The sequence below is a fragment of the Anoplopoma fimbria genome, chromosome 3, assembly GCF_027596085.1.
Source record: "Anoplopoma fimbria isolate UVic2021 breed Golden Eagle Sablefish chromosome 3, Afim_UVic_2022, whole genome shotgun sequence".
In the NCBI taxonomy this organism is placed as follows: Eukaryota; Metazoa; Chordata; class Actinopteri; order Perciformes; family Anoplopomatidae; genus Anoplopoma; species Anoplopoma fimbria.
In genome coordinates, this window is record NC_072451.1 from 25,710,853 (window position 1) to 25,855,031 (window position 144,179).

The window sequence follows — 144,179 nt, forward strand, 5'->3', positions numbered from 1 at the left end:
ATTCTTACACAAGACGCATACATGATGTTCACTCTGTGCATGACTGATCCTTGTGTGACAGCCTGCGGCATCCGACACAAGTTAATTGCATGCAGTGCTGGATGGAGACTTTTTTTCATTTCTGATTTGGTTATGTAAAATAAGGAAGTTCAGATGACTATCTGCTCTATGGCGGCACGTGTGATTTGCTTGTATCACCCTGAGGGGCTGTATGAGCAATGTTATGTTTTATTTTTGTCTTCTTCCCCAGGGATGTAGGGAAAGGAAATATTGTGCAATGTGTATTCATTGTAACATTAATGTCTTTATACAATCACTACTCATGGCAAACTAGCACTAGTGTTTTAAGAAACTGACTTTTTCTGTCATATGATGCCTTTGCTATGTATCACGTTTATTGGAAAAGGATAAATGTTGAAGATTTGGCAAGATTGTTGGATGATTCTTCGTTCGATGATTACACCCATGTTATGTTTTCTAGCTGTTCTCCAGAGCACTTAACTACAGCTCCTAAAAGCTGTATATTGTGGATAAGTGAGCTTTTTAAGGGGCACTCCAGCGATTTAGTATAAGTCAACCATAAGGTTGTTTGACTTTTGAGAGACAGAGGTAAAAAGCAATGGTCCAAATTGAAGCAAAATGGTAAGCTGAGATATCCTACTTTTTCACCCTTGGAATGGTGAATCCTACATTTTCCATGATGCAACTGGATAGTGTCTTTTATTAAACACTCCCTTCCTCATGAACACACACATCTTTCAAACTCCACACCTTTAGTTTGTCACGCTGGCGGTCTGTTGTAACCTTGCCTCAATTATGAGGCTCAAGCTGAAATTCAGATAATCCTGACGAAATCAGCAGGGTTTAGTAAAATGGGTGGAGTTTCCCTTTAAAAAAGCTACAATTACTGTATGTTTGAACACATTTTAACTCTTGGTGTTCTTCTGATTTTCATTGTTTCATTTGTTTGTCAACCACAGTTAGCTGCAGCCTGTCCTCACCGGCAGAGGATGGGTACAGCAGAGGCCACTCTACGCATGGACAGCATGGAGGTCAAAGATGAGTGGCAGGATGAAGACTTCCCCAGGTAGTCCTGTGTGTGTGTGTGTGTGTTTGTGAGCAATTTGTCAGATTTTTGAATATGCTTTGACAAACAGGCCAATCTCTGACGGTTATGTTGAATGCTGAAGGGCAGCAGGTGTGTTCTTTCCTTGATGTAGTCGTTACGTGATTATGTTGTTTCATGTCAGTGAACAAAATAGCAGCTAGCACAGAGAAAAAAAGTCAAACACGTCACAGTTTCCAGCAATGGAAAAATAGACTTCTACTACTTCCTTCAGCAAGGATTTTTTTGATTTTTTAGGAAACAGATTATTCAAGGACATTCAGTGTATTCACAACATTTATTTAAAGCTGCAAGTCGTATTTATAAGGTATAATAATATAACAATAATATTGTGGTAGCTCTGTCGGTTAAAGCTTTTGCAATAAAAATAAAGTAATTAGTTAAAGGAGGAAGAGTAATGGGTATGTACAGTACAATGAATAAAGTGGCAGATAGTTTAAACGTGAGATATTTAGAGGAGAAACATTAAAGAATTCTTTAACTAGGCAAATTTTTTTCCTCTTCCCCACTGTCTAATCCTCTCTTGAATATCTGGAGCTGTCTTTAATTTACATCTACAAAGCTACTGACAACATAATAACAGCATTTATCCAAACAGCCCCATCAGCTCGCCCATACTTGTGGTGTTTTAGGGCGTGTTTGTCTACCCATGCATGTATGTGTTAATGTCTGGGTCTTTACCCGTCTGTGTGTGTGTGTGTGTGTGTGTGTGTGTGTGTGTGTGTGTGTGTGTGTGTGTGTGTGTGTGTGTGTGTGTGTGTGTGTGTGTGTGTGTGTGTGTGTGTGTGTGTGTGTGTGTGTGTGTGTGTGTGTGTGTGTGTGTGTGTGTGTGTGAGTGTTCTCTACTATAACTATAATCTGGCCGTCTTGTGCCCCCAGCATTGAGGGTTCAGCTGTCTTATTATAATGTCAGAGGGGAGTTGGTAATTACTGGTGTTGCTTTCTCAAATAACACGTATTATTTTACACATTGTTGTAAGATAACAAAAGAGCCAATCAAACAACAAAATACTAAAAGTGGAAATGCTAGGAACGACATGCTCATACTTTATAGTATTTCATTTTTTATTGATCATAGCAATATATCCATGCTTATGACTAAAATTACATAAAAAAGAACCAAAATAATCATTAAAGAGCATTAATATAGCAGTTAACCGTTTGCTATGTAAAGATATAGTGGAGTTACATTTTCGTGGAAGCATTTCACCCACCCTCTGATTACACATCAGGTAAATTCTGTCATCACTTTTGTAGTTTGCACTGTTAGCAATGTTAGCAATGTTAGCTACCAAGCCACTAGCTCAGCCGTTGCCATGTTGAGAGCTGTTGAGAGTCAATCAAAATGCTCCCAATCTCATATAGCACCTTTAACTTGGCAACAGAAAAAACTAAAGGCCAAAGAGAAAGAATTATTCTTTTACATGTCATTATATTTTTTATTTATACTGTTTTATTGTATACTGTTTTATTGATACTGTATTATATTTATAATGCATATTCATGTCTTTCTCTGCAGACCACTACCAGAGGATGGAGATGTTGATTCTTCATGTGGCCTCACTGACAACAGAACCAGTAAGTAAAATAAATAGACAGCATTAACTATATACATTTAAGATATACTGTATCTAAACTTTCGTGCCGTGCCTGTTCAGATCCTCCCACCACTCTGAATGTGGGCGACTCCATGGCTCAGCGTAAGCGTCGCACTCTGGTCGCCCCCGACATGAACCTCTCCCTGGATCAGAGCGAGGGGTCGGTGCTCTCTGATGAGTTTCTGGAAACGCCTGACGACCTTGACATCAATGTAGACGACATTGAGACTCCTGATGAAACCGACTCTCTGGAGTTTATCAACAATGGCAACGAGCTGGAGTGGGAAGGTAAGAGAGAGGTCAAATGATATTGATTTATAGATGATCAATATTGTGGGAGTTTTAAAAAGGTCAAGGGATGCATGTTGGGAATTATTCATGAAGTAAATCATACTACCTGCTGTGTCCTCGGTTTGAATCCAGCCTTAGTCGTCAATCGTTATAGCAATCAGTCTGTACAGTCAAAAATGTCTGCCAACTGTTAAATACAGCAAAAATGAAAATAAACACTGAATGCTGTAAACACTGCATGGCAAGAAAGTCACGGCTGTTTTTTTTAATTGCCTAATTAGTTTAAAGCCGTTTAAAAAAATGTCATTCTTAAGGAAAAATGTACATCCCTGCTTTGTATGCTGTGATTTCATGACTGATACAGTACAAAAATACCACTAATAATAGTCTTAAAACTATCACAGTTAATATAAGTACTTATTGCTTGGCTATTGTGTAATTGATTGCAAAATATTGTCAGGTGTTGCTTTTATTTTGTCAACAACTTGTAATCGTGTGATGACGTGAAAGTATTCTTAAATCTGAGAATAATATTGTGGGAGCTGTGCATGAATTGACAGGATATATGACAAGAATCATAATCAAAGTTGAATTTTCAAATGTTTCTACTGAAGCTTTTCGTCACTTGGCTAAGAGTAGAAATGCATTTGTAGAACGTGTCACATGTTGTGAATCATGTTGAAGTTTTATTGCTGAACATTTATAGCAAGTTGATCCTTAACTGCCCCTGACGAATGTGTGATTTTCCAAAAATGTTTAGGAAGGCAGGTGGGGGAGGAAGCTTTAACATGTGACCGTTCTTTGTTACCTGGTGTCTAGACGACACTCCTGTGGCCACTGCCAAGCGTCTTCCAGGTGAAGGTGAAGAGGAGAGAGACTCATCTGGTCGTCTGTGGCGAACAGTGATCATCGGTGACCAGGAGCAGAGGATTGACATGCAGGTCATCAGACCATACCTGAGGGTTGTCACACATGGAGGTTAGTAAAGACGTGTGTGTGTGTGTACTTTTATTCAAATATGCGAGTGTCTGTATGTGTGGGCTCTAGTGTAGTTTATGTTATAAAATGGATTTCGGAAACTTACAGGATGTTTCAGATCAAAGTTGGTGATGGGTAGTTTTCTTATACGAAAAATATTATTAACTTAGATAAAGAAAGAAACATTGCACTCAACCTAAGACCATCCAAATAGAGCTGGGTTTCATGTTACTATAGTCAAAGTCCATCAAACAAGTTATGTGAGTGGACAGGAGTTATAGAGTATAGAGACAAACTCTCAGTTGGCCGTTTAATAGGTCTGTTCACTGTTAAACCCAACACAGTCCTGGTCAGGTTACTTTCAAAGCAAAGAATCTTACTTGAGCATCTGATAAAAACAACATGCAAATCATGTAAGGCAGATCATTTATAGATTTCATAGTATTTCAGATCTCCATAATAATGCTGCAGTCATACAACTCTGCCAATAGAACTGCTATCATACTCAATGTGTGTCTCCTTCCTCCTTCAGGTTACTATGGCGAGGGCCTGAATGCCATCATCGTGTTTGCAGCCTGCTACCTTCCTGACAGCGGCTGTGAGGACTACACGTACATCATGGAGAATCTATTCCTGTAAGATCCATTCTGGTCTCCTAAGGGAGTCTTTTACTTCAGCATTCAATTTGCACTATATGTTACTGTACAATATATGTCAGATCTGAGCTTGTTCGCTCTGTCCCCAGGTACGTTGTGAGCAGCCTGGAGCTGCTGGTGGCAGAAGATTACATGATTGTTTACCTGAACGGAGCAACTCCTCGCAGGAAGATGCCCGGCATCGGCTGGCTGAAGAGATGCTACCAGATGATCGACAGGAAGTAAGTTTGGGCAATTGTGATGGAAATAATTATAAAGTCCAGAATTTAAAACTAATGTTGTTGAGGCTAAAGGTAAATGATGATACAATCTGGATTCATTATGATTTAAATGTTATGAGAAGAAGGAAAGCAGGGCAAACACTTTAAATTTCTCCTGCAGACTGAGGAAGAATCTCAAGTGTCTCATCATTGCTCACCCAACGTGGTTCATCCGGACCGTCCTGGCCATCTCAAGACCTTTCATCAGGTGAGAACACATTCAGTGGGGTTTGTAGTCCATCAGTCCACCAGTTGAGTCACATATTGGCTCTTCTCTTCTAAGAAACATAAGAGAGATTACAGAATTGTGACATAATAATTCAGACCATCACATAACTGAGGCCTTGGCTCGATGACATAAATGATACACGTGTTCGGAATGGATCTTTGGTGACATTAATTATCTTGATGCTTCCTGCAGCGTGAAGTTCATGGATAAGATCCGTTACGTTCACACCCTGGAGGAGCTCGGCCAGATCATCCCCATGGAGCATGTGCAGATCCCAGAGTGTGTGTTGCAGTAAGTACTCTGAGCCACCAAGGGGCACTGTTGTGACACTAATCATGTCTTGGGTGTATCGCAGGCTTGCAGTAACAACACCTTCAGAGAATGCTGACAGTACTGTGATCAAACTAAACCTGATCCAAGCTGTGTTTTCATTCATAAGTATTCAGAAACCTGTTAGCATTTTAAATCTGTAGTTCTCACTGTTTATTTTAAATGTACCTAGACACCTGAAACAAAAGATGATTGTGATCATTTGCTAGCAATCACAAAAAATGTCTTCTACTTCTTCTTCTACTTCTTTAAAGTAAAATCGAATATTGTTTTGTTAATCAAACTGTAAATGCCTTTTCCTTGTAGGCTTTGGGAAGCAATACAGTGAATAGTTAAACCCAGTAAACATATGCTTTGCAATAATTTACTTTTAGCTTCTTTGTACCACTGGTGATAAATATGTTGATGTAATGTATAGATCAGTCCAACATTTCTATCTTCATTTTTAAAGGTATGATGATGAGAAGATACAAGCACAAAGGGAAAGGTGAGCAGTACATTTCCATGTGATTTAATTTTAGAAAGGAGATTTGATGCTTACTCTTTTTTTCCTTCATCTAAGTAGTATTATTAATATTTGCCTGTCTAACTTACAGACTTCAGCAAGAGCAGCAGCACAGCAACTCAACACTGCCAAAAGAAAGGTGACCTCATTTTACTGTACATACACTCCAGGGCCATTTCTGTATATTTATTTTCTACTTTAGCACTTCAACATGGAAAATGTCCATGACATTTTGTTATTTTATTTAAAACTGGTGGCTGCTAGAAGTGGGAAATAATTTCACTCTCAATAATACACAAAGCAACTTTATTTCATTTAGTTAGTTAAGACACTAAAATAGGTATCAAGAAGATATGATCTGTGTGTATCTTCTCTTTAAATCAAGTGTAAGCAACTGCAGCCTCATGGATATATTTTGGCATTAGAAAGCACAAATGAATATGGGCATGATGCTGTATATTTATATTTACTTATAACTTTAATCTGTCATTTCTAGGCCGAAGTCAATGATAGCAGAGGTTGGCCGTGACATCTGACATTAAGGTAAGGGTCTTCTTTGACATAACTCCCTTTACAACCAACTTCTCCATTCTGGTTTGTAATGTCAGCCCACGGTAACTAATCTCTGACATACAGGGAAATCTTCTGGTCTGCACACGCACACCCACACACACAAATAAACAAACACACCAACACACGCTGATGTACGCAGTAGAGACATGATGCAGTAAATCAGCTAAATGCTGGATGTAGAAAGGAGATGCACTTGTGACTTCTGGTGACTAGTAGTTCTCTTGAATACCTATGTTGAATACACTTCCTGTAAGTCGCTTTGGATAAAAGCATCTGCTAAATGACTGTAATGTAATGTAATGTAATGTAATGGATGTTGGCCTGTCTGGAGTGTTGGGTCACTGACCAAAGGTCCAAAGGGTCATCTCTCAGATCAGGGGTACCGATGTCCAATTAACAGTATCATACTTAGTCAAGTGAGAGCACAAGTAGACAAAATGAGGTCATTAGGATCTGTTACTCAAATCTTGTCTTTAAAGATGTAAAGCTCGTTTAGTTATGCAGTCACAAATGGATCTGCAAGGATAAGTTGATCAAAATTCAATTAAGTAAGTCATTGATATAACAGAAATGTCAAACATTCTAGTTTCTCAGAAGTGAGAAATTGCTGCTTTTTTTTCTTATATCAAAGTAAATTAGATGTTTTTTGGGATTGGACTGTTGGTCGTTTACACTGTTGGTATAAAGCAGATTTTTCAAAATTTTCCGATGTTTTATTTGTCCAACAATTAATCTGTTGTTCCAAGTAATTAGTAGTCATAAATTAATCACATATATTGTTTTGGAATACTAATTTTAGGTACATCTAATTTATTGATAAACTGAAGCATGCAGCTGTTACTTTAACTACGATCACGTTTATGTTTTGAATTTGAAGTTACAAATTGTGTTGATCATAAATAGAAGTAAAAAAAACAAACATGTGTTGGCACTTCTCTCCTCGTCCTTCGCTGAGGGCACTGGACCAAAGGCTGAACTGCATAATATAATGCTTTTTGATTTCAGTGGATCATCAAGTTAAGCTCATTTATTTTGCCAAGTCATGTATCACGTCAACTTCAGACTGCGTTTGCGTCCAAGAAATGTTAGCTGATCCTCAAACATCGTATTCCCTTCGTCCCGTGTTACATAAAGCACAGCTGCTAATCTCATTAAGCCTGCCTGCACACCACCGATCAATTCTATTTTTAATGGGCCACTCAGACAAGGTCTGGCAAATTGATCCGTGTCCCACTCCCTGTCCAGAAAATGGGGGAAATACCGACCACAGCAGGGGTTGGGGTGGGTTATTTTAGAACTCACCCCCCCACACACACACACACACACACACACACACACACACACACACACACACACACACACACACACACACACACACACACACACACACACACACACACACACTTCTTTGCTGTCCTGCTGACTGTTTCTATCAGCCTCCATATATCAAAGGAGCTATCAGCCCTAGGACTGGATGACATCCCAGGAATGGACATGGGCACCATCACTTAACTAAATGCCAAGGGAGGAAGCAGGGGAAAAATAAATAGGCAATGTGTCAAGTTGGACTTAGTTTACATTGAGTGCATGCTTATTGACACACTGCCAAATTGAAGGATTATATAGGAAATGTTGTCTTTGTGGAGATGCACAAATGTCAATTTACTGTCAGGATAAAGGTGACGGTTAGAATAAAGGTGAAGGGAACAAGAAAGACTATGAAACTGTCTGTATTTGCATTTCAGAGCTTTGAATTGAAGGACCAATGGGGGACACTCATTCATTAAAATGGAAGCCAGCCCAAACCACCATCACACGCTTGATACACGGGATTAAATCTACTGACTGGATCCTTCAGCTGCAAGACAATCATTTCTCAAATATAAACTAGTTTCAGTGACATGCTTGCTTCAAACTAAAAGTTAATTTGCACCAAAGCATTACAAGACATAGCTAAATCAAAAAGTATCTGCATGTCAACTTGAGTTTAATCTACAGCATGACTTCAGCTATATTAATGAAAAATGAAAGTCTTGGATGATAACTCGAGCTTCTTCCGACAAAATGGGAATATCGTCCGTTCCAAAGTGTACATACTTGTATAGGTATTTTTGAGAAAGGTGTTTGCAAAGATATTTGTTATTTGATCTGAATGGCATGGGTATTGTTTGGTTTCATGACCGTTTACTTAAAAACTAATGTGCAATGATATAGTTCTTCTTAGACCTACGGTAGATGTAACTGATGCAAACGTGTGTTACAGTCTTCAAGTTTTCCGGACTTTGATATGCAGGTGGCATGCTTGTCTATACCTCTACTGTCTCATTTGTTTTTGTCATTTCTCATGTTTTCAAAACGTACTTTTACAAGATGGAAATCCTACATTGTAACAAATGAAATATATTTAAAGAGAGAGTCAAATTTATTGCTAAAAGTGTTATTTATGAAAATGTGCCATTTAATGTTTGTAAAAAAAATAAACAAATGAATGAACTTAAACAAGCTATTGTCATGACTCACCCGTTTATATCCAACCTTGACTTCTGACACAGAACAGATGGACATTACTGCTTATATTTTCATCTTTTTTTATTGCCTCTTAATGTATTTCAGCTTGGTACAATATGTTCACTGCGTTATTTAAACAATTAACAAACAAACAAATTAAAGAATGGTTCAGACATGAAAAAGAGACCTTATTTATTGAAATGATATGGCTTATTATGCCTCTTGGCCTATAATAATATAAAAGTAATAGTTCAGCAGGAAAACAGATAAAACAGTAAAGTATGAATGAAATGTTGAATTTAAAGGAATAGTTCGTAATTTTAGAGTTTGGCTGTCTTCTGAGTCTGAACGCCTTTACTTTGTCTTGTAAAGGAGTGTTTTCTGTCTTGCTATTAATTCACACGTCAATATATTTAGTCAAACTATTGCTTTTGTCATGAGTACTTTCACACAGAATGCGAATAAAACTTGTTTTTTTCCGGAAAAGAAAGACGATTTTTCTGAGCTTTCACACCACATATTAAGGGATCAACCAATAACGTTGTGCAGAGTTTATGGATGTATAAAGAGAGCTGGATACAGCGTCGGAGGCGGGGCAAGTTCATTCCTATGAAACTTGCACAGTGCTGCAAAAAGTTTGACTTCTGAGTACAAAATTAAGCGGATCTTTCAGCAGTTCCACCTCCATCGGGCCCATAGAGCATGCACAAAAATGATTCCTTTTCACAATAAAAGCCCTGGACATATATTTGCATGCAAGAAATTTTGCATTTTCATGTTGTTTATCTGCCTCTCCCCCTCCAGAAGGAAAACATATGTGCAACACATGCATGCTGGTTTGGTGCCCTACAGAATGTCAGAGCCTATTTGGGACAGTTTTGTAATCCAAAATTCCTACCCAGAATGCCACATTTTATGTTAGCAAACATCTGACTACTAGAAAACTGTTACAAAGCTTCCATTCACTTTGATATAAGAGGTAAAGGAATCATGACGTGTTGTCAACTGGCATCTCTTTTATATTGAGATTAATGTCATGGCACCAAAACATGAAGCCCTGAACATGAAACCATGTGCTCTGATAGCTGGGACTCAAAGTTCACCTCTTTGACCCTTACAATGTCAGAGATAAGTTTTGTTCAAAATACTGCACAAGCATAAGGAATACAAGGTTAGACCACACACTTCAATGACGTAGATCTGTGTTATCAGACCTACTGGACACCCATGACTCGGGACACTGTGGTCACATGGCCAACGGCCGTATTTTCCAGCCAGCTGCATCAGAAAAATGTGTGATGCAGCAGGCCGACACACAACAGCCGACTAAATATAGTTTTTTTAGCCAGCCAGAGCCTTCTAAGCATGGAAATCTTTCCCTCTAAAAGACAAATAATGAGATTTCTCTCTAAGCTGTGATACAGATGTCTCAGTACTTTTATACTCTGTATGTATTAAAATTAATTTTACTGATTTTAAAATTTGCAGCCCTTGAATCCTCTCCACACGGTGCCTTTTCAATGACAAACTCCCTTTTGATGATCACATCTGGACTTAGATCACGTCATTTTCATTTTTTTCACTTAAATTTATCTCAAATTAAGAATAAATCAATATTTTACAAACTATACACTGTCAGCATCATCAGTCTACAGTATTCTTCTGAGATTATGGCTCTTCCAAAAAGAGATTAATTGTGAGTTTAACAGCTTAGCCCTACCACCATGTCTTTATTATCTATCTATATGCTCACTGACAGCAAGTGGAACATTTGGGATCTACTTTCATGCAACTGTGAGGCTCCTAAGTGCTCCTCCTCCTGTGGGTGCTGCCCGGCTGTAAAGCAGCAGCTTATAGGCCGCATGGAAAACGGGGGCTGATTGGTTTGAGAGGCCGTGACGCTGCACATAAGTCCTATATATGTCCGGCAGGGAGATTGTCTATCAATGAAGTAGTAAAAGGGGGGAACGTCTGTGGCTGAGGAAAAGGAAAAGGTTTTTTAGAAGAAGCCTTTTGTAGACTGTTTGCTTTGGGTGGGTTCCCTTCTTTTATTTATTGCATTCCAGAGCTGACCAAGACACAAACAAAGCCAAAATGAAGTTCATCATTGGCATTGGAGGGTAAGTCTCTTTTAATTTATCTACTTCTTTCTGCTTGTCTTGTGGTAAAACTTAAAATGTAACTGACGTCTGTTTTGAATGAAATTCATCTTCATTTTCAGAGTGACCAACGGTGGGAAGACCACTTTGACAAATAGACTAATAAAGACATTACCCAACTGTTGTGTGGTGCACCAGGATGACTTTTTCAAGGTAAGCTGAATTAAAGTCACCATTGTGTTGAGCGTTAAGTCACTATTTGTTGAGTTTAAAGCTACAGTAACTATTTAAATGTATTAATGTTGAGTTAAAGTAACTGTTATTTTTTATATACTTCACTTGCTACGTTAAATTTACTCTTGAGAAATGAACCGCCAGTCTGACCTGCAGATGTGCTGTCATCACAGCAGCCTAGTAATACATCTGGCTGATTGTCTCCTGGACAGCCAATGAAAGGGCTGCACGTCCCCACTTAAAGTCAGGCTTCGTCCAATCATGCAACCAACTTATTGCATAATAAAACCAGAAGATTTTATCTCTGCCACATCAATCACTTCGTGCTCCATTCAGGGCCTGTAAAGGTTGATTGACTACCAATCACTGCTTGTTTTTAAAATCAGTCTTTTACTATTTATAAGGCATATTAAACTTAAATATTAAACTATATTAAACTTTAGCAATACATCGACAGTGTCGTAGAGAGCCGCACTACTAAAAATAATCCAAATTGTGATTTCCAGTCAGAGGCAGTTTGCTAAACAAGCTAGCTTCTGTCTTTAAAAATACTTTTGTCAAAGTGAGCCAACAGTGAGCATTACAACCCTCCTTCCTTTTAAATAGTTTAGAATAAGTTATTTAGAGAAAGCTAAGTCTTGAGGTTTTAAAACCGATATTTCGCAATCGCAAAATGAAAAAATATATTTATAACCGCACCTAAATTGTCAACATGCGCTACTTTTGGTGGAGACGAGTCCTTGACCTGTCCTGTCCAGGTGTGATCAGCTCCAACTGGTTGCAGCAATGTTTTATTGGTGACTGTTATTTCAGAAACCCGATCAAATAGAAGTCGGGGAGGACGGCTTTAGACAGTGGGATGGTAAGAATGGATTTTGCGTAGGAAAACCATGCAGTAATGTACTTTTTCTTTCCTGCACATTTCTTTAGTTTGGTAACAAATCAGTCCTAAACTGTGTCACATTCTATCATCTATTCTGTGAATGCTTTAAACATTCACTAACTGTGACTAGTGTGTGTGTTAAAGCACATTGGTGAGGTACGTCGATTGCATGTGTGGTGAAGCCTGCTCCTCTCTCTCCACCTCAGTGATCGACGCCATGGACATGGAGGCGATGGTCAACACGGTGAAAGGCTGGCAGGAGAACCCGGTCAAGTTTGCCCGCTCACACGGAGTCAGCGTGTCACGTATAGCTGAGGAATCCGACTCGGAGGAGGGGATCCATATTCTCATCGTGGAGGGGTTCCTCATCTACAACTACAAGTGAGTCTGGTTTTCTTTTACCCAAGCTATCAGGTAAAAACCTACAGGCCTCTTGACCTCTAAAGCTTTTCACTAATCTGAGCATCGTTTCCCTTCTGCAGGCCTCTAATTGACATCTACGACAAATGTTTCTACATTTCCGTTCCCTATGAGGAGTGCAAGAAGAGGAGAAGGTAACAAGCTCTCCACCTAACACAGAATCCGTTGACATGTTTGACAAAGTTACAGGCTTTTAAAGTGACTTGATTGGTTACTGTTTCTGCAGTACAAGGACATACACACTCCCTGACCCCCCTGGTCTGTTTGATGGCCACGTCTGGCCCATGTACTTGAGACACAGGAAAGAGATGGAGAACAACTGTGACAGAATAGGTATGTAAAGCCAGATCCATGACCACTCGTGTGCATACATTGCTCAGTCTCCCTATCAATGCCCCTAACGTCAAAGCAAAATATCCTCCTCTCCTTTCAAAATAAAGCACCTCTCACCTCTGACTTGTCTTTTTCTGGACAGAGTACCTTGACGGGATGGCATCAAAGGAAGATATCTACAACAAAGTGCATGAAAGTGTTCAGAACACCCTACTGAACAATTCATAGGTAAATTAGAAATATTATCCTCCACATTTTAGCTGACAGTGTGAAGGCGTCAGTGTGAGTAACTTCTCTCTTGTCTCTCTCTCTCTCTGCAGCAGGACGGGGACAACAATGGATTTGTGTACAGACTTGTAAATATAACTTTGCCTAAATGGGTAACATCCAGTTCTGCACTTCTAGCCTAATTTGTAAATAGTTAATCCTGTAACTTATTAAGAACTGAAGGCAGAATCATTGTGTTTTGTATAGTCCTGTGTCATTTTTTCTAAAGATAAGCCACCTTTAGGGACAGATCTCTACTCTGATCTTGTTGTATGTGAACATATGAAAGACCCACTAGAGGATGGATTTGTGTCTTGCAACCAAATGAAACAACTCAATCTAATTTGTGTTTCCTGTTTTTCATTTCACACACACACACACACACACACACACACACACACACACACACACACACACACACACACACACACACACACACACACACACACACACACACATAAAGCTCCCATAAAGCTCCCGTTAAGAATCACAAGCCTCACGTTTTACAACCTCAACATTTATTTACAATGAGGATGAGTGATAACATCCTGCGGCTCTTGAATGAGGCTCCTTATCATCCAGATTAGATTAAGAGCCTCAATAAAAGTTGCCTGGAAACTGAATCACAGAGGATGTATGTTTTCCTCTGAAAGACAATGAGGAACTATTGCAGGTTACAGCGAGGAAAGAGATAATAAAAAAGATCAATGATGTCTGATTTATATCATAATTTTAAACTTAAGGCTATATAAATATGAAACCAGCTATAACTGAAGAAAAATAAAACGAACAGAAGCTTTTTTGTATCTAGGAAGTTTACTGTGAAAATGAGTTTGTTTACCTGCCCATATGTATTAAAGGCACTTTATGTTTAATCATCCACAACTGGATTTTTACTGCTGCACCCATGAATATCTCTTCGGCTTAAGGTCTACTTTGATAATAAATATGATCATGGTTATTGTTTTTGTTTATGAAATGGGAAAATAATAGCCTTGAACTAAAATTGACTTTGGACGCCTGCCATATAAGTGCACGTCCCTGGTTACTGCATGTCATATCCCTCTCTCCCGGAATCTCCTGTCTGCTGCTACATCTTTCTATAAAGCATTGAGTGTAATAATGAACAAGCTAAGGAAAAAATTGTAAACTGAAGAGGAACATTTCTCAGAACACACTGTCCCCCTCCAAAGCACTAAATTCCTGCACGATATTTCTGTAAACCTTTCACGGAGGAAGGTCAGAGTCTGCTACAGAGTTGTTGAAGACTTGTTATGATGTTGTGCTAACAATACATACATCCAGTAACATGAAATAACTAAATAACCTCTATATTCGTATAACCTTTCTATATTTTAGCCCGTAGCTTTTCAGAATAAAGGACTCCACTTTATTGATTTGAATTACTGGCATCAACTAAATCAAGACACAAAGTGAAAGGGCTTGTCCTTTTCACTGATAGTTTACTACTTCTCTAAAAGGTCAAACGTCTTTTCAAAAGTCACCCACATCAATCTAGCTTCGGCCGACACCTTCTGCACAGAAATGAGGGTAAACATAGAGCAGTACATTTTTACTTTTATTGATATTTCAATACTAAAAATCCAGTGAATGATGTGGTCACCTTGAGGGTTGTCTGTTCTATCTGCAGCTGACTACACAGCATCAACCATAAAACAAATGGCTTGTGTCTGATCGGCAGTGATGACTAAGGATTTATAGTCCAAGCATACTTTAAATCTGTAGTGTCATATAAGTTTTTTGACCATGCACACTACACATTACTCTGGCGGAGCCACGAAGGGTGTACTGGGGGGGGTTCAGGGTCTTGTGATACGTTTCTGGGAATCTTTAGATGCCACGAGTTGTCCCTGAACAGAGAGTAGCTGGTCTGTCAGTTTATATTTAGAGCAAGTGCCCTGGGTGTTAGAGGGAGTATATGAAATTAGTGTACAGCCAATTGCTGATTGCCACACACCCACCTTACGCTGCACCGCCTGCCCTGACTCAGGGGGCCAGTCCCCACACGCCACCGACGCCCGGTAAGGTGAGAGCCTTGTGCTCCCACGTCACCGCTCGCTATGGCAACCCTCAAAAGTACAGCCGTGGCGTCCATATTTAGGCGGACACGAGAGAGATGAGCAGCTGTCACATGCTGTACAGATCCCCTGTGTGGGCGAGCGAGGACCCCTGAGGCATGTGAACAGTTGTGGTTATGCCACTGAGGCAATGAAAGGAATATTTACGGCTGTGACTAAACATTTGTGAACAACTGAAGTCCCCCTATTTAACATTTACAAGCTGTATATAAACATCTAACAAAAGGTTTATAACACGCTGTAGTGTTGCTGTGAGCAAGTATAATGATAATCTAACTGCTTATTAATGTAAAGTATTTGTCTCCAATAGGACATTTATTAAACAGTGTAGTTTTTACTGGGTCATATACGTTTGTTTATAGAGCACTATTCAGACACAAGGCGATTCAAAGTGCTTTATAGAAATATATTAAACACTCGAAGAAACATTAAAATTGCAATTTAAAGTCAATGAAAACAAAAGCAAAAATCGAAATCGAGTAGATTAAGTTTTTTAAAAAGCTAATTAATAGTGACAGAATAGGAATAAAAAAAAGAAAAGAAAAAGCTCGTTCCACCTTGCTTGGTTTTGATGTTATGAGAACACTGAGTGAACCCGTCCCAAATCACCTGAGGGGTACTGAGACTAGACCCAAGACCATTTATTGCTTTGTGGACAAGAAATACGATTTTAAAATCTATCTTTCGACACACAGGAAGCCAACGCGATGGTCAAGGAGCTGCAGCTGTCTGATAGATTTTATACTAAGACCAAGAGAAATAAATGAATAAACACTTATATCTGCTTACAGCTACATTAAAGTGTGTTATAAACCATTAAATTAATTATTAATTAATTATTAAATTATTTTATACAACTTTTAAATGCTTAATACAGATACAGGAACAGGTTGTCCCTGTGTTCATCATTAATTCAGTCTGTAAGGGGAGAAATCCCAGGTGAATAAAGATTTTTAATAATATATATCACCATGAAAACTTTCACATTTTATAAATTACATTAAGGCAACATTTTTTTTGCATAACAAGTTTTCTGAAATTGTATGTACCTTAAAATCTCAACATTGACCAGTGCATGAAACAATGCTTTTGACTGTAGTGTCTCCTCTTAAAAGGTCACAAAGTGGGGGATTAGGTAACTGGCACTTGATCGGTTTGCAATGACGTTAAAACACTAAATAAAGAAATAAATGGTGTGTTGTGCTCATTCATTCAAGTATTAAACAGAAGAAGGAGCAGTCAGACACGGTAAAGCTTAAAGCCCTTAATATCAGAAGGTATATCATTTAAGTTTGGCTCAAGGTTCATAGACTCTACGGTTTTTAATAGCTCACACGTGCCTTCAACATTAATTTGTCACGCGAATATCAACCAAAACGTGAAGATAGATACAGCAGCGTGATGCTCAAACCTGAAATGTGAGCAGAGCTGACCGTGCTGATTACGGCAAAGGTTAATCAAAGACAAGCAACACGTGTCACAAGAAACCTGATGATCTGCAGTCGTCAAATAACATACAATTCATCATTTATTAGACACTTCTATTTTAACTGAGGTTAGAAAGAATTCACACTTGTTGCTTTCAGGTGGAACTAAATGTCCACACAATGGGGCAACAGATTTATTTAATAATTTTCACTGTCTTCACACATTTTTTTTCAGCATCTCACCTGTACTGTCTCCCCATGATCTGTGGTAAACCCTCTGGATTTATCATATAGTTGTAAACTCCTCAGACTGGCAGTGTGAGGCCTCAGGGGAAGACAACAGGTGTATTCCTTCTTGTGGTAAAACCATTTTAAGACCACCATCGTCGTTAAATCTCACAAGAAGCAAAGCTGTGAGCTGCCCTGGATACCTAGATTCATGGGATAAGATATATTCAAAGCGTAAAATAATTAGTCTTTCACTCGGGGAAAGATCTGCTGCTGCTGAAGGTGTACCATGAAAACAACCAAAAAACTTTATTTTATGTACAAGCACTAGATTACAGTAAAGATTAGGTATTTTTTGTGGCAACATTTGTTGTGATTTGTTTACTTCCAGGTCAGACACACAAGAAAGACTGAATTCAACATTAATACTTACTGGCTAAATTTTGTGGGTTACATGTCCTGCTGAGGAAGTCTTGTGCCAAACCAGTGCCGAGGATCTGGGGCTCTTATAAATGTGGACTGGAGCAGAGGGCGCGGCGGGGCTTGGGCAGGGGGAAGGTTTCTTTGACTAAGAATAGAAAACCATGCGGTCTCACCACCCTGATGCCCTATTTGGCCGAGGAAACACACACCACGGCTCCTCATGTGAGAGGTGACATTAACTGAGCAGTGTGTATTCTCTCCTATCTGTGACCCATATCACGCGACATAAGTTCCTTACCTGAAAACAAAATGAAGTTAGAATAGTCTTCATGTCAAAGCCACATTGAGCCACAGAGTTAAAAAGGCAACATCAGTGAGTTTAATAATTGTACAAATGTAACCCCCTTTTTAATACATCATCACATCCATACAAATAGCTAAATCAACAAGTAAGCACATACAAAAACAAACAAAGTACTTACTAGTATTTCTGATCTCCTTCGGTGTGAATGAATGCTTTAAATTACTTTTAGTTAATGCAATCAGCTTGTGTGACATCCTCAGTAACCAGCAGTTGAATGTAACTGAGTAATTTTACTCAAGTACTTTACTTAGATACAATTTTGGAGTTCCTCTTACTCAACTTTATGCTACAAACATTGTACTCTTTAGTCCAAGATATCTATGTGAGAGTGTTAGTAGTAACCTTACAGATTCTGGCTGTGAATAGTAAGTCGTATTCTTTTCATTCTAATGTACTTCTACTTATGTAAGATTTTAAACGCATGACTTTTTCTTGTAACAGAGTATTTATACATTGTGGTATCGCTACTTTTACTTTAAAGAAAAATCGGAATACTTCTTCCTGTTAAAAAGAGTAATAATAATAATAAATAATAATAATAATAATAATAATAATAATAATAAGGGAAGTTAAGGATACATCATAAATTAGTTTCATTAAAATGCTATGAATATAGAATTTAGCCAAAACAATAGTTCAATTGACAATATAGTTTTGGACTGTGTGCAAAACACAAATAGCATTCAGGACAGATGTGATCAATAATAAAAAGTTTTTAAAAGTTTTATGGACCTGGAAACAACCCTCCTAAAGACCATGGAGTCTGCAGGAGGGTGACACAGACGCTCCTGCCACCGTGTGGTGGAGATCAGTCCTGCATGAAGACATGTGGTGCACATTGTTAGTATATTTAAATAGAACTGAGATTTGATATGTTTATTAATGTTGATAAACTAACCAATGTGAGGCACTTCAATGATAAAATGATTATGGAAAATACTGATTATTATGATTATTTGAGTTTTCTAATGGCATTTTAAAGCTTTGTTTATATTTTCACCGGATATCTGATGTTTAGGTGAAATCAAAACCAGATAATCTTTGTTTTCCCCTCTACTGGGTGGACTGGTTCTTGACCAGTAGCATTGAGATGACTCCAGTTAACACCAGTGCGTAAAGCTGCCTAAGCAAACATCCTTGTGTAAGTCTTGTGTAACAGAACTCGGACAGGCAGGGGTTAAATCTTTCTGCTAAGATGTTTGACTTGAAGAAACTTGGCTGAATTCGATAAACGAGCAGAGAGAAACCTCCAGTCCTCCAGTCCTCCTCTGCTCCTGTCAGGACTGATGAGCAGAGAGACACTCCTGATCAGACACTTTACACAAACGTTTTGTGCAAGAAATTCATGTCATAATCTAATTTATCATTGATTTACAGGCAGGGTTTTGTTTTTCTCTCTTGTGTTATTATGGCAAAAGTTGCACTTTTATTTCTACTGTTCCTCCAGGGACAACTCCCCCCATCTGTGGGCAGCAGCAGCAGCAGCGCACATCTGGGCCCTGGCGGCACCGGATCCAGTGGGAGAACAATGGTCAGGTTTACAGTTTAATGAGCACTGGGTCAGAGTACCATGCTCCGGTTCAGTCCCGAACCCAGTCGAGGCTGCATGTCTCCGGCCGGAGGGAGAGCACCAGGAGCCAGATGCTGGGAGCGCACAGAGGAGCGAGGCTGCTGAGACCCGTGGAGTCCAGACAGTCCAGAACTGAGTCCAGACAGTCCAGAACTGACCACACCGCAGAGGCCAGATCCATAACGTCAGTGCGAGATGTCAGACAGTATGTGCCTTTCAATGGTCGTGCTCCAGCGGCCAGGCAGCAGAGTGATGCAGGAGCTGCTGCACTGCACACCAGAGGAGGAGAACCAGGACCTGGTGCTCAGTACCAACAGTCTGTGTCCAGGCAGTCGGATCAATCCATCTCAGAATATCCCACAGCTCTGGAAAGGGACTCTGGGGCTCCTGCTCCATCCGCTGCACTGACTGAGGATGAATCAAACAGGAATGGAGAGGACATGGTCAGCGATGACCCTCGGAACCCGTTTAAGAACCACAGGAATTCTGTTTTCTACAACTCCAATCCAGCCAGAGGGAGGTCAGTGGCCCAAACGCGCCGTCCGCCTGGCACAGGATATGGAACAAGATATTTCCAAAATGGTAAGTGAAGCGTCCTCATTACATAATAACTTTCATGGATGTTAATATTGTAAGAACAAGAATACGTTTTTTAAATCAGCTCATGTCTCACTCACTGAAAATCAATGGAAAGAATGGAAAAAATATCATCTGGGCTTTGGATCCCAGAATGAATTTACTCAGGAATGTAAAACACTTTGATTTATGCCAACAAACACTCTCATTTTCAGTCTGGACACGGTCTACTGTCAGTGAATTATTCTCAGCATGAATAAACTGGCAAACATTAAGATCTCAGACTGAAAACTTGGATTGTCCCTTTAATCTTCTCTCCCAGGACTCCCAGACCTCATACCAGACCCATATGCCATCCAAGCCGGTGCTTATATCCAACGCATGCAGATGTTTGCGCTCCGCTGTGCCGCTGAGGAGAACTGTCTAGCCAGGTAATCTGTGGTGCCAAAAGTGATTCACTTCCCCAGCACGTAGACACTGAAGCAGACACACACCTGCACACACTCGACACACTGGTATTTCCTTTGTTTTTACTGCTCATTGAAGATCAACCTGTTTCTGCACAACTTTTGGTTGTTTGAGGATACATTTCAATTACATCTGTATAACTTTGCACAACTGTTCTTCTTCAAAGAGCTACAAAAACAGTTTGTTATTATTATGGAGCAGTGATTCTCCAACATGATGTCCTGCCAAGACGTAAATGTTCTGGGTTGATTTCCCCAAAAGCATTAAGCACAATGGAACAAACCCTTTGCACTCGACACAACAATCTCAGCCAGTAGCACTTTCCAACGCAGCTTATGCCCGTTTCCCCTCTGATCCATCCAAGGTCGGCTTACGGACCGGCCGTGAGAGACATCGACTTCAGAGTCCTCCTGCGCTTCCCCCAGAAAGTGAAGAACCAAGGCACCACTGACTTCCTTCCTGTCAAGCCGAGATACCAGTGGGATTGGCACAGCTGTCACCAGTGAGTTCACTCAGAATCAAACTGAAATTACTTTGTATCACTTAAATATTATGATTCAAGCAGCTCCATTCAGCTCTGATAAAAACTCCACACCCTCAAAATTCACTTAAGAAGCTGTTGTTCTTCTATGTTCGACCCCCTCAGACACTTCCACAGCATGGACGCCTTCAGTAACTACGACCTGCTGGACATCGAGACGGGACGCAAAGTTGCGGAGGGACACAAGGCCAGTTTTTGCCTGGAGGACACGGGCTGTGACACCGGATTCAGGCGGCGCTACGCCTGCACGTCTCATACACAGGTACATATACACTCATACAGTTGGTTAAGAAAATGTTATTTAACCTTTAATTTATCAGGTGATCTCACTGAGATCAAGATGTCTTTCAAGATGCAAGAGAGACCTGATGAAATCAGGAAGGAGGAATCAGAAACAATAACAGGCATCTCTAAATACGAACAAAGTTAAAAGACACCCAGGTTAAATGGTTAAAACGTACGGTACAAAGTACTGGAAGTTATCCATGTAACAGTCCTGTATAGACGTCTCATGAAAACTAGACATTTCAGTCACTCAGCAGCTCATAAAATACATTCCAACAGAATGTTAAAACATATAAATTCACCAGACAGTAGGAAACCTTCTCAACGACAACAGAAACAGTGATGACTCATAATCCTGCACTTCACATTTCATTTGGTTTGAATTGAACTGGCCCTGCGACAGACTGGCGACCTGTCCAGAGTGTACTGCCTGCCTTCGCCCATTGACAGCTGGGATCGGCTCCAGCACCCCTGCAACCCTTAACTGGATAAGCAGGTTACGGAAAATGGATGGATGGATGGATGGATGAATTGAACTGAATGAAATAGTTATGTCTTGGTCTTGAGTGAGTCAATCTTGAGGTCTGGTCTGGTGAACAGAACTTTAAAATTTAAGAAGAAAAGTAATATACTGAAGCAACTTTAGTAGGAGACCTTTATAATGTAGTGCGTGTTCAGTTTAAACTGCAGATAGTCAACAACTTATCAACAAAGATAGGGCATTTATGAGGGATATTTTCAAAAAGAAAAATCTAAAAGGGAAGGACTTGTTTTGTTTTTCAATAATAAATAATCACAGTAAGCAAGCCGCCTAAATAGCTAGATTTAATCTGCAAATTTGGATCACTTTGCATATAGATAAACATCTCCCCTATTTGGTGTGTTAACAATGTACATTTTTTTATTCTATGTTATTTAGTCAAACGAAACATATTGTAAGATGCAAGGCTCTCCGTTGTTACTTTATTCACCAATCCATCAGATCCACTTCTGAGAAATGTTATTTTAAACTCCAGTATAAGCCAAATAATCAAAAAATACTTCCTGAGAAAGGGGAATATTTATTATAACTGTTGTCTGGGCTCTTTAATTCTGGCATTGCACTGCTTAGCGCTGGTTTCGTGTAACAGCTTCGATTCCAAAGAACTGTTTGTATAACTGAAACTCAAATGTGCCTCATTTGCGGCCTTGTAGGAAAAAAGTAGTCAAAGTCGTCTGAAGAGCCTGAGTCAAAGCTTTAAACCTCACTGACGGGCGTCTGGCCTGTGTTTTCAGGGACTGAGTCCAGGATGCCATGACACATACGCTGCTAACATCGACTGTCAGTGGATCGACATCACCGACGTTCCTCCAGGAAACTACATCTTGAAGGTAACACGAGTCAAATTGACTTTACAACAACTGTTACATTTCTCAATGTGGAGATTTTATTTATTCAGCTAACCTGCCTGCTGAGCTGCTCAAACTGTTTTTTATTTATTTCAGGTGACTGTCAATCCCAATTTCCACGTCCTGGAGTCGGACTTCACCAACAACGTAGTGAGATGTGACATCATATACACAGGAACTTATGTTCAGACACGCAACTGTCGAGTATCAAGGTACCGTACGAGTCTTTCTGTTGAACGAGTAAATCAGAAAAAAGGGCAAAACATTCTGATGACAATTGGGAGATTCTGTATCAAGTCTTGTGTGTTCTCAATTTGGATGCCTGTATTTTAATTTATCTCTTTCTTCCCTTCTTCAGGGGTTGAAATCTTCTTTTTCAAAAATTCTCTGAGGAGATTTTGCAGCAAACATCTCTCCCTGTGCTGGGCAGCAACATCAACTCTATGACTAAAGAAAAGTGCAATTGGTAAAGTTTTTAATTTTAACTGTGTGCTACATTCCTGCTATATACTAGTGTTGCATTTACTAGAAATAAATTCAAATGTTTACACATATTTTGTACATTAAACTAGTGAGATCCTCACATTTACTTGATTGTGTATTTCTACAAATGTGCCTTAAGTCATAACTAAAAGATATCATCTTTTTTGCCTTAACAAATACAAGTACTGTGTTCATATACATTTTTCTTGAATGCTGGTTATTGCTTGAAATGTGTTGTTGCCTCATGTTGTCTTTGTCTTGTTTTTCTGCTTTGTGTCATTGTTTTTGTTGCTATTATGTGTACTGTGTTTTATTTTTTTTATTTGAAGGACAGGATATTCTGTATTTTTGTTTTTGTCAATAAATCTCATGAAAGCATCAAAGTCATCTCTGGGGCTCGGCTAGCTGACGGTCCGAGGAATGAGGTAGTCTGGGTCAGGCATAGACGGAAAAGTGGTAGGTAGTGGGTGATTCAGGCCCTAGTATCACAACTTGATAGGACACAACAAGAAACAGGAAGGATCAAGCAAAAGGTAAAGAAAAACGTCTGTCTCTCAATACTTTCTGATTTTTTTTTTGGTTCAAGAGAGATATTTGCATAAAAAAGGTAAAATTAATTTTCGTTTGTTTTCATTTTATAAAATTTCCCCAAACTTCTGGGCACTGAATATTTTGCAAATGTTACTGAAATGGGAGCAAATGCTGCATTTATTGGGGATTATTTCTGGCCGCGGATTTGGATGTGAAAATTAGTATTTAAAGTTGCTGGATGGGGAATGTGTTAGTACTTTAGGATCAATTTACTGCTGCTTTTGGTCATCTTATGTGTTGACAATATGGAAAATGCAGAATATCAGTTATTCTTTAACCACTCTGTGGTCACATCATCAAATTGCAATATCTCATTTTATGTTAAATAGTAAGAGTAGTATGTCAAAGAATGTGTGCTTGTGTATAACTGAGTGAATGAAAAAAAAGGGAAAACTGTTTTGGAAAACTGTTAATTTTGCTAAAACATTGTTGAAAACTGTATTATATTCTGTTGGCATGTTGGATTTAAGGCAATAAATCTTGTGAGGAGAGAGGAGTTTGTTATTATAACAATTCTTAATTTTCTTGTGAACGATAACCACAGGCATCCGTTTAATCTTCTAAGATACCAAAATATCAAAGTTGTTTATCTATTGATCTCTGAAGATTTTATAATTGGATTTTAGCTGCATGTCGACGTTTTATCATACATTTTTAATAGTTTTGAATCCAGGATTGTAGACAAAAGCATTGTGTTAATAGAAAGCATCACAGCGCTGTGCAGGACTGAATCAATGGTTCGTCCTTGTGCTGCTGAATGGTGGGCTTTACTTTGAGTGATGCGTGCGGATCGTGGCCTCAGAGACAAATAGGCCTGCAGGCAGAAGCTGGCGGCATGTTTGCTGACAAGCCTCTGTGAAGACACAAGCTGTCGGATCTTATACAGCCATGCCATTTACTACAACACAGGCGGAGCACCATGAATGGAGGCCTTTTCTCACTCTCTCGTCCTCTGTGTACTCTCTCTCGCCCTAAATCCATCAAATCATGGCTTCATTCAGATCCTTTGGGGATTGTCTAAAGCGACAGCACTGGGATTATTGGGAGGATTAACACAACCCATCAGAGAATATCTCCAGCAATTATTTCAAAGATGTTTTTATCAGGAACAAATGTGTTTTAGCAGCAAGCCCTCGACTGTGTCAGACAGCAAATTAATGGCAGGAGGAGCACTAATCGTGTAAAGATTGTATTCTCTCTGGAGGTGGTGGTGCTTCAGCTTGTTCAAAGATGTTTTTACCTCCAACAAATCACTCTCTTTATATATCATAAAGCAGTTTTTAAATGATGTACTGGAAAACATGCAGGCTCCAGACAATGTATGCCCTGTTAAACGCACAGATGTTGGGTATTTACAACGAAACAGAGCTCAGTCTTGGTTTAAAAAAAGCAGCGTAACGGGAAGATTAAGCACAATTTAAATTGTTTACGTTGGAAGTCACAAAGGTGCTTCCATGCCAGAGTAGATTGTCTATGTTATTGAAAGTCTCTGGAAAATCCCCTGATTCCTGTAGAGTCAACTGCCTTCTTGTCTGTCTGGGAGTTTTAAGGACAATATTTACAGACAGTGACTATTTCAGTAAAGGATCGCTGTAGCGGGGGGTTGATTATGAATTTTAAAGTCTGATAACAGAGGTATTAAGAATCTACAGCATTTAAGAGGCTCTGCAAAGCTGTACTTAGAAGTAGCAGTGCTTATAGTTTAATGCTAGCAATAGCATGCTACTATTGTGAGCATGCTAATGCTAAGCACATTTTCTCACTCTTTTTTACCATGTTCACATCTTAGTTTAGGGTGTTAGCATGCTAACATTTTCTAATTAGCACTTAACACAAAGAACAGCTAAGGCTGGTAAGAATATCATTAGTTTTGCAGGTATGTTCGTCACAGATCAAAGTATTGGACATGTTTGAACAAATGATAGGGATGTACCAGATTTCATGGCAATCCATCCAATGCATTTTACTCAAAAGCTAAAATGTCAACCTTGCGGTGGAGCTAGAAAAAAAGTAAGTGGATCAATAAAGTGATTAGGCTTCATCCTCTGGGGACCATGGATGTCTGTACAAAATGCCATGGCAATCTATCCATTAGTTGTTGAGATATTCCATGTCTGGACCAAATTGTTGGACAGACAGAACAGACATCAATCATTCAGCAATCGTCTGACAACGGATACGCCTCTTTGGAGCCACGAGTTTTATTTCTGGGGTTCTGGTGTAGCCAACGGATATTCGGCTCAAGTCTTCCTTCTCCGTGCTCTTCTAAATGTCAGTCCGATTAGCAGCTTCAGATGCGAGAATGGAGTTGGGAGATGACGTGTACGACCTCATTGTTTCACAAGTGATCACAAGCTAATCTTAAAGCAATAAAAAGCTAAATCATGGTCACACAATAGTTGGTGGGTTCTGAGATTGCATTTCGGCCAATGCACTCAAACTCTTTTAGAGATCTAGTTTGATTGGTCAATACTACTCAGACTACAAATTGAAACCAGAAAGCTTCTTAAGCCAAAATCTTGTCCAGTTGCCTACAAATTCTGCATATGAATAGAGAATCTGTTTGCAGAGACTATCAGCCATTTCCAAGCCTGGCCTCCAGCTTGATTTACACCAAGAAAGATCTCATCCATTGCCATGTGTTTATAATCAAAGATTCTGCAGGATTGACTTGTTTGTTTCACCATTTGGCGTTAATCTTCAGATTTTTTGCTAACTTTTCACTCTCTTGACATTGTTATTTTACTCACTTTTAAGTCAAACCAAGATTGCCATCCCCAGAGCCAATAAAAATTCAAGGGATGTTGAACTTTAAGCTGTTCTAACAAGCCGATCAAGTGATGAGTGTTTGGCTGACTGTGATCCTCAGAACTCAGCTGGTCTCCTCCTTTTTTGGACCAGCATGTCATTTTAAACATGTCATGCTGTAGAGAAGACAGAAACTGTTTGCTCAGCTGTGGAGCTTCACACCAGCATCTGGACGCAGTCTTTCGTTAGCCTTACACAAGCACGTAACAGCATTGGAAAAGGCCAAAGAAAGAAAAAAGGGAGGCTGGCACCTCTCATTTGGCCTCAACAAACTCAATCCAGCGTACAGGTAGGTAAGGTGAGGAGGGGATGAGTTTTACCATCTATCTGCAGCCTACACTGAACATACTGTGGCAGGGAGAGACATTTTCCCGACGCATCTGCACGTAGGTGGGCAGTGTTTGGAGAGGTTACTAAGGCTAGGGTTTGGTATTTCCAGGTCATATTTCAACAAAGACGGGCCACGTGAGAGCCGGCGGGGACGTAGCAGAGGAACGTGCTCAGCCTTAAAAAAGAGTGTCTTGACAGGTTGGTTTAGGCACAGAGAAGAGAAATTCCTTTGCAGTTCTGTCATCCCGTTGAGATTAGGAACAGTGCTGAGGTCAGCCGTGGACCAGCGAGGGCGTGTAGGGCAGACACACTGGGCTACTTCCTCACCCGGGGGTCACTTACACAACCAGCAGACACACTGTTGTATATTTAAGAGACAGAAAAGCAACATTTTGTGCTGAAACAGAACACACAGGAGTCATCTTTGAGTGGGATTGATGATGAATTGTGTTTCTCTTTCAAGCTGGGTGGTATCGTGACTTGGGTGGTATTTGGCGGGATAGCTCAAAGGATTTGCTTTTCTTTGATTGTGGATCCACTGTACGGTCTGCATGCAAGCTCTTTAAACTCTTGCAATAATCTGTTTTGTTCACTTTAAAATGCCTAAAGGAAGCTCCAGGACATAATAGAAATGGCAAAACTGCAAGCAATTGTGAGCTTCTAATTTTCTGGCATCAAGAGATAAAGATTTTATTAAAAATATAATTCCTTGTTTGATTTTCTTTAAAAAAAAGTTTTGTTGATTTGTCAACTAAAGGAAGAAAACTGAAAAACCCTGATTGATCATACAAAGTTTTCTGTTTAAAAGGAAAGCAACTCATTTCTAGTATTTCTTTTATTTTTGGGTTCGTCTACGAGTAAATTTATACATAAAATGGCAACAATTTATGTCTACATTTTGCTTGTAGACAATCATATACAAAAAAATCGTCAACATACATCGCATTATTTTGAAGTTATATAAATTACACACCAAACTGTGGTTATATTTTAAGGGGACTTATTTTATCTTTATATCTGGTTCCGATTCTAAATTTTCATTAATGTTAAAGTTATTGTGTCCTTTCTGTTGTTAAACATTTTCTAACTTTGGTTTCAAATATTACTGTACTTAGTACCTGGTATTATTCTGCTCTGTTGTCCCTGCCCCCTCTTGACCTGCAATAAGACCTTTCCCCGCCTTTTCGATCACCTGACCTTCCCTGCCCACATACTCACCTGCTTCCCCTTTCCCTAATCAGCCTCGCAGTTCCAACACGGGCCTCATTCCCTGACAGATCCTCCATGTTTGGTTTCCAGCGATCTGTACCTGAACATGAACCTGTACCTGATTCTGATCCTTGGTACCTGCTACCAGTTCCTGGATGTTGACCTGCTGCCTGCTCCTGGCCTGCTCACAACCAGATCCTGCTTGGGTTTGTTTGACTGTTCAGACTGCCTTCCTTTTGACAAATTTGCACTTGTTTGTTAAGGAAATATTTCAAAATTTAAATAGTAATTGAACATCTAGTGAAACACTTGTTTTTGCGGATTTCTGAACTTCTCATCTTGCTGCAGTGAAGAACTGTGACATCACTGTTTGGTGTTGTGTTGCCCTTCAAACAAAAGTCATTTTAGGCATTGTTTCCAGCTTATCTATTGCGTCTTTTTTGTGTTATATCTATAGGTACCATGAATGTACCAACCCAACTGAATATGTCACCAAAATCAAATTTCAATAAGAACTAGATGTCATAACCTTAAAGCTCCTCTAGTCTCTTCCTGCCTTGCTCAGTGTTTTAGGAGGCTGGTTGGATCCATTAGCAGCTAGCTGTTATTCAGGATCGGGTCTCTCAGGCTGCAGTTGTTCAGCCCTGCTGTGATTTTTCCATCCAGAATCTTAACAGACCAGGGAACAATACTCCTCTGGACAGGAATCGAACACTTGTGGTAGTAACAGTATCCTACTCATGTATTAGTTTTGGGTGGATGAGGTGGCAGTACTAAAAGTTGGTGTTGTTCTTGGTCTGAATCTCTGTCTGAAATTCCTTAGTCACTCCAGTATTTGCACGGCCAGCGGCTCAGCCAGTGTGCCTTCTGTCTGACAGGATTCATAGACCGGGTATGCGGAAAGGCTCAGACTTGGACAGCCGGCCAAGACATGGCCTTTCTCAAAGTTTATTAGGCTTTAGGTGCATCAGACATCTGAGATCCAGGCCTGTGGACCTTTTAAAGTGATCGCTCTAAAGATTGATGGTTGTTTTGCGATTCCAGCTTGGTATTTATACAGCAATCTGAACAAGATATATTTGTTTTAAAAAAGTTAGATTCTGGTCTCAACATTTGAAAGAGAGATCTTTTTAAAGGCCAAACTGTTTTTCTCACTGCCAAAACATACCTGGCCTGCAGAAGGCAGAGGGATGTTGTGTCTGGAATATGGAAAATATTTTGACACAGTTCGTGACTAAACTATAAAATATTCAGTCTTTGCTCCCTCAAGAAAACACATCATTTAGGAGATACAAAGCTGCTCTCATGATTCTTCTTGCGTCCAGTAATTCAATCAGCAAACATTGCAAACATTCCCTGGTTAAAGCTTCTAAAATGTGAGGATGTACTGTGTTTCATAACATTTTGAAGTGAATAGTTTTGGGCATGTCTATAGCTATATTTTATAAATACTGAGGTCAAGAGTCCAAATTGTTCCACAGTGCATCAATCTCACAAAAAAAATGTTCACCACCCAACACAAAAAGTCTAACATTCTCTCTTTCCACATTTTCCACATTCATTTTACTTTTAATATATATTGATATATGCAGACGGGGAGACCTTAGGCAGGCATTTGGCATTTTCACTTTAATTTCAATTAAATCAAACATAAAAGATAAAACTGTAACTTTTTCAAAAATATATATAAGTCCTGAACTTTGACTGAAAATACAGCTGTGGGTTTAAATAAGCTATTATAAATGAAATATAATATTATGCCTACCAAATTCATGGTTAAACATCACTTTGATACTACTGGTTCGAGTCCATGCATCATTAAAACCGATGTTCTCCGTCCAACATTCTAGAATGTAAGGTGACGTACGCTTCCATGACGTTCCCTCTACGTTTTCTCGTCATGGCGACGTAGCTCCGACGTTCGGTCTGTCCGTGTAGGAACGGCAGGTATGTCAAAATATTGATTTCTCTACAAGTTGCAGAAGTGTGCATGGGTCTTTAGAGCCAAACCTTCTATAAAAAGACTAACTTTTTTTCTTTTTTAAGCCTTTCAATACCCGAAACACGAGCTAAACTAAGCCTGAGGATATGGAGTAAACTGTGCATTTATCTATTAACGTTAACTCCACATTGTGTAGATAACATCTGCGGCTATTCCTTATTTTGGTTTGGAGAAGAGATCACTGTTGATATGGTGGATTTGTTAGCAAAAAGTTGTTGTTCCAGCAGTTATGGAGCACCATTCTGATTTATTTGGAGTAATGTTTTTTTCAACCTGGCAAATGTAAGTCCAATATAAATTTTTCTTTTAACTCCATTTTTGGTCTCTACCAACTCCTGAGGGAAATATCGAAATGCTCCACTTTGTTCACCAGCTAGTAGCTATCTGAGTGTATTTGCTGTTTGGTGTTCAGCAGGTAGAGTTCTGTGGGATTCTTAGGGATTTTTATTTAAAATATGCACGCGAGACAAAGTTCAGAGTTAAAATAAATTTACTGACCGGACAGTTTAACAATGAGCTAAAACTTCAGATTAGGGTGATAATTTCATCACAAGGAGGAGCCTCTTTTAAAAAATATCGATTATAGCCACTGCAAGATTATTTCACTGTTCATGTTTATAAACAAATCAACCAAAAGCATTAAAGGCCAGAGAAAGCGTCTTAATTCAACTCGAGGGGCGTAATGGAACGTTAGCTTAATTGTAACATTAGCTTTTTTTAGCTAGCTTGCTATTACTGATAAAATTGGCAATGACCGTTGTTATTTCAGCTGTAAAATCGAGGGTTGCTGTCACTGTTGTCATAAACTGCATTCGTGCTCAACAGGCATAGCAACAGTGGGGGCAGCACCCTCAGTGATATTGGAATTTATCACTATTTCCTTACATAATACACTCTAAACTCAAAAAGTAATAGGAATACTTAATAATTAAAATAATCCTTGCAGCCCAAGTCTATATTATTATTAAATCATGATTTAAAAATGGCTCAGGGTGCTAAGAAAAAAATAATTTGACATGATGCTCTGAACAAGCATTAAAGGCACTTGACCTCACCCATGTATCTAACCTTCAGAGGATTATTGACTCTTAACAACCTCACCTCTCACTTGCCATTATAACACAATTACTCTAACTGCTATGGGCTGCAGACACAGATGGTGAGTGACAAAGTGGTCAGGACAGTTAACAGTTTGCATGTGTCATCCTCCATCTGTCGCCATAGCTCTCCACCCGTCAGGATTACACACAATAGAAGGAGAAGGAGAGTGAGGGATATTTTGTGATGTGGATGGATTATACTAGTTGTCCGAGGGGTGAGCGGCGTCCTCTGAAAGCAGCAGGAGCTTGTGTGAGCAGAGTGGTGAAAATCTCTGACAAGATTTAAACAAACAGTGAGACAGATGCTGGCCTGTCCTGGCCCGGGACGCCCTGACAGAATAAGGCCATGAGAGATCACACACCGCCATCTCCAGATCAGCCCGAGAAGTATTTCCTCAACCATTTGGGATTCTTCTGTCAGACTCAGTGAATGCATAAATAATTTCCCGGAGTCAAGGGTAATAAAATGCTGGTGTCAAATCCTTTTTTTTATTTCATATTGAAATGTGGGACATTCAGCGGTCAATGCACATCTCTTAGAGTTACCTAATTGAGACGTCACATTGTGTGAAAAAGGGAAGAAGAATCTATTGTATTGCAATTTTCCAGTCTCCTTCCTGATTATTCTCCTTACATACTTTGACAACCATGAAAAACTGTCCAAACTCTTTTATTTGTAAAATACCTGTACAATAGCTTTGATGATATACATCTTGATATAGCATACATTAGGTTAGGTAGTATCCAGACTGGTGTGAGCTGCCTGAAAATATATTTCTTCACAATAAAAAATAGCCTAGTATAAAATAAATTAACACTCATAGAAATATACTTTTTTATCTTTGTATTGGTGGTTGTTCGCTTTATCCTCATTATTTGCCACTACCTCTCATGAAAAAAGCAAAAACCATGAATTCTCGTTGAGGTTTGACTGCCACTCCTCCATGCTTCTGTGCTTGCGTGACATACAGGCGCAGGTGGACTCTTCGGGGGGAGTTTTCCCTTTGGAAATATCCCCACCTTCAGGCCGAGCTCTGTTTCCACCGGCTGACAGCTTGTCTCAGTGGCATCAGCTCCTGCTGGAAACATCAGGACAAAAGAGAGGGGGAAAAATATAATTTAGATCCTGAAACAAACCGTGCTTCTTCTCAAGGCTTCTCATCATTCAATGATGGAGCCGCAGAAACTGTGTTAATCTCTATTGTACTGTAAGCGAAGGTCTGTGTGTGCGTGTGTGTATGTTCGTCCTTGTGAGTCATGACGCCTCGCTTATGGAGGAGCACTGTAAACCAGATTTCATCAAGTTTGGCTGTGGCAGGAGCTGTTTGTGTAATTCTGTCTTTGTGAAGACAAATGTAGTTTTAAACCTTGAGAGTTAGGACATTATGGGAAGTGAGGACATTTATGCCAGTACTTGTCTTTGAACGTGAGCCTACTTCTAATCATGGATTAACCTAGAAGACCAATGAGCCATGGTCCAATATTATAATAATAAAATTGATTTTACAGCAACAGGAACCCTAATTATATTCCCACAGCATGTAAATACAAAGTACAAATTAGTGAAAACAGAGTATACAATTTAAAACAGTTGAAAAATAAGTTGAAAAGTTAAAACACGTTGCCTTTGGGTATTTATCAAGCACAGACCTGAAAACGTTGACATTAAGCCCAGAGCTGCAGAAACCAGTACTCCTACGCAGGAATAATACCTGGCCTCAAGACTGCTGTGTACCAATTAGTATGTGGTAATTTGATTAAACACGGGTTTGTCTAGGAATGTGCACCATTAAAACACAATATAAACTGAAATTTATAGACTTTTTGAATATAGATTTAGACACGGGACCCATGATCATTTCAGTTGACCGCACATATTTTTGGGGGGCTTCAGGGGATCTGGGTCTGTTTTTTAACATTAATATCCAAATTTGGAATAATCTTATAAATCCTGTCTTTTTCTATTGTCTTCTGGGTTTACAGGTAACTAACCCAGCCTTGTATTAAGTTAATCCATTTGACCATGTCTCCTTTGGGTGTATCCATGGACACCACATTAGCTAATGCTGATCCTTTAATCAATAGAAACAATAAAGAGCTGTTTGAGTATTAGGACTAGAGTTAGGGCATGTATTAGTGTGTGTTTGTGTGAGAATGTGTGTGTGTAACTTGGTTGCGTACCACAAAATCTGTTGTGCTTGCCATTCTAACACTGAACCTGCTCTGGGTGATTAATTCAGATGATTCAGGCCTTTAAAATGTCAACTGCATCGATGCTTTGAAAGACTTTGAAAGTGAAAAGAAAGGGCAGCGTTAAACAGAAAAGCAACATCACACTTACAACTAATAAAACTCTCGTCTCACTTTTATAAATGAAAGCTCAAGTACGTGCACTTTTTTCCCCCCGACACGTTTCTCTGGCCGCCGGCCTCGACCTGGAGCTTGGAGCGTGTCTCTCCCTCCTGCAGCATAATGTGAAGAGCTGCTTTACTGTGCAGTCGGTGCTTATGTTTATATGGACGTCACAAATATACCAAGTTTGCCTCACTCCGTTCTGGCATGTGGCCAGGGGGTTTTATGATTAAAACCAGATTGTGCTTGCCCAACTCAGAGAGGCCAGAAAAACAGATTGCAGTTACGCATACTCTGCACAAGAGGGAAGTACAGAAACATCCACTGTCCCTGCAGCATCTGTAAAGGTGTACTTTTTTGAAGGGACTGTATGTATCTGCTGGTTAATTTTACCCATCTGCTGGAAGGACTTTTTCCACAGATGTCCTCTTATTATGTGTTATTATGTCTTTTCCTAGTTCAGTCATCAATGATACATCTGACTGTGACACGAGAAGAAAGCTTTACTTTCTCCTCAGAAACCCCTATAACAGTAAGTTTAGTCAATTCTGAGTCAGAGCTTGATCATCCTGTAAATATAATCACGCCTCTTTTGTGTCACATGACTGGAGACAAGCAGCTGTGGGGTCTTCCTCCGCCAAAAAAACGACTGAGCTCCTGCCAACTCTCGTTCTCTCGTAATGATGACTAAGTTACACTGTAAAAAAAAGTCTGTTTTTAAGATTGTATCTTGCTTTTTACTGTCAGATTCAAGAGATTAACGTGAGAAAAAATGTCAAAATTCAAATACTTTTTTTAAGGTGCTTGAACAAATCTCGCCTTCATTTTGAGTTATGTTTTAAGATGTCTAATAAATAATGTCTACTCTTGTTTGGCAAGATCAGATATCCCTCAAATCTACTCAAAAAGGTTTAACTTTACTACAGCAAGTGCCATTTTCTCAACCTGCTGGCTGATTTTGACCACACTTGTCCCCAATCTGAAGTGTAAATACTCATTTCACTTGCCAAGACAGACACATTTTGCAGTGTAGTGAAAACTGGGAAATCATGTGACATCAACAAAAGCAGACACATTACGCCCCCTTCACCACCGCCGCCCACACACAGACACACAGACATCACACACACACACACACACACACACACACACACACACACACACACACACACAGACATCACACACAAAAACACACACACACGCACAGACATCAAACGCACACATAAACCCTTTTTTGTAACAGGGAGGAACACTGCAATTCATTTCCTGACTTTGAAAACTACGCTGCCAGTAAACATGGCAGACGTCATCAGCTGGGAGCGCTGATGGAAGCATCAACAGTGTAAAACAAGAGAGAGAAATCTGAACTCACCATGAGTTATTCCCCTGCCTGGTCCCACTCTGACCTCCACTCGCTGCAGCAGGGTCTCATGTTTCAGGCCCCCATGGCACCGGGGCAGACCACCACCCCCCCTCCATCACACCATGCTGGTGCTCTGGCAGCCTTTTGCAGGGTAGGCAGGGGTCCTCACAGGCTTGGGAGGCGGGTACGGGCCCTTCCCACAGCGCCCGTTTTGAGGGTAAAGAGGAGGCTTCTGAGTTCTTGAACTGGAGGTGCTGTTACCAATAATGACCTTAGGGTCCAGGCTCTGTGGGTGGGACTCGGGAGGAGCTTGTCCGACGTGGTTGGTGTCTCTGGGGGTATAGAGGTGAGGCGGGTGGCCGTTTACGCCTGTCCTTTCGTGGTTGTGGTCCTTGGTGATGCTGGGTGGGGTGAAGCGGCTGGTTTTGACGACGGACGCCATGTGAACAGGGGAGGGAGAGTTAGTTCTTAATAGGATGCGGTCTTCGTCGATGTGTTGCATCGCCTGGACCGGATCGTGACGGTGATGAGGCAGCGGGGACGCCCTAAGGTCACCCGGATGAGTCGAGACGGGAAAGTTATTGGACGCCCCCTGAGCGATGCAGGGCGTCTCCTCGCTGACGTCAATTCTGGCTGTGAGACGATCAATCTGCTGGACCACCTGAAGGACAAAACAGAGATTCGGTACTTGTCCGGACTGCAGTGATAGAAAAGGAACTAAGTACATATACTCAAGTACAGTACTTGTACTTAACTCACATATTTCCATTTAATCCCACTTTATGCTTCTACTCCACTGCACATCAGAGGGAAATATTGTACTTTTAACTCCACTACATGTCTTTTGACAACTATAGTCAAAAAAATGAATATATATCTGTGTAGTTACATTTAGTTTTATTCCTCTTTCCTCTCCCATTAATCATCTCACAGACCCTCAGCTTTATCTTGTGACCCTTAAGAGGGGCCCTGACCCCTTCGTTGGAAACCACTGGACTAAACTATCGAGCTGTAAATAAAGTAGCACCTCGACCAGCTGCAACAGAAAATATTAGATTTATGCATTAATACATCACTATTAACAATCTAATGACGTCATATATGATTATATATCAGTCACAGGGGCCAGTTCTTTCATTTTTTAAACTTTTACTTCATTTAGCTGATAAAACCAATTTATTTTGATGTCCTTTTGTATCCAGCTGTCTCTATTCACAATCTTGGAGGTATTTTATTTCTAATGTCGTTTCAGTACAATATCAGGCCTTGGGCAGATGCATTCAGCTGTGAATCAAAGCTATTTTACAGCTGCATGCAAAATGGATACTGTAAGAGCAAGGCATAATTTAGTAACAGTCTCTAGCCAGGCTTTTTAATGTGCTGACCGGAACCCTGCCAATTTCTGCAGCGTTCTGCAAAAGGTCAGTGCAAATCGTTCTCAATCACAGCTCCGGTAAGGGATGATAAGTGAGTCACAAACATGCACTCAGCATGCACAAACACACAGGTACATGCCGAAATGTTCTGATGAACATGGACACACAGATTGTGTTAAACTGATCCACTCCTTTGTCTGAATCTAATCTTTTTAAATGTCACAAAACATCCAGGGGAGCGTGGATAAAAGGCTGCGACATCTGCACCTACACACAGACCTTCATCTTTAGACGCCTGATGTAAAGAATAAACATCCATAATAATAGACCCTCCTACCTCTTTCATCTCCACGTGAACTTGCTTCAAACCCCCCAACACATCCTCCAGATCCGTCACCACTTGTCTGATTTGATCCCTCACCGAATCCTGCCCCCTCTGCTGCCTCGCCACATCCGAACCCTGGCCCCGCTGGTCCCCGTTGGTTGTGGATTTCGAGGGCTCCAGACTGGTGATGCCGAAGGGTGGGACACAGGGCCCCTTCTGTCTTCTTTGGTTCAAGTGTTTTTGTGGGACTTCAGTGGGAAAGAAACCTTTGTGAGAGCCACCGCCTCCATTACAGCCCTCCTCTGATCCACCCTTCAGTCTGCCCCGGTCCTGATGGCTATCTCTTTCCTCCCCTCCCTCAAAGAACACAGGCCTGGGTCCACAGTGGCCATTTGGCATGTGTAAATGACCCAGATGGGGATTTTGGGGCTCTGAATGATAGCTCTCAGAGTTGCATCCGAAATCTCGTTCCTCCTCTTCCACAGAGACATACCTGACAGTCCTCCGGTGCCTGTACCCCTGACCTCTGACCTGAAGATGGGGCAGAGGATGTGGTATCCCGGCGTTAAAGGGGTGTGCCCTGGTGACGCCGCGCACCACACAGCCACACTGTTCCCTGACAGACGGGTAGTGTCTCACCCCAGGCTCCGGCGGGCAGCTCCACTGGGCAGGGTTCGACTCCCAGGGGCAAACTTGGCTCAAGTCGTCTGACTGGCTGCGAGGGCCCGGCCCTGCGAACACAGGCCTCCTCTGTGGGCTGCGATGACCGCTTCTCTCAGCTCTGTCCGCTGGGAAAGCTCTCCCTCCTACGTCTTTAACCCGAGGAGCCATGGTGTCTCTCCCGCAGTCCAGAGACGGGTGGTCCGTCTGTCTGGCTGATGCTGGTTGGTATCCCGGCCCACCGTGACGGACGTACGCTGGCTGCTCATAGTGGACGCAGTGATGGCAGGAGCAGGGGGCGTTGGTGTTGATGTGCTGATGGAATCGGTGGCGTCCCGTTGTGTGAGAGCCTTCTGTGTACATGTCCAAAGAAGTCCAGAGGCTTGAGTGGAAAACGCCTTAGAAAACAATTGGTTTCCTCCCCTCTCTGCTCCCTCTCGCCCAGTCATTCACTCGCTCTGTTTTCCTCATCTGAGTCTTCCCACAAGAAAACTTTTCTTCAACTCTACCCAAGACTTCTCCCTCCCCTTCCTTCCTGTCTGTTGTTTCCCTTCTTCTTACTCTCTCCTGTAGTTGTTAATCTCTGCACTCATTCTTTTTTTTTTTCACTGAAACCTCTTTCTCCTACTTCTCGTAACTTTTTTCTCTACTTCTTCCTCACCCTATAGCCCTCTCTCCTACTCGGGGCCCCTCTCCACCTCCCTCCCTCTCTGTCTCTCTTTCTACCTCTCCCGCCTCGTTGTTCTGTCTCATTTGCTGCTGCAGGCTTCCTCTCTCTCTCTCTCTCTCTCTCTCTCTCTCTCTCTCTGTGACTGTGTATTTCCCGTTTCCTCCCCTCCCCTCTCCCGCTCTCCTCTCTTTCTCCACCTCTCACTCAGTCTCCTGCCTCTGGTAGATTCTCTCACATAGTCGGTTGTACCTGAATTTATGAATTCCTTCTCTTCCCCTCCACCTAATATCCAGCCGACCCTGCCAGGCTCCTCCGGTAAAGGATTTCTGTCTCTCAGAGAGTGCGTGAAAGAGTCCCGGCTCCGGTGCTGAGCTCATTAGCCCAACTAAAGCCTTTGCACTCTGCAATTAAACGCTGCCTGGGATTCCTCAGCCGGAGACTGAAGTAGGAGGTGAGGGGAGGGGAGGAGGGAAGGACTGGGGGAGGTGGGGTTTAAAACATACACAGACGAGGGAGTAGAGAGCACTCTGAGTCAAGGAGACGGACCCACTGCCTTTGTACAAGGGAACATTTTCTCACTATTCTTCTGCGTTTCCTTTTTTTTCTACCTCTCTCCCCACCAACGCCTTCCCCTCTTTGTCCTTTGCCGCTCCTGTCATTCCCACTCTATCATTGTCTCGGTTAAAGTGGCTTCACCTCAACAGTTGAGCAAAACTTAAATCTGCTGAGGCAAGCGCAGATATTTTAGTTGAACTAAGCATGCAACCTTTCTTCCTCTCACAGCCATACAATGGTGTTTACGCGACACATAAACAGCTCACAGTCAGAAAAATCTAAACATGTGTTCAGGCGTGTTAAATTCGTCATCCTTTTCATTATAAATCAATCTCTGCCCACTATAGATAACTATAATGTTGGGATAAACACAGGAACAAAATAGAGATGCAGGATGAGCAATCAGGAGCTCTCTCAAATATAGCTCTGTTGTGGCTCCAAATCCACAGCGACTGAGGACAGCTAGGCGTTTATTTTCGAAGAGAATAACTGGAGCTTTTTAAAAAAAAAACAATAGGTTGTGAAAAAGAAGAAAGAAACTACTGAGAATAACAGCAGAGGAGGATGAAGGGGATTCATCCGTCCCAGAAAGAGGATGAGCAGTCTGGTCCCAGCTGCAGGGAGAGATTGTTGTTGTAGATGAAACCCAGCATGTGAAATATATTTAATATATAGTATAAAGATTGGATTCTTGTGGTCAAAGGTCAAGGTCACTGTGAACTCATGTCAGTCCCATTTTCTTGAGTGCAATATATCAGGAACTCCTGGGATGAATTGATTAGAATTTGGCTATCAAAGGTCACTGTGACCTCACAAAACACGTTTTTTGGCCATAAATCCAGCATTCATATGCTAATTATGACAATTTCGACAGACATGGATGTTAACTGTTACATGACTTCTTGGCAGAAGCGTACAAAGGGGAGGCAGTAATTACAGTTTGAATAAATGTCTTTCTTACTTAATGGTGATTGAGCCAACCAAGTATTGGATACTTGGATATTTGTAGTATTACAAACTTGGTGTCTGTGGCGACATTCCTTTGAAAAAGATTCAATACTACAGTTTTGGACTCAAAACTGCTAAACTCTAAGCACAATTCCATTGTTTTCACTCAAATAGAAATTCTACATCAGCCAGGATAAAAATCCTGCCACTTGGCATCCTTAAGATTTCAGTCGTGGTTGATTTAGAATTTCTATTTGAGTGAAAACAAAGGAATTAAATTCAAAGAGTTGAGTCTCACTGGAAACAAATGTAAAATGTTAATAAAATAAATAACGCTTCTGATTGAAGTTTATAAAGAATGAAGAACACAGACATCAGTTAGTATCAGTCCTTCCTCCTGTCCGCTCTCTAAATACTCAACTATGTTGGTCTGTTCGCTTTTTGCCGCTGAGCAACAGTTGGTGTTTTGATGCTTTGAGAGCTGTGACAGTGAATCCAGACGGTTAAATTATTAACTATAAAACCAATACAATGAGCTGAAACGCTCCACAGAGCTGAAGCAAACTGCAGATTCACGTTATAATTCTCTGAGGAATTCCTTTTTTGGGGTTAATGAGTAAATTAAATGCCTGAAAAAATCACATACAAATCCTTATCATTGAACATAGTCATTAATGCTTCCTTACAACAAAACCCACAATAATCTAATACACTAAGAGAACTTAAAGGGACAGACACACATTACAGGTATAAACTGCATGATAAAATATTTGATGGTGGACATTATTATAATCATTATTAGTATACAATATGAATTATTGTCATATCACTCAGCTCTAATGTTCAATAAACTCCTGTTTTAGGCAGAGTCTGGGTACACTTTGAATTCTCTCAATGAGCACAGAATCTGAAACTGGCCTATTGTAAAATGGCCAGAAGTTAAGCTACCTGCAGCAAAATAAGGGCAGTCTGGCTCTACTTTATTTGTTCTTAGTAAAATGTGTCTTTCGAATCTATTTCTTGTTGCATCATAGTTGACACTTTTTAAACTTTCCTTAACGTCAGCAGAATATTAGCAAAGTCACAATATTTCCTCCTGAGTACGTCATTTTGGTATATTTTACACTGCTGAATATGCGCACTTCACTCCATCTCTATCTATCTCATACATATGCATAGACAAGACAAAAAGATGTTAAAATAAAAGAGTAGACAGCAACACCTCAACCTGTCATCTTCATCTCAATATTTCACAGTAGGGGTTCTTCAGGCAGCTCCTTGTCTCTGAGCTACAAAAGGAATATCTAAAGTTGTAGTTGTCATACTCCTTGCACCATCACCTATAGGCGGGTGTACTATCTGTGCGTGTGTGTTGCCTCAGAAAGTTCCCAATATGTGCAACTCTTACATCACACTCTTTTGTGTTGGCTTGCCCACCTCCCGCTTGGCTGCACGACTGGAGGGCAACCATGGAGTGGAGAGAGAGGGAGCCACACTTCAACGCTCTGCCACTCTGCACTCTGCAGTCCTCACCGGGGTCAAGATGACCTAATTAGCACATATGGATACCTCTAAACCAGCCTATAACAAGAGCTCAATGATGTGCTGTGTCAGATGGTGTGTGGCCTATTTACCCTCCTGCAGATGAAGGGCCCAGATATTTACTGATGCACACTTGAGTGTCCGACATCACACAGTATGCAAATAGTTTGTAATGCATTAGTTTGCAAGAGCTACTGTACGTTATATGATTAATGTTTTATCTAGTCTAGTGATATCACCATACTGTATAGGGTAGTTTAAGCCTCATTAAACTCACTCCCAGTGTGTCCTATTGATTTTAAGTTTTTATTGCTTAAAGGGCACAACATGAAAAAGCCACAGAGCGTTTGAAGCCATCTTGTCTCTCAGTCGGTCTGCAGTCATTATAAGAAATCCACCAACTGAAAACTAAACCTAAACAATTTATGGATTAGTTCATATTTGAAAAGAGGTTCAAATCGTTTTTTCCCCTTTAAAAAAAAGATATGTTATTCATTTATTTTCAACACAACTGTCATTGCATCCCAAAATAGATGAGTTTGAGTGGACACCCCTTATGCGCTTCAGTTACCACCAACTCCATGAATACACGAATGATTGAGGCTTATTTGCATAGAAAGGGTCAGATTTTCACTAAGCCTTTTACCTCACATTAATTACCTGCAAATAGCACTGGAGCACAAAGATACTATTTGCTTGTCAGCACAGTTATGCATGCATTTCACCCTTTGCAGGTAATATGAGTATTACGCGATTTTGTCTCATTTGCACAAGTTTAGCAGCCATAAAAAACGCGCAATACTTATGTCAATTCGCCCCTGAATGTATAAAATATACCTCCTCCTGACACAGCAGTACTTGTCTGCTTCTCTTCATCTACATATTCTCCTAAAACATTTTTAGAGTTTTAATAAAGAAAATCAATGACAAAAAACAAAAGTTGCTATTACCTGTTCTTTATCAAGTATTAAAAAAAGAGAGATGTCCCTGATATTTTGCACATTCAGTGCAAACAGGATTCTTTTAATGAGGATGAACAGTTCCTGCATCTGTAGAGGTCAATCTAATTTCACTCCCAAACGATCTCCTATTGTGACTAAATTATTGCATGTCCTGAAGAACCACCATCATCATGATGGCAAGTTAAATTTCCATCTAGCCCTGAAATGAGATTATAAGGTTTGCAAGGTAAAAAAACAGGCCAAAAATAACATAAATTAAGCCAATTTGCCCCTCAGTAGCATTGTAAACGTGTCCAAAAACCATTGAGGCAAAATTGGATTCCCTGAGACAAGAGGAAATGGCCAGAAAAACTGCAGTCAGAAGTGATTTCTCCATCCCAGGATAGTGACTAGTGACAGTGTCGAGCCTATCTTACAGAAGACCACTAGATCTAACACCCAGTGAGATCATATCTCATATCAGTGCTCAGTGTGTCGGTGCATGTCCTGCTTTTAGGGAACACAATGGTAACATTGTACCACGGAGGAGTATAAAACAATTCACATTTCTGAGCCAGGAAGCCTAATTGCGTCATGGTGCCATAAAAAAACGCTGCGTCATGCAATTCATAAGATAAGTTATTCTTTGAGGTTTTAGTGTGACGTTGGAAGCTGAGAGACACACAGTGTGCTCTTGCTTTAAAGGACACTAAAATAGACTTTGGAGCAAATCGCTACTTTCATTCCTTCGTGCAAGGTTGAAAAATGACTGTCTTAAGAAAAATACTTTAATTTTCCTTCCTAAATCTATTGCTTTTAGACCTTGAGAATTATTCCACATGGTCAGTCACAATCTGCGCACAAAGTGTTAAAGACTTCAGGGTGCTGTAGCTCATTTGTCTTTATGGGGAGCCTCAAGGGCACACCACGGGAGTCAGCTGTTTAAAAAGCCCTGAAATCCAAATGACAATGGCAAAAAGCACTAATGGACAGGATGACAGGAGGACTGAGTGGTGCCTTGAGAAGCACAGCTGCTGAGATGCTTCGCAGAGAGCTGTTGCCATGGCGGACAGTAAGAAAATGGGAAGGAAATGATTCATTTTGCCCTGTTGGCATGAGATTGAACTTGCCTTGGGGATTTAAGAAGAAATTGCTTGTGGTCACCTGGTTTGGCTGTTGAATGGTGACAAAGGGGAAGCAGAGATAGATGGAGGGGGAGTTTTATCAGCTCTCCTCTGATAACACAAAAGGACACTACAGCGAATACAAGGTCATGTTTTGTAGTTAAAGGACCGCCTCAGATTTATATACGACAATTCTAAGACCAGATCCATGTGAGCTGAAGAGGAGACCACGTCAAGACCAAAGCAGTGAAAATCTAATCCTCCACAAGAGCAAAGTGAAGTGTTATGGCGTCTTTCCAAACATAAAATTAAAATTACAGGAATTTCTTAAGGTTGAGTAGCGATGGAAGTCAATCTGGAGAGTTTTGCCCTAAACATTTTTGTGTTGATGAATCAATGGTTAAAGGTTTGAGGTACATTACTGTACATAAGGGTAAGAACTAAAGTGTTTAGTGCTGAGGAGGACATTTAGCCACATTAGAGGCTCTGTGAGGCTAGTTTATTGTATCAAAATGCTAACATTAGTTAATTAGCACTGAACACAGTACAGCTGAGTCTGATGGGAATGTCAACGGTTTTGCAGGTATTTTAGAACCCAAAAAATTGGACAAATTACAGTTTTTACCAGAAGACGGCGCCCGGTTTTGAAATTACGGGATCACCAATGTTATTACAATTCATCGCGAGGGGAACATATGTGTGTGCTAGATGTCATGCTAATCCATCAAATAGTTGTTGAGATATTTCAGTCTGGACCAAAAGACCTACACATCTGTTGAGCCACGCTGCTCGCAAGACAAGACACCTTTTGATGGATACAAGTCCCACTTAACTGTTTACAAGTGCAGACTAAAACACTACAACCCGCCAGAGGTAACCAAATGACAAAAACAAAAATATCTCTTTTAAAAAATGTCTGGCTTTTACCTTTTGTTTTATTTAGGAACTAAACATTGTGGCACCATGAACACATCAGTCTGGGACTTGAAAGCCCAGCCTGCCATCATTTTTTTTCAGTTAAGGACACTGATTCTACAACAGGAACAGACAGTCAGACTTCTTTTTCACTCTGATCTAACCAGCAACAGTAACATGCACTGACCCAGATAAGCCCACATCACATTGTTCATTAAGCAGCTAAGACCAAGGCTTTTGGTCATTAGTCCAGGGCAGAAGATTTTAAATGACCACCGCCAAAGTCCATTAAATGTTTGACATTTTGCAACAATGAAAAAAGTATTCTGATGCACTAAAAGGTAAAGGTTGATCACATGTTTTGTAAGTTTAAGGTAGCATAAACTATTAAGATCAGTTCTCACAGAGAAGCCTTCAGGGATCCAACTGTTTTACGAAAAAGGACGAACAAAAATAAAAAATGTTATCGCAAAATGGTGCATGTTTTCGACATTTACACTAAGTTGAAGTAGTTTGTGCCCTTTCCTTGAGTGATGAATGATAAAGAAATGCTTTTAAATATGACTTCAACCTCCCTGCATATCTTTGCACCTAACGTCATCAGTAAAAACTCATTAAACTTTTGGTATCAGGCGGGATGTGAACATACTTGCTAGTATTACTATGCTTTGATTGCGGAATTATCTGGCGTAAGCAAAGTGCTTTCCTAAGGCCTTGACAAGAGTCTAGACTATATAAAGATGGACAAGAGTCTTTGATATGGATGAAGTTGTCACATTTCACTCGTATTGCGGTTGGCTAGTTAGCTAGCTAGCTAGCTTGCGAGTTCCACTTTCATGCTACACTGGTAAATCTGGCGATATCAATGTGCTTTCCTACAATATGACAAGACTGAGTGGATAAAACATGAACTTGTTTAATTTTACTAATTTAGCGGAGCCTCTGCTAGTTAGCTAGCTAGCTTGATAATTCCGCTTTCATGCTACACTGGGTACAGAATTTGAGCAAACATGGGAAAAGTCAGCCTCTTCCAGAAATCCCCTTTGGATAAGACAAAAAACCTTCTCAGTTATGTGTAGGAAAAGATCATTGTTTGCGTTAAAATAAAGCCTTTCTGACAGAAGGACCTGAAGTCAAACTTCTCATGTTAGCAAAATGAGCTAAACGGTCAATCACAGAGTACTAGCCAATCACAATACAGTAAGGATGTTACTGTATAAGGATGTTTTTTTTTTATCTTAGAGATCCAGATATGTAAAACTTATAACATTTTAGGAATTAGAAGCTCTGTTCATTGAACTCAGTAGACCTATTTATTGATTAAATAACTCTTTCTCAAATGGAGGCAAGATACATGAACTGCAAACATTCTTGCTGTATTCCAATCTGCCTTCTGCAATTTAAACTTAAATTTGGTTCAATAGATATGGTGCAAGCGATGGTCCAAATTGTCTATTCTTGCCATTCCCTCGACCTTCAAGTTCACGGCCGTCCATTTATTCAGAGCAATCTCTCATGTTTACCCACAAACAACGGCTGAATCATTCATTTTCTGCCACTGCCTTGCAACACAAACAGTGGAGCCTCCATCCTTCAAATCCTCACATTCGAGACTTAAATTGGTGCAGTGAGGGAGAAATCAAAGCCGTATTCCACCTGACAGACACTTATTATCTACACTGTGTGTTTAATTTCACATCTGTTATGATGACGTGCAACATTCTCCAAGGTAACCATTTAAAGTCAAAATCATAATTTGCTTCACATTTGCTTCAAACAATGACTTTAAATCATCCTCAAACAAAAACTTTCTCTGAATAAATAGTGGTGCTCTTTTGTGGATGTTTCAAGTAGCAGTCAGTGTCTTTTATGGTGTAGATATGGAAATAACAATGAATAATAATGGAAACCATCCACTGATGTCCTGTGGAAACGTCCATTAAAGAAAGATGGGCAGTCATGTAAGACCCTGGTTGAACCTCCTCCAGAAACAGCCAAGTCTGGGAGTATAGTTTAACACACTGTGCTGACACAATGTTCAATCTTGGCTCAAGCTACACGACCTCTCTTATTTTCCTAAGTGGCAGTATCTAATTTAGTGCCGCAGCCTCTCATATAGCATCGTCTGTGAGAGCAGAGTCTTCTTCTCTCCTCTAAATTATTATCAATAACTGAAGTGAAGAATATCTGCGGCATCCTAAAGACTGGGGCGGTTATTTTATCAAACTATAGTTGACTCTTTAGAGCATTCTTATCACTGAAACAGTTCTTCGCTAAAAGTAAATAATAAGACATTTTTCTTAACTGAACAAAGTGTTCTCATGTGATCACATTAATATTCTCATATATTTAGAAGTAGAAATAGGCAAGAATCTACCCGCAACGGTACATCTTCCTATTGATGCTGTTACTCTGCAAATACCTGTATGATTAAATATATAAAAACATTGTGTGACATCTTACTTCAGCAGCAAATCATATGGAGCTGGCTGAAATAGAAATACATAAAAATAAAGCAGGAAAGTGAGCAAAACGTTTTTTTTACTAAACAAAGAGTGACCCAAATAACAAGCCTTGTCATGGAGACATGTTTAAACATACTTGCATCCAGTACTTTCCACTCCCAAGAAAACAGAGACTGGAAACTGGGAAATGTACAAGAAGCATGACGGTGTGATTTTGTGCCATCTGAGAGCATCCTTTCACTGCCATCCACACCAGTTTGCCTGAAAAATAAATTAAATCCTCTGTTTTTTCTGCCATTGCTTTGCATAAAACAGATTTTGGATGATGAACATCACATCCACTGCACACTTTGGATGAAAACCCAGCTTGTCGTTTCAGAGCCCATCGTTTCCAGAGACATTTTGGTGAGCATCAACATTGTTTTTAGAGATTTCTAAGAATTTTGGTTCGACTTCTTCCTTTGCAGTACATTTCTTATAAATATTAATGCACTAAAAGCACGGCCGGCCAGCCTGGCTATGTCAACAAAGCGAGGAGAAGCTTGAATTATAGCACACACAGAGGGAGAGCGACTTCACTCTCTGTCAGGTAGACATGACTCGATATGTTTACATAGCAACAAGTAGGTTAATGCCTAAATAATGCTTTGAATATTGAATTTAGAACCTTTACAGTATAAATATTCAGTACTGAAATCAGTTTGCTGTTTCTGTATACTATTTTGCCAATGCATAAAGGAAATGGAGGTCAGGTGTGGATGTGATACTCACAGATGCAAAACATTAAAACTAATTGTAAATGATGGTGAGAACAGCTCCAGAAAGATCTCAAAAAACAAAAAAATCCAACATTAAATAAACATAACCAAAAAAACATTTTGCTTTTATCTGTAATGCATAATTTCCTGTTTGTATAAAGTACATACATTTTTTTTATATACTTACTGGAAAAATAGTATGCTATAAAGATTAATATATAGAATAGACTAATATACTTAGCTCTCTGCATTTCCTGTGTGAAACCACTTGTGCCACAGATGCACAGGAACTCAGCGGTGCAGACGACCTGACAGCTTGGTATGCACCAGTGTCACTGACTCCCACTAACCACTGTGAGGGTCAGAGGTCGCCAAGCCATTTTCACAGATGCGGTTTTCCTTTTTTGTAAGCAAAAAAAGAAAACATCTACTGACCCCGCTGAAAGTCCAGGATATTGGGACAAAAGCGTTACACATTCTGCAGCTGCTCACGAGCTAAATTATCTTGCACATAGAACATTTTTAAACTCTCCTTTTTCAAATGATCCCTTGCAGCTATGAAATAGATTATAATACTCATTATGATCAATAGGTGGCACTCCTGGTCCTTGACAGTTTTGCAAGGTTATTTATTCACAGGAATGACTTATTTGCTGCAATAATTATGAACTAATTTCCTTCCTTTTTTGATTTGGATGTTTGATTGCAAATTATATGTTTGTAAATGTTGCAATCTGGTGTATTTTCAATTATTACACTTAACTTTAATCAAACATAGAAATGCTCAGCTTCTTCATGGATGTAATTCTGAATAATTCTGCTGAGTGAAAGAACCTTTACTGCAACAAAAACTCTGTCCATCTCTGTCCTTCATTCTCATTCTTGGCTGCTAAAACTCTTATGCGGGGATTTATAACCTCCCTTTGATTAATGCAACGGCACCCTCTACAGCATCCTCTCTGTGTCTCTCTCTCTCTCTCTCTCTCTCTCTCTCTCTCTCTCTCCTTCCAAAAAATGCTTGTTGGCTTTGCATGCAGGAAGGGATGCATTTCAATCCACTTCCTCTACATAAAGAGCTGTTCATCATGTGGCTCCTTCTCATCTCTTTGGCCTTTTTTGAACTATCTTACACTCTCCCTCCAGAGCTGATGCCAAATGACCTGAAACTCTTTGCAAGGACAGAAAACATTCAAGTTCCTCATTATCCACTTCAAGCTATTAACAGTCACCTTTTAAGTGAAGGACGGATCATTTCACTCTCACAGGCCATGGTGATTTGTCTAGAAACTTTTTGTAAATGTCCAAAAAATGATTTGATGGAACTGAAACTGTAACTTTTAATTGTAAATAATTCAACACTATAGCTTTAGGCCTATTTTGTTGCAATTTTCTATCAGATAGATAGACAAATAAATAGATAGAAGGATTGATGAAGAAAAGAGCAAGTTTTTATAAATACAGCTGAGGTTGACGGGAATGTCATTAGTTTTGCAGGTATTTTGTCATAAAACAAAGTATTGGATCAATTAAAATGTTTGCACTAGTTAAAGTTAAGGTATCACTAGGATATTACTATTCACCCTGAAGGGAATATGAATGTGTGAAAGAAATTTCATGGCAATCCATTCAATAGTTGTCGAGACATTTCACTTAAAACCACAAATGTGACCCTCATGGTGGCACAAGACGAAAAGTAAATAATCAGTTTTGTGTCCAGCAAAATAAAATGTATTTATAAATTCAACAAACATCAGACATTAGTATCGCATTATAATAATTTGAGGATTAAAGAGCTTGTTGGATATCAGATCGGTCAAAAGCAGTTTACCTTCAAATTCTTCCATCCGTAGCCGCACATAATGGACAGTCAAGCCTCTCGGAGCCAGCTAGCCCATTAGCCTCGGCTAATGCATCCTGGACTCCCCGCCATGCACTGCCCATCACTCCAGACTGGATCTGGTTTCACACAGAAGCCGCCTCATCTCTTTGTGCTGGCGGCAACTCTCACTGCAAAACAATCACCCCTGAGAAACTGTTGCTGAGAAAATGCATGTTTTCACTCTCATGATAATAGGTTCATGTATTTAGGAAGGTGAGCTGTTAAGGTCAAATGAAGGTCTAGGAGAGGATATAAGGTATCCGGCAAAAATGATCAACATTTCTGAGGTTTCAGAGACGGATACATTGTGACTGGTTACAAGTGTAACTCTGAAATGAACGGATTACAAAATGCAGAACTTGTATATTGTACGTGTGCAGTTACACATATCAGATTACTGTTTTCCTTTAGAAATGTAAAGCGGATATTGGCTCAATCAGAGAGTGAAATTGTTTTTGACCATGCCTGTGATCTTGGGTTTCACAGCTCTGCTTTGCTAAATGGACCGGGTGCATTAGGGGCCAGAGGCGCGCGCTGCAGAGTGCTCTTAAAAGGCAACGAGAAGAAAAACAACTCGAGACAGCCTCCCTGTGTTTTTCAGCCCCGCTGCCCTGCCGTAGAGGGACAGTGACATGAACCAACCATGTATGGAAGCTCCTGGTATCGAGTTCCAGCTATCAAATCAAAACAATCCTCCTGATGGAGAGAGGGCCAAATGTACATGGAGGGTATGGTGAGTGACATGAGGGCCCTCATGTGATGGAGGGGGGGAAGTTTTACATTTTCTACTCTACTTTGTGACAACTGGACAGAATTAGCAAAAAAGTGACTTTTTGGGATTGGTAACTAATTTAACTATTTTCTGGATCATCCTAATTAGACAAACATTTCTAATCTGGTTACACAAAGTGGAAGAAACAAGGCAAGAAACAAGGACTTTGAATTTACTGGGTACATTTTCCAAAAATATATAAGCTGTGGAACTCTTTCTTATCATCATTATCGTCATTTAGTTAAAACGGCATAATCCTCCTATTTCAAGGCAGGTTTTTCTATATTTTCGTCAACTATGTAGCTCCACTACAGTCGTAGTAAACACGTGCTTAACGTTGAGAATTCAAACAAAAACACTTTTATTGTTTCGGTAAAAATAGTAAACAAAGTAAAACATAAGAAACAAAACATAATCACAGAAAACGTATAACTTGAAAATAACAATATATATAACAAAATATCAACAATTCTTTGAGGCACAAAGACTCCTGGTTTAGAGTCCTGTGTTTGTTTGACCCATCAACCTCCCCTCGCTCCCACCATTACCCAACATGGATGGGATTACATTGTGGACATTACATTGAAAACCTGGTGCGTCACATACAGATGCTAATGGTGGGGTATTAGACGACGAGGGGGTAACAAAACTTTTGGTATTTGACACCCTGGAAATGAGATTTGGTATGTATATCTCCTACAGGATTGGTTGGGGCATTGGTTGGATAACCAGGTTGCTTCTTTTTGTACTTTTTAGTTTGTTCAGTTTATTATGTGATGATGGCAGAGTGCATGTCCTTTTCACAAAGAGTTTTAATCTTAAACTCTAATTAGACAAACTTTTGTCTCATAACTGACCGAAACAATATGTCCTGCAGACAATTATTTACTTTATATTTCAGTTTGTGTCGCCCTCGCGCTCAGAAACCCATATTTTCTCTAACTTCCACCACAAGAAGAGTGACTCATCCCGCTGGAGCAAATATGCAAACAGTGTGCGCTACCAGCAGGGTGTGTAAATTCCACACCTGTCCCATCATCTCTCCCTCAATCCCTCCCTCCGTCTCCCCTCCCCTTTTTATTTGCCTTCTCTCTTTTCACATATGCTCTCCCTTCCTCGCTCACCCACACCTCACACTGAACGGCTTGAGGAGCAGACTTGCTAAGAACATGCAACGGGAAAACATAGAAAAACCAGCAGCGAGTGATTGGGTTTGAAAACACAGAGGGCCTCTCTCCTCTCTTCACAAACAGGTAAGTTGAGATTTACACTTTATTACAGGCACTTTATGACTAGATGCATGAAGACTGGTATTTAAGCTCTTTGGTCGACAGATGAGGTAAAATATAAAATCAAGAGCTTGTATTTGAATAATAACGTGATGCATTTAAGTGCATCTTATCTTATTTGGAAACATTTTGCTGAATGTGGCGCTGCCAAATTGCTCGTATAGACTGATTTAAACTGTTCCGCTCTTTCCTTCTGTCCTCCTGTTACACCCATGTTTTCTCATCTCAACTTCATGACGAGGCTGTTAACCTGAGCAGTACAAGCCTTGAGAAGTTGATTAAAGTCTTGTATGAAGGTGCTGGTGGAGGCTTGTTATCCTGCTTATTTAACACTAGAGATGGATCTTCTCCACAGGAAAGAATAAGGTGGCGGGATGACAAAGGCTGCAGCTGCCTTTTCTTCTCCTGAAGCAGCGTGAAAAATGACATAATGGCATTCGAGCTCAGGTATCTTCACTTTGACACTGATACCCTTGAAACTAATCCAACTCTTGGGTTGTGTTTGCACGATTTGTGCCGCTGCGAGAATGTGAAATCCAAGTCATTTTGTTGACACAGACAACGATGGTGACTTATTTTGGAAACACGGATATAAAAGTGATGAGGAAATGACATGATGATCCAATTAAGACTGTGAATACGTGTCATTATCTTCACATGTAGACCTGTTCTTGTTAATTATGATTTAACTAGTGCAACTTTGAGGAGAGGAGCATCTAAATATGATCATGTGACTTCTGCAGTCAAATTTTGAGTAAGTTGTTGATAATTAAAGTACAATTGATGCCTATGTGTGCATTAAGTTTACTCGTAAGGCTCCAGATGGAGGCGGCATGAACGTGAGAGAGAGTTGTTTTCCACCGAGCGGTGATGTCATGACACCGCTGTTTGGTCGGACTAACAGTTTATTCTGAAAACTGAGCCTGCGTCCTGAGGCTCAGACAAACTATCCGAGTACAAACGATGGAGGCAGACTCTTCACAGCCTGGTAAGGGAAGAAATATACCCACTGTGTGAAAAGAGAAAGCCGATAGCAGCATCTAAAGTTTTACAAAACACCCAGCAGTCATTTACATGACGTGTACTAAACCTTCTGGCATTGGTCTGCAGAAAGCTGAGGCCTGTTTTTTCTCCTTCTTTGGTAATTATATTTGAGTGGTGGTGAAAGAAGCTAAATACAAATACTTGACTATTTACTTCATTAGATATATATAAAAGCTATAGTTACAAATTATTTAGAAAACTTAAATTTTGAAAGCTCAAAACTTGAAGACATTTCAACATTTGATACAATACAAATTCAGCTTGCATGTCTCACAAGTTACAATAATTTATTATCAAACTTATCAAATTATACAAAAACTGTTAGGTGCCCTACTGCTGTATGGCTTGAAATCACTTAAATAGTCTAAATGATTCCTCCACAACTGGATTTGAAGAGTGATGTTAGGCAATTCACTTTTTACGAGGCTTATTAGCATGCAGGTTACTGTAGGAAAGAGCTATTCGTGTTGCATTTGGAAGTAATAAAACTGTGGTCTAACCCTATCATCTTATGTCTACACACATTTTACTTTCATTTACGTGGCCAGTGTAATGTATTGGAGTAATACGGTTTGGTTTTATGAGCAAATTACCTCAGTTTTTTCTATATCTAATGAAGTCTTTGCCTGCAGTGGACCTGTATTTCTCATTTGGTTAAATTACAGCATGAAAGCAGCCAGTGGATTACGCAACAGATATTATTACTTTTAACGGTCTGAGCATGATTGCAACATAAATTTAATCCATGTTCTCCATTAAAAATCTGTATAATTTTTTATAATAGTTTTTTTTTTTTCTTGCAGAATCAGACACACAAAGCTCAGATTTCCTGCTGCGAATATTACTATGGGATGACTTTTCTGAAGATGCAGAACTTAGCTCATTAGTGAGCATTAAACCAAACAGGAATTGTTCACAGTGGCTAAGTTCAGTGTCTGACATGAAAGAATGAGCTCTCCCATATTGTCCCCATACCGGAGAGGTCAGGGAAGAAGGAAGCACTTGATGAAAAAAAAGCTGGGCCGCTTGTACATGCAAGACTTCTTAAAACATTGCTCTTCTACAGATAATAAACACATCTGCTGTGACAATCAATGAAGATCCAGTTAAGAAGATAATTATAGATAATAGATAATAAGTACATCTGCTGTGACAGTCAATGAAGATCCAGTTAAGAAGATAATTATGTTTTAAAAATCTTGCATGTGTCTGGACATGCAAAGTCTTGCATGTCCAGACACACGGTGCAGAACAGTATGGGGAGAAGAGGAAGAAGATCATTTTCAACACTCGCAAAGCTGCACATTTTTCAAGATAAAGATGAATTTAGTCAATAAAAGTAATAACAATTTGTCAAGTATGAGCTTACGTTGCATCACAGAGTCTAAAATAGAACCACTGCTGGTTAAACTTGTGCTTTAAATCATTTGGGGTTTGCTATAACTTTTTTTCATGAGTTGAGCACTCCTGTGCCTACTGAACTGGATTCAGTGTGTCTTTGCAGAACTGGCTCAGTCCAGCAGGAACAAGAGTGACATCTAATGCGACCCAATCAGAGCTAACAAGGCTGTCATCACCGTCCCCATTACATTAATCAGAGGGAGCACACCGCAGATGACCACAAACATATTTTATCACAGCATGCAGCAGCAGGAGTGATGAATTTGTGTTTATGAAACAAAAGAAAGTGTGCGTGTGTGTGTGCCCTAATTTGTCTTCCTGTGTAGGTGGATCTGGCTGCCTCTGCAGGTACTCGTTATCAACAGCAGCTGATTTGTGCTGAGTAACACTTCACATTGCCTCTCCTCATTGCTCACCCTGTAATAAGCTGTCAGTGTGTCCGCGAGCTTCTCCACTAAATTGGGATACAGCCGCTCAACACCTCTGCAGTCTGAATGGACAGGCGCTGCATTAGCATGAGCAAAACTGATGCTATTGATTTTGGATGTCTTCCATGGGTGGACAATTATTTCATGGGCCATTTTCCTGTGGACTTATTGGTTTTCAAAAATAAGCAAACATGCAAAAATGTATATGGCCGATACCATAAAAGGTATCAAAATACTGTTGCATTGATTTCCTTTTTTCTTACTCTGCAAAAACATATCTGTGGCACAAGACTAAGTCCAAAATACAGACTGGACTTTTTATATCATCATAATGTGTGCTCGTTATTCCTGTTTCACACTCGTATTCATCTTTTCTCACCTAAAGGTGTAGAGCGCCTCTAAAATGTGCACAGGTTCTTGAACATGTCAGAGACTGAGCCCTCGAAAGGATAAAAACACTTCACTCAATGTGACATAATCCTGAAGTCAAACATCAGCAGCCATCTTTTACTCAGATAAGTGGTATTTACAATAGCTGTCTTAGTTTTGGTAAACATTTTACAATTACATCTTGACCCATCTTGTATTTATTTGTTTTTTTATAATCTTTATAATGTATTTTTTTAATGGTTTCTATCCCTTAAATTTGCATTTAAATGGTGTTTGCTGCATTTCCTCTTTAACGATTACGTAAAGTGCTTTAAATTGTCTTGTGTGAAATGTGATATAGAACAGACTTGCCTTGCCTTAATGTGTCTGGGTGTTTTCTAATGACGAAGGGGTTAGTTTATAAGAACAGTGTCGTCACCAGCAGGAAGAGGAGAAAAAATGTGTCCACTTGTGCATGTGAGATAAACGCAGCTGCAGCAGAAAGTGTTCCTCTTATTCAAACATTTTTGACCTAGAAAGATTAAACTGTCTGTGGTCTGTATGATCTTTGTGAACGTTTTCATTTGTATAATGCTCCCGTGGCTTCACATCACAAGCAGATTACAGCATTGTATGAACTCTCTGATCAACATTATACGGCTCAAGGTTTACTGCAGTGTTTGCATTGATTTGCATTATGAGTAGCTTTTATTAAATCTTGCATTAAGTAAATATGATAGCGTCCTATGAGAATAGAAAGGCCAAATTATAGTGAAAGCACAAAACCAAAGTAAGGTCGCCAAAGGTTCACTACTCACTGCCAAAGGTTTCAGTTCCTGTGGAGCTTTATACTGCCCACAATAGTTCAACAGCATTATTTAGATTATCTACAAATACTTGATTTGTCATGACCAGAAGCAGCTCCACAACCCACATGTTGTTCAAATAACCTTAGAATATTCTCACATAACCTCCAACTCCCTTATAAATAAACACATGTTTTTTAAGTCCAAACATCCAATTAATTTTCAGCTGCTACTTTCACAAGATGGTTTGAGGCCAGAATGTTAATTAAAATTGTCGAAAGGATTTGGAGCCTGTGGACCAGTTTTAAGAGTGCAGACAGGATCATGCCATTAAAACCCGGCTTTAAACCAGAATCACCGAACCAAACACTGTGTCTATTGTTAATGATGCCGATCATCTGCTCTGTTCTGTATATGCCTTCTGGAGTCTGGACAACACTATGAAAAACCTCAGGTAAACAAAAAGGAAATAAATGGACCTTTGCAACTAATGTAATGAACAAACAGCACAAAAATATTCTTATTTGATGACATTTAAATTATTTTGCATTAACTTTTGCACATATAAAGCTGATGATTTGTGTGTGACTGTGATTTAATTGTGTAATGATTGTTTCGACTTTATTTTAATTTTTTTGTGAAACAAACATAAATGTACTCACATGGTAGAATAAAGCTGTATTATTCTCTATCCTGTTCTAGTCTGTTCTGTTTCTACATGTATTCTATTCTGTTGTGCTAAGAATTTTTTTTGTGAATTGTGTGTTGTGTTTTGGATGTTACCTCTTTGAGCATTTTAAAAATGATTTAAATAACCCAATCTGAGAAGTTTATAAGGGTAATGTCTTTTTTATTAACTGGTAGCCATCTGAAATGGACGAAAAGGTTGAAAACCAGTTGTTTACTCTTCAACAACACACCATACTTTTTACGCTTATTAAAATGTTTTATATTAAATCTTAATCTGAAAAGTAGCTACTTATATAGCAGTCAATTCAACATCAAGCCCCAATTACTTGTCACATACACAATAATACACAGTAACACAATTATTTTTAACCAACAGAAAAATACAATCAAATACAAAATACCCCAAAAAAAATGAAAGATAATAAGTCAAATATTTTTTCAAAGAACCAGTGAAACAATATAACAGAAGGTTTCAAATACAAACACATTGTGATGTAATTAAATAATACAATAGTGAGGTACAGGTAGCAGAAGGTGCGTCCACTAGGAGGTGCTTAAACCCCACAGCTCACTGAGTCATGACAAATGGAGTAAATGAGGTTTCTCTGTCGTGTCTCTATTTGTTCTCCTCTGATGAGACATCTTCTCTCTGACACACAGTCCTGTGGTGGGTTTTTCTCAGCAGTTGCATCTCTGTTGGCTATATTGTGACAGCTCTCAGGTCAGTGAAGGGAAAGACATTTATTTCCACATCGTCAGTGTGTGTGTGTGTGTGTGTGTCAGTGTGTGTGTGTGTGTGTGTGTGTGTGTGTGTGTGTGTGTGTGTGTGTGTGTGTGTGTGTGTGTGTGTGTGTGTCAGTGTGTGTGTGGAGAGAAATCTAGGAAGTAACGTGAGCCTAACTTTTCGACCAGGACGACGCGGAGACGTTCATCTGACTTTCTTGAAGAAGCTGTGGTTAGTAGGACCGACGTGGTTCCACCTTTAGATCATTTAGAACAGGTAACAAGCAGCTTTCCTGGCTCACCTTTCTTTCTTTCTTTCTTTGGGAAGCTCAGGTGAATACATTTTCTTTCCCACCTTAAGTCGTGTTGTAGGAGTTTCCTCTTCTCGTCGCTTTAAGGGAGTAATTCAGCTTTTCAGGAGGAAGTTAGTGTTTATTTCTCAAAAGGTGAGACTTATTTTGACGTTTTGGTTTTGTTTGACACTGTTATGGACGGATGCATACGTGGGAATTCTGAAGGGAATAAGGGAAATGTCGGCTACAGTAGGTAGCTCATTTACATGTTGATACAGTGGGAGGACATGAGAAGATTTAATGCCTTCTTATATCCCTGTTGCAGAAGTTTTTGTACCAGAAATAATGCATTTTGTTAGGATTTTTTAATCTAAATCAACCTTAGATTGAGCAGTGCTTTTACAGTAATTCCTGCTTTTTATTATTATTATTTTGTCACATTATGTGTGTGTTACTCCACAGTGGCCGCTGGCAGAGAGTACGGCCCGTGAGTTATGCTGAAGCCTGTCAGTACATCAGGATGAGCACCACAGATGGAGCCGGGCCCCCCGAACACGATGGAGAGGCCCGCGTTGTCCAGATCTACCCCAGGCTTCCCCAGGACACAGCCACCTACTGTCCCCTGCAGGTCAGCGCTGGGGACACGGCAGGGGCGGTCGTCCGAAACGCCGTGGTCACTCTGGGCCTGGATGCCAGCCGGACGTACAGCCTGCTGGAGGTCAGGAGACCTGGGAAGGAGGAGAGGCTGCTGGAGGCCGGAGACCACCCTTTGGAGAGAGTCCTGCTGTGGCCAAGAGGGGCCCAGAGGTGGCACCCTCAGAGCCAAGGGTACTACTTCATCCTGCAGGACCAGCAGGCCAACAATGGAGGCAACCAAGTAGAGAGCAGCAGAGAGGACTACGATGACCTCTGTAACCTGCAAACTGTGACTGAGGAGAGTGTTCTGGCGGCTTTACGCCAGCGCTTCTACAAGCTCAAAATCTACACCTACGCCAGCAACATCCTCATCGCCATCAACCCCAATAAGTTCCTCCCTCTTTACTACAATCCCAAGTATGTCAAGATGTACGAGAACCAGCCGCTGGGCAAACTGAGCCCTCATATATTTGCCATAGCAGACGTGGCCTTCCGTGCAATGCTGAACCGGCAGGTCAACCAGTGTATTGTGTTGTCCGGTGAGAGCGGCTCGGGGAAGACTGAGAGCAGCAGTTATCTCATCCACTGCCTGACCGCCCTCAGCCAGAAGACGTACTCCAGCGGACTGGAGCGGACCATCCTAGGGGCCGGCCCGGTGCTGGAGGTAGGTCACTGTGATGTGAAAACGGCCACCTGCTCAAAAACACCCATCTGTTGCAGCAGTACACACTGTTTACTATGCAGAGGTATTAAGAAGGGAGCTTGACACTTATGGGGTGTCTCATTATCTGTGTCAGATAACAAATGTCCTTCAAAAGTCTAAGACCAAGGGCTAAACAATCAGTCAATCAACAGAAAATGAATATTAATGAATAGAATATTATTAAACGGGTCATTTGTCAAGTAAAACTGACAAACATTTTCTGGTTCTCAACTGTTAGGAGTGGCTTCTTAAAGGGACAGTTCAGCCCAAAAAGCCCCAAAATCTTGAAACATTGGTCTGTCTGTCTGTCTGTCTGTCTGTCTGTGTGTCTGTCTGTGTGTGTGTGTGTGTGTGTGTGTGTGAGTGTGTGAGTGTGTGAGTGTGTGAGTGTGTGAGTGAGTGTGAGTGACAGATAATGATGCTGCTCTAATGACATGAGTCCTTGCTGCCTACACACTTATGATGGTCTGGTGGGCGCTGCAGATTGAGCCCAGGCAACTCGCACCAAAACAATTTAGATTGATAAATAGCACTACGAATGGGGAAAGAATATTTCTAAATTTTAAAATTTTGGGGTGAACTGTCCCTTTTTAAAATGAATGCAAATACAGTATCTGTATTTCTTTTATAACTGTTGGTTGGACAAAACAGGCAATTTAGAGATACAACTATGGGCTATTTCTATGGTTAATGTTCACTGATTTATAACATAATCTAAATAAAAAAAACTATTAATCAAAACATATGCTATGAATTTTGAGCACCAAATTTTATGACATCATTTGAGGCATCTCCAGTACAACCCCGCCCCCGGAAATCTTTTACCACACCAGTGACTAACTTGCATGCACAAGTGGTTTAAGAAGATATGATTTTGCTGATCACCAGATTAATGTGGAAGTGTTTTGTTCATGTTTCTTTGCCGTTGGTCATGGTTCAACTGAATGAAACTACTTTTGCATCATACAAACCACCCACTCTTTTTTCATATCCTCATCTTTCCACAAAGAAACCACCTCCCTCATAATAGAAATATGTAATATCAGTACCATGTGTTTTTCACTTCCTTCAATAAATAAGACATGAATTAGTGTAACCAACAATGACCACAAAGAGGCTGTCTGATCTTTTAACAGGAAGAACTCTATTCAAATACATAAAGGGCCACAAACATTTACCAGTTTGAATAGTAACACAGAAAATCTTTACAATTCATGCTGAATTTTGATGATCAGTAATTCGGTATATTCAAACATCAGTGTTTGCCAAGTTTGTTTTGTGACAGTCCTCTCACATTTGGATTAACGTGAAGCACTTTTTTTCTTCTAAAACCTCAGTTTCACTCTCGCTCATTTAGGTTAAAGGGTGTCATTGTTGACAGCAGCATGATCATTGTGATACAGTAACCTTCTGTCAATGAGTAACAGGACGACACATTTCCCACCATTCCTTGTGATGCATGCTTTCTATTTCAGTTGTTTTTTGGATGACACAATATGTTTAAATGATAACCGACATGAAAACAGGGCCAAATGCTTTTCTTTAAGGGAAGTACTCGAAACTACAAAGTTTTTGAGACTCACAAGAACTGAGAACAAACCTTTAAGAGGGAGACAATGCATTAGTTGGTTTCAGTTAATTTATGATACTGAACAAACTGTTTTATTTTTACTGTTTTTTTTAAAAGTGCTGCTTGTGGCTGTTTACTTTGCATCAGTTAAATCTGTTCCAGCTATCAATGAGTGTGAATGTGCACAACGTTTTTCCATTCATCATTAGAGCAACTAATCTTTTAGTTCCCATGGGGTCAGACTTTTGTTAGAGAGTGACTAAATATGGATTCTCTTTCTCTCACTGAACGAGTCCAACGAGTTTCTCCTTGAAACAAGCAACAGCTTAAGTATTTTTCCTGTGAACTGATCTTTCTGGCAGTGTGTTCTTTTGTGCTCTCATCCCGATAGGCGTTCAAAGAGGCAGAGATTTAGCTAGAGGAGAGAAAGTGGTTCGTAGTTTCAGTGTAATTTGATTTTTAACAGGATCAATAAGGAACAAATAGAAATGTCATGGCACAACAGTTAGCCTTAGGTTTAACCATAGGGAGAACATGCACAACTGTTTACACCACCAGAATATCAATATAGGCCAAGCCAGACCTATTGGCAAGATGCCTAATGAGGAATTGTGTGTTAATCTTTTTATTTTATTTTTATGGTTCTGTAGTTTGGCTGCTTTGCAAAATGCCCTCTGCCGTCTTGGGATTTCCTTTATTTGCATGAGTCACACCCTGATATCCTTTTTTATCTATCTTTTTTTTTTTTTTTTTAAATTTCCCTCCAACTTCTGAATTCAATCTTATCTCACTTGACATCAGAACGTAGCAGAAGCTGATTGTGAAATTGAAACTGCAGCATCAAAGATGATTTAAAATGTGGAAACAACCGGCAGTCGGTGGCCAGCAGGTGATTGCACTTGCTTTCATTAAGTATGGCGGGGCGGGGGGTTGTTGTTGCTGGGGGTTTGTGTTGGTTGTTTGTGTTCAGTAAGTTGAGCGCTGAGCTCCAGAGGGGGAATATGCAGGGCGTTGTCTTTAAGGGATCACCAGAGAGAGAAGAGAAGCAGGAACGTGTCAGAACAGGCTCAGCCAGGTCTGGGCCAACCAACGCTACAAAGCATAAATCTCTCTCCCTCTCTCTCCCTCCCTCTCTCTCCCTCTCTCTCTTTGCTTTAACCCCATACTCAGTAGTGCACCCTTCCAGTCTTTCTTCCCCCTTTTGTTCAGCTATGTTCAAATTCAGGGATCGCAGATTCTCTGAGGTCTACATTTCAAGCTGTAATATTTTTCAAAACCTTTTTTTATCGCAAATATTTTCTTCTTTTGTCTAAATTTTACAAGTCAACTGATGTATATCATTTTCAGCATTCATTTTGCATCAGTTGTTTAATACAATGTTCAGGTGGTCCTTTGCAACTCTCAAAGTCAGGAAATGTCACAAAGTCAATAGGTGGTCATTGATCAGTGGGACATTTATTATATGGACTAGACAAGTGGTCTCCAACCTTGGGATTGTGACCCATTCAAGGGGTTGCAAGACAAAAAGCAAGCATTCTTTCAGACCGTCCTCTAATTGTTCCTTTTTTTCTTGTGATTTATAGGATTTCTTTTTAACCTTATGGCCATTAAAAGCGATTGATTCTTTGGGTTACACACTTAAAACCTATGCGACTAGTTATGATTGGTAAAGTAGATGAAGAGCCATGAACTCCATTGTCATTGTTTGTTTGTCTTTAGCATCACTGTACCTGAAACGCTGTTTACAAAGTCAATAAGGATTGGATGGATTTGGGCTGAATCTAACAGTTATTTTAATTATCAATGCATCTATAGATTATTTGTTTGATTATTGCCAGAATATAGTTAGAAATGTAAATCTCGATTACCACGACAAGGTGGCATTTTATTGCTTGATTCTGTCAGACAACGGCCCAAAATCCAAAGACATTTAATATATGATGATGTAAACTAGGGTTAAGCAATACATAGATATTATATCAATACCATGTTTCGAGACCAGATATTGTCTTAGATTTTGTATATTCTAATATGGCATAAGTGTTTTCTTTTCCTGGTTTAAGGCTGCATTACAGTAAAGTAAAGAACTTATCAGACTGTTCTTACTGTTCTATGATTTGTCTTTCCCCACTTAGTCATTATATCTACATTACTGATGATGATTTATCAAAAATCCCATTGTATAAATATTTTGTAAGGCATCAATTGTCAACCCTACATATTATTGCAATATATATATATATATATATATATTTGATTAAAAAACCTTGTGATATTGGATTTTCTCCATATCGCCCAGCCCTAATGTAAGCTACAGAAGAGCAGCAAATCCTGAGATTTGAGAAACTGGAACCAGAGATTGTTTTGACTCATAAATCAGTTTCTCAATTTTCTTTTTAAATAAATAGTTTTCCTTCCTCCTACGTCACAGCTCATTCTGTCAGATCAGGTGTCATTGAACCTCTCCCAGTTTTCCACTGGTATGTCCCACCATGTTTGTATTTTTTCGAGGGCAAATTCCTGATGATAAGCTTGGAATTTGTTTTACTTTACAAGCAAACCACATCTACTAAAACGGATCGTTGTTTTTTGTCTCTGTCATAAAGGAGGAGCGATATAACCTGTTCGTCTTTATGATAGTGTCCTTCAGAGGATCTAGGACGTGGCAAACATCTGTTTCTCTCCCTCCTCCACATACCTTCTTCTCGCCAAGTTTTTTGTTTTTTTTAACTTTATATATGTTTGATTGATCTGGTCGAAAATGAAAACCATGCACTGTATTTACAGAGGTGCACAGGGAAAGAACATTACAGAAATTCAAAGGTTTTTTTCTGCCAGCCTGCGATCAGTACAGTCTGCAGGTCTAGCTCACTGTCTGCCTGTTAAGACATGACCATCAGTCTGGAATGAGGAAGAACAATACTTCTGACAAGGGCTCAGTTTGGAATTTATATTTTCCTTTGGGAAGGATTAAAACTTGGGAAGTAGAAGCTGATCCAGAGTCAGCTGCAGCTCATGAGCGCTCCTAATCTTCTCATCACCCTTTGCGTGGGTGGAGTCTGTTAAGTTGTTGATGGTGGACCTTAGATACTGTCTCCAGTCACACAGAATAACAATACATGCAACTGTGACGTCATCATAGCGTTTCCTCTCCAGCTGCAGCTTATGAATATCTGTATCATGATTATCCAAGCAGTTTGTTCTTGACTAATTGTTTAGGCTAGAAGATAATGGCAAATACTCATCAAGTTTTTCAGATCCCACAGTGTATTAATTACTTTTGTTTATTGAAGTATAAAGGTATTTGTAAAAAATAATTGCCATTTTTACAAATAACTTTAATTGATGTATTTGACAATTGTTAGGATCACTGTCAATTTTGTGGCAGTTTACTAAACAATCAAACGACTAGTAGTTCCTTTGCACCAGCTGATTGATTTATGTTATACCAATTATAACATTGGGGCAACAATAGCAGTTTTCTGTAAGTACTGCTTCATCAGCCCTGCAGTAGAGAACATGTTTCACCGATATGTAATGAACTACAGGGAGTTAGCAGAGCAGAAAACATCAGACACTGAAAAAGGTGTTAAAGTGTGTCTTAAGTGAGAGTAAAACACCACTCTGTTTATTCAGAAGCCTTATTGAGAACTGGACAAAAAGGCTGCTGGATTTTTGCGGCCACTGTGCATAAATAATATTAGTCTCCTGGGTTAATTGCATTACTGGTCAAAAAACACAGAGGATGAATCGAAGTCAATTAGTTCAGGCAGGTGGACTGAAATTTTATGCAGTGACGCAAGTGAATTTGTAATGATGATGTTTTGGTAATGGAACCTCTTGGCAGTGTTCATGTGAAGTCAACTAGTTTCAGTTTATGTAAATAAATCATAAAATAGTCATTTTTGTTATTACAGATTCTTAAATATGAATATTTTCTGCTTTCTTTATTGTTTTATTATGATGAACTGAAAATATTTGGGTTTTAGTTAGTTGGACCAAACAAGCAGTTTGAAGACGTCACCTTGGACTAGATTAATCAGTTAATCAAGAACATAATCAACAGTTTAAGTGATAATGAAAGTAACTGTTGCAGCCCTGGTTCAGAGTTACACCAACTTCATCTTCAGTGTTTCTTAATGTTGCTAACATAAACAGTCCCCTGCCACACACCAACCAAAGATTTACTGGATCGCTGCTCTGTGCTGTAAACATTTGCAGTGTTTAGTACTGGGTGCCATCGTCTGTGAGAAACATGCCTACAAATGTGTCTGTTTATTTCAGTGAAAACTTATGTTCGCTATGTTTTAAACAGGCCTTTGGAAACGCTAAAACGGCAGAGAATAACAACTCCAGTCGCTTTGGGAAGTTCATCCAGCTCAACTATCTGGAGAGTGGTGTCATCAGAGGGTAAGGCTGCATGTTTTTTATTTTTCTCACCAACCTTCTCTACTTTAAGTAAATCTTCAAGGCAGCAGATGCAGATATAACAGTTTATATTAGTTGATGTATCTGTTTTGTCAAACAGTTCTTTATGTCATAATTGTACATTTGTTGACATCTTCTTCTTGTGTGTCTCTTGCAGGGCAGTTATTGAGAAGTGCCTCCTGGAAAAGTGCCGCGTAGTGTCCAGACATCAAGGGGAGAGGTATGTTGAAGTTGCTTAGAAACACTCCTAATTCACATTTATTTTTTAAGTCATATCTTCAAAACCTGGGCATGGAAATGTTTACTTATCTGGTATCAACTTTTCTCACATTGTCAAATTTTACCTGAACTCTTACCTCTAATGTGAAAACAGACGACACTTGAGAGACTTGGAGGAGTCTTAATGTAACCGTACCACCTTTACAGCGCTCTCTGTGCTGTGAAATGTTAAGTAAATAACAGAGTTGAAATGAAACTTATGTAAGCCCTGATTGACTGAACAATGGTGCTGTGTGACCTCTGACCCACAGGAACTACCACGTGTTTTACTATCTGCTGGCGGGCGCGTCTAAAGACGAGCAGGAAGAGTTTCATCTGTTAAAGCCGCAAGATTATCTCTACCTCAAGCAGGTACCTTTGATCCACACGTGTCATTTTATGTTATCAAACGGGGAAAACCAAAGATAGATGTTTTATAGAGACAGGCCAACAACATCTAGAAACTCACACGAAACTGTTAAACTGCAGTTAAACTAGGCTGCCTTCTCTCAAAATCATTTTATTATATTGAGAATGTAAGGACATGTTCACATAATGAACATGGCCTTACATTCTCAGAGTCGGATAAAAAACTAAAATATTAACAAGAAATCAACGTATAAGTAAAATATTAAATTATGAAAACGCAAGAAGAAAAGAGACCTTCATCACATTATGCTTGGTCCTATAAATTGCTGGTGTTATCTGTTTCCATGCATTCACCTCTGTGGCTGTGCTTTATAATATTAATCACCTCTTTCTCTCCGTATCCCCTCTGATTGTTCTGCAGGAAGACTTCCATTTAGACGATACGGAGAAACTTCGGCAAGAGTACAAGAGGCTGCATCAAGCTATGGAGATGGTTGGCTTCCTGGCCTCCACCAAGAAACAGTATGTATGATTTTGATGATGACCAACACAACTGGAAAGCTGAAGGCTGGAGTCCAAGAGTAGCTTTACTGACCTTTTAGGACAAGTCAAAAGAAGACTTAATTAACCAGTGTAAAATGTGCCAACAAAACACTTTGTTTGTGAATAAGATTAGGTTATTTCTCTGTTACACATGTGAGTTTTGTCATCGAGAACACAACAGCACATGCCAGACAACCAGGAACTTATATTATCATTATTAAACCCACTCACTTGGAGGGTGAAGAAAGCTACGATTTACCGAAACATTTGAAAGGCAAATATTTGCTCTACACGGCCCAACATCACTCTCAGTCAGACAGTGTTTACACAGTTTACACAGAGCTCATAGGAAGGCAGAGTAATATGTTCTTTTACTGAACACTGTGGGAAGAGTTCTTCCTTTCTATACTGGTGTCTGTAACAGGTCAGAGCTTGTCAAGTCAAGCAGCAGGAAAATTCAAAGCGCCTGACAGCCTGGGGACACCTCGCACACATTAAAGCGTTGGCAGCATAGTTTGTAACCTGTTCAGGTGGGTCCTCCTAGTGAATAAACAAACTGAATACACAGTAACGGTTTAAACGAAGACATCTACAGAGCAATGTACAGTTTGACAGGCATTAAGTCAAAGGCATATTCTTTTACTTTTACAGCACGTTGAACTAACTCTGTCTCTTGACCTGCAAGTACAGATTGTTTATTGGCTTGGTTGCTTAATCAAGCTGATGAGACATAAATATAAAACAGGACTAGGTGGACACCTCTTGGGCTGGACCGTGTGTGGTCAGTGTGCTGAATTGTTACAGGGATCGTCAGCAGTAGCACCGATAATGCGGTTTCCTGGATATTAAATGTTCTTATTGAAGTAGCATATGACCTGGTTAAAATATGATTCGGTCAAATGAATTAGGACTGCTTTAATTGATTAAATTCATCAATCTAATTTTCAACAATTTCTTGTTCTGGATTAGTCATCTAAAGCGTTATTGTGTAATTATTGTTACTTTGTTAAAACAGACCAGACCCTGGTTGCATCCCCTGACAATAATGATGATGCCCATAGCCTCAAATGTTGGTCTCTCTTGAAGAGGAACAAAAGTAATTTCCCGCCTTTAGCTTCCAGACCGTGGTCGAAAAGCTCAGGGGGATCTTGTTTAGTTGATTCTCACTTAGGTGAGCTGCAGCATTTATTCATGAGCAAACTGAAACCTGCACTGTCTAGTCTGTAGTCAACACCTGTCTGCTCTCTGACCGCTTCCGGTGTCACTCTCACTCCTCCTCGACCACACACTATAACATATTCAACAAAGTGTGTCAACACCCTAAATATAGGATCGAAACACCATGTAACATATGAACAGGAAAATATAAACTTAGACAGAAAAAAACACATCGTCACAAAAAATTGCAATGTTATAGAGCTTGCACAAAATTTCTGGGTCAAGGTTTACGGGTAGCGGCAACAACAACCACGTGTATTTTGAAAGTGGATCAGATGATAGATCGCAGAGAAAACTTCATCAGCGTCAACACTGTCATGCCTATTTATTTTGAGCAATGACCTTTCATCAACTATCAACTACTATTATCCTTTACAGTACTAAACGTGGTTGCTGGAAGGCAACACTGTTATATTAGCATCAACATAGCAATGTTAAGCTACACATGCACACCAGCTTTGGGTTATTAGTGACATACTGATGAACTAGCAGCAAGGGTTGAAATAAACAGCAAAACAGAGATGTTAGTTAATAAGTTAATGTTAATAAGATTTCAGTACAGACTGCGAGAAATAAATAAAAACAAGTCAGTCAGATTTGTTGTTTGAATGGATATTCAGAATAAAACCTCTGCAGTGCAACTGAAATTACAAAACTAGTAAAAAAAATGTATATGCTTTTCAGCCAGCAATAATCCATATGTTTGTGTGTGTCTATTTCTATTGTGCAGCATATTTTCAATCCTCTCTGCCATCCTGCACCTGGGCAACGTGACGTACACGCTGTCAAAGGCCACCAACGTCCTGGAAGTCGGACCAGCTGAAGTTCTCTCCACACTGTCTGACCTGCTCAAAGTACGATTCCCGAAGTGAAATGTTTGATTATGTGTGCTAACCGCTGAATAATCATCTGGAGTTATTATTTACAGTCTCCATAGTTGGGATGAAATCACAGTAATTCCTGGAGATGAACTGCGTCATCACTTCACCTAAAATAGCTCTTTGTGTGGTTTATTAACAAACATGTTTCAACCTGTTCTGTTTGACAAATACAGTCATCAGTGGGGCTTTTTCTATGGGATGAATAACGTGTGACAGTATTGTGAAACTCTGTATCACTGTTTTTGTAGGTGAAAAAGGAGCTACTGGTGAAGACTTTGACCAAGAGGAGAGTCGTGACCGCCAACGACACCGTAGTTTCGCAGTACACACTACAAGAGGTATATCGTAAAGTGTAGTGTTAGAGCTGCCCCTTTAAGTGTATGTGAATATGTTTATTATGAGTTAAGATCTGCAAAAAGCTTTTTATTTATCTTGAGTTGGATTTGTTTGATGTTTCTGTGTTTTTAGGCCTACACAGTGCGGGACTCCATGGCCAAGTCTTTATACAGCGCTCTGTTTGACTGGATCATCCTTCACATCAACCATGCGATGTTCAACCGACGAGACATGGAGGAGTCGGTCCCCGTAAGTCTCACACAGGCATAAACGGCAACATTTACTGCAGGAAGCCTACAACTTGGAGAGGGAAAAATATTTTCAATGCTTCTCTTTTAAAAAAAGTCAAAACAATCTGCATGATTTTGACTTTAAAGTTTATTTGCCCACTGGACAATTTTAAAAACATACAGTATCAGTCAAAAGTTTGGACACACCTTCTCATTCAATGGTTTTTCTTTATTTTTATTTTTATTTTTTTCTACATTGTAGATTAATATTGAAGACATCCAAACTATGAAGGAACACATATGGAATTATGTGGTATATTATGTGTTATCAGTTCGCTGCACTTATTGAATTCGTATTCGTTTACTGCACTTATCCTATTCGTAGTAGTTTGTAGCACTTATTGTATTCGTATTAGTTTGTTGCAATTATTGTTTTCGTAGTAATTTGCCTCTGCACTGTACTTTTGCTCTGGTTTATGCTTTAAGGCGCTTGTTTAAGAAAGGAGATGCACTTATGACTTCTGGTGACTAGTAGTTCTCTTGAATACCTATGTTGAATACACTTCCTGTAAGTCGCTTTGGATAAAAGCGTCTGCTAAATGACTGTAATGTAATGTAATGTAATGTAATGTGGTAAACAAACTAATGCTCAACAAACCAGAATATGTTTTATATTTTAGATTCTTCAAATTAGTTGAATGAGAAGGTGTGTCCAAACTTTTGACTGGTACTGTATTCAAATATAAAAAAGTATCATCAAATGCAATGTTGAAAAAGGAAATATATTATGTCTGTGCTCTCATGTATCTAAAGTCAAAATTGCATTTTTCACTCAGAAATACAAACATACATAAAAACATGCATTAGCATTTCTTAATGTAGATAAGAAATGACATCATGTTTCCATGCTGTTTTGTATGTTGGTTATTAATTTTGCTGTTCTCTGTGTCTGTGTTTTTAGTGTTTGTCCATCGGTGTCCTGGATATGTTTGGATTTGAGAACCTCCAGACAAACAGCTTTGAGCAGCTGTGCATCAACTACACCAATGAGAAACTGCAGTATTACATAAACCAGCACATCTTCAAGCTTGAGCAAGTCAGTGTTTGTTTTTCTTAATTTGAATCTTTCATGACATTCAATGGTGGGTAGTATTCTTTCTGTATTTGGACTCTTCAGACCAGCACTTTTTATTAAATGTCCAATTGCAGCGTTTGCAGTGTTTTACACCATAAAGCAGTCCTTTAAGTGTTTCTTGGTGCTTTCCATTTATAATTTTTTATGTTTAAATCCACTTGGCTTTAAGGAGTCTTTAAACTTGCAGGCACTGTACGTAATATTTGGCTGTTACTAATACATCTCTTCGTCAGTACCACAGAGACCCATTAATCTTAATTTACCCCCGAGTAACCTATTTATATATTTGTTGAAATTGAAATATATTACAGGAAGATTACGTGTCAGAGGGTATCACCTGGCAAAACATCGACTACACCGACAACAGCGGCTGTATTCAGCTGATCAGCGAGAAGTCAACTGGACTCTTTGACCTGCTGGATCAGGAGAGCAAGTAGGTGAACATGTAACATTTTCCCCCGCTGTGATTTCTCACACTCAACATATGATGGGACGAGCATTGGAAATTAGCTGTAGCTAAAAATGCTGTGATGCACTGCATTGGATAATTGTTTTGCAATCCTCTATGCATATGTATTTGTCTCTACCAAATAAACATGAAATTAAATAATGGTAATATCATGTCGGTCAAAGAAATCAAAATACATGGAAATACAATGCAGTGAAGAACTTGTCTATCTGGTCATTCTTAGTCATAACCTTTTACAAAAAGTCACAAGGCAAATAGAGAAATCATTCCTTTCTTGAACAATACATGACAAGAAACTACCACCATTTGTTCTGGTTCAGCTGATCACAGCTGAGTTCAACTCCTTCCTTATTCAAGCGACCACTTTCGTCAGAAAATGTGCTGAAAGTAAACAAACAAACAGTCTGTCTAGGGTTTCCTCAACATCTTATTACACAAAATACAGGTGCTAGGCATCACAACAGCATCTTAAAGAGAAATCCCTGCAAACTGCTCCATGCCACAATTTTATTGACTAAATTTAAATCCTGCTTGGATCTTCGTCAGGTCAAAATGAAACAGTTGATATCAAAGTCATGTTTTTACATGGATATCAATATGCCTTAGTAACGTTACTGCATGCATGATCATCTTAAATTGATATCAGACAAAACTCTAAAAAAAGATATATTATTTTAATATTATATGGTTTTTCAGTAAAATGCTCAGTATTGTGTATCTTCAAAATCATCATCTCAGCAAGTGTTTTTCTACCGTTCTTATCCATCAGTTGACCAAAGTAATTTGTGTTGCTGTTGATCTGCTGTTTTTTTAAGTTGCTCTATTTTTTTACTACATGCTGTACGGTGAAAGTCAAACGTTGATTCTCTCCCGTTTTGGAATGAGCTTTGTGCTTGCCATATTAGCGTTTTTTTCAGCGCCGTGTCCGCTATTTTCGTAGATTCCCTCTTGGATTCGTGGTTATGATCTGGCACCTGGTTGCTATGTTTTTATAGAAGTTGACACCCATAAACATCCCAAACAACAACAAGAAAAATTTCATTCACGCCGAAGGCATGGTCACTGCAGATACAGACACCGCCACACACTTCTAGTGAGTCATAAGTGATGAATCAGAGGGATTACTTTGTATGAGTCTATTCATGTTTTTTGGGAACTGATATTGATAATCTGTCCTTCTCTCTGTGTCTCTTCAGCGACCCTCAGGCCACAGATGAAACCCTGCTGGAAAAGTTGAAGCAGCAACATCAGGACAACCCATTAGTTGTTCCATCCTCACATGGAGAACCAACTTTTGTCATTCAACACTTTGCTGGAAGGATTAAATATCACATCAAGGTGGGGACATATTTCCTACACGGCAAACATCTTTATTCTACAAAGTAAATAATAAACATTTTAAATTCAGTAAAAGTACAATGTAACACAGTGATGGGTCTGCAGTAGCCTTGTTAGATAAGCCACCGTGGGAAAAACCTGGAAAATCTTTGAACTAAGTGAATGATTAATGCTGCTCCCTCCCCCCAAGAAAATTGTTGTTGCACTGTGAAGTTTAAGGTTGTGAATACGAGTAATGCATGTGGAGCTCCCTTGTGCAAATGCAACAAGAAAAAGAAACACATCATGTTAATTGTGATTCTTCTCGTTCTTCAGGATTTCCGGCAGAAAAACACAGAGCACATGGGTCCTGAGGTCATAGCACTCCTACGGAGCAGTGAGCGGGCGTTTGTTCATCACTTGGTTGCATCCAGTCCAGAAGCTCTGTTCAGATGGGGAGTCCTCCGAGCCACCATCCGCATCCTCACAGTATTCAGGAAACTGGGACGCCAGCGGGCAGAATCATGTGAGTCGCTTGAGTTACCAAACAAGCTGCATTTTCAGCAGCTTAAATAATACACGTATTTTGAAAAACAAAAAAAAGCTTTAGATGTGTTTTTGCATTAATGACTTAGTCAGCCTCCATCTCATCAACATGTTTTTATTCTTTTTAGAAATGTTCTGATTGTTACATACAACTGATTTTTTTCTTGATTTTTTTCACCAAAGTATCTGCTAGACAAGACTCCCGCATAACCCTCAAAGAGATGAAACTGCGCAGCACTATGGATAGACTGTCCAGGTAAATATACTACAGTAATGCAGTTATAGTTGATTTTACTGCCACTGACATGTTTCTGTTCCAACTTAATGTTCATTATGATGTATTCAAACTGATCATTTGTTTTGAATCAGGCAGGCAATTACTGTTTTAGAGAATTAACAATTGATTAACAACTCTAGCCATCAACCATCCAGATTTCATCCCAAACACAGGCACAAATACTGCACAATTTTTTCATTAATTCATTCATTGTCTCATTTATTTATTTTTAGATAATTAGTTAGTAAGTAAAGCTTTATTTATTTAGGAAATCTCATTGAGATCTCTTATGAAAGAGAAACCTGAGACCATATCACAAAAACACAAGATCACAATGAGAAAATGTATTCCTACAAAACAACCATCACTTACACGCACATGTTTCAAAGACAAAATAGTGACCTAGAGGAAACAATGCATGGGCTTTCACATTAATGAACAGCTGTTAACATATGGTTGTTTAAAGAAAAACATACCTTACAATAAAAATAAACAATACAAAATAAATGTTAAAGTACCTCTCTATCATTTACAGCAACAGCCTGTCTCTGGATTTCTCCTTTGATCGATCTGATGAAAATCCTCTTGATGTATTTGAAGACATCTTTGTCAATTATGAAAAGAGAAAGTAAGTAGGCCTCATGGCTTTAATTTAAACACACTGATTTATTTTTATGTTTTATGTTGAATGGAGCTTTAATTTGTCTGTTTGGTTTTTTTGCAGGACAAATCGAGGCAGTCGACAGAAGCAGCTTATTCCAAAGGTAAACTGTTTATGATGGTGTAAGAGCCAAATTAGACTCAATAAGATGTGTTTGGTTATTTAGTAACAAAAATGTTGAAATGCTCCTTTAGTAACGCTACTGATTAGGTCATAACCAATAGCTCTCAGTTAAAGTTAATCAGTCTGCGGAGCAAGACAGTTTTTTGACCAGTGTTCCAAGTTGAGCACAGAATAAGTCTTGTAACTTTATTTTTTTAAAGTTTACTCAACAAAAAATAGTTACTTCCTTTAAAGATTAATTTTGCGAGGTTATTGCCAAAACACAGACAACAACAGTAACCGTATAATGTGGATTACCACACAGAGAGAAGATTGCTGCTACAGATGGTGGCAGTGTTGGTGAAGCTCAGAGCTTTTTACATAATTTCAAAACCCGCACTATTTCACAGATGTTTGTACATCTTAAAAGTGAATGAGCAATTAATTCTGTTTGTTTATTCTTCAGCTCATCCTTTCATCCATGTGTTCATCCAAAGTTTTTTTGTTGTGGGAGTCAGAAAGCTCACAGACTTTGTTATGTCTTCAAACAGAACCTCATGGATTTGCAGTCCCTCAGACATATCGTTGGTCTCGCCGCACACGACCGAACCAGCAAATTCATCTTCCACCCTCATCGGAGGACGAAGCCCCCGACAGTAGGAGCTCAGTTTCAGGTTTGTTCTTTCTGCAACTTTGCTGACAATTATTGTTCTGTGTCAAAGGGCGACTTTAATCATGACTTCATGGAACACTCATGTATGTGGTAGCGAAAAGTTTGAACCAAGTCTCAGAATGAGATTAATTATGTGAAGGTAGTACTCCCTTTTATCATTTTATTACTTTGATGAAAGTAAGGCACTTTTCTACATTACAGTACATCGGACATTTAATTTGAACTTCAGGCCTCACATTCTTTTTTTTATTTTTCAAATACATGATATAGACAATAACATTTTTGAATAAAACCTTTTCAAGTGTTTTGTTTTTTATGTATAATAGAATATGTGGTCTCAGTGTTTAATTTGGAGATTGTTTGGGATTTTTGAAGCCTGCCCTCCTCTTCACACTCGCTGCCCATTTAAAATCTCTGTTGATTTCAGACTTGGAAGAGTTTGACCTGTTTGATTCCAAATTCAAGGTTATTTTACAACAAATAAAAACATACTGGAGCTATAGCTATAGTTCATGTTTTTGTTCAGTACATTAAAAACTGCATGAACTGTATTTATGGGACAATATTGCAAAACATCAGTGCATGTTAGTCTCTAATTGTTAACTCCCTTTGTCAGGGATACGCCATAGTTAACTGAGCATAGGCCGACTCGTGTACTGTACTACAAGAGTAGAGAGAATGAAAAAGGAAAAGCTTTCAAAAAAACTCCTAAAACTTTAGGAACAAATTAATATATTATCATATTACCAAAACAATCAACCATCATCACTGCTCTTCTGTGTCTCACAGGCCTCACTTGGAAAGCTGATGGAGTCGATTGAAAAAGCCGAGCCCCTCTTTGTTTTCTGTGTTCGCTCCAACGCTGAAAAGGTAACATCATCTGTGATTCTGTTACATCATCCTCAACTTAAATATAATCCTACATGTTGGACCGTGTAACACAGCTCATCTCTTTGGAAAATGTTTTGTTTTTGTAGAAGGAGCTGCACTTTGATGACGAACTTGTGCTAAAGCAAATTAAGTACCTAGGCTTACTGCAGATGGTTCACATCCAGAAGTCCGGCTACAGTGCCAGATACACATTCAAGGTGGGCGATCATTATGAATTATGTGGTATTATATATGTGCTATACTATATATGTGGTAATATGTGTAGAAATATGTATATATTTGTATATATGTATATGGGTGTATGTGTGTGTGTGTGTGTGTGTGTGTGTGTGTGTGTGTGTATATATATATATATATTTACAGATAAAAGACAATTGGTGCCACCTACTGCTTATCTGGATGAACCAACTCCTAATCATTGCATAACTGTAGTGTAGAAAACAAGCATTGCTTTGCAAGTTCTTTTACAGATCTTTCTTGAAATTCAATTAAAGTTTGCAATACATTTAGAAGGAAACCTGGTTAATTAGAAGAAAGTCAACTTGCTATTCTGATACTGTTTTCTTTTGATGACAGGGATTTGTTGAGACGTTCAGAACGCTGCTTCCAAAAGGAGCTGCTGTAACGCCAGAGCACATAACTCAACTCTTTGAGAAGATGGAGCTTGATAAGACCAATTATCAAATAGGAAAAACCAAGGTAAATATTCTTGATCATATCAGTAGTTTATTCTGAACTTGACTCACCATGGTGAGTGAGAAGATGAAAGTAACGTTGCCATTGCTGGGAAATTACTTCATACTTAGGTCACCCATGAGTACTGCATTCACCCATGTTTCTGTTCATTCATTTTTCATTTAAAGGATCCAACAAATGACTTAACCAGTAAGAATTTTGTTAAGATTAAAATATATCAAAGTTAATTATTGACATGAATCACTTCCTAAAAAGACATTGCAGATTTCATGCTTTACTTGAAGTCATTAAAACACATAAAAGTCACATAATGTAAGTAATGCATGCATTAAAACGTACCACAGATTACACAGTATAAACGTTCCCAGTGGTTTCATCATATTTGCGCCTCTCTTTCATCTTCTCAGGTGTTCCTCAAGGAGAAGGAGAGGCAACTGCTCCAAGACACTCTCAACAAAGAAGTGATGCGTCACATCATCGTCCTGCAGCGCTGGTTCCGAACCTGTCTGTTAAGGTTGCACTTCCTGCAAAAGAGAGATGCCACATTGCTTATACAGGTACAATTCATAGTATACAATACTGTAAGAAAACGGCATGGAAATCTCCTCATGGAACCTAGCAGACAATACATACATCCCATCACAGGTTTCCTAGGATGTTGTAGATAAGATAAGATAAGATACAGCTTTAATAATCCGAATTTGTTTTGCCAGAGTTATTTTAAAGATTACAAAAGAAGAAAAAAAACATTGAGTAAAAAATATTAACATGTATGAACAATATAGTTTTAAGTATTAAGTGTTTAAGAGCAAATACTGACCAGTGCAAAATAGTACAGCAATTACAGTAAGGTAAAAAAAAAAGTCATCTAAAATAGAAGAAGTAAATTACAACAAGATAAGAATAAAAAACAAGAGTGTGTAAGAAATAATACAGCACCGCCTAATGGTAATTAAAATAGGAAAAAGTCTCAAAAAAACAGAAAAGGTACAACAGATTAAAGTTGACAGAGGATTTCTGTTTTGTTTTTTTAGAGAAGCTGGCGTGAGTTTTACGAGAACCAAAACCAGGCTGCTACGGTGATCCAGACAGCATGGAGGACTTCGCTGAAGAAGTCAAAGCACCAACATGAGAAGGGGGATGATAAGAACACGTCCAAGACCCAGCCTGGACGGAACAGGTACAAACTGAACCTACACGATTTTAGAAAAGAAGCCAACACATGTATTTCAGCAGGCTCTCGTGAAAATGAAAAGTGTAAATATTTGTTCCATTTTGATGACATAACATGAGAGGTGTACTGGGAGATAATGTGCTGCATGCCATCCACCCAACCCTGACTGAAATACAGAACTGCATCTATAATCACAATTTTACTGAATGTTTATTTAAAAACCACATCAAATGGTGCGCTTGTCTTTGAAAAAAACATTTTTCTTTTGAAGCCACAGAAGCAATGTATAAAAATGCTAGTTACTCTAGTTGTCAAATATTATAGAGCATTAACAAATATTTTGGGGATTTCTGTTTTGTTCACTTGCATTCCAACATTTTATCCAGAAGTTACTTGACAACGAGGTCATTCTGGTTCAGTTTACAGTACAGTATATGCATTTAAGGTGGAATTTGAATCTAAACAGAAAAAAAAGCATAAGCATTTGTACTATGGATATATTTTTGGGATGCCAGTCTGATTTAATTGTTCTTACATAACAGATCGACTAAAATGGAATTAACGAGGCAGCAAAAAGTGGAGCTGAGCCCAAACAGGAACCAGCAGAGGTCCAGCAGCAGAGAGAAGCGGGAGGGCAGAGGATCCCCTCCCAGTTTCGACAGGCACGTCTCCCTCCCACTGGAACTCAAAGTTGTTGACGGCTCCACCAGCCCCTCTAAAAGCAGCAATCTACAGCGCTACACAGACATGACGGCCTTCAAGGAGAAGGCGGAGAGGTGGAAGGAAAGACAGAGCGAGGGTGAACTGACAGATGAATCAAGTCCAGAAGTACTGCGGCGAGGAGACAAACTGAGAGACGAGTTTCAGTAAGCATCTTTAAGTCATGGAAACCTTTCTTCACACATGTTTGACCTCTGTTAATATGGCCCTAACAAGCTCCTTTAATAAATCATAAGTTTCACCAATCATATCATGTGTTTCGATATATAGATGTGTCTCCTAGCAAGATGTTTACATTTTTGAAAATAAATATATATTGATGCTGTTACCACTATTTCCAAAGTCTCACAATAATCCACAGCTCTGCTCTTATTTCCTTCTGCTTCTCAGGCAAAAAGGGAAGTCCAGGTCTGTTGATGAACTATCAAAGATCAGCTCATCAGGCTCTGATAGCTCACCCTCTACCAACGAGGTAACCTACATAATTCAAGACACTAAAACATTCAATCCATTTAACTTTTTGCTCCTCATACAGTTTTAAGTGTCCTGTACAACAATATAAGTCGGCTTTGGCTTTTCAAAGTACTGTAGTTATGTATGCTGTAAACTAACAACCACACAAACATTGGCTCCTGACGCAGTCAAATGAGTCAAAGAAGGCCTCCCAGTCTGTGCCTCATCACGTTTCCTGGCCCAATCAGGTCATGGTGCGTCTCCGCAAGCAGCCCAAACGCAAGCGGCGCTTAGCCTACGGCCGCAGCGGTCTGATGATGAACTTAGGAGGCTCCAAGGAAAGCGAATACTGGAGCTTTCCCCTGCCTCCCATTAGCCCCCATGTGGCCAGCCTGAAGAGCTCGGCCAGTAGCATGGACGTCCGGTCCACCAAATCCCAGGTCAAGGTACTGGCCGAAGGGACATTTTTTTCGACCGACCACGACTCTCCTCTGCATGCAGGCCTTGCATGTGTATGTCCCAAACGGATTGAAGCTAGCATTGCTCCGGGACTTCTCGTTTTCTGCTCTGCAGCGAAGAAGAAGAAAAAAAAAAAGAGCTCTTGTTTCCGGAAACACAAAAAGAAAATCTCAGAGCCAATTTCAAAGCTCATTTCTGATCTTTTCTTCGTCTCTTTTTTTCTCAAATGAGCTTTAGTTCAGATGGTACGGTTCAGAGTTACCACAGAATATGGTGAAATGCTCTTCAGTCAGTGTTTCTTCTGCACTTTAAAAACAAGACAGGGATTGTAACTTTAATTATTTTAGCTTGTTGCTTGATTTCTGTAAAAACAAATATATGTTTACAGTACAAAAAACACAAATACCATTCGACAATTTCATTATGAATCTAATTAAGGCGATTATATGTGAGACTGATTGATTTTTGTTCAGTCTTTTGAGTTATTAAGTCATGAAAACACCTTATTCTACTGTATATGGCATCATAACATTTAAACCAATAATTTAATTAATCCAGGTTACGGGAAAAATCATTGTACTTTAATTGATGTAAACATCACTGGAATAGTGTTATTCACAAAAATCATAATAAATGAAAATATGATATAACTTCACATCACATTTAATAATGAACATATTAACATGGGAAAAATCACTTGAATCTGTAAATAACACATGTATTAACACACTGACACAATGTTATTGACTTCTGAACTAACTTTGCTCATACTGATTAAAGCAAAAAAAGGTCAATGTTCAGCTGGTGGCAGGAGACAGTGCAGCTTTGCATGAGTTAAACATGGTGAAGGACTACAACTATGGTGCTTATATTTAATCAGGCTTATGTGGCCTGGTTTGGTGGTGGTGCAGCCGCTGCATGGCGACATGGAGGGGAAAGGTGGTTTTCTTACAATAGTTGTTTTTTGTTAGCAAGTTTTACACATTGGCTTAGAGCATGTTTATGTTTTGATGTTGTTGCAGATACCAGCAGAAACTGATGGGTCAAGGTTCAGTTTTCTAGACAGGAGCAGCAATGAGGACTCGAGACAACAGGGATCTAACCAATCACCACTCACGACTCCTGAGAAGTAAAACGCTCTAAATCAGTTCAAAGGAAATTGTTCAATGTTTTGAGTTTTCAGGACCAAAGTTGATGTTTTAAACAATACTTGATGTAATTGATTTGTTGCTGCATGGAGTTGATACAGACTGTCTTTTGTACAGGGTTTGGTTTCTTACTAAATTCCTGAAAAAGAGGGCGCCTAAATATTCCCCGGTCAACGAAAGTAAAACAGGTGACCAAAAGCAAATCTTAAAATGTTTATTTTTTACTATGCAAAGTATTAGATATATACTCATAAACTTTAAATAGGCAGCAACAGGGACCGTTGAAAGTACTGTAGTATGAACAAAATGTATGTAGGACGATGTCTAAAGGAAAGAGGAAACAATCACAGCTTATTGTACGCAGTGTTTCTTATGATGTTGGTGTTTACTGGATCTAAAAAGTAGAGATCACAGTTTACCATCAGACACTGGTTAACACACTTATTGTCTTTACTGCCATCTGGAGGTTATATGCTGATGATCACACATGTAAAACAAGGTCTCCTTTATTGTCATGTCACACTAATAATGCCACATCTCCATCGTCTGACTGCAGTCACCTTGGCCAGGTACACTCCACATCCTTACCAAAGGCCAAACGAGAACAGTGACAGGATCAGCCGAAACCCGACCATTAAAATCAGCCGGGCCACACGGGCGTTGCAGTGCAACACGTCTCTGGATCGCGAGATCACCAACCCCAACGAGCTGAGAAACCTGGACGAATTCCTCGGCAATCAGGTGAGATCTACACCCGAGGCGTGCTGTATCCAGCTACAGAATCTTACACTTTTTATCTATGCACAGTATAAAAATAAATTTAGCACTCACATCCAGCTGTCATAGATGGGGCGTGCATAACCAACAACAATTTTAACTATGAAATTATAATGTAAATGGTAAAAACTCCACTGTGAAATATAGAGTAATTTTAAACTAGATTATTTTGTAAGGATGCAATATTTTAAAAACTGGATTAAGGACTATTTGACCAATGAATGTACGTTTTATGTTAATGAACAACTTGGTGAATTCCTTTATTCATTCATAAAATCATTTAATTAAATTTGTTTTGTTTTTAAGTCTGTATTATTTATTTTTATGTGAAACTTATTTGCTGCCTTCTTGTCAGAGATTCCCTCAGAAAAGAGATTTAAAATCTCAATGAGACTATCCTGCTAAAATAAAGGTTTAATAATGGTAAAAACTAGTTCAATTTTATGTGTGAAGTGTTGATAATGTGTTGTATCATTTCACAATTTACAGTTCAATGTACATTGCTTTTTATATTTAGTTATATACATATTTTAAAATGCCTTATTTATTTAAAATACATGTTATATGATATGAATAATTATTCATTTTCAAAGTGGAAGAGTTAGATAAATTGTTTTATTATTATTGGCCAATCTCCAAAGAATGTTGCCCCGGTAGCCGAAAGGTTAAGGCACATGAAACTTAACTGTCCTTTGTTGCAAGCCATACCCCTCTCGTATGTGAAAGATCCTGTGTTCCACCTGTTCATAATTTCCTCATCTTTGTCCTTAGGTGAATGAGCTGCGAAGTAGAATAAAAGATCTGTCACCAACGGAGAGCATCTTCCTCTCAGCCACCATGCAGTTCAGAGAAACCATCAAAGGCATGTACTCTGTCAAGGTCAGTTCAGCGTCTTCCTCCATACTATATTAAGTTTGATCAAGTAGGGAAACAGTATTTTAAACCTTTTACCAGCATGTTTTCATCATTCTTGATCATCATTTTATAATTGTTGATTTACCTTCTGCAGTTATTCCACAGTGTTTCAGATGTTGTTATGTAGATTATTTCAAGTTTATTTTACCATTTAGTCACTTATTGGTTGGTCTGCTACTGAATATCTTACAAACAAGCCAAATTAAGAAGGTTGAAAGTGGTCATTGACTTTTCATGAACATCCCGCAACCAACAGAAGCCCCAAATCGGCTACAAAGATTTGATGAAGGGCTACCACAACCAAGTGAACACACTAGCAGGGTCCAAGAAGAAGACAGAGGTCTCGCTGGTGGTCAACTTGTTTCAGTCAGTGCTGGACGGCTTCATCAGGGGCGAGATAAAACGAGGGGAGTCGGAACCAGCCAAGGTAAATAGGAGATTTTCAGTTAATCATCAGGCTCTAAACTGCTTTGTGATTATAATCTGTTGACTCGCTCATAAATCTCACTTCTGGCTTCTCTCAGGCCACCAAGACGACGAAGAAGAGGAGGAAAAAGGTCACATGTGTAGGTCGAATATTATAACCTGCATTGTGAAGTTTTTGCATGACATATCCAGGTAAATAATCCCAGTGTCTGTACATCCTCTCTCTGCAGCCTAATAGTCCTCTGGATCACCTGTTCAGCACATACCAGGTGAACATTATGCAGTCGTGTGACTTGTGTGGCTCCTACATCTGGGGAATGGAGAAAGCCTACATGTGCAGTGGTGAGTTCAAAGAGCTGCATGAACACAAAATGTGAGAACATTTAAAAACAAAAAAGCAAAAGTTCAAAAGAGGGGCGCAATTAAATTTAACTTTTTTTTTCTTCTCTGTTTTTCATTTTAAGCTTGCAAGTTAATATGTCACAAGAAATGCCTGTCCAAAATCATCACAGATTGCTCGACACGGTGTGCCAGACAGGTAGATTCACATTCTTAAACACTCCTACAAATACCATATCATGATAGAATCACTTTCTGTTAACCCCCTCTTGTCTTTGCTTGTGATAGGATGACAGTGTACCTGGCTCCCTTCACTTTGGGGTGCAGGTGTGTGTCCTCACCAGTAAAGTCACCCCTGTGCCCAAAGTGGTGGAGTTGTTGCTGATGCACGTGGAGCTGAACGGCCTCTATACGGAGGGTATTTACCGCAAGTCGGGCTCCACCTGCCGAGCGAGGGAGCTCCACCAGATTCTGGAGACTGGTGAGAAATTCTCTGCACACCAGCTGAAACTTTTAATGCACAAAATGTTGTTTTAGGAACCCAACAAATCTTTTCAGCTTATTCAGTTTACGTTAGAGTTCAACATAACATGAGGTTACCTTTATTATTAATTCGCACAATTGGTGAGCAGCAAGGACAGCCACAGGACTTCCCATATTTTATTCTATATTCTTTCTTTTTTGTCTTTCTAAGTCTTAACTCCTCTGTTATTGTGTATGTTTACTTATTTGTTGTTGAAATTAAGGTAAATATTAACCTTAGAACACATTATAACTTGTATGCTGTGTTTTTAAAACATTTTAAGGACCTAAAAAACTTTTATCAGTATGATGAGAATATTCGATTATCACATCCTTTGTCCCCTGATTGTGAAGAATGAAAAGTAATTTCATATTCTAATAATATAATTGTATGTTTTTGTGTGTTCTGTTTTGTGGCATTAGATCCTGAAGGACCATGTTTAGACAACTACCCCATCCACACCATCACAGGTCTGCTTAAACGTTGGCTCAGAGAGCTGCCGGACCCCCTCATGACCTATGCCCTCTACAGCGACTTTCTGCATGCCGTGGGTGAGTAAATATTGACAGTGTGTGAAACTGAAAAACCAGCAAATCCCCACATTGTAGAAGCTGCAACTAGTCACATCAGGTTTACTTGTGATCTTCTTGTCATACATGATATACATTCCTGATATAAATGTTTACTCTGACCAGTTTTGGAGGATTATTGATCTCTAGGACTGCTCCCTCCAAGTAGATTGGTCAAATAATCTGAAGTTTTGGTTTTTGTCAATCTAAGATTTCTTTAGAGGATAAGTCATATTTTATGTTTTTCAATTCATGCTGAATGACATATTTCAAATAATTTGAAAAAGATCTTTGCCAGGATAGGCTAAATAGGTCTATTTTTCTGGTAAACACATTATTATAAAGTGGTGCTTTAGTGTGATTCTTTGTGGGGAACCTTGGTTTTACAGATCTGCTGATTAAATCAACTAATCAATTAGTCGACGAAATCGTATGAGTGCTAGTTGAACAAGCGTTCCTTTGTTCGAAGGACAGCCCTATTGATCTCTGTTTGTTTTCCCCCAGAGCTGCCGGAGAAAGCTGAGAGGATAAGGGCTGTATACCAAAAGGTTGATGAACTTCCTCCTGCTCATTACAACACGTTAGAGCGAGTCATCTTTCACCTTGTCAGGTAGGACGACCTCTTACTCCCTTCTTCTGCGTCTACTCAATAACTTTCATGCTTATGTCTTGTGTGTTGTTTACTTGTGCAAGATAAAAGTCCTGTGAGATCTTCATGTCTTTTCTTTTTTTTTTTTAGGGTTGCCAAGGAGGAAGAGCACAATAAGATGTCACCAAGCTCTCTTGCTATTGTGTTTGCCCCCTGCATCCTGCGTTCACCTGATGTTGATGACCCCTTCCTGGGTATGAAGGATGTGTCCAAGACTACACAGTGAGTGATACTGCACACTCCATTAACTCTTCTGGAAGTTTTATTTTATTTATTTATGTATTTTTTTGCCTTTTTAAAAAGATAAGATAAAACCAGCTTAGCATTAGAGCAACACATTTTACATTCCCACTGATATGTGTTGTTACCATAACAACTAAAGCAAATGCCATTTTCTTTTGAACGAGTCAAATGACCACAGCAAACAGTTCAATGTCCATTCTACTGCTTTTCAATTTCCATGGATAAAATCTGATTTATCCTGAGGGAAATTGCGATGAAGCAGTGGAAATACAAAGTGGAAAGAGTGCAAAACTTAAAAAGTCTAATAAAACAATAAGGTGCAAATCCAAATATATCTACAATGCCAAAAGCAGTAAACAGTATGGATCATAAAGATATAAACCGGTCATCTGTAGGGATCTGTCTGCCTGGCTTCAAAATACTGTATTTGCTCTTGTTGGATACATGGTATGTATTTCTAGAGATGGACATTGATAAACATTTAGTTTTTTATGTCTGCAGGTGTGTTGAGATCCTGATTTCTGAGCAGTTCAGACGCTACAATGAGAAGATGCAGAATATCCAGCAGCTGGAATACGCAGAGGCCCTGGCTGTCAATCAGCTCAAACTGAGGAGACAAAACACGGTGAGAGAAAACTTCAAGCCCAAAGAATAACAGCTGGCTCAAACAGCCTCTGTCAGTCATTTTAATTTATGTTGTCATGTTCGTCAATGCGGCTGGAATATTTCACAGACGCATAGTGCTGAGGAAATTAACATCCATGAAATAATCATCCTCCTTTATGCTTATTTTATTCCAGACATTTATACCTGGGAGAACCACTATAAACCAGAGATGGCAAATTACACCCAATGTTTAAACTAAGAAAAACTCTAAATCTCCACCTTTTTTTGCATCTAAATGACTTTTAAGCTTTTACAACATTATAAAGAGTAGATACAGTAGCAGCTACTTTTTTTTAATAAAATGTATCTGATTTGAAGCCAGTGTCTTAATTTATCAGTTGACACCCAACTTGCTCCAACCACTCTGATCTCTGTGCAGCTCGTTGAAAAGCCTTCAGAGCTGGATATTCCAGATGCGGAGAGGACCCTCATCGACAGGATCAAATCCATTAAGCAAGAAAAGTGAGGTTTTTTTTATTGAAGTTAAATGCGCTTTGGGAAATGCATATAAATTACATGAGTTTGAATAATAATATCCTGTTATGTTTGTTTTTTCAGGGTGGACTTGGCCTGCAGGTTACCTGAACTAGAGCAAGAGCAATCTGACAATGACAACCTGGACTCATCGTCGTCGATGAGCTCCGACAGTCTAGAGGAAAGACTGGGCAGCCTGGACTCGGAAGGTCAGTAGGGAGGTAAGGTACTTTCACCTTCCTCTGGATTTAAAGAGACAACTAACTCGAAAAAATATAACATTCGGTGTTCGTGTAGAGGGTTCAGTAAGCTTGAGAGATTGTATTGGATCACGTTATCATAGCAGCAACTGTTTAACCTTTTGTTACAACAATTGTTAGGTAAACAGTAGAAATATCACGTTACATAGTAATCCTCCAGGAAAGTCTGCTTACACGTATTTGACAGGCCATCGCAGCATCCTGGCAGATGAAGTCACACTTTGGTCCAATAAAAGTTGAGCCAGGATTAACTTTTTTGCAGGACAATCCTGCGTTGTTGTTGTTGTTGTAGTTTTATTAGCCCTCTATGTCGGCAACTGCTCTGCATCGCTGGACTGGCGTCATACAAATTCATGAGAGGGCTGTATTTTTTTTACACAGGGCCAAAGTCTGAACATAGCGGGACATAAAAAACAATCAAACCTGCCTTTATATCACACCGCTGCACACTTGATATAATCTTTAACCATATACCAACTGTGTGCCCTCAATAGAATAACTGATTGTATTTATATAAAAGGTATTTTGTTCATTGTTTCCATAATTAAGCTTCAATATAAAACCAGCACAATAACTTGGGATAGACTGTGTGTGTGTTTAGAAGCTCATACCAGAAATGTTGTCCAATCTGATGTTTCTAGTACCAGAAAAGGTGACCATGCGGCGGAAAACCCAGAAACCTGACTGCCCACCTAAACCTGCTGACTTGGCGCACAGAGTCAGAAGTCTGATGGCTCAGAAAGATTATGCACAGGATGAGTTCACACCAGGACAAAAGACAGATGTTACCCGATCCATGTGCTTCCTGTCCAGCCGAGACAACCCCTCCCCCGACGACAAGCCCCAGATCACCAACAAGACCTCCAGTAGGATCTTTGATGACCTGGACATCCCTTACATCGATGAGGATGAAGATTTAACCTGCACGTAACACCACAAGTTGTAATAATTGGAATATTCTCAAGTATGTGTTAAAACAAGATTTGTGAATGTTAAAAAAATAACTGTGCACTTTGTTTTATAGACTTTTCCATTTTTGAATGCTGCTATAGAAACAAAGTGCTTTGAGATGATAGATCGTACGGACTGTCCCTTTATGGTTTTTCTAACTGATCATGAGAAGAACCAATAGCAACGACTACTAAGCCTCTTAATATTCTGTACACTCTATGTGATTTTAAACATACTTCAGAAAGGTACAGTTCAGTTTTTTTATAAAAGGTAGGTACTTATGTGAAGCTGTGGGACCAACTGTGTTTCATCTATAGAGAAAAACATGGTGAGCAATTCAGGATACAAGTCCCTCCTTTACTAGTGAACATTAATCTGAGCTCCTCCACTGTGGTACGATAGGGATCTTATGGTGTTTCGTGGGGGGATTAAAAAATGTCTTGTAAGTGTACCAAAAGAGTTTGATGGAGAATCAAAGTGCTTCTCCATTGTACAGAGCGACATTGCGTCTTGGAGCTCTCATTGAGTGCATTGTTGTTCATCTGAAACTTTTTTTGTTATGTTTTTCTGCTTTTCATGTTCCTGTGTTGCTGTGACTGACCACTGATTCAATGCACCTGGAAGGGGAATGGTCATATAGCTGCCTTTAAGACTGACTGAAACTATTCCTCTCTGTAACTTCTCTTGGTATTGACAGGCTGTGCAGTTTTCACAAAGTAAATGTTTTGTCTATACATGTAGTTTTTTTTTTTGTTTGTTTGTGTTTAAATATGCATGTCTGTACATTTTATATGGAATAATGCAATTTGGGGTGAACATCCTCAGGGTTTGTCTTTTGTATAAATAAACTGACCATTTTCAAATGTCTCATGCTGTTATATAGATGTCAATAGCCAATACTGCAGCTTTGACAGTGACACGTCTCTTAACAGTTGATTGCATATTCATATAAGACCAGATTTTATGTTAGTATTTCGAGATGCTCTATGACATTAGTTCCTATGGAGCTTTTTCCAATCTTTTTATTGAAAGACCACACTCTTGAATAGAGATAAAGAAAATGCTAATTAGGTTCAATGATTTGTAACTAAAATGTTATACTTAAACTACACTAATACTACAACAGATTGTACAAGAGATTTAATATAAAACCAAATTTAATATGATTTATTGTTAATGGTTAAATAGCTTAAGAACTGCCGTTATATGTCAATGAGATCATGAATAAAAAAGAACACCTACAGAAGACCATTCTGGGAAAAATATTGATTATCTATTCAGAATGAATGGATTTCCCACAGTTGTACACACTCTTTGCCAGTTTTCGAGCACAAAAGTTATTTATTTTGATTTATTTTGATTAATTTTCCACCACTTTCTCTTCCTAGAAATCTCAAATGCTTATCTTCATTTAATTTGATGGCCTAAGGGCAAACCCTATACTAAATGGAAAGATAGACAACCAAATGTTTTGATATTTTGAATCACTTATATTAACAACATAAACAAACAGATAAGAAAATTGTTTTTCTCCTGTCTTCGTTCATTTCAAATGGATTTCTAACACTTCATTTACTTCAATAAAATGTAAAGCTCTATAGGCAATGTCTGCTTTGATGGTTTGTGTCTTTTTATCTACTTTTGAATAGATTTCTAAAACATACTGTTCCATTTTGTCATTATTTTTGTTATGTTTTTTTCTATTTAAACTGATGTTAGCAATATATCCTCACATATGTTTCATTTATTAAGACATTTATAATTAGTTATTGTGTGCCTGCATTGTATTTTATTGGGCTGTGTAAACGTCTGTCCTACTTATTTGCCAGTACAATATGGACAGGGGACAACAACCTAATCTTCTCAATTCAACAAAGTATGACGAATAATAAAATATAATAAAATAAGCAGAACACATCCAAAAACATCACACTTACACATCATAAAATGGGCACAACTTGACTTTAAGACAAATCTGAGAATAATTGTGAGAAAAGAGAGATTAAAGCAACCCTCCATTTATTATTATTTTGTATTTTTATGTCTATGCTTACTTTATTTTTTTGTGTTTATGAAAGTAGCTCTTTTTAAGTTAGATAGATAGTCCTTTATTGAAATTCGGGTGTTGCAGCAGCTCAAGGACAGAGAAACAGATTAAGGTAATAAATAAAACATATTATACAATAAAATTAAAATAAAATGTACAGTAGTTCATTACAGTATAGGAGATGTCTTCTTGTATACCCAGTATGATGGTTTGTTATTATTGTGTTCGTGGAAGTAGCTGAACATCTTGTACACTTTTTTTTTTATTTTTTTATTTTTATATAAACACAGCCAATCACCATATATGGTATTTCCTCTTGTACGCCGAACCCGCGGTGCGACATTAACAAATCGCCATTTGAGGATCAGTAGCGCCAACGTTCTTTCTAAACCAATCAGAACCCCGCTTTGAACATTCTCTTTCTCCAGGCAGCCAATCGCTGAGCGGCGTCGCGCTGGGAGGGCGGGTCATCGCGTAGTTCAGGAAGACGGGTTGAAGTGAGGTGGATAAATCATCATTTAGGGGTAGCTCACTGCTAGCTGCCCGTATCCGACTTCCGAGGTGTTATGAGCTTTGTTAGCCGAAATCAGTAGATTGTTTTAATTGTTGACAGGCGCCACGATGACCCTCTAACACCAAGAATGGACATAAGTTAACAATGACGGGGGAGAAAAAGAAGAAAAAGCGGCTGAACCGCAGCATTCTTCTAGCAAAGAAAATTATAATAAAAGATGGAGGAAGTGTGAGTTAAATATTTATTTATCTCCGTTAAGTGAGCGGGATCCCAGCTGCTGGAGTTAGTTAGCAGGCTTTGTTCATGTCGTATGAAACTGTCTTTTGTTTATACCTGTCTTTAATGGTTTGTCCCAGCCGATAACATTCCCCGTTAGCTCAGAGCTAGCGTTAGCTCAGAGCTAATGCTAGCTCTGAGCTAACGCTAGCGGCCTGCGTTAGCCTGCCCACTAACACGTCAGCCCTGCTAGCGTGAGCTCATGTCAACGCTGTGTGTGTTTATTTACCTCCACACAGTAGTATAGTTAGCCAGAATATGAGTTAATATAACTTTAAACCAGCACGTAAAGTCTGATTATGTCTCAGGTTTGATCACATCTGTCCCCGTGACGGTGCTCCACCATCAGGAGGCTATGCTAACCAGCGCTAGCTCGCTAGCATATGTCTTCAATTTGGGTGTTTTTATTTTTTATTTTTATATATCCTGCTGCAACAAGCTGTTAATTAAATAATCTGCCTGTTGTACTAGCTAGGTAGCTCTCTGTTTCTGGGATACAGGGGTGTGTCTGGTCAGTGAACGTCACACATGTCTAGTCCATAATGTGGTGTTGAAAACAAACAAACAAGCAGGACGGGTATTGATAAGTCAACATGTCAGAGAAGCAAACAAAAGGGACTGTTAAACACATGCAATGCAACAACTTGTGTTATAGAGTGTCTGTTCAGGATGTGGTGTTAATCATTGGTTTAATGTGAGCTTGTTTGCAGGATTAAACCACATGTGATGATAAGATGCCTCCAGCAGGAAGCTTGAACCAGGAAGCTTGAACCTTCCTACATTCACAGATCTAATAGACAACGAAACCATCATGTCGCAGATTTGAGTTATTATCATCATTTTTAGATAGTGCAAGCGATGATTGTCCCAAATTAGGCTTTTGGCAAAGATTGAGGATGGTAGGATTGTTATAAATACAGTCAGGCATCAGAGATGGTTATGTAATCCATTGGACAGCAATGCCAAACATTCTGGGTATCCATATGAAGACACAAAGATTTGTAATCCTAATGAGGATCAGTAATGGTCATTCTGTTGATGGCCTTGTGTCTGCACAGTTTTTAAGCACCTGACATGATGTGAGTGTATATTCCAATAAGGTCCATAATCCAAATCATTGTTATTGCCGTTGCGGTATTACTGCAGCTTCTTCGGACTACTCTGCCATTTAAGATTTCACTTTCAACGTCCAATCCTTGATCCAGTCATTGCATCTAATAGGCTTTGATGCTCAGTGGTCAATAGCAAAATGTGATCTCTGATAATGTAGCTGGTCTTCATTTAGGTGGAGGGGAAGTTGCAACATCGCTTTAATGAGACATTTGCAGAATGTTCCTCTTTTTTGTGATCATTGACATCGTAGAACAGGAAAGATGGGAGTTTCCTCTGATTTGCTGCTTTTGGCCCTCTTAGTCATAATCAGACTTGTAGAGTGTTTTGTTTTTTTGTGATGCTTTCATCCTCTCCATGTGGGGAAGTGACAACCAAGTGAGTGAGTAAACTAGCAGCTAGTGTCTATGTTAAGGTGGCCCTGGCCTACTTTACACTCCACAATTATCACACCTCGCTGGGATTCCTGTTAAAGATCCTGCTCAGCATCCACGCTAACTCCATCACAGTTTCTCTTCACCTTACAGACTTGTATATACTTTACTATTCTGCAGTGAAGTGACTTCTTTCTAGGGAGTGGGATTTACATACATTTAAAGGATGCCAATTTGTGTTTTACTCATTAAAGATAGAGGTCTGTATTAATTGTGACCCAGTAAACTATATCGCAGGATATTTGGTTGTACTCACCTGTTGGATTAAACACTTTGCTCCTAGCTGGGAAATTTAAATGAAAAAATGCTTAACCCAAATGTTTTTTTTAAAAATTCAGAAATTAATTTTAAATCTTTTTTCACTACTTTCTTTTATGAATTATTATGCCAGTAAATCGGCTACACATCAAAAGAAAAGCACCACCAAACTCATGCTGTAAAATAGAGGAAAAAATGCAGAATGGCTTGTGGCAATGTAAAATCAAAACCAAGTTATTTTGGAGGCAGATATACAGCTTAGAAAACAATACCATTTTCCTCGTGTTCTTATTACCCGATTGTCTGCAGGATGCAGCTAATTCTTTCTGACTATCCAGCAACTTGTAAAGTCAACTTAATGGAGTTACTGTGAATAGTATCTAATTGTTAATCAAAAGTTCACATTATTCTTTTTGTGTACACTAATCCCATTATTTGTGTGGATGTAAATCTACTGATTTATTGTGTCCCATGAGCAGATTTATGTATGACGCTAGTATCAATTTTAATTTCAATTGAAGAAAAGTATGCAAGTCACAGAGCAACCCTGATTCTTTTGGGGGTTTATTTCAACATTCAGCCCTGGATCGTATACATACTTCTTGCGAGAGTCCAGAGTGAAAGAATATTTTACATTTGCTTACTTACTCTATCCAAACTGTGGGCTGTCCCACAGGATCAGGTGATGCATAATCTTTGTATCATTAGGCAAAACCTTCTTTGAATAAGAATCCAGTTTAAGGTTTGATTTGTTAACGTGTTACTGTTTACAGGCACTTTGATAAATGGAAAAAAAATGTTGTTTCTTCTTGGCTCATCACCTTTCTATTTGTTTGTCTCTCTCTCTCCATCTCCATCCAGCCTCAGGGAATCGGTGAGCCTAGTGTTTACCATGCTGTGGTGGTCATCTTCCTGGAGTTTTTTGCATGGGGTCTTCTCACCACCCCAATGCTCACGGTAAGCCCCGACACACACGCACTCTCCCGTTGACACACTGTTGTGTAAAGTGACATAACTGTTGGTAATACATTCCTACGCCTACACCTCTCTTCTCTTGTAACCCATCCAAAGAGTGGCATTTCCCATTGACTGGAGTCGTACAAGGCCCATCAGTGTCTATGAATGATTGAATTCCTAATCAAATGAGTGAGGCCCTGAGTGACGCACTTTTGTTTTTTTGTGCGTGTGTGTTGGCAGATGTTTTTGCCAAGCGCTAATGGACTGAGAAATATGAAAAGGGCATCAAACTGTTGCATTGTCTGAGCACCAGTTCTTTGTTGAAAAGGCTTATCAGCGGGTCACTGGTTTTAGTTGTCGGGCCCCAGCACAGATGAAGGCTAGGCAAACCACGCCACACATTCACCTCAGTGCACTGCAGAGTGGGTGGGGGGTTACCATATTTGCTAAAGGCAACTCAGACAGCATTATTCAGAGGATTGTCTTTCCAAAATGTAACCTGTGTTTTGGAAAAATGTTGGTACCAGAAGATCATTAAGCCAACATATAAAAAATTAGTAAACAAACTGCTACGATGATTAATAGTGATGACATGCTTTATTTCATACCAGCATGGATTGTGTATTAATAGTTTTCCTTTTTTTTGACAGTGGCTTTCCATTTTTCAGGCAAGCTCTTTATTTATTTAAATCTCCAGTTTTTTTTAACTTGCACATTTTTTCTCCACGTGAATGACTGTGGTTAGAAACTGGTATCTCAAACAAACAGTGAGTAAACATCTGTGCGCCACATGATGTGAACCAGACAGGCTTATGCAATGCATGCTTTCCAGCAGTCTCTTGTTTGAAGAGGTGGTTGTATGTGTAACTGTTAAGCATAAATTACTAGGGGTTTGTAAAGCCTTAATTACTGAGGGTTTGTTGCCCTCGAGATCCCTGGGCGGAGGTTGGATTTGCATTTTGGACTAATCAGAGGGCGCCTGAAGATGAGAGGGACTGCTTCACTGCTCTCAATGAGCGTACTGCTTCATTAGTATCCAGCAGCAACAGTCGTCACCGAGCATTCACAGTCTGTGTGTGTGTGTGTTGGGTAACTGACTCCCAGAGGAAGAGAGGAGATTCTTAACCATGCCATGAGCTTTTCCTTCTGTACCCCCTGAACAATAACTAGATCCTGTTATTTAGTCTCAGTTCTCACACTAGTGTCAATGGCACTGACGGTATGGACTTTGAGCTGGACTATCCTCTGCCTTCCCAGAAAAATACAGTGATGTAGTAACAGTGTCTGAACATATCCTGAAATACTTGCATATACTTGCATTTATTTAGCGCCTTTTAGTCTTCCACTGAAAATACTTTTACACAACATTTACCCATTCACACACACACTCATACCCTGAGGGCAGAAGCCAAACTGCTCACCAGATATGTATCTCCTGAGCCACAGCCATCTTGCTATGTTTTTATTAAAAAAATGTGTGAGACAGCAGCAGTAAAAAAGCATTGTCAAAACTGAAAAGTTCTCCATATCATTTTATGTGGAAGTCTTTAAAAATCTATTTTTTTTAAAGACCGCTATAAATGGAGTTAACATTTAATTGTTTCATTAAAGTTGCGATTTACAAGATTGGGAGAATTTCTATTGCGTCTCATCTGCTCTCAACATGGAGACGGCGGAGCTGGCCTCATGTTGCTAACGGTGCTACTAGTGTAATCAACGGCTGAAGTGCTGTTTTGAAAACAGTGTAGAGCAGCAGCCTTGAGCCAGTGGGTCACGCTGACGTGCATTAACATGCAGTAAAAGTACACACAGCCGGCCCGGCTATGTACTAAGAACAGCGAAGCTGGCATTATAACACAGAAAGAGAGAGAGAGTGACATCATTCTCTGCTCAGGTAGCCATTACTACTCCGTCTTTACTTGGCAAATAGTTGTTTGCTTCTATATTAATGCTCTAAATATTGAACTGAGCACCATTAATATTGAACTGCCAAATTCCAATTATAAACATTTTGTACCCTTCAGATACAATGTGGAGGAGTGCTCATACTGACAGAGTATGCACTCTCTGAGTACTTCCAGCAGTTTAATATCAGAGCAGTTTCTCTGTACAACGTTTTTTGTATTAAAAACCAACAAATGTTGTAAGATGTTGTTATACAATGCAAAATTTGACAGAAGTACGATTGTTTTGCTCCCTGATATTATTCAGCTTCTCAGTTGACGTCCAGGTCCTTGTATCAAGATTGAATCTCTGGTCGCTGTGTCTACACTTGGACTGTCAGACTGTTTCACAATCATATTTACTAAAATAATCAATGTTCACCCTAAACAGAGCAGAGGGAAAAAAACAAAAACAGTTATAATGGGTAAATGTACTCATTCCTGTGGGAGGACTGTGCTGAAAATGTATTTTAAATCTATACTTAGGTTTTCTCTGTTGAAGCACATAGTACGTCAATTTAACCAAATTTTGCGCTCACATGAAGAATGATAACAATGTTTATCTGCAGAGCGATCTTGGTATTTAACTTAGTTTCAGAAAGCCTGATTGGTAGTGATTGTACTTTAGTTTTCTTCTCAAGAATGAAATCTTTACCACTGAAGTAGAACATAATGGAGACCTTGTGATGCTGCTGCAGTGTTTACATTCTGCAAATATGGGTGCTGTTTTTAATATTCTTGTTTGGGTGGGTAATTTTTTTGTCTATGGTCAATTAAGTTATGCACTCTGTGTATTCATTTTTTAACTTGTATTTATCATATTTTTTCAAGTGTTTTACTTTCATCTTTTGTTCAGTCTTTATATTTCACAATATTGTACACTGTGCTGCATTTCTTGAAGTAAAGGTGCTATACAAAGTTTATTATTATTATTATTATTATTATTAATAATAATACCTAAAATGGCTAGGCACCAGACTATTTACAGGTGTTTGAGCTTCCTAGAGACCGGCATAGGTATAATGCTAGGCATAGTCAAAATTCAAAGATATGGTACTGTTGGATAAGGCTGAAAAATCATTGAAGAAAGATGTGTCCTCATCTCACATTGGACAATAATAGCAAAGTAAAGTATAATTAAATAATGATCCCAAGTTTGAATAAAGTTTGACAGCTTGTGTTGTCGTCATCGTCTCCTTTTCCAACGGCGTTTTAATGCAAAGGCTTACTGGGGCTCAGACTCCATGGCCATGATGGGACGTTAAAGACTTAACAGCAGCTGGGGTTATTACTCTGCTACACGAGAGAAAAACTTTTTCTAGCAGCTGTTTCTCTGACTGACGGACTGATTGAAGGGAGAGAGGTGACTGATATAAGTAGGGTCCCTGTAGAAGGTCCCAGAAAACGTATACAAGATATTTGTATACGTTTTGGTTGTTTTTCATTACATTGACAAGTTTAAACATCCTGCCATAGACCTTTAATGATTGAATTCATGTTTTATTTTCTAGTTTTCAACCCTCCATCATTTATTAGATTCTTGTCCAGTGGCATCATAGTTGTTTTGCTCCCGAGTTGTAGTTTAACCCTGCCAGAGACTGTAAGCCATTGTCTGAAATGTGATGCAGTCTGTGTGGATAACGTGGTTTCATGTTGTGTTATCTGTGTTTGTTCTTCAGGTATTACACCAGACATTCCCCCAACACACATTCCTGATGAATGGACTCATCCATGGTGTCAAGGTAAGTTACCACTACACACGACCACAATATGCTGTCTCTTATGACCGAAATATAGCGGTGACATAATGCTAATAAGTTATGTCTTGTTTTACTGACAATGCCTCAATAACAAGCAATATCTGTTGTGTTGTTTAAAACGTAATGACTTTAAATTAATATAAGAGCAAACTGTGTGTGCGCTCTGGAGATGATCAGCAGTTCATTAGGAATAAAAAAGCCTAAATATAATAGGCATAAATATATCGCTGTTGCCAACTTAATACTTATTAATTTGTGACAGTTTTTGTGGATTCATTTTAACAATACATTTATCTATTTATTTTATTTATTTATTTCTGGTAACACAAAACCATACACTAAGGCATGCCAGCATCCATATGCTTTTTGTGTTTTAAGGACTACAGCTGCTGTTACCAAACATTGTTCTTCTTCAGCATGTTTGTCTCTCTTTTATTTGCCCTTGGAAGATTTGCTGAGCGTGTGTGCTCTTGTTCAGTGACGCCCTGCTAAACACCAAGGCAGTTACGTGTAAACACCTACAAGCTGTCAGGTTATCTCAGCAGGTTCACCAGCTGGCTACAGAATAGGTCATAGAAGCACTGTGAGAGCAAAGTGCTTCAAGTGCACCTTCATGGTCACTATTCAGGGGAAAGGAGAGTGTGTCTAAAGATAGTTGGAGATTACTTTTAATTATTTGGGATTTTCTATTTTCCTGTTTATATTGAGAAAAAACATTTGGGCCTCATTCATTAATTAGAATGAGTAGAAATTGTATTACTTAACGCACACATGCAAAATAACGGTCGTTCTAAATTGACCGTTGCATTCCTGCTATTTGCATCAATATTGCCACAACCCCATTTTGCTATACGTTTGAAGCCTCATTAATAATGTCGACATCTGAATTCTAAATCAACATTTGAATGCCTCATAGTTTGTTTTTAAACTTTCTTTGCATGCTCTTCATCCTGGTAACTCTGTATTTCTGCACAGTGGCAGATGATTAGGCTACACTAATACTGTTTGTAAATTATATTATTTGTAGAATAACATTGCAGTGGTGGCTGCGTTGGATTGTTTCTGACTCGTGTGATCTGACAATTGAAACTTAATTTAAAAACCTCAAGCTTAGAAACATAATATATTTGATTATAACAATAATTTAAGAGGATGAAAGGACATCAATTTCCTAGTCATTTAATACATTTGGCCAATGCATTGTCTATTAAAGCCTTTTTTAATAAATGCGGTTTTAATATCACATGTATTTAATGAAAATCTATGCGTACGCGTGGTTTGAGGTTCTCAATTATTTTTGCAGAGTTATAACATACAATCCTGGATTTGTGCGTAAAGCTTTTTTTACGCATTGTTTTAAACATGTTTGTAAATAAAGCTAATTGTTATAATCTGAGCAAGAATGACTTACTATGCGAACATGTGACCACCAAAAAAAACACCTTACAATCTATTGTCTATATTCCAACGTAATGGATTGATCGTTTTTCAGATCAACGACAAAAATAATGTTTAAAAAAAAAAGAATGAATACCAAATAACTGTCTTGTATTGGCAAGATTATATATAACATTTGAAAGATTATCTGTATTTTCTGTCTTTAACCATGTGTCAATCAAAACTTTCACAACTGGTTTTACTTTTTACAACAGACCTCAAACAGAAAGCTTTCGGTGTTTTGTTATTATCTCGTTTCTGCTTGTGTTTTCTTTTAGATTAGGAACATTTTATCAAGTCTGCCATCTGCTATAGCCTAGTGATAGCAGACTTCTAGACCATATAAAATACTTTCAATTGCCTTAACATTGCTTTCATGCCAGTATGGGTATAAAAGGGAAAACTAAAGCTACAATTGATGAGACTGGTGTGTTTTGTGTAAACGACGTCGTGCCCTCATCTTTCTCCCTCCGTCCTCTCCAGGGCCTATTATCATTTCTGAGTGCTCCGCTGATTGGAGCGTTGTCAGACGTATGGGGACGCAAATCCTTCTTGCTGCTAACCGTCTTCTTCACGTGTGCACCCATTCCACTGATGAAGATCAGCCCATGGTGAGTGCAGAACACCAACAGCTCTATCCAATTATTCAGTCATGTTTTTAGGTAAAAGGCGAAGTACTATAATGCAACCCAATACAACAACAGAATAAACTACAGCCCCATAGTTAACAATTAACAACATTATAAACTTCACAAATGTAATATTACAATGTTAAAGGTGTTGACAAGCCAAACCCCTTTTATTGTTTCAGGTGGTACTTTGCCGTTATCTCCATGTCCGGCGTCTTTGCCGTCACCTTCTCTGTTATCTTTGCCTATGTGGCGGATATCACGCAGGAGCATGAGAGGAGCACAGCATACGGTTTGGTAAGGAGATGGTTAAAATATGTGTCTTTTTTTAAATGCCTCCACAATGATTATTAGGTAATTATCAGTGAATAATTATGCCTGTATTGTTTTTCACTTTTCAAAACTGAATAAGTACTCAACCAAAGAGTCCTAACAATCTTTTCCATTTAAATGCATCAAAAGACAGATCCATCCCTTCCTGTTTTGCTCAGCCCTCATCTCTGCATCTCGCTCCCTCCAGGTATCGGCTACCTTTGCGGCCAGCCTGGTTACCAGCCCGGCCATCGGGGCCTACTTATCTGTGACCTACGGCGACACCTTGGTGGTGATCCTGGCCACAGCCATAGCCCTGCTGGACATCTGCTTCATCCTGGTGGCCGTACCGGAGTCGCTGCCAGAGAAGATGAGGCCAGCATCATGGGGAGCACCCATCTCCTGGGAACAGGCGGACCCCTTCGCTGTAAGTTACAACACATTATGCACAGGGGTTCTTACCAAACAGCAGATGATTGCAGTGTGCTTCATCAGCTCAGTTGTTGTTTGCAAACCTGCCAAGCTGTGCACATTCATGTAGCCTGCACTCCTTTTGACATCAATGTACTTATTTTTTTTCTTATTTTTGAAACACCTGGATGGAAGTGGATATAAGATACAGCCAAGCTAATCGAGAGACATGGGAAGAAAGTTTCTTCTCCTGCCATTTATTTCTCTACCAATTTAAAAAAAAAAAAAAAAAAAAAAAAAGGACCAAATGACCAATGACACAAAAGCTTTTAACGTCAGTCATGCCACAGTGTTTAGACCTAGAAGTAGCTGCAGGAAGCCTCCAAAACGTTAAGGCGCTTTGCCTCTGTCACCTAACAACCTGGACAACTGATTTAAAAAAAGGTTCAGTCAAAAAAAAAAATCTCAACACCACCTGTCTGTAAGTTTGTTAGTGAGTGAGTTAATAGTTGGCAGTATGAGGGTGACAATTCAGTATCTTCCAAATTTACTGTCTTTTTCTGTATTTTGGTTACAGCAGTTCAGCATGGAAACACTGTCCAGAGAAACAAAACAAAAAACGGAGTGAATTTTGTACTAAACGAACTGTAACTTTTTTACTTAAGGCTTATTAAAGTGGGAGACAATGGTAAATGCTGTCCACTAACATTGCTCATGTTTCTGTAACTATCAATTTAAAGCTAAATCTGTCCTGCTGTTCCCTCGACAGTCTCTGCGTAAGGTGGGCCAGGACTCCACGGTGCTCCTCATCTGTATCACAGTGTTTCTCTCCTACCTCCCCGAGGCCGGCCAGTACTCCAGCTTCTTCCTCTATCTCAGACAGGTAACACTCTGCTCTTTGACACTTCCAGAAAGAACATCAACATGACTGAATTAAACACGATAGTAACATTGTTTACACACATCATGTACACTTCATACCACATCTTATAGCATCTGCTTATCCAAATGTGACATGGAATTATGAATAAAGGATTCAACTGTAAACTGCCTTCTAAGTCAACATAAACAGCAGTTTAAAGACACTGCTTTCTTACATAAAGTTGTGGTTTGTTATTTTTGGTATTAATATGGCAGCGTCATACTTTAGCCATTTGTTTTGCTAATAAAAAGCTGGAATAGCTACAGGAAAATGTATTGAATAATCTCTGAACAGCTGGGGAGAAATCTTCCCAACACACTTTTACCTACATCACTTTAAAATTGGATCAGCAGGTTTGCTCAGCAATGTGGGAGCAAATTAATAAGGTGTCCCAGCAAAATGCTACCACAGGAACACCAATGTAAACGAGCCTGAATTAGCCCCCTTAAGTCGTACTTTAAAGGTGCAGCAGCATCTGGAAGCACCAGGCAGTTTTAAGGTGACGTCATTCAAACTGCTTTGACTGACGACAGTTTAGTTTTTGTGTAAACGTCGGATGAACCAGTCGGGCAAGTTTGACATGCACATCAGTTCCGAGAGTTGAAGCTAACATTACTCTACACACCTTCCTGTTCCCTTTATGCGGAAGTTTCTTTATCATACAGCTCTCCACATTATTGTCATAAGTTAAACACACCTCGCTCCAGCAGCCCTACTCCTTAAGGCTGCCTGTATTGAAGGAGATAAAGGGCAGCGTATTTGACCTAAATACAAGAAGAAGAAAAAAAGAGGAGCACCTTTTGTTGTTCTAAAAAGCAGTTGTAACACAGCACGTGTTTACAAAAGGCAACAAACAAACCCCCTTCTTCCTTTGTGTTTGGTGAAAAATGGGGGAAGGCTTTGTGTCGGAGCAACTTTTCTCTTCTCATGTCCTAACTTGTGTTATCTGAATGTTATCTCCCCCTCAGGTCATAGGCTTCACATCAGAGACAGTGGCTGCCTTTATCGCTGTGGTGGGGATCCTCTCAATACTAGCCCAGGTACTGGAAAACACTTTTGCTGTTGAATTAAATGTAAAATTGAGTCGTCCCGTCCTCGTGTTTGGAGTTTTATTATTTTTTATTATTAATTGTTAATTAGCATGGCAGAAAAAATTTAAAAAGTTGCAGATTTTATAGAGTCCATGTTGACAAACGTTGAAGTCAAATTTTATTTGTTTATCACAAATTTGCATCACAGTGCTTTACAGTCTGTACAGCAGACCACACCCTTTGTCCTTAGAACCACAGTTTAGATTAGGAAAACTCAACAAAAACCTTCCAACAGGGTAAACAGAACAACAGAGGACAGACGGGCATGATAGACGTGTGTGCAGATTAGACAGAAATAACAATAAGGTCTTCAACTTGCTTGTTTTGTCCAAAAGCCAACCCAATTAAACCCCCAGGTATTCAGTTTACTTTCACAGGAGACAAAGAAAAGCAGCAAATTTAAACATTTGAGTAGGTAGTTAATTTTTAATATTTTGCAGATAACTTTTCTGTCCTTAGATTAATCAAGTGTTTGTTTTAGCTCTGTGTAAGTCGAGACTTGAGTGAATTAGAAAGCGATTTAAAACTGTTTGCTGCATTACTCTATGCTTCCTTAAAGTTTACTTGTGTGCCCTGTGTGCTGTGTTTCTGCAGACGGTGGTGTTGGGGATCCTGATGCGGTCCATAGGGAACAAAAACACAATCCTGCTCGGCCTCGGCTTCCAGATCCTCCAGCTGGCGTGGTACGGCTTCGGCTCTCAGCCCTGGTGAGTGACATCCAACACACTCGCCTTTCCACTGCATTCATGTGAAGGGGAGAGACATCCCACACTAAGAATTTAAGAAATTAATTGAGAAATTTGGTTTTTCGATTCCACATATTATTCCCAAAACCAAAAATTTCCGTGCCTTCGTCTGAAGCTCAGTTTCAGAAGTATGTGCAAGCTTCACAAAAGATAGAACCGATTCGGATCAATGTGATCACACGGCCATTATAATTTAAGCAAGCAAGGAAGGAAGGAAGGAAGGAAGTTTGTTATGACAATGCATTTCCTGCAGCACTGTGCAAAACCATGTTCATTGGCATCATAATTCTTAATCAGATAATGGTGGCTCATTCAAGCCTTGTAAAACGTCAAGTAATTAACTTGTGCATGGCAGGATGCATAGTTTTTACATTAATCTTTTTTTAAACTTCCAAGTAAAGTTTCATATTTTGCATTAGAATTGCTTGTTATTGTTCACTGTAATCCCCTGACAAACCACCAGAGGGGAGCATAGCCTTATTCAATAGCTGTTAAGACTATATTCTGATAACTGGGACTCCATTAAGGTATTAATATAGTGTGTAACTCAAAAGATTTTGTTTGACCAATGTAAAATGATTTTCTAAATATTTGCACAGGCATTTTACTGTGATGGAAGTTACAGTTTGAGATTCGGTGCCTTTTTGAAAAACATTTTTTCTCAAAGCAACAGTACAACTAATGTTTCCCTTGAAACATATAAATATGAAGAAAATATGCTTTAATTGAACAAACACCAGCCTGACACACAAAGGTCATCAATCATAGCAACTGCGTGAGTTTCTTTTGTTGTTTTTAGCCCAGTGTGGAGGGCAGACTGACCCATATTATCTATTGATTCTGAATGAAAGCATTCACAATATGTCATCTTGTTGTTGCCCTCTGCTTTGGTCAATACCCAGGAAATTAAATTAAATAAAGGTCAGCTTGGTCCATGTTCATAAAAGCACAGCAGTATCCATTACTTCTCAACATTAGAGCTCCAAAGGAGTCCCATGAAGATTAACAACAAAAACATACAAATCATTGTCATGGTTTTAGTTTTTCATAAATTCAATAGGAAGTACGACTGTATCTCAAATTGGGTTCAGTCCCTGCTTATCTATATGTAGCAGCAGTTTAGTTACACAAGCACATTTTCCGCAGTTGATTCAGAGTTGTTGTTTTGCTACAGTCTTTTAAACGTAGTAGGCGCAACAACCAACGTTTTAGTCCAATTCTGGAAAGGTTAAAAAAAGTTTTGTTTGTATCCTTAACAAATGTGTGTTGTTGGTTGTAGGATGATGTGGGCTGCTGGAGCTGTTGCAGCCATGTCCAGCATCACTTTCCCCGCCATCAGCGCCATCGTGTCCCGTAATGCAGACCCCGACCAACAAGGTACGATACTCAACTGTTAACATCTCTCACTTTTTTCTGTTTGATAAAATAATCAAGCATCTATGTTTTGATTTTGTCTTAACACGAACAGCTACATATGAACTTAAGCCCAACTAAAACAAAGTCTTCAATAAGTTATTGTTTAATTTATTTAATATCAAATCACAGTAAAAGTGAACAAGGCTAAGAATTTGACCTTGCATTCAATGCTACATTTAGCTGGTTTTTCATTTTTTTTCTATTCCAGGTGCAATACACACATTTCTGTTGGTACATAAATAATATTTAAGTTCAGTGCACTTTTCATTTGTTGCCGAGGAGGGCATCTCTGGCCAAACATTGCACACTGATGTACGAGAAAGAGGAGGGATAAACACAAGTACGCGTACCTCTATATTGTTATCTAGTCATTACGGGTGGTCCGACTTCATCAAAGTAAATATGCAGTTGACTCTGAAATAGGCATCCTTTGATTAAAAAAAAATATGGAAGATCTGTCTAAATGTAATTTGCTGCTTTGTACCTGTGTACAGGTCTATATCATACATTTCTATTTGCTTGACAAATACCTAAATCTCATTCTGATAGCTACTGAAATGTAGCACCTATTAAAGATGTTCCTGACAGGGTTGTGTGTTATATCTGTCTGCCTGCAGGTGTTGTCCAGGGGATGATTACTGGAATTCGGGGCCTCTGTAATGGTTTGGGCCCTGCTCTCTACGGTTTTGTCTTCTACTTGTTCCACGTGGAGCTGACCGACACGGACGGCTCTGAGAAAGGTGTCAAACCCAACATGGCCAACCCAACTGATGAGGTAGATACACAACACTGTTACACATCCCAAAAATAAGTTGCACATATGGTAGCTGTGCTTAAACAAAAATGTGTCTCTCCTTTTCAGAGTGCCATCATCCCAGGTCCTCCCTTCCTGTTCGGTGCATGCTCAGTGCTGCTGTCTCTGCTGGTGGCCCTGTTCATCCCGGAGCACACGGGGCCCGGCATGAGGCCCGGCGCCTACAAGAAGCACAGCAACGGGGCACAGAGCCACTCCCACAGCCCTCAAGGCAGCGGGGCCGAGGGCAAGGAGCCGCTGCTGGAGGACAGCAGTGTATAACCACCGCTAAGGGGGGCCGACAGCGCTCCAACCCAAAAAAACCTGCACACACGGACAGAAATACACATTTTACCACATGGACACACTCTCACCTCAGGCACACATCAGACTCAAGTGCCATGAAGATGTGTTTGTGTCCACGGCACAAAAGTGGGCACTCCTTCCTTAGCAGCCCTTTTCTTTTTCTTTTTCTTCTCTTTTTTTTTTTTTTTTTTTTTTTTTTTTTAAAGCAGGGTAGTGGGAGGACTCTCTGAAGACCCTGTGTGAAGAGAGTGTGTTGAGTATTCTTTTGGGGCTGCAGTGGAAAGGTGTTTGTGTGTGTCTTGCTGAGCTGGACTCTAATCCTTGGTTTCCATAAAGCGGTAACAGAGCGGAGCACACAACAGCTTGTCCCCTCCTGGTGCAAAAAAAACCCAGAACCGGAGTGATTTGGTTTAGAGAGTGAGTGGGTTAGATATCAAATGTTACTAAATACCTGTGTGATTCTTCATATTCTTCTGAAGCCAGTGAAGTGGCAACTTTGTCTGTTTGTCCAACCGGAGTGTAACAAACAGTCAGTTGAGCACTTTGTCGGCTGGTCTTTCACAAGCTAAATTCTGTTCTGATGCTCGTCTTTGCATATACAGCTCTGTCAAAGCGTCCGAGAAGGGAACACAGTTCTTCCTCTGAATGCACAGCAGCAGCAGCTGTACACCGATGAGAGGCACGCTGCCTAATCTAGGTCAGGACAGGTCAACCGGTTCAGATATAAAAAAAAAAAAAAAAAGCTTCATAAGACCACACTTTGTTTAAACATTACACTTCGACAGAGAGAAGTGTGCGAGAGAGAGAGAGAACGAGAGAGAGACCACTTTATTAGCTGAAGCTGTTTTTCAGTGTTTACTTGCCATTCTTTAGATTAGTAGTACAGTTTGGGTTGTATATTTTACTCTGTTCAAACTGAAGGCTAGCTGTGCTTCACGTTTTTATTCAAGAAACAAATGTTGCCTCGAAGTGACTTAATATATATATATATATATATATATATATATTAATTACGTAACCTGTATGAAGACCGAGGTCTGAAAAGGCTCTGTAATCGTGCGCTATCGCTCCCATCGGAGCAGTTACAAAACTTCTTCTTCCTTATTTTTTGTTTTCATGCCCTTTCTGTTACTTTGTTTCCTGACATTTATCACCATCAGGGTTAAGGCTTACAGAAACCATGGTTTTATTTTAACACGCCTCTGGACCGTTTGGAGCTAGAGCGTCGCTATCAGCATGTCAGTGTTGGCACTGACTGTTAATACGGAGTCTTTGAATTAATATCATTAGGTTAAACAGAATATCAGTCGTGCTGCTGCGGTAGATAATTCAAAGGTTAATGTGATGTGATGTGGCGGATACAAATTTCTACAGTGGTTTTTATAAACAATGAAACGGTTTCGCAGAACCCCCGACATTTAAGCTTCCATACAAACGGTTATTAACAGGCACTGCACATTTCTTGAACTATAACAAACAAATGGTAGACATTTTAGATGTGAAGCACCTCAAGGAACTGGCTCCTAAATCATAAACTGACTTAACAGGCTTCAGATTCTCTACAAAATGAAGCTATTTCCTAATTGTCAGACCAATTCTGTACACACAAACCTGCGCCACCTACAGGAAACGAAGCATGCGGCAACAGTAGTTTATAATTAGAGATGAAATCATGTTTGTCGCCCCCTACAGGCAAGGAATGTAACAGTTGCTCCAATTTTGGCAAACGTTACAGCTGCAGATTTTTGTGTGATACGTTTTTTGTAAGGTTTTACATTTCTCCAAAAACACTTGTTCACTATGATAGAGTAGAAATATAGCATTAAGTGTCACTAACGATTTTAAATTTTTTCATAAAAACATTCCAGTGCTTGCATCCTAATGGAGCAACGCCGATCACCAAAGCTAAACACCCATTAGATAAAAACTAATAACCTACAAAGTAACCAGGAGGACAGAAGTTACATGATGACTTTGATAGAATTATAAATATCCCAGAATTCATTAGGAAGTATGATCCAGTCAACAATTGCAATAAAATGCAGCAACATGTAAAACCTAAAATATGCACATAATTATCAGAACTGCAGCATCTATTGTTTCTTTGCTGTGGACGGTGCACGTCAGCGTATCCGCCTGCAGGTCTAACTTGCGGTTATCTTTTCTTGCCAGTAGGCGGCGCAGGATGAACATGAACTACAGGTTCTGGTTCTGGTTTTGGTTTTAGCTCGCATCAGTGACACTGTGTTCCCTTTGTTCAAATACTGTGCTAGCAACTGGTAAATTATCTTAATCCCAAATTTTCAAAAGTCTATTTATAAAATGACTCAAGTGCATTTAAATGGTCAAACACAACCTGGGATGGGTGAGTAGCTTACAATGGGTTTCATGCCGTCTAACATCTATCTGAAGAGAAATGTACGTCATATATTTTGTGCCAATTTTTTTCTGGTTTTCATACTGTGTGCTTGTTCACTTGAGTGATTTGAATATTTTGTTCTGTTTTCTCTTGTCTTAATTTTTGGCTGAATTATTTTTCTTTTTTTATAGCTTTTTAAAACTTCGAGTCAATTTTAAGGAATCTTTTCAGCATTGTGGCGAGATGGTAAATTATCGAATGTCCATCTGTCTTTTTTTTTTTCTTTCGACCTCAATTTTCATTTAATAACAAGCATTTCACTGTGGTTAGTTATATTTGATATTTTTCCCCCCCGATTTATCAGTAGTTGATTACAAAAGTCACTGAATGTTTCAAAGCCAAGCTGTACATGTCGACCCCGCTATATCCTCAACAGTCTGACTTGACCTGTCATAGTTTTTATTATTTCAGAAGGGGTGTTGATTTCATCTCTGAATATCATTTTTTTAAACATTTATTGCACCAACACATTGGTTAACCCACAAATTCAGATCCTACTAAAATTGGTAAGATTCTCCACCAGCCCCCATGTGCACTCGTACAGCTTTCAAGCAGACGACTGTAAAATGTACTAAAATAACTCGTACGTACAGCAAGTGTATATATTTATTGCTCAAGGAGATGGCCACCTCTCGGTCTATTTGGTTTTTTGGTGCGATTATTATTACATATTTCTCAAGACTTACCTGCTAGCCACTCTTGTTTTTAAGTACGATGTGGTTTGTGGCCTGAACCCCCTCTCTCTGTGTGCCTAAAATTAGCCAAGAAATGAGTATGGCAACATAAGTAAATGGTGGTTATTATGTAAATATGGGAAACTAATGACAAACTATTTATTAAAGGTTTATTGTACAATGAAATGTTTTGAGTTTGCCGTTTTTGGGGTGTTTACCATACATTTTGTATCATCAGGGTGTTCCTCTGCAAGTAATCAACCTCTAAATCCTTTTAGTGTTATGTTTAAAACACGGATCATGAATTTATGTCCGTTAGATCCCGTTAGATCCCATCACAAACAGTTATTTATTACATTCAGCTTTTACTTTCTATTCAAAATCCCAGACTTTTTGTTAAATGCTCCAACATGTTGGATGTTTGTTTAGTAATCTGCTCAGAGTTATATTGAGGCTCTAATGCTTTCCTCCACTTAGACTATGTATACTCAGCTGTTATTAATGCAGAGACCTAAGCTTATTTACCTTCTGTGGTCTGAGCCTCTTTGTTAAAGCCTCACAGAGGCAGTAGTAAAGTCTGGCAGAAAACATTAACAAGGCCATCACCGTACTTTCCCCTGAACAAGTGGGTACTAGGAGAGGGCGGTTAAATCAAATACAGAGTAATATTTAATATCTGGGCCAGAAAAATATAACTTGTATTATTAAAAGCAGCTACTCTGAGGGGAGAAATGGAATGTGATTTTATGATTATTTTCTATCATTCTTTGTGGTAGATAGATGTTTATTTTTAGGTGATTGCTGAGCACAACAGCGTTCATGTGCCCAAAACGTAATCTAACATGATTTTTTTTTTTTCAGTTATTGATCCTTTGTAGCTATTATCTGTTGTATCAATACGTTGGGCTCGCCGCTGGGGTGAACGGTACCACATTAAAACACTGACCACAACTATGCATGATAATCCTTTACTTTGGTACAAAGCCTTAAATAGTCTTATTGTATTTATTATTTGGCTTTTGAAATGTGGCTTTTTTTTTTAGACACTGTTGCCTGGTGTATGACACGGTTTCCCAATTTATTGTAAAATCATTCAGGTATTTTTAATAATTAATACATTCATCAAGGGTTTGTTTCAATCATGTATATGTTGTGTGTTCTGGTTTCATACAGAAACCAGCAGCATTATATAAATGTAAATTTGGGTTAAATAATTGTTGACATTTAGGTGCAAATTTCTGTTTTTCTGTCGTTTTCAGAAGGAGAGATTTGCAAAAATAAATGTGCTTCCATGATCCTATTAATAAGTAAGAATAATAGTCCTTTCACATCACTTTCACTCCGGCTTTTGAAAGAGATTAGGCTTCCTAGACAAACGCTGAAGACTTGTCAGCTGCTAATGGGTCGTTTCCCTTTTACATTTAAAGAATAATCCCTGCATGCCTGAGCGGTCCGCCTCGCTGATGTGTTTCTTTCTATCTGCTGGGATGCGATAATGTCGTCAGAGTGTCCAAGTGGAGCAACAGGTGCTGGGTGGTCTTAACCTGGGATAGAGGAGATCATAATAAGACTCTTAACTGTAATCCACGCCCATTGTTTGGTGGTTTAGTTCGATAGACTCATCAGCACAACAGGGTTTATTATAATGTTCATACTGTGGCGTGTGGGCTTCATAAATCTAGTGGATGGTGAAAGAAAGATGGCCACCTTTCTACAGTTTTATATCACGCTTTGATTTTTAGCTCCCTCTACATGACAAGGCTTGCAGACACATGTTTGACATATATATATATATATATATATATATATATATATATATATATATATATATATATATATATATATATATATATATATATATATATATATATATATATATATATATATATATATATATATATTCTTTTGCAAATAAGCACTCATAATCCCACTTAGATGAAGACGGGGTGGATGTTTTAACTTTGCCCCCTCCGGTGCTCGTAGCTACACAGCTCATCAACAAACAGCAGGCTCCAGCTCTCCGGGAATTAGGTGCTCACAGCCTTGTTGGGATTAACGGCTCTCTGGCAGGGAAGGGATTGGGCATGTTTTAACAAGAGCAACTCTGCTGATCACTTCCAAGGCACAAGCGTGTGTGCAAAGAGCACCCCTAGAGTTTCCCCTCCGTCCTTTAGTTGTGCTCCTGTTTGGGAATGAAAAGAGCCCATGTGACTATTTCGGGGGGAGCTGCTGGAATGTATTGTGATGCAGAGTCGCTGTCATAGCACATTTACTTTCCAGGCTTCAATTAGGTGCATGAGAGTGGAAGAGCGCCTACATGTTTGAAACACCGGCCTCCCGATCTTGGCTACAGGCCATACACGGTCCACAGCACCGTTACTATAAATGTGAGCGTCCATTAACCTCAGAGGGGGCAGAGCATCCATCACGCTCGGCCTCAAACCTTAAAGTATTGTCTTTGCGAATACCTTAAATGTCAGCAGGAAGAAATCTTTCTTTCGAGCCGTCGACGCAGTGGGAAGGGGAAGTGGGCCCAGTGGTGGATGTCCCACTCGGCCCTGAAGCGTGGCGGCATCTTTTCCTGTGGTTGGAGAGGTGTAGCGTGCTGGCGTCTAGGAAGAGCCCTGGGATGAATCATGTGTGAACCTCATTGTTCTTCCAGTCAAGCAGGTCTGTGTGAACCTGTGTTTTGTCACTAACCTCTGCCACGTCGCCTGCGTTCCCATGTTCTATATGCAGACCACCAATGCTTCCTCATATGACTTCCTAGCACATGTAGTCGACGATTAACTCGGGGATAGGTGTGGCCGCCTCCGGTCAATGGCTGTTTCCCACACAAGGACATGTTTTTATCAATTTGAAACTCCTTGTATTTACCTCTCAGATATCTCCCTCGAAACTCTTCTAGATACGGTAGATTACAAAAATAACACCAGTATGTCACAGTGTGTTCACAATAACAGTGAGTCAGCCTTATCACTCTGAACTCTGGCCCTGTTGTTTTTGCTGTCACATTCAAACAGGGTGCTACCGACATACCTTCATGTTGGAGTTAGGTACAGTGTGGGTGTCGTTAATGCGGACAACTAAAGAGTTGCAGAAAGTACAGATGCAGGTTTTATTTGTAGGAGCGCTTTAATCACTCCCTGTAGTGAGCTGATCATTTTCTTCTGACACAAATCTTAATAAATTACTGCCCACTTTTCTTTACAGCAAATAATAAGCTATATTTAAAGGTTTTTATTTCCTTATGAGCCTCATCCAAGCCTTCAAATATCTCACAAAGCTGTAGCGAAGTCTACCTCGGGGTTACCATCAGTGGTGGAAGAAGTACCCATATAATTCACTTACATAAAAGTAGCAAAACTCCAATGTAGAAATACTGTTAAAGTAAAAGTCCTGCATTCAAATTTGACTTAATTAAAATAACAAATGTTTAGCATCAAAATATACTAATAGTAACAAAAGTAAAAGGTGTTTATTATGCAGGATGGTCCACTTCAGAATAATGTTATTATATTATTGGATTTGAATTGCTGATTCATTAATGTATCGTTTGGTAAAGGTAGAGCTGATTCTAATTACTTTACATACTGATGGGTAGTTCAACCTATAGTAATACATCATAAACTATCAGTTGATTTATATTTAATCATATATATTTATATATATTGCAAATATTCTCAATGTGGGACTAATCATGGATTCTCTTATTTTAGATTTTGTATTATTCAATTGAATCAGCAAAGTAACTTAAGCTTTAAAGTAAATAAAATGGTGTAAAAGGTACAATATTTGTGGAGTAGAAGTATAAAGTAGCAGAAAATGGAAATACTCAAGTAAAGTACAAGTATCTTAAAACTGTACTTAACTTCAGTACTTCAATAAATGTATTCAGTTACTTTCCGCCATTGGTTACCATACCTGTGTTATAAAAATAAACGTTAAATCAAATGACTACTTGTGATGTGAAAGGGGTCACTTCACAATGACTGTAACAGAAAAACATTTGCCACAATCTGCTGAGGAACCTCGAGCGTCAAGCAACTAAAAACACAGATAATGTTTCACAGGAGTTGGTGGAGACCAAAACCAGATCTTGAAGATACGGGGAATAACGGTTTTACATTTTCCCGTTCCCCAGAAATTAGACTTCAGTGTTGTTCTGCGTTTGTTGGCTGTAAAGGTAGCTAACATGTTAGCTATATCAATTCAATAACATGTTATGGTGTCTATCAGCTGTTTGGGAGTTGCTGTGCATTGTAGTGGCAGAGCAACTCTACAGATTTTAGCTTTCTTTACATATTTAATTAATTTAGTTACCATATATATATTTAAACATGTCTGTGATTAAATATTTTATACCCAGAATCATTCACTGACTTTTTTTAGACATTTTGATCGTATCCTTTGGAACTTGAACTTCGGTGTTGTGTAGACCGAGGAGGCGAAATCAACATTTTAATTGTTTTGATTATTCAAATTCTCATTTACCATTTAACACATTTAGTAATTTTTTCATTGTGTTGTCTCTCTGTTATCATGTCAAGTTCGTTCACATTGTTTTTGCCCTGAAACCACTTAAGAGACCTTAACCAAACAGCAACCTTTTTGATGTTTCTGCCAAATTCAGAGTCATTTCCAGGAAATCCATGTCTGCTTACTGTTCGTATTCCGAGTCTGATTTCCTGACAACATAGCTTGTGAAATCAATGCTTTTTGACAGCCAACATGTAAATATCGGATGTTGAAGCTTCCTTGAAGGCACCACAAAGGAAGAGTTCTTTCTCCAAAGAGCATCACCACATAACTTGCCTGCACGTCACTTTAACAGGAAACCAAATGACGGGGAATTGTTCAAGCAAGTTTCAACTCTCGCAAAAATGATTTTATATTTAAGTAAAATGAATGTAAATCAATGCCTGTTGGAATACATCTGTCGAAATACTTTTGGAAAATGGTAACCAATGATTTAACATACCGGTGTTATGGCTCCTCACCTGCACATCATGTGTACTTTCCAGATTTTCTGACCATTTTCTAATGCAGATATGTAGTTCTTTTGTTGTATTTTACCCCATTGGCCATAGCAGCTACTGGTTTCCATTGATTTTTGTGCAGTATGAAAATCGATTTATGTTTTGGACTAAAAGTTTTGACTAAAAACAAAAACCCCAAAAACATAGATAATAGCAACACAAACCTGCATTCCACAACTATCCCTAGAAACTATAGTATAAAAACTTAAAGTTAAATCAAAATTAGTGTATATTTTATTCATACATTTTTGGATGTACTGTCGTTTACTTTGTGGGTTAGAGGAACCTTAAATGAACCTGCTAAATATTTCTTACTGTAAAAGAAAAATGCAAAGGTCTTAAATACAGCAGCATCATCTGCAAAATAGTAAGCTGTGTTTTAATGTAAATTAGTATTCTTTGCAATTACAAAAACTAAAATGTGCAACACTTTAAGGTTCCTTTGAGTGTTTTCAAAGAATGAAGAACCACAAAACATCAGATCGCAAAAGATAAACTTTTCATATGTGTGGAGGAAGTTGATTTTAAACACCACCTGTGGCTCTTAAGCAGCCACCTTAGTTCCCCTCCCCTTGTCACCTGGACCAGTCTAATATGAATGCAGATTGTAACTTTGCCACTGAACACAGCAGCCAGATGTAAGTGGGTGTTAGTGGGTTTTTGTCCAGTGGTAAAGGGGCTATAGACACTGTGTCCATGTTAAGTGCAGTAAAGTCGGACTGTTTCACCTTCAACAGGCCCCACCAGAGGTCAGGATTAGGGGGTCATCAGGATAAGAAGACTCAGCTAAAAAAACAACCTTTTTTTAGTCCCCAGCAACAGGCAGCAGGCTGGTTCACATCATTCACATTATGCATGTATGAGTCACTTGTTTTTTGTTAATCTCAGCCTCAATAACACATCAATAGTTCTGAGCCATAATGACCCTAATCTGGTCAAAATAGCAAAGTAGGCCACGTACCTTGCTTTGGCCACCCTGGTTTAAAGAAGACATATTATGCTCATAGTCAGGTTTGCGCTTGTATAACGGGTTTCTACTAGAACATGTTTACTTCTTTAATGTTAAAAAAAACATCTATTTTTCTCACATTGTTTGTCTGAATATACCTTTAACCCTTTGAATGAAAGGCATGTTTCAATGGAATTGCCTTGCTAGGCAACATCTTGGGTCAACGTGTACTTCCTGTCAGCTGATGTCATTCACATGAACTGCAACTGGAAATAAACTGGGACACATTTAGAATGTTGACATTTAAGCTGTGAAATAGTCTATATATATTGTAAAGTTGTGACGTCAAACCCATACAGAAATCCTGACAGCTTGTTTAAAGGAACAGTATTTGAATATTTCTCCAATGATTAAGCGTTTCGATACCTTCACAGTACCTGCATTATGCATTCAAAATGTACTGAAAATGACTACATTGTGAGATGGTTAATAGAGAGTTAATGGACGTTCACTTTCACACAACATAAACATCAAGAAATAAAGAAGCATTTAACATATTTAAAATAGTTCTGGAATTTTGTATGGGTTTATTTACCTTTCTTATTGTATATTTTATATTTTATATCTTATTCAATTAAATCATTTTTAGTTTAATTGATATGCTGAGATGTTTTATTTTTCCATGTAAAGCATTTTGTTACACTATTATGAAATTGTATTTTTTGCATTGCATGATTGGTACAATCAGCTCAGTAGTTAATAACTTTTTGTAACTTTCTTCTCCCACTTCTTGTTACAAGTTGTCCGAAGGCGTTGGCGAGTATCACCTCTTGACCCTGTTGCTTCGGTTTTCCTTCCACCATTGCTGACATGTTGTTGTGAACATGTGAGCGGCTCTGAGCTTCCCTTTCTTGGTAAATAACTCTGATTACTAAGTGCTGATATTACTAATGAACTGCTCTCCTGTTTTACTTCCCACTGAATCAAGGCCAGCATCACCAGAAGCAATTGGTTAGTGCTCATTCCCATCACCTGTATTCCCATGGCCAGGAAATACATTCACAAAAAGCGATGATTAAAATGTTAAATATATATATATTAAACTGACGCAGAAATCCCGTAAGTGCCGTTTTTTGGTGTTTCCAGTCAAATCTATTTCAGTACGAAAAACAACAGGACACGATTATCTTGTAAACAGGTAGTGAATCAGCAGTGGTGATGGAGGTGGCATTGTGGTACAATTGAAGCTCCAACAAACATGCCAGTGAGAACATTCTCAGATATTTTCAGCCTCTGAGAGCTCATGTTCGAAATACGTAATCTTGATGTTTTTCCATCAGTCTGTCTGAATGATCAAAGGGAAAATCTAGTTCTGTTTTTAAACAATGGTTGATTCACAAAGATTTCCTTCCTCATTGTTTTTCCTGTCGGCTTCCTAAAATAACAGAGGATCTTCTTCATTTCTGAACACGTACAGTTGTAACAAGTCTGACTGGAATCAGTCACACTTTGCAAAGAATTAAGATTAATTAGTTTTTTTTGTTTTGGGTACTTGCAAAACTTTCCTCAAAAGCATGTGATCTTGAATTGATTTTGAAGAAACATAACAGTCAAATTAATTCTTGAATAAGTGACAAAATGTGAAGGGGAAATTTGACATTGTTTCACGATTGCCTGGACTTTGTTTTCATAAGATAAAATGCTTAATGCAAATAATCAAATTTCATTGTTATATGGTTACCTTGAAATCCAAAATACTGGGCTTGTATACAAAACTCAAACCCTAAACTCTTGGCAGATTTACAGAATACCACCTCCTCATAGTGGCAAATGAAATGCTTATTATTGGACAAACAATGCTCAGAACCTGTTTGCAGACGAGGTGCTGCTCACCTAATTTTACCAGTATCCAAACGGATACTGGTAAAAATTAGGTGAGCAGCACTTCAACATAATTAGTAACCACTTTACAACCACATTATAGGCCTTTACAAAACCTGTGTGCCACTTTCTACCATCATGGAGGAAGTCGGTACTGTTGGTTATAAATTAACTGTATCTTTCTTATTAATTACAATATTTGGGATTTTTTTTTACCACTTGGATTGCCACTTAGTATTTGTACATTGTATTTTTTTTAAATAACCAAACTTACAAATAAACTTATCAGTGAAAAAAGAAATTGTTAATGCTAACATGTTTTTGATTTTTATGGTTTGTGCAGAACAAAAATCATGTTCATTCACAATCATCACTTTGCCTTTGTTAATGTTATTATAATCATGTAACTATTAAGTAATCTATAGACTGACTTTAAAGACGTCTACACTGGAGGGTGACATTTAACTGCCTGTTGTTGTTGCACTACAACTCTGCCTACTTTAGCTAAAATGTTTTATTCTAAACACTACCTTGCATGTTTCTAGATACTGCATATCTGTATTTGAAGTATTCATTAAACCACACTGTATACTAGTACTATCAATATTTGTACTGCTTAAAAACCCTGCTTAATGTCTGTGCAACTTACTATGAACAAATCTAGTATTTTCTGCTGTACATGTTGTCTAGGGATTCTAAGAAAACATGACATTTCACAATTTGTTTTGTAACAAAATAGTTGAATAAGCCACTTATATCTGCTCCTCTGTGTGATGTCGAAATGTGAACAAATCTAACTGGAGATCAACAACAACTGAGCCATCTCCATGACAACAGAGCAAACTGCATCCCACTGAGCAAGACAGGGAGATGTGGTTGAAAGGTCTGCAAAAAAGTACCGAGGGCCAAAGTGGACTTAATATATCAAATTCTGATGATTTTTTTCTCTGCTACACATGTTTTTTGTGTCTTGTTGGCCAGCATTTGTTTGTGTCAGAGGAGGGGGCGTGGCCAGCAATGCTGTTAGCCAATCACTGTAGCTGTCATACTTTTATGTTAATGATCAAACCGTTGTAGTTAAGGACAACCCCCTCTGTCCACTGGGCCTAAAGTGGAGAAAGTTCGTTTAAAATAAATAAATAATTATTGCTATTATTAATATTTATTATTATAATTATTCTATTTTTTAATTATAATTATTTTATTTTTTTATTATAATTATTATCATCATCATATAGTATGATTGTAGTTAAAAGTCATGTTGTATTTTGGGACTGTAACTTAGTTCATTTGAAATATCCATTAATCTGCCTATTATTGTGTTTATTAATCAATTCATCGATAATATGTAAGAAAAATCAGCAAATCACTAAACAGCTCATTATTACTGGAAAAAATACTTAATTGATTATCAAAACAGTTGCAGATGATTTCTCTCCTAATGGAATAAAGGATGAATTATATCAGTATTGGTGTATTTTGTATTTACAGCAGCAATATGTTTATTAAAAATGAATGTCAATCTTGTTTACACTACAAAGTCAATGAATGATTGTGTTTGTAACTCACCACCTGACAGGAGGATCAGTTTGCTGTGTAACTTAGTTCATTTGAAATATCCATTAATCTGCCTATCATTGTGTTTATTAATCAATTCATCGATAATATGTAAGAAAAATCAGCAAATCACTAAATAGCTCATTATTACTGGAAAAAACACTTAATTGATTTATCCTAATGGAATAAAGGATGAATTATATCAGTATTGGTGTATTTTGTATTTACAGCAGCAATATGTTTATTAAAAATGAAATGGCAATAAATGTCAATCTTGTTTACACTACACAGTCAATGAATGATTGTGTTTGTAACTCACCACCTGACAGAAGGATCAGTTTGCTGTGTAACTTAGTTCATTTGAAATATCCATTAATAAGATAAGATAAGATAAGATAAGATAAGATAATCCTTTATTAGTCCCGCAGCGGGGAAATTTGCAGGCTAATCTGCCTATTATTGTGTTTATTAATCAATTCAATGATAATATGTAAGAAAATTCAGCAAATCACTAATTATTACTGGAAAAAATACTTAATTGATTTATCCTAATGGAATAAAGGATGAATTATATCAGTATTGGTGTATTTTGTATTTACAGCAGCAATATGTTTATTAAAAATGAATGTCAATCTTGTTTACACTACACAGTCAATGAATGATTGTGTTTGTAACTCACCACCTGACAGGAGGATCAGTTTGCTGTGTAATCCAATAAGCTCCAGTCCGTATTTCCCCTGAAGCCCATCTGGCTGTGGCTGGTTTGTTTACTGGCGGAGGGACTGGGAAGGAGAAGGGATCCTACCGGAGCTGGGAGGCTGCTCACCTACCTCTGTCTGCGGGAATAACCAGGGAACTTTATTCACACTTTTCTCTCGCTTTGCTGTAATCCTGGTGATCAGGAGGGGAGAGCAAACTTGGGAGGATATATATTAGTATTTTTCTACTGGTTTCCAAAAAAGAAGAAGAAGAAGAAGAAGAGTGTGTGTGTGTGTGTGTGTGTGTGTGTGTGTGTGTGTGTGAAGCTTTCAGAGCTCAAATCTCTGCAGACTGAGGAGGAAGCGACACCGAGATAAACGAGGATTTATTATTATTATTATTATTATTTTTATTTTCTTTAATTGTATTTAAACTAAAGACACGTTAACGTTGCGCCACAAGCACCGAGTCAGCAGCAACAACAACAACAAAAAACAACAAAAAAAAGAAAGAAAAACCTCTAAATTAAGTTAAAGGTCGTTTTTTGTTGTTGTTTTTTTTCCTCCCTTGATGACCGAGGACCAGTCACGTGATCTGCGGCTGTGTGGAGGACGCGTGTTTTCTTAAAAAGTCCGAATTAATTGGAACAGTTCGCAGCTCAAACTTCACTTGTGGCCTTGGACAGTGCTGGAGGCTAGGCTAGGCTAGTTAGCTTAGCTGTTAGCTTAGCTGTTAGCAGCCACGCTAGCTCTGGGCTCTGCTGTGCCCGGCTGCAGAGAGGCCTCCACCGGGCACAAGGGCAACACGTGTGTCCTGGTCTGGGTGTGTTCACGGGGGTTTCCCCACTAGCCTCCTTTAGCTCAGTGTTAGCTTCTCTGTGTTAGCTTCTCTGTGAGTGTGTGTGTGTGTGTGTGTGTGTGTGTGTGTGTGTGAACACGTTGTTCCTCCGCCCATCTTCCGGGATGTCTCTTTATTGTTGTTTACCTGTTGGCCCACGTCGCACAACAAAACCAATCTCCTGAAGGTGTTCCACCCTAGTCCGAGCTGTCCTCCTCCTCCTCCTCCTCCTCCTGCTCCTCCTCTGCAGGATTACTGTGCCCTGGTGCTGATGGGGTTCTGTTCCAGCTCAGCTATGTGTCTCCGGACTCTGTGTTTGTGTTTTGTCTGCCTTGTGATGAGCTGTCATCAGGCCAATGGAGAGGGTAAGTAATACTGATTATCACAGTTTATCACACCTACTGTGAGGCATCTTGATCATGTGTGTGTGTGTGTGTGTGTGTGTGTGTGTGTGTGTGTGTGTGTGTGCTTTAGAGAATATGAAGTATGCAATATGCAAAGAATTCACATGTGACACAGACTGGTATTTAGTTAGAAATAATTGTCTGAGCCTGTCATATTTGTATTTTATTCAAAAATATAGAAATCATTACACATTATTTTAGTGGGCCATGATACTTGGGGGGGAATGGATCAAATTGATTCATTCACATTTTTGTTTTGTATTAGAGATAAATAGGTATATACAAGAATTCACATGTGATAAACTACTTACACAAACTGGCATTTAGTTAGAAATAATTGTCTGAGTTAAAAAATATAAAAAATCACATTACACATTATTTTAGTGGGCCTTGATACTTGGGGGAATGGATCAAATTGATTCATTCACATTTTTATATTGTAATAGAGATCCATAGGTATATACAAGAAGAAGCTGAATAATTGTGAGATTGATTATCAATGCAATAAACACAAATTATTATTTTAATCATGTTTGTGTATATGCTTTAGAGAATATGAATTATGCAATATGCAAAGAATTCACATGTGATAAACTACTGACACAGACTGGCATTTAGTTAGAAATAATTGTCTGAGCCTGTCAAATTTATGCAATTTTTATATTTTATTCAAAAATATAAAAATCATTACACATTCTTTTAGTGGGCCAAGATACTGGGGGAATGGATCAAATTGATTCATTCACATTTTTATATTGTAATAGAGATCCATAGGTATACACAAGAAGAAGTCAAATAAGTGTGAGATTGATTATCAATACACTCAACACAAATTATACATTATAAACAGTAGTCAGTGCAATTACATTTTATAATCAAGATTGTTTAGAAATACTCTAAACAAACTAGTGATGAGTGCACACACGCTGTTAGTCCCCACTGCAATATTGTCATCCAGATATATTTTTGTTTTGTTAGTGATGGTGATTTGATAAAGGCACACAGAGAGCGGTGTTGTAGACAGCCACTGCATTGCAGGGACAAAGGTTAACACTTATCGGCTATTTGCAGGAACTGTAAACAAAATGTTTTTTACCCCCAAAAAAGTAAGTAGTCTGAGAATTTGGAAGACTTAATTGGCTGTTTTATTAAAAGTGGCTGTGTGAAAGGGAGAGCATTGGTTTGTTGCTGTGGTCAGTGCAGGAATGTAACATTAAGCCCTCTTTACAGCTCCTGACAATCCCTTTATATTCACCAGCCAACAAGCACCGGGTGATAAGAATGAATGAACAACATTTGGGATCACCAAGAGACATTTTCGCGTTTCTCAAACACCACAAGAATTACACACACACACACACACACACACACACACACACACACACACACACACACACACACACACACACACACAGAATCTGTTACTTTAAGGGAAATATTGGTTAAATGTTTGAAGAAATGTACAGCAAACCTCTGAGACCACCTGCTTGTTTAAACTACTGTACACTAAGTATGCATTTAATAAAAAGCCAACAGCATGACACAACATCGCTTGCTTATGGTTTCATATACTTGGAAATTTTGTTATTTTTATTAAGCAGATGATTAAGTGGAGGTTACTGATTTAATGGCGTGATGCTTGCCTCTCAAACTTTGCTAAAAACAGCTCTTCATATGGTAACTCTACTGTTGGACCTGTTGAAATAGCAAAATAAAGCTGTTCCTTTAAGTCTTGGCTTTGCATAGTTTGAAGAAACAATGGTTTGTGTTCAGTCCATGTGTCATTACTTCATTTTGAGTTGTGAAATCAACTAAGAAACTATTGCTGAACTAGATGGCAGCCAATTCAAATACAAAGAAAATGTATTAAAAGTCTAAATATTGCTTAAAAGCTCCATTGTAGGGACTTGATAATTATTTAGCTTCCAGTTAATGTTCTGTAGTGTGTCATTCATACAAAAGACTGATTTTTTTTTATTGTTTTTTGTTATTCTCTCAGTCATTTTCTTCAAATCTTTACAACAGGGAATGCATGTCAAAGTACACTGAATTAGTTTTGGTTTTAAAGATGCTTTTATTGAGATGGTATTACTCAGTAAATACAACTTTATGGCTCTTTTGTGTTAACCTGTTCTCTTTTTATTTTCCGCTCTTTGAGCAAACATTGCTTCAAGGTTTGTACTGACTTATAATAACCTGGGCACAGTAAAGACACAGTAACGTGTAACTTATCCTCCTTTTGTATAGAGTAAAGTGTTTGAGTTTTTTGAAAAGCACTTATTAAGTAAAATGTATTATTAATATTATCCCAAGAAGTTTGTCCACTGTATGTAAACACAGTCTTAAGCCCCAGGCAGCTTTAAAGCTCCTGCTACTGTAGTAGTGTGTGTCTGTAAGTGGATTTAAGAGGCACTCTGAAGGAAAAGAAAAGCACAGCCTCTCTCACCTTTCATCAGATTTTTAGTGAGGGGCGAATGGAAGGATGTCATCAAACCAGTTTGAGCAAGAATCTAAGACATAAATCAAAAGCACATTGTGTAATTGCATTTCATTCCCCCCCACCTCTTGTGCTCCTCTCAGACTTGAGAGTGAACCACAGAAGGGGAAGAGTGGAACCTGGGCCTCACACTGGCTGATTTCATAAGCTGGACTGACCAGTGTCGAAGTCAGGAAACCATCTGAGCTACGTGTTGGTAACAGTCCAACTCAGCTTGATGGAAAAATTCTCTTAATAATTGGAAGCTTATATTTAGTTGCAGCCTGAATTGATTTCATTTATTTAGCATCAGCTGGCAGTTGACAATTTTAATGTCAATTTGTTCATGTAACTGCAGATGTTTTTTAGGTTATGTTACCATTGCATATTTCATATATAAAGGGAGCCCCAGTTTGGATGTTTATTTTTTTCAACAAAAAAAAATGGATGCTCAGCTGTGTGACTCAATACTACATGTTAGTACATAAAAGGCCCAGTGAGCTTTGAAAAACCCAGTAGGTTGTTTAACAACAATCCCGTTTCTGAAGCTGTGCCACTGGTTTCTAATATAGATATTATCTAGAATTAACAACTACACTTCTTTTCCCCTCAGGCTATTTGACTCTTTAATGGAAATCCATTGGCGCTTTAAGTTACGCGTTTTTAGTTTTAGGTTGTCTTGTTTATGATATTTTTGAATAGGAATATGTTTAGGGTTATTGATTTCTGAATTGCAAACCTCTCACTCTTTAAAATATATTGTTTTTAGCTTATCTTTTGTATTATGGTACTTTGTGTAGTCAAGTATGTTCTTATGAATGTGATAGTTGTATTATTAGTGTATGTTGTCTTGTCTGTCCTGTTGCACTGTGAGCTCACCAAGGTAGATTCCTAAAACTCAATTCAATTTAAAAGTTTATCCTCAGTTTAATTTCTCTATATTGAGGCTATATTGTATTTTCATACAAAACAACGTGTACAAAACAAGCAGGGACGATGTCATTTCTGACTATCTGGATAGGAAAAAGTTGCAACTTGTGAAACAAGTAAATAAAAAATGTTTAAACTTAGTATCCAGATACTTATGGGATTCTTTGAGGATTCTGGAAATACCTTCAGAAACTGTGGTACTATAAGTGTTTAGGTGATTAATCACCTTCTGGGTTTTTCAAACCTCCCTTTTCATTTAATATTTTTCCTCAAAACAAACTGATGCTTATCCCTTGAATCTAACGGCAATACGGAAGAGGCACAGACAGCGGTTAACTTCCAGCTTGTTGTGGTGTGTGTGGAGGTCTCAGGTGCTCGGGTTGTCAGTCTGCAGCGTATTATTGTTCCATTATCACACATCACTTTATCAAAGAGTCTCAAACAGCAGGGGCTCTCATTGAAGCCAGTGGCAGCTTGTTGTTGAGCACCACTCTGGTCAGAGTAGGTCTTGACGGCTTGCAGCAATTCAGTGACCAGGTTGTCTTGATTTACGCCACCCAACAAGGAGAGCAATTTTAAGGTTATGAAACTGTCACCCCTCCCACCAGCTCTCCAAAAAAACACTACAAACAAACTGTCACTGCGGTCTGAGGAACCTACGTCATGAGTACTTTTGACATGTATACAATAGAATGGACTTTATGCTTGTCTCCCTCAACAATGTCGGCCTAATCCTGGTCGACAGGCTCACGTTTGAAATGCTATACCACTTGAAAATAAGTTAACTGGCACAACTGCACAGTTTCACTCCGACCACACAGGCGTCCGACATGGAAGCCTTGTTGTGTCACATCTTCACCCTTTGACACTGTTAAGAGGAAATGTGCTTGTTATTGTGCTCTCACACTTCAGAGGTAATAATTACCTCACTGCCAACCTTGGCACGGAGAATAACGTGTTGGCAAAGAGAATAAAGTGTAAACGAGTGCAGCTTTCAGGCAACTGAATCACCAAATGATCTTTGGTCCAGAGCCATCCAAACAGGATCCACTTCAAACAAACCCCAAGAGGGAGCTTTGTGGTTTTATAGGCTCTCTCTTTTACTCTATTTAAAGGCCTCACTTACTTTGGTTGAATTGTATTTCCCTGGACTGTTGAGCTGTATTGTCATGTCAATGTGCTGCACTTGCCATGTCGCCCTCATCTAACAGCTGGAACTTCTAATAACCCAATCTGCCAGCGGCCCGACACTCTTTTAGAGTTGTAATCATAACTGCTGTATTATTTAAACCTGTGCAGTTGAAGATATGGCAAACTTAAACCTAATTAACTGTAATTGCAATTGTCAGAATTTAAATTGGTTTGTTTTTATTTTGCTCTCAGGACAGGAGTATTGCATTATTTGTCATTACGGCTGGCCCCTTCTTATTCCATTGGTCGACCAATTGGTCATTTTCCAAGATTTCTTAAGTCAATTCGTTGAATTTAATTATTCTTTCATGCTGAATGACTTCTATCAGAGGAACTAATCTCTGTAAACACAACATTTGAAATGGTGCATTTGTGGTGCATTTCTTTATGGAGAAACTTAGATTTTGATTAAATCAACTAATCGATTTAGGAGTCTAAATAGTTTAAGTGTTGGTCGACTAAGAATGTTTTTGGTTGAGGACAGCCTAATATGTCATATATTTAATTCAGAGGAGAGAGAATTGTTTTTTGTTTTCTTTCTTTAGAGTGTACCATTCAAACTGACCGGTGATTTACATTTTACAACCCTTCCTAAAGGGGATTACATCACATGTCAGTTTAGAAATAGTGAACACGTATCTCGGTGACCTCTGCATTTTGTGGATCTGCGTTTAGTTTGAGCCCGGGTTGGAAAAAACAGCGAAACCTTGAAAAAGGGAAGTGTTGCAATCAGAGAGTGCTTGTGTTCCTGCATGCTCACTGAGGCCTCGGCTCTCTCCGAGTCCAAACGATTACATACGCCATCAGTCTAACTCTCTGTAGGTAATCCACCTCCTTCTCAAGATCAGAAGCGTCAGTGCCTGTTGATGCTTGCAGCTGTAGTGAGAGGATTGTTGGTGTGTGCAGTGTGCAACAGACTGTGAAGCTCTCACTGCACAGGACTGGCTCCCTCATGTTTAGCAGCGGACTGTATTTATGTTCACGCGTCAGAGTTATAGATGATATAAATTTATGGCCATCTTGTGACCTAGACTCTATTTACATCAGGCATCTACCTGGATGTATTACGAGGACAACCTGTCATCACCTCCACAGTATTTATACTTGGTTTTAATTATCTGGTTTTATCTGCAACTAGTTGTCTGCGTTATTGTACAGCATTGTGACATGGAAATTGCAGAAGCAGAGTAACAGAAGTCGGCTCCAAAATGTGAAGAAACTGACATTTGCTTCTTGTGGGCGGAATTCCTTTTTCCCGATGTGATCATTCTTTATGGATTTCCTTTATTTCTCGATGACCTTCAGTGTTGTCTGATCACAATGTGAATTGAACCAAATTCAGGCGCGACCCAGTGCATCTGAACACATTCTGCGCTGAAGTGCAGACTGCATGCGCTTATCATTTGCAATATTGTGTAGGACTGCAACTAACAATTACTTGAATTATTCAATATCCAGACATTCATTTTTTTCAATAAATCCTATAATCTATAAAATATAAAAAAGATAATGAAAACAAAAAATACAAAGGCGATTCATTTTCTGGCTATTTACTGTATCTCTGCGCTGCAATTTATTATTATGCTGCTTAAATTGTCTTTCGGCTAAACAATTCCAGCTCAAGGTCAATTAATTAGCTTTTTCTAGAGCTTTTAACTTTATCAAATTTCACTAAATATCAGCGGATTAATTATGCTGAGATGGATCTGGTGACATGACAGTGACTGTTCTGATTTAGTTCGTAGCGCTTGTGGGCTTAAAGCTAAACATTACTGCCCATAAAGGATGTGCGATACAGTCAAAAGCTCCAGAAAAAGTAAGTTAGTGGACCTTGAGTGGGAATTATTTTGTCAAACTACTATTTTCAAGGTTAAGAATTAACTTTGGTGCTTTGCTTCAGTTTACTTTTTATTTATGTCTTCATCATGTTGTTCAAGTTACTACAACGAACATTTATCTTGTTATGAAACGGACTCTTAAAGTGTAAAACTGAAGCCACTACATCACCTACAAAGCAACACAATCGACAAAAAGATGCCTATTTCGATGTTGTGATGGTGGATATTTTTAATACCTGTCATCGGTTGCATTCCCAGCAACAACCGACAAATCCAGAAATTAGAAAATTCGTCACCTCAGACTTCTGCTGAGCAGCGACCTGCCGCCTAAACCTGCAGTCGGAGCTCTGGCCGGATGCGTAGAGCTCCATGCCCGGCTACTGGCTGAGTCTGCTGGGGGGGAGGGAGGCACCTGGAAAACCAGGACTAATTGGGTCAAACTGGCAGACCCTGCTGCAGTAATTTAGCTTTTTTTCTAAAGGGAGTCTGGCAGCTGCGGATCTGTACGACCCAAAGCTCCACGCTTCTGTCCACAGGAGTCCCCCAAAATAGACAATTTAACAACCAACTTTTGTTTGGTAGAGATCCCCACTATAATGATTGTAATATATTTTTCAATGAAATGGAAGTGATTACATAAACATTATCATTGCCTCTAATATCCTTATTTGTATCGCGATCGCAATATCAGTCAAAATTATGGCGATTAGATATTTTTCAACACTCTTTAGCCCTAATTTCTATACCTTTTATAGAGTATGCACTTTGATTATCTCTGTGTTTGAAAAGTGCTATACAAATAAGCTTTGTCTTGATAGTAGGATGATTAAATGTTTTGTCTTAATGTTTTCTTTGGTTCATTGGGAAAACATCACATCGCTCCTTTTTTAATTAACATTAAAAGTTCATCTGTCTTAGAGGTGCAGGCTGTGAAAGACTCCGGTCAATAAAAATCTGTCGCTCTAATGACTCTAAGTTGTTGATTCGGAGAACCATGGCTGTGTTTTCAGTCTGGTCTGGCTCAGATGAGGTGATGTGTGGAGAGCTGGCCTAATCACCATGGTAACCTTTGTGATGTCTCCCGGTTTGTTGTCTTACTCAACAAAACAGGGAGCATTTAAATTCTGGGATGCACCTGGTTTGTTTTGCTTGAGTTGTGTTAAGTTGCCCCGAAAAAAAGAACAAAAAAGTGTTGTTGTTTTCTATTTCCTGTTTCAGGCAAAGTTTTGTTTTTTTAAACTAAGCTTTCAAACATGGAGAAGTCAGCTCGGCCAGTTCTTTCTCAGCTGCCGCTCTAAAAATTCCTCACTCGCTCTCCAGGGCTGCCATTTTCCCATTTCCAATGTGAGCCACTATCGGTACGGCCGGAGTGTATTAGATTCTCTATTGGGAATGCGGTGCTAAAAATACTGGCCCGGCTGAAAGTGAACACTGATAGGAGCCTGGACTCGCTGCCCTGTGATGATTCACCTTCTCCACAGGGTCACTCAGTACTCTGCTGGTTGACTTCACTGCAACTACAGAACCACTGTCCACTCCTGTTGTACACTGCTAGGGGGTCTTTGTCTGTTAAGTTGTATGTGGGGGGTATGATGGAGGCTCTTTGTAGTTGTAAATGTTTGCTCGGAAATGTTTCATTTGGAGGTAGATGTGTTGAAATTACAGGTTTGTGGCCTGACATTCATGCTTACAATATGTCTGTACTCCCCAAGACCACAAAGAGAGCTGCAGATATGAAAGTAGTTTTAAAGAGAGAAAGGTACTTTTTAACAAGCCAAGTTGCTTTTAATAGCTTGCAGTTGAAACCCATGTTAGGACATTTTCTGTGTGTTTTAAACAAGCCTCAACGATCCAGGCTGAACGTTAGCTATCTGCTGTGGAGTGAACATGCTGGTTAAGGTCACGAGTGAAAGGCTTGTTGTTTGGACTCTTCGTGTGTGTGTGTGTGTGTGTGTGTGTGTGTGTGTGTGCGTGTGCGTGTGTTGGTTGTCCTGTACTGTTATGCAACAGAAGGTGTAAAATGAGCCGCTGCCATAAAGAGGTGCACGTCTAGCTGTTCTACCTCTTCCCCACACGGCTGACCAGTTGTCCTGATGTGCCCAGCTCAGTGGTGGGTCGGTTAGTAAACAAATACAGTCCGCTCACCAGGCAGCACACCTCCAGCTGCAGCCGTGACTTGTGAACTGTAAAATTGGGCCTGGAATGTACCACATTGCGCTCGCAAAGTAAAAACATATTTATGACCATCATTACTTGTGTTATGTGTCACAAAGTGCATGGTAAAGACTGGCTGGTTTCCAGAACACAGGGGATTTCCTCATTACTGTCAGCTCTCTCTTTAATGTAATGCTGTTTAATGGATTTTACTTGAGGTAAAACAATAGGCTAACGAATCATTAGTTGATTGAAAGAAAACTATTGATCAAGTATTTTGATAATTGATCAAGTCATTTTTTCAAGAAAAAGGCTACTAATGTGCTGCATCTGGCTCCCCAGATGTGGGGATTTGCTTTTCTTTGAATCATATCCTTAAGTAGGATATTTATTGAGTTTTTAGCTGTTAATTAAAAGACAAATCGGGCTAGGCTTTGTTCAATATACTACATAACTCATTGGAAAAATAAAATGATAGATCAATAATATTAAGCTGTAGCTCTACATCTCTTGTATCCTTGTGATACAGTATAATTTCAAACGTGTCAGACAGTGGAAATGTGACTCATCTGTGCAATAGTATAATAATAGAATTTGTTATCAAACAGGATCAAGTGTCTGGGTGAGGACTGACAAAGCCACAAATGTACTACTGGTGCAATCAGTGCTTCAGTCCCTCTCCCAGACACATTTTTTTTTTAATGCATTAACAAGTGTTTTTTATGGTCTTGAGCAAGTCCACAAATCAACTCGGCGTAACCGAGGATGAGCAAAGCCTCACTCTGATGACAGCACTCCATATTTGACAGTGGCTCGCAGCCAGATATGTGGTTGCTAAACAGAATGTCAGTGAAGATGGTCTGGTCTTCATCACAGTCGGAGACATAACCACATATTTTTTCTGTAAAATATCGACTTATTACCAAGAGATCTATTTTTTTCCTTTTTTAAGACCATGTCTGACTTCTTCAACCCCGTTTTCCCAGTTTGCCTAATGCATCAGTCACGTTCAGCAGTTGGAATCAGCCACCAACAGCTCAAGATAAATTGTCTTTGGGAAAAAAAATATATTGTTTGTGTCCGGGAGTCATAATATTTCCTATAAATATCGCAATACTCTTAAGTTACCCATAATATTTTACTATACATCCAAGCCTTTCCACATTATTGTTTGAGCCTTGTTTTTACTTGTTTTGTGAATCATACCTGCATGTATTTCGTTTCTAAAGAACCTATTCTTTTTATGTCTTTTCAGTTTGTCCAAGCAAGGACATCCGCAACAATGTGACCAACCTACGAACGCTAGAGAACTGCACTGTTATCGAAGGCCACCTGAAGATCTTACTCATGTTCAGGACCAAGCCCGAGGATTTCCGAGGCCTCAGTTTCCCTAAACTCACGGTGGTCACCGACTACCTGTTGCTCTTCAGAGTTTACGGCATGGAGACCCTCAGTGATCTCTTCCCCAACCTGACTGTCATCAGAGGCAACAACCTGTTCTTCAACTACGCCCTGGTGATGTTCGAGATGCTCCAGCTGCGAGAGGTCGGCCTCCATAGCTTGATGAACATCACCCGAGGAGCCGTGCGAATCGAGAAGAACCCAGATCTCTGCTATCTCTCCACCCTGGACTGGTCCAAGATCCTGGACACGGTGGAGGACAACTACATCATGGCCAACAAGAACGACAGAGAGTGTGGAGACGTGTGTCCGGGGGTGGCCAGCGGGAAGACCACCTGCCAGACCACCACCATCAACGGGCACTTCAGTGAACGCTGCTGGACTCAGAACCACTGTCAAAGAAGTAAGCAGCCTTTTGTTATAACTTTCTTGTAATATATTTGATTTAAGTGATTATTTATGGTTGTACTGGAGTCACGCAAACTGCTAACAAACAGTTACAGTACAGTACTACTGATCTCTGATCAGTACCAGGACCTTCATAACCAAACATTCCAGGCAAAACATTCATAACAGTCAGTGTGGAAAGAATGCTGAAATGAATTACTAACCGGATGGAAGGCTTTCTTTATAGCAATTTATAATGCCGTATAAATGAGACTCCTGTTTCATGGTTTGTATTGACTTAAGTCGAAGTAACCGCATCTTTTTCTAATTAAATCTTGTTTTTAGTAAAAAATGTTATTGTGCTTATAAGTTACTAATTAGACTGCCTTCCACAAAATTTATGAATGGATTGACTGAAATGTTTGAATTCCCCCTGATAGCCATCGTGATATGACGACTGGGCTAAATACCACCAAGTGCTACAGCATTAAAACGCTTACAGTTTTGATGATTGATTTATTGTTTGAGCATTTAAACACTTAGATTCACTCACTCTTCGTCTCACATTAGATTCACTCTTGAATAATTCCCAACTATTACTTAATTGTCATAAACATGTTTGCCAGTAACCAGTAGCAGCTCCTAGTGTAGCTCTTCTCTGCTACTTTCCGTCAACACATCATAATTTCCCCTCCCCTTTGCTTTGGCCACACGTCCAACCGGTCTAAGATTTACAGAATTCAACGCTCCATTTGGACCAAATAAAAGCACATGAGGGTCAGTGTGTGAAACAATAGTAGATATTTTGTTTTCATCAGAATCAATTATGACTTGCAGCCTAAAAGTTGTTTTGCCAAAAGTAAGTTGTGTCCCTTTTTTAGCGTTGAAATGTCAGAGCTGTGTCATGTGCTCAGGTTTAGTTAAGTAGGCCAAGTCCTGTGTAAATGCAGCTTGAACTGTACTCTAATGTGATGCAACACCTCACCAGTTAGTCTTTGAATGTTTACTCTCAATAGACTGCAGTGTTGTCATGGCTCATAATGTGTGGAGGAGGTAAAGAAGGTATTCGAGATCATGGCACATTTCTCATTGTCTCCGCTAAGCAAAGCTCCTGCGACATCGGGCCGCTCCCCTCTGTGCTCTGGCTTTTACTGTAAAATGACAAGCCCACCCATTTCACACTGCCAAAGAGTTCAAGTTCGAGTGCTGAGAAGAATTTTGCGCATGGGTGCTGTCTGAACACCTTGGCTCGCACCATTACGCAACACGGCATGCATTAGTTTAACAGGTCTTTTGAAGGAGTATCCTGGTACAAGTCTGTTTTTTCAGGCTCTTAGCGATGTTTGTTTTGTGTGGCGGCTACAGTAACAGTTTCTGTTGAGCTGAGCGAGCTCCATTATAATGCTATTCAGTCCACTTACCACTGAAGAGTGTTCTTTTTTTTTATAGTTTTCTACTAATGACTGTACTTTAGGTGTTTGGTCATAGTCATCACAAATCCTTGAAGACATTTGCAGAACAGGCCCAGAAGGCCTATCGCCAAATTGTGGTGAATGTTCAGAGGAAGTGTTATATAAAAATGATTTCCTAATTATGTGCCATTATCTGATGATGAATCGATAAGACCAAACGTTGAATGGAAAGCTCTGATCTCCAGTCATGGGTCTGTATTCTGAACGGGCAGGGCCTGTGGTCTTGTGGTCTGAGACCTGTGGTTTTTTGCCTACTTTCACTAAAGCATGAAAGGATCTGTTAAGCCCCAGCTGGAACCACAGGACTGAGTGCAAAGCATTCGATGTCGTCTTCAGATGTAGTCTGTTACTGCTTTTTATAGACATATGGTGGTTCTACAAGAAAGCTACTCTTCCCAAACTTGTTGCATTCTTTATATCTTTACATCTTCTTCTGGTCTCTGGTCTGCTGTTGTTGTGACTCAGATTATGATATTTTTTGACACAATAACATGCATGATTAAACAAATATAGATGCTGGATTGCAAAGGTAGCATTTTAGAAATAATATGCACAATAGATCTCGCTCAAATAGAGAATCGTGACTGTCACATTATTTTGACTTGAAAAAGTGTCTGTCAGCTCTCTTAATATAACAAAAAACAACAACTGAGTTTTGGCAGTTATTAAGTGATGTAAGTGCCAGAGGTGACTGCGGGTCACACCCTTTCTGTAGTAAGTACAGCAACAGGAAACAAAGCTGCAGAACCACAAGGCTTGGCTTAAATCCCATGTTTGGTATCTCAACCCATTTCCCTTTCCCTGCTTCTATAACAGGGGTAATTTGGGCTTCTTTCTTAATTCCCCCCCTTCCTTTTTACACCAAATTAGGTTCCTCTGTTGCACAAAGTGGCAAATCAAGGATGCAGGCGATGCTCATTACCAAAGCTGATTAGATTTGGCAACAGGCATGCACAAACACGCGCCATGTCAACAGCTGTACTAATGGCATATACAAGACATCGTCCCGTGAAGCATCTCTCATCTTTGCTATAAACTCTTCAGAATTGAGTTCAAATTATGTTTGATATGTTATGGAGCTTTGTCGAAGATGTATGCACTCTTAATCACACATCAGACATTGTTGCTAAACAAACATTAATAATGGAGCTTAAACACGTACATATTCATTTGCTTTGTAAATGGCGTTTTTGTTGTTTTTGTCATGTCACCAATTACTAATTACACCTATTATATAATTATTACTTAAACCACTTGTCGACACTGGGCAACCTGTTCTAACTGGTTGGAAGAGTTGGCGTGATGTAATTTGGCCAATATCCCATGTCCTTGAAGGTCTTTGCAGAACGTCTGTGTAGACTGCTGACTGCACATGTGTGAGCGTGTTCATGAACGGGAACATCTAATGAAGTATAAACCGAATCATGCGCTCTCCAATGTCCATCGTTTTGGAGTACTTCAGGGCCTTAAAGTGTTAATCCAAAACGTATTAAGGACTGTTGTTGTTACTGGCATCAATCAATAGTTGTGAAACCCCTAAATCTCTGTCTAATTTTGTAATATATCAAGTCTGTTATATACACAGGTTTATTAGATATGTTTCAAAATATATCAGGTCCTTATTTCCTGTTAAAAATGCAGTTTAAACTTGCTGGCGTGAAGGGAAATACTTCAGTTTGGTCTGTTCACTTGTAATGAAGTACAGTTTGTTGCCAAGACTCATTTGAAGGTAGCGGGATATTGATTATGTTTTGTGTAATGGCTGTCATGTGGCACAGCTTGTTTGGCTGATAGGACGACAGCCAAGCCCGAGTCCTGAAAGGGGCTGGCAGCTGAAAGTATTGGCTCCGACTCAATAAGAAATCAGGGCCTTCCCGTTGGGATATTATCTTTTTCTATTGGCTGAGCTGCGCTGACAGAATTCCCCATCTGTCCATCAAAGTTATCTTTGATTTGGCATATTTTCTTTTCTAATTTTTGGGGCTATTATGTCTTCATTATAGAGTATCTAGCACATATATGGCAGACAACTAGAGGAGAAAGAGAGATGGGGGGGATTAACAATGGTGAAATGTTGTGCTTCATGGTCAGCACGATTAAGCCCCTAGGCCTTCAAGGGTGCCCCTAATCTTGCATATTTTAGACTTTGTCTTATTCAAATTTGGGGGAAAAAGCCATTTGAAGTACAAAGTAGATTATTTTCATGAAAGTGCACATCATTTGGATTACTTTGAAATGAAAGCCAATGTTCTGATGTACAACATTTCTCAGTAGAGGTGCTTTTACATTCATTTACAACTGTTCTGTAAACGTGTCTTCTTCACTAAAATTGACCTTTTGAATATCTTGATCTGATTATTTTGAAATGAAATACAGCTTGTGTTTATGGCAGCTTTTTTTTTTGTTGCAGTGCCTTCACTAAACCCAGTCAGATATAAATGAGCCTGCATTTCCCAGGTGGCCAGTATTTTACACTCATGATTAAAATTGATCTTAATTATCTACCCGTTCGTGGAGATGAGACACCCAGGGGGGTTGCGTCCTCCCCCTTAGCCACCGCAGCAGCTTTCGCCAGTGTTTGCAAGATCTGTTACATATTCAATGAGCTCCCATAAAGTGGAGAACCGCTCTTTGCAGATGCCAGCTTCAGATTGGTTGGACACTGTCCACTCTGGTAGCCATGTGTGTCTCTGCAGCGTGTTGGTGGAGGGAGACCACTGTTAGCTTCATGCAGGCGGTCACAAATGGAGTATTCCTATGAATCACATTTCAGCCAGGTCAGGGGAGGACTTGCTGCCGGACCTTTCTTGATATGGATATTCCAAATTTACTCTTGGCTCACATCACATATGTCCGTCCACCAATCACAAGATGGACTTGGAGATTTGTCAGGGTCAGTGTGTGTTTGTGTGTGTGTGTGTAGGGGCAACACAGACATGGGTTATAAATCACACAGGGGAATAACCTGTGTGTGTGTGTGTGTGTGTGTGTGTGTGTGTGTGTGTGTGTGTGTGTGTGTGTGTGTGTGTGTGTGTGTGTGTGTGTGTGTGTGCGTGTGTGTGTGTGTGTGTGTGTGTGTGTGTGTGTGTGCGACACAGACATGGGTTATAAATCGCACAGGGGAATAACCTGTGTGTGTGTTTGTGTTTATTTGTGTGTGTGTGTAGACAGATTGGACAGCTATTGTTTAGTCGTGTTGCCAGGAAACAGGAGAGTAACACTGGTATAATCGTGGATATGAACACATCAGTCATTCACTCAGGCTGTATCACAAGGAAAAGTGAGGTCACCAGTCACTACGGAGGGGTGAGGAGGGGTTGAGTGTGTTTGGTGGGGGGGGATGCGTCCCGCCTCACCGTTGACCCTCAGCTCTTCTCTCTGCCGACCTTGTCGCGGCTCCCACACGCAACGGTCAGCGCTGGCGCCACGATCCTCTTCCACCCTGAACAATGGCGGTCGTAGAAGTTCATGGAGAGTTCTTTACGATTGTTTCCTGTCTTTGTTGGTCTGCTTCCTCTCCGAGGTTATGAATGGACACGGGGGCCTAGGGTGTCACCCTCGGTAGCGGCAGACACTTTTATGAGACCAAAATACTGATGGGTGACCCGTGTGGGTCAGCAAGGCCGGAAAGAGGACAAATTTAGCTGCTAGTAAAACTGTCTGTGGGGAAATAGGAGGATATTGTTACTGAGCTTAATTATTTTGAGATGGAAGTGACCCCCGATGTGACAAAACATGAAGAAACCATAACTTTATTATATTGTCCTGACTCTTGACTTGCCTGTATATCTGCCAACGATGTACAGCCTCTCTCGATGTCTCTCTGACATGTTTAGGGTTGGTGGGATTTCTGTATTCGTAGCCTGCGGCATTGCCTTAATGCCAAGCCAGCCTGGTCTCTCTCCCATCACATTAATCATTCCTTCTGTTTCTATTTTAGCCATGGCTCCTCATTCGTTCAGTATCCTCTTGATTATAATATTATACCTTTTTTTTTTAAAGCTTGAATCTGCAGGTTTCTGCTCGTTGTTGCATTTACTGCAGCCGCCAGGTAAATGAAATTGTTTTTGGAACCAAACAAAGATGGAAACAAAGATGATACAAGATCTAGACTTGCTGAGCGTTTCAGCTATTCCACTGAACGAAAGTGTCCTCAAACCACCAGCCAAGACAAACTTACTTTCTTCAAAATGTGCAAAATATATTTGCTGTCACGACACTTCAATATGTACTGTTGTGATTTTATTACCGGACTGCAACCTCCGTTCAGAGATCTCACATAGAGTTAGTATGAACATCATCCAATAATAATATATACTGTACATGCACACATGGCCACAGAATTTACAAGGTGAAGGCCGTTTGTTCTTATTGGCTAGTAGATTATCTATCCAAAAGAAGCATTACAACGCCAGCCTCATGTTTAAATTCATCTCCTTTCTTTATTTGTTTCCACTCGGCTGAGGCTTATAAAGAAACATTCAGCTCGTCTGCGAACTGTTTGTCTCCCATCTTTGTTTTCTTTGCTTGCATCAGATAAATGCTTCTTCCTTTTTTACATTTTGTGCATAATGTTTTAAGTTCTTGTAATAGTGCAGTGCCCTTTTGGAGCAGGCCGATTGCTTGGCATTTGGAAATGCTGCTTGCAGCATTCTTGAGAACAGTTAATCTCTCGCTGACTCCAGGGAAGGGAAGAAGAGTTTGATTGTTACGTTAGAATATCCAGCAGCAAAAGTGAACCGCAGTCAATGAGCTGCAGCCTGTAAAGACCCGCTGACGAAGTCATGCTCAGGTCTGTCCGCAGAGCCCCCAAGTCCCGCCCGCCCCCCGCTGCACAGAACGCTATTTATTCAAAGCTTATTCATATTTAACGTGGCGCGTATTCATGCAGTAAATCAACACTGCACATTAGCAATTCACCCGCCAAGTGTGAAGTAGATCAGATCAACAGTTCTCGAGATATGCAAAGGATATTACAAACACATGTATATAGACAGAGATTCCTTGCTTTAATGTAACAAGTAAAACATTTGAATGAAAGTTTCAACCAAAGACAAGCTAAAATTGATTAATAATAATAACAACAAATCACGGCTGGAAAGGTTGAAGTAAAAAGGTCTTGAGATCTTTAAACATTGAAAACACTCAACAAAACAAGAAAATACAGCTGCTGTGCTGAGGCTGACATTTGAATTAGCAAAGAGGCATAACTTGAAATTCACACCGTCTGTTTATTTTCCACTACTTATGTTATTGTGTAGATTACAATGCATGGAAAAAAGGATTTTCTATAGAGGGACCTTATAACCTAATTAGTAAACTTATTTTGTTGTATGAAAAAAAACTTTGGTTTCTAATCATCCATGTAAATAAAAATTAAAAAAAGGAATCAGACAGATGTGTAAAAATCCAGCCTTGACAGTCTCTTCATGGTTCAGTATGCGGAGTGCTATTTTACAAGCCTAAATCCAGAATGCTCTCAGCCCCCCACACACACACACACACACACACACACACACACACACACACACACACACACACACACACACACACACACACACACACACACACACACACACACACACACACACACCCTGAGTCCTTTCCTTTGAGCTGACTTAACTGCTCTGGCACTCAGTCTTGTGGAGCTGCACCCTGCGAACCCTCGCCGTTCGGCTCCTGGAGCCATTCCCATGGAATCCCAGACATTTCAGGCATTCGTTAAAGCTGGGCCGACAAGCGTTTCTTCGCCGCAGAACCCGCTCGCATCAGACCTACGGGAAAATGTTTCTCTTTATCTACTTTCGCAAGTTACAAGAGCCTGTGATCCAGATCTTTTATTACTTTCTATTTAATAGTGGTTGTATTATTTGGGAAAGTAATTTTGTGTTGTCATGGAGATCTGTTTCCATGTGTTTTTTTTGTATGCTGTGTGGCAAAATATCACCATTGTTTAATACCATAACACCTCAGTCCATAAAATGGCACTGATGCGTCAGAGCCAAGCCTTTAAAAATTGTTTTTTTGGACTCAAGGCCCAAAATGAAAGAAGAAATGAAAACCTTTACCTTTATGTAATGGTGCTCTTAAAAATGTTTTTTGTCTAAAGGAGTTGATTTTGGCATTTTAGAGCCTTAAAGGTGGTGAGTGAGTGTTCTTCCAGCAGTACAAGAGTAAAACAGAAAAATCTATTGTAAAATGTTGATGTAGAAAATGGCAGAAGAAGTGAACATCTAAAACTGAAGAGTAACTTTTGCAACTTGCATAACTTTAACAGTTTTGCTTCTTTTTGTTTTCTTCCATTGGTGGTATTAACATGCTTTATCGATTTATATCGTTTTTGTAACTTTCCATCGTGAGTCCCACATTGTTTCAAATCGGTGGAGTACTGTTTGTTGAGTTCTCCAAGAGGACTTCTCTCAGTTGGTCACTTGTCATGTTTACTTCCCAGTTTTTCTTTTTATTCACATAATCTGTTGTTGGCACTGTTGAACACCAATAAAAACATGCACTCAAAAGACACAAAATTCATCAGCGGAACCTGTTCTGTAGTCGCTTGGATTAGATCTAATTTGTACGACGCTTTAGACAAAAGCGTGTGCCAAATAAATAAACATAAAAAGACTACACTAGCCAAAGGGCAGCCAAAATCATTTTCTAAATCCAAGAAAGTCTTTTAACTGACTTTCTAGTTTGACTCTGTTTTTTGTGATTATCTTCCCCCTAATATTTCATATTTATTTTTACTTCTTACCTTTTAGTAAGAAAATCAATTGTGTTTACATTTTGTAAAAAGACAAAGAGCGTCGTGACGTTACATTTATGAAGTAAATGCCACATAAATGGTTTTGATGTAATGACGGGTAGTCAAAACGACCACAGAGCTGGTGGTTATTCCAGCCTGACACTGAGCCGTGGAAGGAAATGAAGATTCAAGGCCGCGGCGTGCGTCATTTGCCTGTAAAGCAGGCAGAGTAATTGGCCATCAATGAGTGCTCAGTCTTTATCATTTCTATTCCAGTCACGGGCAAACTGGATATTCTGCCTTCAGATGAGAGGCAGGGCCACATTAAAAACAAAAAGTGTTTATCCATGTTGTTTGTGTGTTTTTGTTCTATTAACGGAGGCCGGGGCCAGTTAATGAAATTGTTTACGTTTCCTGTTGCTGTCGGAGTCATCTCCACCAAGCCCTGCTGCTGCTGCTGCTGCTGCTGCTGCTGAGTCAGACCAGCTGACATGTGGCTAGTGCTGGGAAAAAAAGTGTAACCTTTATCTATGACGTACTTAATTCTGCTTTAATTTGAATGAGATTGAACATTTTGTCTTTGGTTTTCTGTGTCAGATGAGACTAAATCAATTAAATTATATTAAAGCATCACTTACTGCTCAGTCTAGGTGAATCTCAGATCCTGCTCATGCGTTTTTCTTGGTTTAAGTTCTGCAACTTGCGGAATTGTTTCATTATCAATTAATCTATTCATTTGCAATAAAGGGACCAAAACAGCAATAAATGCCCATCACAGTTTCCCAGAGCCCAAGGGGATCTCTTCAAATAGTTAGTTTTTTAAACCAATTGTCCAAACCCCAAAGACATTCAGTATACAATTATATATCTTTTTTCAATCAATCAATTCATCATTAGTTTGAGAAGCTGTAACAAGCAAATATTTGGCATTTTTGCATGAAAAATAATTCTTAAAATACAGATTCATTTTCTGTCAATAGACTTATCCATTAATCAAACAAACTTTTTCAAACCAATGATCTATTAAAAAAGAGAAGGAGCACACCTTCACATTTGTGATGCTAGAAACGTTGATTGTTTGGCTTTTTTCTGTTGATAAATGACTTAATTGAGTTATCAATCAAAATTGTTACTTTTTGTCAGTTACTGGACTTCATCTCTATCCAACCTTTTATTAAATGCTTTATTACTTGTAAATATCTGATCATAAGAATCAACACTCAACTTGTAAAAAGCCTATCGATTTGAGACGATAATCTGGATTGTCTTCAGTCAACAAAGCCTGAGGCTGTTTGAGTCATTAATAATTAATAGTTAATGCCATTAAATGTCATTGTCAATGACATGCATTTATAGAGAGTTTAACATTGAAGCATTTCCCTGATGTCCCTGTCTATGCAGGACTCTTTTCAAAGTCAACATCTGGACGTCGTGAGCTTGATGAATTGATTCATTGTTGATTTTATCCTTCCATCGTCATTCACTGCCATCTCCCTCTTGTTAAATGTAGAGAGGGAGCTTCAGTAGGCAGAGACGTGTCTGAAAGTGGAGACAATATAACATCTGTCCCTCACTTGTAGAGAGGAAACCAGAAAGCAGCTCTGAATTAATGACATTATGAGAGCAGAGACCAGTAATCGCACTAAAGCTTAGTTCATATTCAAGGTAGTGAAGCACAAAATGACAAAATCACGGCCTGCGCTTCGTGCTGATAAAAGCAATATTAACATGTCTGAGGATTTTAATATGATGGCCAATTCATTTTAAGATGCTTTAGAAACACGCAGTCTCATAGATCTATATTTCAGTAAATATGTTTTTGCCAAATCTGTTTTTTTACAGGATATTCAACCTTAGTTTCTTTATAAGCATGTAATACTTGACTCGCCAAGCACTAGTATAATCAAAGCTTTAGAACACTGTCAGGGATTTTGATTCTGTTTCTTGAGCAAGAAATGTTAAAGATGTATTAACTATTCTAGTAAATTGTTAAGCTTTTTGTATATTTCTTTTCTCCTTTTCCATATTTAATGCATGACCTCACCATCCCTTAACATCTAGTCAGCTGTTGTGCTGGACCGCCAGTGAGTTTGAACAGTTAATGAAGTCGCTGCTCTTTTATTCTGTCCATTTTTTTTTTTTAAGCTGCGGACAGTGTGGAAACTTTGAAAGTTAGCCGTTTTAAAAAGCACTTTATTTTGTTGTTCTTTGGATTCTTCACTTCTGGTCCTTCAGCAAAAACCTTCTTTCATAAGAAACTAAATACTACCCTTCTCATAGCCGTGGAATTTTAATTACCAACCGGCGCACCACCGCAATCCCGTTTGGCATTTTCTGGGGTCTAATATGATCTCAACGCAAAAAGCCTGATTACGCTGCTGTTTTGTCACTGCCAAAAAAAAGAACTCGGAAAAACTCCCCACAAAATGATTTTAGAGAGGAATGTGGTTAATGACGAGTACGGAGGCTCTTGATTTCAGGCAGATCTCCGTGCCTGTATAAATACAATTACTATATATACAACATTACAATACTAATGGCGCGCTGGTGTGCATTTTGATGTTCGTAGAAAAAAAAGAAACCTAGAAATAGATATCTCTTCATACAGTGTGGTCGCAGACAAGGAACTGTTTATGTATTATATGAGTCATTCCTTGCAAGCAATGTGGATTCTTTCTGCCTTTTTCACACCCCACGTTGTTGAAGCTCGCCGTTGGCTGGCAGGCTGCGAAAAAATCTGTTTCTTCACCTCCCATTACCAAGTTGGCATCGCCCTGACGGGACGTATTATTCTCTGTCACACAGGGGCCTTGAGATGTGTTGGCTTGTTGTTGATGTTTGTTTCAGGCTGAGAGGATTGAGCATCTCATTGTGTGGCTCTGCACCCCCCACAGTGAAACCTCTGCTCATGAGATAAAGAGCCAGGCATTTCTGCAGCATTATTTCCCAGCCTTCATGTGATCCTGCTGCACTTTGCACAAAAAAAAAAAAAAAAAAGCATGACAAGAGATCAGACTTGCCCTGACCAGTGTGCCAGAGGAACCAGAGTAATACGGATAAGGAGTTCAAACAGGCGATGCACGCATTCAGCCTCGGGACTTTTAAAAGACATATGTAGCTTAGCTGTAAACAAACGTAAGTCCAACTGCCGACCCAGCACTTGTCCCCCCAAAAACCCCATTGATTTATTGTTGTCAGGTGATTTTACGCTGTCCAAATGGAAGATAAGTAGTCGAGTTGCTGACAAGAGCAAACTCCAGCTGAGCATAACTAATTGACACGCTGAGAAAAGACCTCTGCTCTTCATGGACGGCGCTAGCTGAAGGGTCTATAATGATTATAAAGAAACTGGGCCCTTATTTAGAGATTTGCATGATTTAAAGAAAAAGAATGAAAAACTTCCCCCAAACAGTCTCCTCAGTGTCTCCTCACTCTGGGGAGATCAAAGATGGCTTCGGGGGGGCCCCACTCTCAAAGGTCGTCAGGGTCTCGACCTTGAAAACATTTTTGACAGGCACACAAGAAACAAGTCTATCTCCTTCAGTGTGGTCACTGCTGTTGATATGATAAAAGCCTCTATGATTGTCTGATGTTGACTAATACCGCTTATTTAGGATCAACTACCATCATTGATTTCAACTCTGCAGACACGGCCAAGTCAGTCGCTGGCCAAGTGAGCTGTGCAAATCAGTTGGACAGTGAGTGGTTTGTTTTGGTGCTTCAGGAAAGAAGTTGCCCACTGGTTCTCTCAGGTGGCACTAAGTGCATGTTGGAAGTCACTGGACTTAATTGACCCACAATAATCCCCTTTTTCTAAACTTTTTTTTTAAGTCTGCATCCACTGGTCGCCTCTGTCAAAAAATGAATCAGACATCTGCTTTGTTGCATCTATTATTATTATTATTATTAATATATACTCGGATTGAAAAGTAAAAAAATATATACATACATAAAAATGCCTATCAAGTTCTGAAAAATGACTTTAAATGTTTCTTCCAACCAGCAGATTAAAATCTAAAGATATGTCATTTAAAGTGATATAATGCAGAAATTCATTGCACTGGAGAAGCTTGAGTCAGATAAAGTTTGGAAACATAACAAGGGATTAAACGATTATCAAAATAGCTTCCAGCAAATGTTATGCTTGTTAATCTGTTAACTAACAGATTAATAGCCCAATTGTTTCAGCTCTAATTTAACCCTAAAGATGCCATGCAGAGCTGCAACTAACTGTTTTGTTTTCTTGTCTATTTTTCTATTAAGAATCAATAAAATTGTTTAGTCCATGAAATGTCAATAAAATGAAAATGCGCGTTACAAGTTGTGACAGTTATTCTTGTTTGGTCCTACCACGAATCCGAATATTTGGACTTTTTGCCTGATAATACACCTGAGATTCTTAATCGATAGTCAATCAGCTAATTGTTTCAGCTTTAATGCAATGTTCAATATCTGAACCGGGCTGTGTGGTTTCTCTTCATTAGAATTACTTACTGAATAATAAGTAACTGCCCGTTGCAACATTTAATGGATTTTTTGCTCATAAATAACACACAACCACTAAGAAAGAAAACATTTTAATCAGACATAATATACTGGACATAAAAAAAGATCAACAAAGTGTCTGAAAAACATACATTTTCTCATTATTTATTTAAGTTGACATCTAGTCAGTTTGTAGAAGCAGACATCAGTTGTTCAAATTTAATTTGTTCCCAGTCCGTTGAAGTTTGTAAAAACTGCTAATGAGTTGTGGACGTGATGAGACATGATGAGACAAGATGCATGGAGACACCGAGGTGTTCAGCACAACACTTACACAACATGATTGTCTCAGCGCCAGTTTGAACCCATTTATTGCTAAAAGCACCAGGTTTCTCTCAACAAGGACTCCTGAATAACAATATTTTCCTGGAGCACTGTGTTCATCCTTCTGTCAAGATTCATGTGCATGACCAGAAAAAAAAAATCTGAAGTATTTAATAGGAACTACATGTGCTTTAGATTAGTAGAAAAGCAGTCGATTCGTAGAAGCGAGGAGGCGGAAAGAGCAGAGCAGCTCGGACCCTGTGACTACGTAGCTCTTTTGTAGTTTTCTTTGCGTTTCCCACATTGCTGCTGCCGTCTGACTGGCTGGCTGTGAGGGAAGCGAGAGGGACGCAAAGGGTTAAACTGTGCGCCTGTCTTCCTTGGAGATGGGAGAGGCCATTTGAATGGCTAGCTTCTACAGCTAGCCAACACATTGGCTAAGGCTGAGGGTGGATCTGATGCTGGGCCTGTGCTCCGACATGGAGCCCTGCTGCAGGATCAGGAGTCACTGTGAGCAGACAGCAAAGCTTTTGTTTGTGTGTGTGAGTGCGTATGTGCATGTGTGCATGAGTACATTTGAGTAAAAAGGCAGCTTTTGAAATAAACTTTGGAGAGGGAAGCAAAACATAGTAAGAAGAGAAGATTTTTTTGTTTTTCAGGGTGGAAATCTCCTTCAGTGGTCTTTGTAAATCCTTTCTCAGAGTAGATTATTTAGACAGGCAGGCTGACGTTGATAAAGGTTGTTATATCATTTGTTTTTTTAGCACAATGCCCCCTTTAGCTCCCCCTTCACACTGCCGTCCTCATGTTGCTGCTGTCCGCCCCAAAAACACGCTCTTCATGCACTTCAGGAGCTTAGCTCTGTGAATGTGAGAGGACAGGGGGGTCCATGTTGTTTTGTTCATTTAAGGGCTGGACCTCATGACACTCGCGAATCCAAGCAGTTATGGACAAATGCTCAACAATAGAAAGCAGGCAAGCAAAGAATAACAGACTATTGAGAGGAATTGTGTCTTTTAAATGGAAGCACAGCACTCGATTCTCACATCTTGGTTTTAGTTCATGTGGCTGGATATTAGCTCAGAGCCGTAAAGGACACGCATACTGACAACTTTACGGTCTGACCTGTAACCTGCCCCCAACCTCAGCGACGATTATCCCCCTCCTGTCGAACAGTCTTAATGTGGCTCTAGTGGATGACAAGCTTATCTCAGCAGGCAGGTCAGTCAGCTGTATTTACCTCTGAGAAGCCTGCATCTATCCCTGCAAACTTGTCCTCACACCTACACTGACACACACACACACACACACACACACACACACACACACACACACACACACACACACACACACACACACACACACCACTCCTGAGGGTCTAATGTTACGCAACGGGCTGATTTACAGGCACGCACACACATGCAGACGTATGCACAAACAGCCAACCTACAGACTGGTCTCTGTCCTTAAATGATTGTGTATACGCCCCCAAGAAAACATCACTGAACTTCAGTGTGTTTGTTTGTTTGAATGTCAGGACACAGAATCTTTCAGTCAGGGTTTATAGCTGCCCTTTTTCACAAAGAGCTTGTGTAGGTCATGCTGCCAGAAAGAGGGCAATAGCTTTTTGTTAAGCTATGGTTATTTATCGTGGGTAAAGATGATGTGAGATCATTTGCATATCGTAAATTGCGACACAGTTTTGTGCAACAACTGCTGTGCTTCAACAAAGGATCCTTTATAAGTTGATATCTTAGTTATTTTTTGATGAATCCGTCAATGGTTGAATCTAAAAACCATCCATTTTGCATAACCCAAAGTGACAACTTCGTTTTATTCATCTAACAGTCCAGTATTCAATTTTCAAATATATAAATCTGAGAAAAACAGCACAAATGAGACGCTGGAACCAGTGACTATTTGCCACTATTGATTATTGCTCGGTGAGTGATAAATCAATGGCACAGGTATTTTTAATTCATTATCTGTCTATCAATAAATCAAATCATTGATTTGATTTATTGGCACTGATGTGTGATTTACAACATCAAAACATGAAATATAGTGCTTTTAGATGTTGTGATATATCTATCTGTCAGAGTGGTTCCCAAAGTTGGAAACCTTAAGGAAAGTCAAAGTGTCCCGCAAGATATTTTTTTTTGCTTTAAAAACAAAGGTGACATTTACATTAACTAAATATTACTCTAGTTTAGTAACTCATGAAAGCCTATGGAAGAACTAAAGAGAAACCAAGCAAAGACACCTTGCCATGTGTGTCACTCGAATGTCCTTATTTCCCCCTCTGTCTCACTTTCACCAAACCCTCTAAATTATTGTCTGTCTTTTTGAAACTATGGGAGGATCCCCACTGTTTGTATTCTTCATGCTTGTTGGCCAATGACAGATGGTCCTCTGGGCTGCTGGCTCATGCAGTGAGGAGAGATTTCTCACCCGCTGACAGAGATATCTGAACATATGAGATTCTGGGGAAATATTAAGATTTATTGCCATTGGAGATTAAAATCAGCTGTGTCACTTTGGGAACTGGAATCCTACGTAGGTGTTTGAATGCTGATAAGCCTCAGTTTCCAGTCTGTATTCCCGCAGCTCACATTCAGTTCAACACTTATATATTATACTTAAATATTTTTAAGTTGACTTAATAACCTTTACTATAATCTTTGCTTCACTAACTTTCTCATCCCTCTCTCACCTGCAGTGTGCCCTGTTCATTGTAAACATCGAGCCTGCACCGAGGACAACCATTGCTGCCACGACCAGTGCCTGGGCGGCTGCCTGAAGCCCCACTCGGCGGGTCACTGCGTGGCCTGCCGCGGCCTCCAGCACGGGGACGACTGTGTGGAGCGCTGCCCCGAAAACCACTTCACCTTCAAGGGCTGGCGCTGCGTCTCCTTCGCCTTCTGCCAGGATCTGCACAACAAGTGCAAGCGCGAGAAGGAGCGCAGCAAGAGCCCAGACTGCCACGAGTACGTCATCCACAACGGGGCCTGCATCCCCGAGTGTCCCTCCGGCTACACCACCATCAACTCCTCCGCGTAAGTGGACCCTCATGCCGGTCTGATGGGCTCTTGATGGTCGGATGGAAGGATGTGTGATCAGTGAAGCTGGTTTAATATGCTAGATGCATACGCACACGTTCACGTCAGCATCTATTCCCTGGCCTTTACACAGACGACTTGTTGATTCTCCTGCATGTGTTTTTATTTCCCCCAAAAAACATCTAATTCTGTCACATTCTTAAAAATATAAGCAATGCCTTAATTTACGTTTTGTTTTTTTCCGCTTTGTACAAACTGATTATTATCAAACACACTCACAGGTGCTATGCAGTAATCATTTGATCGGTGTATTTGACCCAGACAGATCAGTTACACAAAA

At 39.2% G+C, this 144,179-nt stretch overlaps 7 protein-coding genes across 13 annotated transcripts in view; 6 read left to right on the forward strand and 1 right to left on the reverse strand.

The window, feature by feature from the left end:
* The first annotated feature begins 1,004 nt into the window (after positions 1-1,004).
* On the forward strand, positions 1,005-8,378 carry atcayb (ATCAY kinesin light chain interacting caytaxin b). The gene is made up of 12 exons (XM_054596347.1): positions 1,005-1,087; positions 2,646-2,704; positions 2,785-3,012; positions 3,835-3,993; positions 4,526-4,628; positions 4,739-4,870; positions 5,031-5,117; positions 5,331-5,429; positions 5,920-5,955; positions 6,065-6,112; positions 6,470-6,516; positions 8,292-8,378. Exons 1-11 carry the CDS (start codon positions 1,011-1,013, stop codon positions 6,507-6,509), a joined length of 1,068 nt encoding a protein of 355 aa, XP_054452322.1. The 5' UTR covers positions 1,005-1,010; the 3' UTR covers positions 6,510-6,516; positions 8,292-8,378.
* Positions 8,379-11,102: 2,724 nt separating this feature from the next.
* Positions 11,103-13,518, forward strand: LOC129088920 (nicotinamide riboside kinase 2-like). The gene is made up of 8 exons (XM_054596191.1): positions 11,103-11,174; positions 11,276-11,366; positions 12,201-12,249; positions 12,477-12,651; positions 12,753-12,824; positions 12,917-13,023; positions 13,166-13,251; positions 13,347-13,518. The coding sequence occupies exons 1-7, from the start codon at positions 11,149-11,151 to the stop codon at positions 13,249-13,251; spliced, it is 606 nt and encodes a 201-aa protein (XP_054452166.1). The 5' UTR covers positions 11,103-11,148; the 3' UTR covers positions 13,347-13,518.
* Positions 13,519-15,229: 1,711 nt separating this feature from the next.
* LOC129089357 (protein-lysine 6-oxidase-like) lies at positions 15,230-29,036 on the forward strand. The gene is made up of 10 exons (XM_054596770.1): positions 15,230-15,332; positions 19,279-19,983; positions 20,300-20,408; positions 20,810-20,947; positions 21,092-21,248; positions 22,547-22,642; positions 22,757-22,872; positions 28,172-28,287; positions 28,430-28,449; positions 28,905-29,036. Exons 1-10 carry the CDS (start codon positions 15,230-15,232, stop codon positions 29,034-29,036), a joined length of 1,692 nt encoding a protein of 563 aa, XP_054452745.1.
* A 2,661-nt stretch (positions 29,037-31,697) lies between these two features.
* Positions 31,698-38,020, reverse strand: LOC129089123 (uncharacterized). 4 transcript variants are annotated; one of them, XM_054596490.1, is made up of 4 exons: positions 36,612-38,020; positions 34,908-35,559; positions 33,548-33,645; positions 31,698-32,262 (listed from the first exon to the last, which is right to left on the reverse strand). In XM_054596490.1, exons 1-2 carry the CDS (start codon positions 37,620-37,622, stop codon positions 35,014-35,016), a joined length of 1,557 nt encoding a protein of 518 aa, XP_054452465.1. In that variant the 5' UTR covers positions 37,623-38,020; the 3' UTR covers positions 31,698-32,262; positions 33,548-33,645; positions 34,908-35,013. The 4 variants fall into 4 exon arrangements, with proteins under 4 accessions (XP_054452465.1, XP_054452464.1, XP_054452463.1 ...); XM_054596489.1 differs by lacking the exon at positions 33,548-33,645 and having other exon boundaries at positions 31,698-32,259; XM_054596488.1 differs by lacking the exon at positions 33,548-33,645.
* Positions 38,021-56,485: 18,465 nt separating this feature from the next.
* On the forward strand, positions 56,486-87,190 carry myo9b (myosin IXb). 4 transcript variants are annotated; one of them, XM_054626600.1, is made up of 42 exons: positions 56,486-56,576; positions 56,768-56,855; positions 56,940-57,024; positions 57,334-58,171; positions 64,096-64,190; positions 64,366-64,428; positions 64,739-64,838; positions 65,257-65,357; positions 67,327-67,450; positions 67,726-67,815; positions 67,946-68,062; positions 69,005-69,139; positions 69,490-69,611; positions 70,844-70,985; positions 71,301-71,490; positions 71,694-71,766; positions 72,323-72,415; positions 72,512-72,551; positions 73,102-73,224; positions 74,013-74,093; positions 74,201-74,311; positions 74,691-74,813; positions 75,218-75,367; positions 75,845-75,990; positions 76,527-76,850; positions 77,095-77,176; positions 78,639-78,745; positions 78,882-78,952; positions 79,321-79,505; positions 80,313-80,420; positions 80,713-80,883; positions 80,981-81,022; positions 81,113-81,224; positions 81,347-81,420; positions 81,510-81,702; positions 82,167-82,295; positions 82,818-82,923; positions 83,053-83,184; positions 83,707-83,830; positions 84,251-84,333; positions 84,430-84,554; positions 85,247-87,190. In XM_054626600.1, exons 4-42 carry the CDS (start codon positions 57,392-57,394, stop codon positions 85,534-85,536), a joined length of 5,457 nt encoding a protein of 1,818 aa, XP_054482575.1. In that variant the 5' UTR covers positions 56,486-56,576; positions 56,768-56,855; positions 56,940-57,024; positions 57,334-57,391; the 3' UTR covers positions 85,537-87,190. The 4 variants fall into 4 exon arrangements, with proteins under 4 accessions (XP_054482575.1, XP_054482558.1, XP_054482584.1 ...); XM_054626583.1 differs by lacking the exon at positions 56,940-57,024; XM_054626609.1 differs by lacking the exon at positions 56,940-57,024 and having other exon boundaries at positions 84,430-84,566; positions 85,247-85,335.
* Positions 87,191-88,071: 881 nt separating this feature from the next.
* Positions 88,072-106,851, forward strand: mfsd14a2 (major facilitator superfamily domain containing 14A2). Its single transcript, XM_054596260.1, has 12 exons — positions 88,072-88,345; positions 91,057-91,152; positions 94,775-94,837; positions 96,776-96,903; positions 97,104-97,218; positions 97,442-97,660; positions 98,414-98,527; positions 99,535-99,606; positions 100,252-100,364; positions 101,683-101,780; positions 102,437-102,594; positions 102,682-106,851. The coding sequence occupies exons 1-12, from the start codon at positions 88,262-88,264 to the stop codon at positions 102,892-102,894; spliced, it is 1,473 nt and encodes a 490-aa protein (XP_054452235.1). The 5' UTR covers positions 88,072-88,261; the 3' UTR covers positions 102,895-106,851.
* A 9,375-nt stretch (positions 106,852-116,226) lies between these two features.
* The window catches only part of insra (insulin receptor a), a 51,669-nt gene continuing 23,716 nt past the window's right edge, over positions 116,227-144,179 (forward strand). Inside the window, 3 exon segments of the mRNA XM_054596853.1 lie at positions 116,227-117,338; positions 127,222-127,770; positions 143,500-143,836. Of these exon segments, the coding sequence (XP_054452828.1) occupies positions 117,245-117,338; positions 127,222-127,770; positions 143,500-143,836 (980 nt within the window). The 5' untranslated portion in view covers positions 116,227-117,244.

Excerpts from the sequence above, each read along its gene's own strand:
- LOC129089123 (XM_054596489.1), bottom strand. The coding sequence starts at position 37,622 with ATGTACACAGAAGGCTCTCACACAACGGGACGCCACCGATTCCATCAG. Across the intron at positions 35,560-36,611 it reads TTCACGTGGAGATGAAAGAG|GTGGTCCAGCAGATTGATCG; the intron begins GTAGGAGGGTCT and ends TTTGTCCTTCAG.
- myo9b (XM_054626600.1), top strand. The coding sequence starts at position 57,392 with ATGAGCACCACAGATGGAGCCGGGCCCCCCGAACACGATGGAGAGGCC. Across the intron at positions 68,063-69,004 it reads ACATGGAGGAGTCGGTCCCC|TGTTTGTCCATCGGTGTCCT; the intron begins GTAAGTCTCACA and ends CTGTGTTTTTAG. Across the intron at positions 74,094-74,200 it reads TTCGCTCCAACGCTGAAAAG|AAGGAGCTGCACTTTGATGA; the intron begins GTAACATCATCT and ends TTGTTTTTGTAG.
- mfsd14a2 (XM_054596260.1), top strand. The coding sequence starts at position 88,262 with ATGACGGGGGAGAAAAAGAAGAAAAAGCGGCTGAACCGCAGCATTCTT. Across the intron at positions 96,904-97,103 it reads CTGATGAAGATCAGCCCATG|GTGGTACTTTGCCGTTATCT; the intron begins GTGAGTGCAGAA and ends TTATTGTTTCAG. Across the intron at positions 100,365-101,682 it reads GGCTTCGGCTCTCAGCCCTG|GATGATGTGGGCTGCTGGAG; the intron begins GTGAGTGACATC and ends TGTTGGTTGTAG.
- atcayb (XM_054596347.1), top strand. The coding sequence starts at position 1,011 with ATGGGTACAGCAGAGGCCACTCTACGCATGGACAGCATGGAGGTCAAA. Across the intron at positions 3,994-4,525 it reads GAGGGTTGTCACACATGGAG|GTTACTATGGCGAGGGCCTG; the intron begins GTTAGTAAAGAC and ends TTCCTCCTTCAG. Across the intron at positions 5,118-5,330 it reads ATCTCAAGACCTTTCATCAG|CGTGAAGTTCATGGATAAGA; the intron begins GTGAGAACACAT and ends TGCTTCCTGCAG.
- LOC129088920 (XM_054596191.1), top strand. The coding sequence starts at position 11,149 with ATGAAGTTCATCATTGGCATTGGAGG. Across the intron at positions 12,652-12,752 it reads TTCCTCATCTACAACTACAA|GCCTCTAATTGACATCTACG; the intron begins GTGAGTCTGGTT and ends TCCCTTCTGCAG. Across the intron at positions 13,024-13,165 it reads GAACAACTGTGACAGAATAG|AGTACCTTGACGGGATGGCA; the intron begins GTATGTAAAGCC and ends TTTTCTGGACAG.
- LOC129089357 (XM_054596770.1), top strand. The coding sequence starts at position 15,230 with ATGAAATTAGTGTACAGCCAATTGCTGATTGCCACACACCCACCTTAC. Across the intron at positions 21,249-22,546 it reads CCTGCACGTCTCATACACAG|GGACTGAGTCCAGGATGCCA; the intron begins GTACATATACAC and ends CTGTGTTTTCAG. Across the intron at positions 22,643-22,756 it reads CAGGAAACTACATCTTGAAG|GTGACTGTCAATCCCAATTT; the intron begins GTAACACGAGTC and ends TATTTATTTCAG.